Consider the following 142,885-nt stretch of genomic DNA (forward strand, 5'->3'; position numbering starts at 1 on the left):
GCGGCCGCCCCCAAACAATCTAAATGGCGCAGGATATTTCCCAGACCCAACCAGCAACCACTTGGAACTCGTGAGGCCTTGACATTCCCAAGCACATCCTGCAAACTGACATCAGGAACTGGGACTGGTGAGCTTTGGTTCACAGGGAAAAGTGCCAGCACTCGTGGTTAGGGACCTCCCTGTTCGGATGCCTCCAGAAAATCCAAACGACGCAGGATGAGTCCCAGACCCAAGCGGCCAACAATTTGAACTTGTGCTTCCCTCACAGTCCCAAGTGCATCCTGCAAACTGACACCCAGTGTCGCCGTTAAGCAGGACGGGAACGAGAATGACTCCAAGTCAAAGCCAAGAGAATGAACTCCGATTTATTTCAAATGCACCGCTCTATATATAGAGAACATCGTGCAGACTAATTTCATTGGTCTTAGAGTAAAAACATCTCACACCATTGGTGTGCAGTGAATGACGCACAGTGGCAGAACATATCTATAAACAATGTGAACAACAAGATAGATTAAAGAATTATTTACATTCTTTCCCAACTGTCTCCTAGGTTCTTGCCTGGTTAGAAAACCTTCTCTTTTTCTCTCTGACTGAACTGAGAATATCCACATTTCCTCCATTTTGTTTACAAAAAGGAAAAAAGAAAAAAGGCGGTGTTTGTACCCTCCTGCAGGGCCCTTGCAGGAAAGAGAACCAGCACAGCTCGAGAGTTTTATCAACTCCAATCAATCAAAATCTCAATTTGGATATTGACTCAGAACGGTCGAAGAGATTCCAAACTCTTATTATAAATTTCAAGAAATCAGTTACCAACTCTAGGATAGTAACAACTCATTGTCAGTCTGCCAAAGGACTGGCAGTCCAACTTGTCAAAACCCATTTCCCAGTGTGAGCAGATGCCCACATGACAGAAAAGAAGGTATTAACAAACATGTGCACATACCCAAATAAGCCAAATTTGGAATTTGGCAAGATGAGTAACATCTGTTTGCCACAGCTGCAAAGCCTTTAGGCCTCTGGGATTTATCCCAGCCAATAAGGTGCAGCAGGTCAAGCCTTGGTTTGCATTCATCAAATTGCTTTTGCAAGGTGTGTGCACTTGATAGAAGAATCATGCAAGGCTTTCAGCCCATGCAGTCATGTCCTCAATTGTAGGAATGTTGTTGTGTTGTCAGGCCTCACCCCCTGGTTGGGTGGCCCGGAAAGGTGGAAAAGTCTCTCCTCCAGCCCGTGTCTCCAAAGAAAGACTCAGTAGTCTTCTGTCGTCCGGTCTCAAGGTAGTTTATTGTATGTTATCTAAAAGATTTCTCTCTGAGCTGCTGCAGTCTGTTCAGCAGTCAGGCAAGGGCACACTCCAACTCCCAGGGGGCTGGTGCCCTCTTTTATATCATACATTACGTGTTAAATGTTTATGGTTTTTCCCCAATGCCCATCACCTATATTGAACAGTGACTTTCTACTCTAAACCAATCTGTGAATGCCACCATCACCAAGAACATGGAGGTTAGGAAGAAGAAGGAAAGAGGACAGGGCACACCCAAGTCCCTCCATCTTAGAACTTCTGACCCCCATGTACAAAACTCAGACCCCTCTGTACAAGGCCTAAAACCCCCCTGTACAGCACTCAAAAATTCTTCGTTTCACTCTGTGACTACTTCTACTATAATATCTAAACTTTTGTGATTTCTTGTTCTTCCTGCAAGGTTGGTAAATTGTTCCATGGATCAGGTTCAAAGCCACAGGGGTCTGTGGCTGCATTCCAGGGTCTCAAATGCTTTTGACCTGGGCCCGGAACATCCAAGAGTGTCCAAGGGACATTCAGGGTTCCGACACTCAATTAATTGCTTGAGTGACAAATTTGAAATCAGGTCCAAATTGCATCCTCAAAGCTTTCAAAGCAATTGAGTGAAATTGACCCAATTCAGAAACACTTGCAGAATCTCTGAAATGCCATGAAATCTCTGAAATGCTATGGCCGCAGCCCTTAATTCTATCGCTTGGGCCGAGGCTGTCGTGGCTTTCCAGTAGTTTGAGCTGTCAGCAAAACACAGCTCTTTCCGCCTTTTTTTTTTCTTTTTTTTTTTTTTCTTTTTTTTTTTTTTTTTTTTTTTTTTTTTTCCAAAAGAGCCAGCAGCACCTGTGGGCTCTAGGACCCTGTGGGCTCGCAGTGCCCGGCGAGGTGGAGGACCCGGTCCAGGGGGCCGGGCCAAGCGTCCCAAACCTGGCCGGGGGGGCGGAGAGCCCAGGCTCTCTGCCGAGCCAAGATCCACACGGCGCGGTCCGTCCCCCCAGCTTCTCATAGGTATCACTTGGGGTCCCTGAATCTGGGGTCCCTGGGACACTCCATGGCCACCCGCAGATGGGCGACCCATTCCAACCTTATATTTCGGTGCACGCCCCCACCAGGCTGCGAGAATCCCGATAATTCCTCCGGCTTTTCGCCCTCCCCCCGCCCCACTCGGCCATGGATCAGGCCACGGCTTCTCGTGACCCCGCTCCTCCCGCTCTGCGAACAGGAGCAGGACGCGCGGGGCGCGGGCAGAGGAGGTTTTCCCGGGAATATAAAATTCCACCCTGTTAGGGACCTTGGCACCGCCCATGCCTGCCCAGTACAAGGGGCTGGTCTTCGCTCCCAGTGTGTTTGCGCTGCCCCTCGAAACAATGGACTGGATCGCGGCCCCATCCCCAGCCATGGTAGCAGCAGCAGGGACGCTGCTGCGGACCAAGCCGGTGCTCCCTCCCGCTGCCTCTGCCTCAGTGGGACAGAGCTCGGGGCAGTCTGGGGGAAGTAGAGGGAGTGGTGGGCTGGATGCAGGCTCTGAAACAAACAGGCTGGATGTGTTGTCCAGCACAGGGCCGCCTGCCGCTGCCGGCGGCGAATCACAGAGCGAAGTCGCTGCTGATGAGTCGGCTTCAGGCGGCGCGGCGGCGAGAGCCGCGGCGCCCTGCGGGCGCTCCCCGCCCGCAGCGAGCGGCGCGGGGGCTGCAGTTTTCCCCATGCCGTGGCACGCCGCCAGCCCAAGCGGAGCGGGCGGCGCGGCGGCGTCTCTCGGCGCTGGCGGTCGCGGCGGCGGCTGCGACTGCGACAACTCTGTCGGTCCCGGGGTCGGCGGCGGTGGTCGGTTCGGCGCCGGCGGCGATGTCGGTCCCGGGGTGGGGGGCCGCGGCGGCAGCGACGGCGTCTCTCTCAGGAGTGGCGCTGGTGACTCCGGCGGCGGCAGCTTCTCTCGGCCCCAGCGGCGGCGGTGCCAGGCTCGCTCCGAGCGGAACGGAGGGTGGAGCGAAAGGCAAGGCTGCTGCTGCCGCTGAAACGGTGGGCGGAGCGGCAGGCGGGGCGGCGAACCCCGCTGCCGATAGGAGTGGCGCCATGGCAGGCGGGGCGGGGAGAGCAGCCCCCGCCCCCGGCGCGGGAGCCAGTCCCACAGAGGGCAGGACGGGGACATGGTGGTCCCGCCCAGGATGTGCTGCTGCACAACTGACGCTGGTATCCCAAAGGATATCAAATCCGCCGGTCCGCACGGCGCGCAGGGAGGCGGACCGGGAGGCAGTTGCACCTGTCCCGTTGGCAAAGCAGAAGGCCCCGCGTGCGGCGGGGCGCGTGCCAGGGGATGGATCAGTCTCCATTGTCGGTCCCAGCAGTACCAGAGGGCGGGACCCGTACATCTGCACAGGCTCCATCAGCGAAGGAGTCGGGGGGGCTCCAGCCCCCGCTGCGCCATGGACTGCGGGCGGTGCCGGCCCCCCTGTGAATGCAGTCCAGAAAGGGAGGGGCTGCGGAGCCGCGGGCAGTGACGGCGGCCGCCGGTCCGGGGCCGCCCCGTGCAGTCCCTGCAATGTCGGGTGTGCCGAAGCTGATAGTTGCGGCAAAGGCACCCCGGCTGCCTGGAAGGCGGATGATGTCACCGGCACCTCGCTCAAGGCGAGGTGCATCTGCCCGGCCGGCTGCGGCGCAGGCTGCGGCGCGGTCTGTGTCCGGAATCCCGAAATGTGCCGGTCGGAACCGCTGCCTCTCTGGGTCTTGCCACGCAAGGCCGTGTAGATGCACCCCAAGATTACGAACAGCATGGACGCTGTAGCGTCCTTTTTGCGCATCTCCTTCAGGAGGCATCGGCCCAAGTCGCGCCAGAGTTTACGATCAAAGGCGCGATTAGGGTCTGCAGGGAATCCATGGTCCCGAGCCCAACTCAAGAGTATGACGAGCTTATTCACAGAGACCTGGACCCCTATGTGAGGGGCGTAAGTCCGCCACGCGGTCAAGAACAACCATTCAGCCGTAGATGACTGGTTCCCCATTGTTAGGAAAGCCTCCCTTAGCAGACGTCCACTTCAAGAGACAGTCCACGTCTTCAGGGAAAACCGTCCCGCTCAGCCCTCGGCTTCTAAGAGCCGATCGGCAGTCCAGACAGGACCAAGCCTTCTCCAGAAGGCACGCGGTTTCAACGTTACCTCTCTCAGGAGGGTAAAGGTGTCCGGCCAGAGCCTCCAGGCTACTGGCGAGCAGCCGCGGCCGCAGAGCGACCCCCGCAAGGCGCCGGGGCTCGGGTCCTCAGCCGAGGCTGCAATTCCACGAGGGGTCACCTGTTCCTTCAGGGTAGGTGCAGTTCACGACGGGTGTCTCCAGATGTCGCCGCTGATCAGGACGGTAACGAGAATGACCGATTTATTTCAAATGCACCGCTCTATATATAGAGAACATCGTGCGGACTAATTTCATTGGTCCTAGAGTAAAAACATCTCACACCATTGGTGTGCAGTGAATGACGCACGGTGGCAGAACATATCTATAAACAATGTGAACAAACAAGATAGATTAAAGAATTATTTACATTCTTTCCCAACTGTCTCCTAGGTTCTTGCCTGGTTAGAAAACCTTCTCTTTTTCTCTCTGACTGAACTGAGAATATCCACAGTTTACAATCGTGAGCACACTCTCATTGGCAAGCAAACATTGTTTGTCCTTGTCTTAAGGTGGCTAAAGTTTCACTCTTCAAACCTATACTAATTCACACCTAGATAGCTCACTTCAAGGTGGTACAACTTAACATAATTTCTGACTGCGCCACAAATTTATTCTTAACTGCACCATAGGCTTCAAGGCCTCACCGAGGCCCACATCTGAGGCCTAGGCTGGGGTAGTTCAGCCCTCACTCTAAACATATAAATCGTGAACATACAGATCATGACCTCTTTCTCTTAGAAATTCTTCTACAAGCAACAACCAAACTCTCCACCTGTGATCCACAGCATTCCCATCCAGCATCCAAACCAGCAGTGTGCCATTTTCTGGGAAGAAAGGGGTCCCAGTCAAACCCAGAACAGTGGGAACACTCAGACAGTCCTCTGGGAAAATCCTGATTTATTTAACACCAATATTCCTAAGAAGATCTGACCTCCTTCCTTAAAGAAATTCCTGGTAGGCGGAGGCCATCTCAACGGAGCTTCCTTGAGAGAAGGAACTTCCTTGGTTTCACGTGGATCATCTCTGCTGCCAAGCATGGGGTGTTCCCCATTGGAACAGTCACAGTATTGTGGAAGCCATGGGCTGACAACTGGTGGCACCAAGACACTGCTGGGGCATATGCCTCTAGGAATATCTAGAAGAGGGCTGGGATCCCTTTTTTACTTCCAGGCATTTCCTGGCCAGCTGCATCTTCAGGGATAAGCAAGTCCTGCTGATACCCATGGCTCTGAGGGAGCAGGCACACCTTTTCAAAGGGCTTCCTCCCTGTGCAGTCTGACAGCTTTCACTGAGGCACTGGGAGGGTTGGAGGCTCTTGCCAGATATATCCCAAGTCTCGAGATCTTCCACTTTCTGCTCCTGCACTGCTGATGGCAGACAATTCTCTGGAGATGGGAACATCTGCCTTTGCTGCTGGAGGATCTTCTCTTGCACTATGATGAGTATCTTCTTCTCTGGCACTGCCACAGCATCTGGGAACCATGGACTGGGAACTGGCAGCTCCAGGACACCTGATGCTGGGACACTTGCCTCTGGGAAAATCTTCTTGAAGAGAGCTGGACTCCCCTTTTTACTTCTGGGCATTTCCTGGCCATCTACATCCTCAAGGAGGACCAGGTTCACTGACACCTGCAGCTCTGAGGGAGCAGGCACACCTGTCCAAAGGCTTTCCTCCCTCTGTGCTCCAGCAGCTCTCACTGAGGCTCTGGGTAGGTTGAAGTCTCCTGCCAGGAATATCTGAAGTTTGGAATCCAGCCTCATTCGTCTTCTCCACTGCTGATGCCTGAGAGTGCCCTGGAAGTGGAAATATCTGCCTTTGGTCCTGGAGGATCTTTGTGCAGCACCACACCAAGGGTATTCTCCTGCGGCACTGCCACATCATTTTCAGAACCATGGACAGGGAACTGGCTCCTGGAAATTGCTACTGTGCGTCTGGCTGCAGGAAACACTTTCTGCAATGGCCTTGGCCTCCATTTTTCCTTTCTAGGTTTTTCTGCCAGCTGCATCCTCAAGGATGAGCAGGTTTTGCTGATACCCATGGCTCTGAGAGAAAAGGCAGTCCTGTCCAAAGGGCTTCCTCCATCTGCAGTCTGGCAGCTCTCACAAGGGCTCTGGGAAGAGGGATGGAGACTCATGCCACAGGCAAACAAACTGTGGAGATCTTCCTCTTCCTGCTCATGCACTGCTGATGCCAGACAATTTCCTGGAGATGGGAAGATCTGCCTTTGCTGCTGCAGGATCTTGTCCAGCACCACACCAAGGGTCTTCTCCTGGAGCCATGGACTGGGAACTGGTGGCTCCAGGACAATCACTGCTGTGCTTATGGCTTCTGGGAGTGCCCTTCTGTTGCTTTTTTTCTATATCCTGCTTAAATAAGTAAGTTTCCTAACTTGACTCCTCTCTGCCAGCTATGAATAAATCAACTCTTCTATAACTCTTTTACAGTGGACAAAAAATTTGCTCGAGCTCTTTCTGAAAACCTTAATTGTGACTATACTTCATAATTCTTGCAACTCTTATTAGTTCATATCCTAGATTATACACCAATTTAGTCCAGATTAGAATTCTAAAATATACATTACAGTTCTTAATTTCCTCTAGCTACAAGATGCAATCACACATATTGTTAATTTTTTATTTTTGCAAAAACATGGGTAATTTTTGTTTCATATTTTTCCCTTCTAAACTCATCTGTTTCCTATTTTCACTTTCTCAGCTCAGAAGACTTTTCCTATGATTTATTCTTGCAATGATTCTCCAGTCATTCCATACTACTTTATAGAGATGTACCTGTTGTAAGGTATACTTATTAGAGGTTTTTTTTGTTTTGATTGATACTATGGTAAGATGATAAAATATGTATTTGCATTACCTTGGAATGCACTTTTTTTTTACAATTTTAAAGGAAAATATATTGAAAAAGTTTGGATAGCATAATTTTAAAAAATCCAGTTTCCTTGCCTGTGCAGTAGCCATAAAGTAGATCTGCATCCATCATCTAAAAATAAAGCAAGCTTTTGATTTGACACACACATTTAGACTTTTTTGTCATGTATAAAAGAAAGTAGAAAAAATATGTTATGACAGTTTTATCTTCAACTGCACATCACTTTATCCTTGAATGAAGACTGCATTATTGAAGAGAACCAGTTGAGGCAATGCAGCTCTAGGTTAACACATTATTAGAACCTTAGACTGGTAATTAAAAGCAGAAAATAGTTTGGCTGCCTCTGCGAGGCAACAGCACATTCTCCTGCTGTCATTCCTACTGTCAGAGCAAAACTGGAACCAAGCAATCCCATTCCATCACAACCACCCTTATGCTGCAAAGGTGGAGCCCTGATCTCAGAAATGCCATTTGTGACAGAGGTTTTCCATGTGTGAAGGCATCCTCCCTTCCCAGAGGTATTGCAAGTTCCCCTCTCCCCACTCCATTCCATCCATAAATTGAACACTGACAATCCAGAAATGTTATACACTACAACACTGGGATGGTTTTTTTTTTTTAGGTAGATCTAAAGCAAGCTGGAAGTTGTTCAGCCTCTTGTGCCCTCTTCAAGTGAGCATTTGTAACTTTTCTTCCTACAATAATCCAACTAAACTACTTGGTTACTCCTTGTCCTAGATTGCAAGGTAATGTGTGTATTCTAATTGCCAGCTGTTAGAGGTGTGGCAGTTAGCTTCTGTTAATTGGGAAATTTTCTTTATCTCTTCCACAACCAATCCTCCCTCTGGGGAGACATCTGCTGTTAATGGGCCATTGAGTGTCTCTGCATGACTGATAAAATTACATCATCCCATTGGGAGATGCTCTGGCAAGGGGGAGGAGCCAAGCATTCTTAACTGGATCTAATCTGAGATTTTGGGACACCAGGACAGCCTTTTTCCCACTGAATTCCCAGAGGAAGACCAGGCCCATCTACACCACTACTGGGCCTTCACAGGAAAACTCCACCCTTCTATAGGATCCCTGCTCCAACAAAACTACAGCTGTCACTCCAGGAGGACTGCAGACACCATTTAATGGGACTGCTGACACCACCCTGACCTACAGGGTGTCAGGTGGCATTCTGACTCTGTCAGTGGCTTTTTTTTTTGTTGATGTTTGTACTATTACATTTGTATTTTTTTAGTTTTCCAAGTAAAGAACTGTTATTCCTATTCCCATATCTTTGCCTGAGAGCCTTTTAATTTCAAAATGAAAATAATTTGGAGGGAGGGGTTTTACATTTTCCATTTCAGGGGAGTCTTCTGCATTCTTTAGCAGACACCTGTCTTTTCAAACCAAGACACTGCTCCAAGTAGTTACTGGAAGATTTTGCTGTGCTTTCCCATTACGCTTTATTTAACCTAAATTAAATAAGTACTATTTTGCAAATATTGAAACTACTATATTTGAAGTTCCCAACATACTACAGAGATTAGATAGGTGATTTTCAAACTTTAAAGTGATATTGACCACAGAATATCAATAAATAGGAAATATCAGGACAGAAGTTTATCCAATACACACCTCACACCCTCAAAAATCTGCCTTTTTTTTTTTTTTTTTTTTTTTTTTTTTTTTTTTTTTTATTCTGGAAGAAATAAATTTAACAGCACTGCCATGCATCCAACAAATGACCCAGGCATGAAGATGAGCAAGAAGCTGATGATCCTTCAGGTTCCAGTTTTCAAGGGTGACATTAGTGGGACAATGCTCACACAGTGCTTATGTTAGGATGAAGTTTACAGAATAGATTAAAGTGTTGTATAATTTGGCCTTGAAGGGGCAATTTCTTCCACGAAACATCCATGATTTCTCAGGGAACAGAAGGGATCACACTGTGCTGTGCAAGGCTACCATGATTTAAGAGTCCAGATTATCTTGCAATATTTAAATAACCTTGGCATTAACAGCAAAAGGGCAATGCAATTTCCAAGGCTGCATAAGAAAAGGATGTGTATAGATCCAGCTCTGAAACAAAGCCTAGCTACAAGATACATTTGTTTTCTAGGTTTGCAGAGAGCCTTTTTCTCCTGCCCAGACCATCCTCTCCAGGATGACTGCAACAAAACCAAAACATACACTCACCAACAGAACTCAGCCAAACCTGCCAGGAAGATCAATGCATTCAGCTGCTTCTACAAAACATCAATTTACACTTTTCTACTTTAAAAACTAACAGTATATTTATATGCAATAATTTTAAAAAAGTGGCTATATTCAATAATTTAAAAAAAGCTTAAATATAATACCAAGCTTGTCACAAGCTGAATAAGTCATACTATGATCCCTCTTTATTTGGCTCACCTTGGAAAACAGAATTGCAAGGAGCTCTTGAAATTCAGGTTTTTTAGGAGCTCCTTTTGTATCCTTTAGTCACGCTGAAAGATAACCATGTAACAAGAAAAGAAATAGCTGAAGGAAAACTAGCAGTATTTTATTTGTCCTGAATCTAAGAATTTAGAACCTTAAGTTTTTACAAACATGATTTTATACAAACTATAGGGAATGAAGTTTTCCATCCCCACTGAAGAAATAGAGGTGGCCTTATCCATGGCTGCAGTACCTCCAAGGCTGTAACTGCTCTGCCAGGGGTTCATCCATGGCCATGGCTCTGAGGTGCTCCAGCATGACCCCATGCACAGGCACAGATGTTTCAAGGGCTACCTGCTGAGCATGGCCTTATCCACAGCCACAGTGGCTTCAGGTTTATCCTTGGGCCACAATCCCTTCTTGGGCATGGACATAACCGTGGCCACAGATGCTCTGAGAGGTTCCTGCTCTGCCATGGGCTTATTCCCACCCACTGATGCCTGCAGGTATCCTGCTCCTGTCTGGGCTCATCCACAGGTCACAGCTCCCTCGAGTGGAGCTCACAGTGGAGGTCCAGCAGCACAGAAAGAGCAGTGATGCCCTGGCCACCTGCCAGCCCAGGTGTGTCACCATGGCTGCCATCTCTGTCCCCAGGTACAGCACAGGGAGAGGAGAAGCACTACAGCCAGCAGCAAAATCAAAATGAAACCCCTAACAAGACCCATGGCAAGCACAGGAGCCTGACGACTCAACAGCACCCACAGCTATAAATCCAATCCAGCCAAAGCTGCTCTTATCTCAGACCCTTCAAGCTCCATGTCAGGCACCAAAAAGGACTGTCATGGTTTAACCCCAGCTGGCAACTCAGCCCCACACAGCTGGTTTGCTCACTCCCTCACAGTGGGATGGGGGAAGGAATCAGGAAAGGGAGAAAACTCACAGGTTGAGATAAACACGGTTTAATAGGTAAAGGAAAAACTGCACGCCAACAAAGCAAAATAAGGGATCTACTCCCCACCTGCCACCTGCAGGCAGATGTTCAGCCATCTTCAGGAAAGCAGGGCTCCATCACATGTAATGGTGACTTAGAATGACAAATACCATCACTCCTGACATCCCCCACTTCTTTCTTCCTCCGGCTTTATATGCTGAGCATGATGCCATATGGCCTGGGATATTCCTTGGGTCAGTTGGGGTCAGCTGTCTTGCCCGTGTCCCCTCCCAGCTTCTTGTGCTCAGCCAGCCCACTCCGTGGTGGGTGAGGTGAGATGCAAAAAAGGCCTTGATGCTGTGTAAACACAGCTCAGGAATAATGAAAACATCCCTGTGTTATCAACACTGTCTCAGCTCAAATCCAAAATTATGCCCATACCAGCTACTAAGAAAAAAAGTAAGCAAGCAGCTCAGCTCAGTAGTTTCACAAAGTCTGGTTTCAGTAGCAAAAAAAACCTCAGTTGGTCATGTTCTCTATTGTCAGGTCCTGAAAATTGCACTAATTTATACATATTCACTTTTGTTTTAGATTATAACAGTTATTTCAAACCAGCTTCTTCAGTTCAGTATTTCCACCGTTCATCTCTTGACAAGCAATCAACAATCAAACCTCCTTTGCAGCTGTTCTTAATTGTAGGTTCTGATGGCCACAAGCAGCTGCATCAGAAAACCTCTTTCCTAAAGAGATGATAGAACTCTTTTCTTCTCTCCTGAAGCACTGCTAACTGCTTCCAGAACCCTGCTACCACCAAGGGTAAGGCCACCTCCCAGCTTTCGGATTTCTCAGGAGTCTCAATACATGCATCTTTTCTTAAACTCCAAGTTAATTTGGAAATGGGGTGATTCAGAGGGGTATTCCAATTAAAAGAGTCGTCTAAAAAAAGGGGGCAGTTCAGTGCCTCACTTCAGTTACTTTTAACATGGCATTCTTGCATGTTTCTTCTTTCTTCTTTTCCCTGCATCCTGCATTAGCCTTAAAATATACTGGGTAGGAGCCGGTAGGGCACTGCAGCAGTGTAGCGCTTCCAGTCCTTCCCATACTTGCTGCTGCAACGATGCTCATCCCTAATGCAGCGGTGGGTGAGCAGAATGGTCATGTAAACGATGTAGAAGTAAGGCAGCACATGCTCAAAGCCACAAGCCAGGCAATAGGCCAGCGAGCCCATCAGGTCTCCTGTGTAGTTGAAATGACGTGCCCAGCCCCAAAATCCTGAGGTCATCAGCTTGCTGTAGTACTTGGTGCCATCCACGGACGTGTAGGAGCACTCAATGTACTCCGGCTTCTTCCCCCAGATCCTGCAGTTGCCATTGGTGCGACGGAACAGGTCCTTCTGGTGGTTGGTCATTCTAAAGATGTAATAACCCAGCAAGCCCAATGTCAAGACCCCTACAGCATGAGCTGTGCACAGCTGGACAGGATGGTAAACCAAGTACAGACCCTGTGGAGCAGAAAAACAATCAGCCGTTTACTTCCAACAGAGGCTCAGCATGCCAGACCAATTCCTTGACTACAGTGATCCACAACAGACCAGAAGAAGGGAGTAGAACAATCTTCTGCAATAGTAAAACTGCACAAAACCTTCAGAAAACTCTGCATCCTAGAGTTTCTTTTGCTCTTTCTCTCTCCAAATTTGCATTTCTTCATGAAACAAGAAGAGAGAAGTTGCAAGGATGCAAACTGGACAGAAGGAAAAATCCAAGGAACAAAACTCCCTTGGACACTCTTGGATGTTCCAGGCCCAGGTTAAAAGCATTTGAGACCCTGGAATGCAGCCACAGACCCCTGTGGCTTTGAACCTGATCCATGGAACAATTTACCAACCTTGCAGGAAGAACAAGAAATCACGAAAGTTTAGATATTATAGTAGAAGTAGTCACAAAGTGAAAGGAAGAATTTTTGAGTGCTGTACAGGGGGGTTTTAGGCCTTGTACAGAGGGGTCTGAGTTTTGTACATGGGGGTCAGAAGTTCCAAGATGGAGGGACTTGGGTGTGCCCTGTCCTCTTTCCTTCTTCTTCCTAACCTCCATGTTCTTGGTGATGTTGGCATTCACAGATTGGTTTAGAGTAGAAAGTCACTGTTCAATATAGGTGATGGGCATTGGGGAAAAACCATAAACACTTAACACGTAATGTATGATATAAAAGAGGGCACCAGCCCCCTGGGCGGTGGAGTGTGCCCTTGCCTGACTGCTGAACGGACTGCAGCAGCTCAGGGAGAAAATCTTTTAGACAACATACAATAAACTACCTTGAGACCGGACAACAGAAGACTACTGAGTCTTTCTTTGGAGACACGGGTTTGAGGAGAGACTTTACCACCATCCCGGGCTCACCCCAACTGGGGGTGAGTTCCGAGACACCACTAACCAAAAGACCCTCAACAAGCAGGAGTAAAAAGAAAGGAAACTGAAAGGATTTAGAAAAGTATGCAGCCACAATCGTCAATGACAGAAACAGTCACAAAAGAAGGGCAGGAGAGGTAAAGATGTCAAATCCATGCAGGGACAGGCAGCCTTCCTATAGCAGAATTGTTACAAAGAATGTTGCAATAATTTCCCAACAGTGGGACTACATAGAAACATTTCAGGTACAAATTAAACTGCTAGAAAGAATGTTTCTGGAAAGTTTCACTCCTCTTAGCCCAAATATACAGTGTACACATTTTTACCTGCAAAGTGTATAGGTAAGGCAACCAAACACAGTCTCCCCAGCCCAAATACCATCCAAAATGATCATGGCAGATATCAATGGTTTTCAAGTACCAGGCTTCATTCCAAAAGAAGTCCAGAACATAAATACCCTGCAACAGAATAATTTCACATTAATTACGGAGCAGTGTCACCAGTTACCCTGTTTAACAGCATCAGTCTGTGCTACCTTGTGATATGATATCAAAATTCATTGGTGTTTTCATGTTAGCACTTCAAAACCAAACATTTCTGAACACAGTTAAGAAGAACTATGATATAGATACAACCTACCTGGATAAACAATATCTATCTCTCTAGACAGATAACGCAATAGGATGACTAAGGCAAGTGTACAGCTCAAGGACAAACACTTGGGAAGTGAACTCACAACTGACCCTGATCTCTCTTCAGCTTAGAATCAAGGGTTACAAAAAGGAGGGATAGAGCTTCTATTGAGCAGGCTTCCATTTACACAGATCAGGGAACAAATGCCAAGAAGTTCCATCACTGAATGAGCTTGTTTCAGGCCAGGAAAAAATGCTTCTGTTTCATTTCCATGGAAGGAGTTTTTTTCTTACTTTCATACTAGCTTATTTCCAAGCTTGTTTCTTAATTTCCTCCTCAGAATTTACCTGGAGGACATTGACAAGGATCATGGAGTTTGTCACTTCACCGTACAGCTCCTGCTGTTTGGCAGCAAAGGAAAGGTTGATTAGAGTCCAGGCCACAATCCCAGGGCGCCCATTGAAGAACAGCTTGAAATCAAACCACTTCCCTATTCGAGGGTTAAATTCAATCCCCATCATGTAGTCATAAAAGAAGTTGCCAGTGAATTTGCTGTAAAAAAATTAGAAATGCACACATTTATATACAAATACAGGTAATTGCTACTCTGACTACACAATTCAGTTTAATTTGATGTAGTGATAATAAAAATCATAAAACCATGTAACGTTGTGCAAGGTAACACAAACTGACCTGACCAAAGTATTACATTAATAGACATAAACTGTAGAATTTCAGAGGTGCCTGAGTTTACTCTTGGCAACATTTCTGAACAGTCTAACTATTTTTAGGATGAGTGTATCTGTGATATCTGTGACACTGAGGCTGCCAAACCCATGGTGCGCCGCATGAAACACAGGAGATCGTGCTGGTGAAGCAAAGAATCACTGCATACACTAGCCTAGCTTTCTGTGCCAGTGAAATATACTCTGTCATACAATTTATATATCTGATTTTATTTAACAATTTTAATCTCTGATACCTAGTATTCTCTCACTACTAAAATCCACATACCAGTCTTTTGCATTGGTAGGGAAAAAGTAGCCTTTGATCATTGCAAAGGTGGACACTGCATATCCCAAGATATTGGCACACCACAGGAGAGGAATCCAGTTGTCAAAAATTATGCTAGGTGAGAAGAAGTGGAAGTAAGAAGCATTTGCAAACCAAAGCACATGGGTAATGATCCAGGCCTGAAGTCCATTGATTTCATATTTATTCATGACACCTAAAATGTGAAGAAAAAATGGAGTGTTAGTGATCCTGAATTAATACAGCTTTTAATTAATATGGGTATGCACAGAATACACAGAAGCTCAATCAAGTGCTCATGAAATGACCTCTCTCTCCTCATGTCCCAGTTAAATACCTTGAGGCAATTTTCTGAAAGTTCCATTAGACTCTGCTGTACCTATTAGGCTTTCTTAGGCTGAGTTTTTCTCCTCACAACACTGAATTTAGACTTTCCCCACAACTGACTAGAGTAACAAGCCACCAGTAACAGTTCACATCACACATTTTGTCCAAGTCCCTTGGGTTAATGGAGCTTGAGCAGATAAAACTATCTTGTCAAATACCAGCAATAGCCCACTGACGATTTTAAGTGCCGCAACTATCAACCAGTACTTTCCCATTGCTGGTGTGGTGCCTACCAGATCAACAGTTTTATTAATTATAAGAGATAGAAATGCTATAACTTATTCTAAAAGATGACCTAGATTGTTTTCTAGTTTTATTTGAACTGAACATGTGAGGAAGGCGAGAGCATTTATGTCCACGTTCCCTCTGGTTACACATGGGTTATTAAAGACTCTAAGAACAGAAATACTGTAATTTCAGAAGATTACATGGTGGGCATGTATTCCAAGGAAGACCTTACCAGCAGGGGTGACAGCACCTTCTTGTACACCTCCCACATATCCAGGGAGAAATTTATGGCAGAAATCAGGAATGGACATGTACAAAAACACCTAAAAGGAGAGAATGTATTCACAGTAAATACAGACAAGACAAAACCCATCAACACATACCCCTTACATACATATACCAAATATAACATTTCTCTTAAGTTTCCAGTAAGTATTGGGTAGCCCAAAATGGCAATATTTAGCTGTTGTGATTTTAGACTAGTAATACATCTAAGCTATTCTACAGCTCTAAGGATGTATTTCATGTAAGGCTGTCATAATTTTTGGTGGGGAGGCAGGACAGTTGGTAACTACATTCAGATCCTCATCCTTTTATTTTGCTTTACTTTTCATGTATTAATTTAAAACAAATGGGTATTGTTGTTATATAGCTAATTTTTCTTAAAAACCTCATTAAGGAATATGTCACACAAGGAATATTTCTGTATATTCCCATTATACTAATTTTCCAAGTACATAGGCTTCATTTGGATTCCAAAACACCTTGGAAATTTTGACACACCAAAAAGTAAATGCCAGTGCAACATTCCACCATCCTTTGTGCAAAAGGATTCATCCAACAGCTGTGGAAAAAACCAGACACTGCATCCAGATCATAACTCAGTAATGTACCTGGAAAGCGACCCAAAGGGAATAAATGGCACCAGCCCTATAGGTCAGCATGGGAGTCCTGTTCCAGATGTCAGACAGATGCTTATTTCCTGTCAGCAAGTCCAGGAGTGGATCAGTCAGAGAGCACTGGTACTGGGCACAGGACATGATGAAGTAGTACACAATCAGTGGTGCAAACATCAGCAGGAAAAGGATGCTTGCCAGGGAAAACCAGTCCACCTCCCTGTAATCCAAAACGGAGCATTTTGTTTCCCCAGGTTTCAGGCAGATGAGTTATATCAGACAATTTTTTCAGTGCACCTTCTAGACTTAACTGGATGAAAACTGAAAATGTGTTCAGGGCACGGACATGTCTGGGGGTCAAACAGCCATAAAAAGCTCAACACAGAACATACTTTGCCACAAACTCCTCTAAAACTTTGCTAGTTGATCAGAGCAAGAGATAGATAAAATCTCCCCTCCAAAAACCAGATTATTATTACAGACTTCATGTTTTTTGATGGCTCTAACTGGTGGAGTATTCAGTTGGAAGTGATAATGGAATCCCAAGAACATTATGCAAGGCTTGGAAACTTGGAAAAGACAGACCTTGGACAGCCATACGTTGAATTTTCTGTGCCACCGTTGCTGTTCCCAGCTGCAGTACAATGCCCTACTAATACCCGCCCAGCTCTTTGGGAACTGGGACATGAGTCATAAATCTTGCAACAGCAGGACTTTTCAGCTGGGAATGCCACAGATGCCAGGATGTCTGTTTTCCGAACCTCCAAAATATTTCCGAAATATTTATTTCCTTGAAGGAACCAGAAATGTTACCAATTTTTATGATTTGCTTTCCTTTTTTTTGCAAGGAGTATGTTTTAACCCAAACCATCTGGAAAACTCTGCCTTAAAAAACTTGAAGAACTCTTCTTCAGCACCTGTTATTACAGCAAATTACCCATGAGCTTTCCAGAGCAGGGCAACACAAAAATCTGTTATTAACAGAGGAAAGTTTAAAAGGAATACAGCATCTCTAAGAGTAAGAATGAAGTAATTAGAAATACAAGGACTACTTAGGGTCATTGGCTTCTCTCACCATGCTCTTCCCCACTGGCCTTGAGATGCTTTAGTATCATTTTGCATGTTTTGGTGTTTTCTTTCTTCAGCAAGTTTTTTCTTCTGATGTGCTATCATGATGTCCTGTAGGAAAGAAAATATGAATCCTATTACTCCAGCTGGTTCTCAATAATTATCATGCCTCCACAAGAGAATCACAAATAAAAGATACTAAAATCTATTATATAGACTTCAGACCACACAAAATTTAGGGGTGGAGGACAGGAAGCAAAAAATTTTCACCAATTAATTCCCTATGAACTTGCATTTAGCAAAATATAATCAAAACACTGATATCAAAGTAATCCATTAAACTTCTTGCTAACTGGGAATTTTTTTAAGATGCATAGATAATAAATCGCTTATTGCTTACATGTAGACGTAAAAGGAAAAAAAAATGTTTCACCACATTGTCCTAAGCCTTTGTAACTTAACTACCTTTTTTAATTTGAGAAATTGCTACTGCTGTAACATTATCGGTATGGAACCTTGTCAATTGGATACTTTTGCCCAGATTCCTTGCTCCGTATATGTCGTTTACACCATAGAAAACAAGATATAATCCCATCTAAGTAAAAAATCAGTGGGAATGGAGAATGATTTACCCGGCACCACCTAACTTTCTCTGTGGAACATGCACTGTAGCTTTCTTTCGTTCTGATCAAACACTTCTTATGCTAAAGAAAATAATCCTATAATCGGAGCTATGGACTGACGTCCCGGCTCTGTGTGCCTCATCACGGCGAACCCGATCCATTATCTGGACATGGACTGAGCCTGGCCATCCCTATGCATCCACCTCCTCTTGGGCAGCCTGTTCCAACGCCTGACCACACCAACAGCGAGAAAAAAAATTCTCTCGCATCTAATCCGAATCTCTACTACCTCGCCTTTAGGCCATTTCCTTTAGTCCTCCCCCCGTAGGCTTCTTTTCAGAAGCGATGTGAAGGGAAGGCAGCTCGTTGCTCCCCTTTGCCCACACGGCTGGCTCCCTCCCAGGCCCGATCCCCGACACGGTAAGGAAAGAACGCACTCACCTGGGGGGCCGGGGCCGCTCTCTCAGCGGGGATCACTGGCCGGGGATCACTGGCCGGGGATCACTGACCGGGGATCACTTTCACACCGCTCCCCTCGGCCACCCCGGCCGTCGCCGCCGCTCCCCCTCTGCCGCACCTGCGGCCCCTCAGGCGGCATCGGCCTCGCCCCCGCCCCACGGCCTCAGCCAATCCCCGCCGCGCCACGCCCACCCCGCTGCTCCCCATTGGTGGCGCGAGCTCGTCCCATGGGCCGAGGAGCGCGAGGGGCGCGGGCTCCGCCCCCTGCCCCGGGACCCGCGCTCCGCCGGGAACGCGGGGTGGGAGGCGCTGGGGCCACGGGGCAGGAGGGAGCGCTGGATAAACCGCAGCGTACTGGTGGAGCGGGAATGGTGTCCAAGGAACTTGGTTACAGCTGCACCTGGGTCGCAACATGGAGCCCCTAAGCCAGACTGGGCCGCCTTGAGTCGTTATTAAACTCTCCACAGTCCACTGTTCTGTGCAATTTCCAATGGTCCCGCAGAAGAAGACCTGGGGATGCTGGCCGAGAGCTTCTGAACACAAGCCCAGGTGTGCCTAGGTGGCCAAGAAGGACAATGGCATCCTGTCCTGTGTCAGCAGTGGTGTGGCTAGCAGGACCAGGGCAGTGACCGTCCCCCTGTTCTGGGCACTGCTGAGGCCCCGCCTTGAATTGTGGGGTCAGTTTTGGGCACCTTGATCCAAGACATTGAGTTGCTGCAGTGTGTCCAGAAAAGGGAATGGATCTGGGGGGAGGAGGGCAGATGGAGGTCTCAGCCTGGAGACAAGGAGGCTCAAGGAGGAGATCTTACACTCTACAACTCCCTGAAGGGAGGCTGTAGCCTGTACACCCTTCTCCCAAATGACAAGTGACAGGAGAAGAGGAAATGGCCTCAAATTGCGCCAAGGCTCGGACAGTAAAAAGTTTCTTCATGGAAAGTGTTGGCAGGCACTGAAACAGACTGCCCAGGCTGGTGGTGGAGTCACCATTGCTGGAGGTAAAAGCCGTGTGTATGTGGCGCTTGGGGACATGCTTTAGTGGTGTGCTTGGCAGTGCTGGATTTGTGGGTGGCCTCAGTGATCTTACAGGTCTTTTCCAACTTAAACGATTCTGATTCTAGTACAGAAAGAAGTTAGAATCCCGTGTGTAAGGCGGCTCACGGCAGCCAAATATGTGACAAGGGACATAAGAGAGGAGATTGGACTTTGAAGAAGTCAGCCTCTCTGGGGTCAGCACCCTAAGAGCTGTCTGGATAATGCGGAAAGGAGAACAACACACAGAAGGTTGCACCCTGTTCCAATTCATTCAGCACCCGCACTCTGAACTCGGTTTGAGGGACACTTCTTAAAATAAGCTGCAGGGCTAAGACACGGGTTAAGGCTGCATTCCCGTTATTCAGGCCTCTGGCGAGATAAAACTGCGGAAAGTGCGTAAGGGTCTGCAGCAGCGCACGGCGCCGGAGGAGGCACAGCGCGGGCGGACACTGCGTCTGGATGGAGCCGGTGCTTGAAGCACTGACGGTGCAGGTGCTGCTGCCGGGGCCAGAGGAGGGACCGGGAGGAGTGGCCGGAGGAGGGGCTGGGAGGAGCGGTCGGGGGAGGGACCGGGAGGAGCGGTCGGGGGAGGGACCGGGAGGAGGGGCTGGGAGGAGCGGCCGGGAGGAGGGGCCGGAGCAGGTGCCGTGAAGAACGGCCGGAGGGACCGGAGGAGGGACCGGAGGAGGGACTGGGAGAAGGAACCGGGAGGAGCGGCCGGAGCAGGGACCGGGAGAAGGAACCGGGAGGAGCGGCCGGAGCAGGGACCGGGAGCAGGAACCGGGAGGAGCGGCCGGAGCAGGGACCGGGAGCAGGGACCGGGAGGAGCGACCGGAGCAGGGACCGGGAGGAGCGGCCGGAGCAGGGACCGGGAGGAGCGGCCGGAGGAGGGATCGGCAGGCCCGGCCCGGCGCCGCCCCGGAAGCAGCGGGGAAGGCGGCGGGGCCGCCATGGGCTGGGCAGTGACCGTGGCCACCTGCGCCCTTAACCAGTGGGCTCTGGACTTTGAGGGCAATCTGGAGAGGATTCTCAGAAGTGAGTGGCTGCTGCCCCCTAGAAGGCTAGCTGCCCCCGGCCATCAGGAAGCCTCTTCCGCTCCCTCCTTCTCTCCCTCCTTCCCTCCTGCCGCGGGCGGGGCAGCGCAGACCGTGCCTGTTTCACGCACTGCGCTCCCAACACTCTTCCAGGTATCGACATCGCCAAGAGCAAAGGAGCCCGGTACCGCCTTGGGCCAGAGCTCGAAATCTGGTAAGGGCGCTTTGCTGGCGCTGGGTTTGGCGCGATTCCAGTTAACTGTGGAAGAACAGTCAGGAAGAGCATCAGCCCCGTGGTGCTGCAGTGCCCAGGGCCGCACTTACAGCATGCCGCCGTCGGTGCAAAGAAAAGCACTGTAGTTGTGAGCGCAGGATCGGGTCTCTTCTCTTGGAAACCTGACTGGTAGCGATAATTTTTAACGTATTTCACTGAGTTTTCCTTCAGGGGAGCTGTAGTGCTTTGATTTCTGCCTGGGTCCAGGCTGCTGTCATGTAAGGAATATCATGGGGTGATACAGAATGCTGCAGAGTTTTAAATGCTGTACATAGGGATGGTGTTGACAGCACTGCTTCTTCATTTTCTGTATAAATTACCTGTGTGGGTGAAATGCTCCCTGTCTGAAGTAGTTTTGGTTCTTTGGGTCTAGTGCTGATCTGGCTGAATTTTTGATTTCTCCTTGTTTCTATACACAGTGGTTATGGTTGCTCAGATCACTATTATGAGTCAGACACAGTCTTGCATTCGTTTCAAGTTCTGGCAAAGCTCTTGGAGTCTCCAGCTACTCAAGATATTATCTGTGATGTGGGAATGTAAGTTGCTTTTTTTTTTTTGTAAACCTGTGATAAAGGGATAAGTCCTTAGGGAATGCTGCTTATGCCATGCTCTGGATAGCGAGGGCTCTGCACCAAACTGTCAAACATATCTTAGGAACTGCACTGCTTTTCCCCTTTTTAATCACCTTGACTAGGACGTGCAGAACACTTTCTGAAAGATAATCCTTCCAAAGATTGCTGGTGGCTGATCCCTTCAAGAGAGAAATAGGATAATTACAATTATATATTGGAAACCTTAACGTCTGATACTTATTGCCACAGGTCAGACTTTGTGTGAGGTGTAACTCAAAGGGCTTTATAAATTGACTGTCTTGTGGGAATGTGGGGGCTACTTTCACTGACAGACATCTTAAACAACATAAGTGTACGTGAAACTCTCTGAAGCCATTGTAAGCCTCGTGCTGACACGGAAGTGTGATAAATTATATCTGTAAAATTAACGTGTTAGTATTGATATAATTGTGTAAAGCTAGTTTGATTTTGAACTGGGTTGGCTGTCAGGAGGTCACATTTGATTAAATAACCTGGCCCAGCCATGAGGAATCTTCTGATGTGCTCATATTACTAAGGCTCAAGAAGTAGTTGATATAGCTGAGATTGACACCACAGTCAGTAACTCAGATTTTTTCAAAATACTACTTTAACTAAAAAATTAGAAGCTAAAACTTCGTGTATTGTTTTGCTTGATTTCCTCTAGTGAGGTCTTACAAATATTTTTTGCAGTAAAGTAGATTCTGTAGCTTTTTATAATTTCATTTAGTGACTGTAGTCACTGCATATTTTGGTTCTTATTTTCACAGGCCTGTTCTGCACAGAAATGTTCGCTACAATTGTCGAGTGATCTTTTTAAATAAGTAAGTAGTTCTTGATGTCTTTTGTGATGTAACACATTATCTTTTCAGACTCCAGTTCGGCCTTCAAGTAAGATTCTTCAGTGCTACTTAGAGTGATGGATTTATCTTCCTATTTGCTAAATTTTGAAAGAGACAACTAAGGTTTCTCATGATCTATTTTTTCTTTTCTGATTTGTGGAAGCTAAACTCCCCCTGCTTTCTGGAAGAGTTTAAAAAAAATAAACTTTTGAGTCTGCAAGAAACTTTAAAAATGTTACATTATAATAGAAAAAAATGAGTTGTTCTTAATCAGTGTTCATATATAGGCTTGTTTGGCTGTACATCATGTATGAACTCTGGTTTTTTCTGTTTTGTTTTATTTAAGGAAGATTCTTCTGATCAGACCAAAAATATCGCTGGCAAATGCAGGAAACTACAGGGAACTTAGATGGTTCGCACCATGGAGCAAAGCAAGGTATGCTGGCAACTCAAAGAATTGTGTTAAAAAACACAGCTTGCTGTTTTGCAGCCATAGCAGCAGGGTTGAAATATCCAGAGCAAATCCTCATTGGCTGCTACCGGGAGAGCAGCAGGACAGTCAGCCAAGCTATGTGGTTGTAGGAAGCTTATTGGGCAGTCAAACTGAGTTGCTGAGCTGGAAGAAAAAATGGGGCTGCTTGATCCTACAGCCAGTGTAAAGTCTCATTTTCCTGGTGTGTGCTTTCTAAGAACAGCCAGCTCAGGCCTGGAAGGGGCTGTGTTTATCTCCTGATTGCTGCATCCCAGTACTGAACTGGCAAACACTGAAATGGATGAGCTCTGTCAGAACTTCAACAACTGCAGTGAATGAAAGGTGCCTTCCTTATGATGCTGCAGAACATGTCTGGCACTCATCTCTGATGCTGTGCACTCATCTTGTAGTCAGGGAATGTTTCCAGCTTGAGGGTCTCAGCAAAGCACTTCTGGTCCCTCCTCTGAACCCCAGTTGGTTCTGGCCTGCTCGTGTAGTAGCCCTGCAAAAAGAGAAACTTCCACCTGGTATTTGTCTTGCATGGTGTGTTCTTTATTAGATCTGCTTTCTAGCCAGGATGGGGCATTGCTTACCTTGCCTTTCTGAAGCACAGATGTTGTTATCTTAGAATACTAGCATTTCTGATTAATTCCACAGAAAATATGAAGTTTTTTTTTCATTTTTTAAACACACACAGCCCTGTACAACTTCAACATGGTTTCTTTAACCAGTGTTAGAAGGTGAGATGAGAACCAGTTTTTATGCTGTGATTTATGTAATGATGTATTCATAATCTATAAACTTGATTTAGGCACGTGGAGGAATATTTTCTGCCCAGGATTATTCAGGAAGTGACTGGACAGGTAAGCTGTTTGTTTGTTTGTTTTTTTAATTTAGCATCTTCCAGATTCAGCAATGAAAAACTGTAGTCTCCAAAATTTTGCTGCCAGCCATGTTGTAGATTCATATGTTTCAGGGTGGTTCTAAGTTGCATTAAATGAGAGCATAAATTAATATTATTTAAGTTAGTATGTGACAGCAAAGCAAGTAAATTTTAAATCTGCCTCAGTCATTTGTACATACAGAACCTTGATTGCCATATTCTACACAATTTTGGTACTGAGTTTATCTGTGCTTGAGACTAGAATTGAGTATGTGTTTTTAGGTTAAAAAATTAAATTAAAAATCATTTAAACCTTATTAGTTCAGAAGGATCTAAAACTGATGTTAGCTCCCACTAAAGCATGAGTGTGATTCCTAGACAGTCTCTGTTTTGTAGATTGTTTAATTCCTGTCCTTAAGCAAAACACTGGATCTGAATACTACTGAAATTAAAACGTGAAATTTCAATCAGTCCAGAAATTTGCATTTCAGAATTTATTTATTTATTTATTTATTTTTGCTCTGACTTGGTATAAAATGAAAGAAGGTATAATGTGATTGATACTGTGTCACTAATTTCACATAAGTAAGCATTCAATTTTTATATTTTCTTAAGATTTGTAGTTAAGTTTTTGAATTGAACAGCTTATTCTACTGCATGTGTGTAAGAATGTTCTTGTTTTTCCTCAGGAAACTGTTCCTTTTGGGGATGCAGTGCTAGCAACCAAAGATACCTGCCTAGGGGCAGAAATATGTGAAGAACTCTGGGCACCAAACAGGTAAAGGAGAAGAGGAAATAAATGTAATCTAAAACATACACTGGAGCTGCCTGAAATAAATGTTTGAAGAGATCTGCTTATTATTCTTCTGTGTAATTTATCTTTCAGAAAGTGCTAGTAAGATAAAATATAATTAGGAGCAATAAATACATCATGGGAAAGACCTCATTAGGCTAGGTGCAGGATGGCAAAGAAATGTTGGTTGTTAAACTAAATCAATTTGAAACAAGAAGGAAGGGGAGAAATACCAAAAAGAAGCAGAATGAGAAGAGTGACCGAAGGAAATAAATGACAAGTAACTCTCATGCTCACATTCCTGATACTTTTCCAAATCTCCCAGTTACATTAATTTCCTTGTAACTGCAGAAGATGTGGTGTGTTGAATATGTGATTTTTTTTTTTTTTAGTACTTCTTTCTTATGACATTGGAAAAAGAAAAAAAAAAAAAAGCAGTAAAAATCTTCTCCTTGTGGTTCTGTTTTTGGATTTACGAAGAGACAAGGAAAATGGGACAACCGACTTTGCAGTGTATATCCATGTTGCCCTTTCAGACCAAGATTATGTTATTCTCTCTTTCTTTGAGACCTGGCCTTCTATAGAGAAGAAGGCATTTTATTTAGAACAGACTGAGCAAAAGCCCTCCTGACGTCTGCAGCCACTGCTGGTCTTTGACAGAAGAGTTGGGCAATGCAAGAAAACAGATATTTTTGAAAGCCCTATCCTTGTTTGAGCTAAGACATGCGGAAAACTGACAGTGATATAGATGTTTCTGTTTGTTGGTGATTTTTAATGACATTTGCAGTTTTCACAGCACAGTAGTGATTTATTTTTGTGCCTTTTGCCTTGGCAGCCCTCACATTGAGATGGGACTTGATGGTGTGGAAATTTTCACCAACTCTTCCGGGAGTCACCACGTGCTGCGGAAGGCTCACGCCCGGGTGGATCTGGTGAATTCTGCCACAGCAAAGGTGTGGAAAGTTCTGTTTCTTTGAAAAATGAGAAGACATTTATTATTTGGTCTGTAATCCTATCTAACAGTAATGGGAACAAAAATAAAGCAATGAGTGTACATTACACTGTGAAAAAGATGCTTTGTCATTGTAATTTAACATGCTTTGCTTATATTTAACAGTATCTGCTTTCTCCTCTGACATCCAAACACAGCTTCTGTCATCACCTTCCTGCTTTTCCCAACCTCAATTTGAAGTCAGAATTTCAATTTAGAAGTGCAGCTCTCTCTCTTTGGGTTGAGGGAATGACTCTTGCTACTAATAGAGACTTCTGTCAAGAGAGAATCCCAGCCATAAATCATTCTCAATGTAAAGGGAGAGGAAATTTGTAAGGAGGGCAGGAAAAGAGAAACAACATTTTGATTTTTAACATCCTGTCAGGTGCTACATTCTGAACAGGTTGGTTTTTTTTTCTCTTCCCTGCATGTTTGTTTCCCTGGCAGAATGGTGGAATATATATTTTAGCAAATCAGAAAGGCTGTGATGGTGATCGTCTCTATTATGATGGCTGTGCCATGATTTCCATGAATGGAGAAACTGTTGCACAAGGATCCCAGTTCTCACTCGATGATGTGGTATGTATTCACCTCATAGCTGCTAGGACACTTATGCTCAACACTTCCCAGACATTCCAGATCTAGGTCCACATCTCTAGACTAAAAAGGGTGTATTTTAATTATATTCAACTAGGTCTGAGTGTTTTCCTAGTCAGATTACCTACAGTAGCTTTCCTGCTTTTGTGAGGAAGGAAGAACTGTCACAGTGGAAGAACTTCATGAAAACATTTTTGTATGCAATCACCATGAGGAGGAGAGACCCTGTTAATTGAGATTCCCTTATTTAAAGGAAGAAAGGGCAAAGACTGCAATGTTCTAATTATGACCCAATTTTGTGGACACAAAGTTTCAAGTTTTTTTTCACTTTGATTTCAGAAAATAGTAGATTTGTCATCTAGCTTTCCTCACGTTATGTGCAAGCTCCATCTCTTTCCCCAGTAACATTTCTTGCCTTTTCCTTTGCCACAGCTGATGCTGAATCTTTTGCCAAGCATTGTTCATCTGTTTGTGTAGAGTGATCTAATGTTGAAAGCCTTTCCACAGGAGGTGCTGGTTGCCACTCTGGACGTGGAGGATGTTCGAAGTTACAGAGCAGAGATTTCATCCCGTAACTTGGTGGTAAGAACTCTTTGTGTTTGTAAACTGTGCCAAGTTTGAATAGTTATTGGATGTAAGAAGTATTTGCATGTCTTGATTTTCACAGTATCTTAGAGAACTGATTTTTTTTAAACTATGTTAAAATAGGTGTCTTCTGAATTCTTCTGTACTATTACTTAGGCAAGTAAAGTGAATCCTTATCCCAGGATAAAAGTGAACTTTGCTCTGTCGTGTCCTGATGATTTAGCTGTTCCTACTTGTATGCCAATCCAGTGGAGACACCACAGTCCTGAGGAGGAGATCAGGTAATCAAATGCTGAATCTGTTGCTTGAAAATTATTTTGATTAAAACTCAATGAACAAGATAAACATAAGATGTTGTTCAGATTTAAGTAAAGGAAATCTCTCATTGGAAGACCACAGTAAATATGTTGACTTGCTTAGGTGTTATTCCCTAACCTTCTTAGAACAATCATGTTCTGTAATTTCAGCCTTGGACCTGCGTGTTGGCTCTGGGACTATTTAAGGCGCAGCAAGCAGGTAAGAACAACTGGGTTTGTTTTTCCCTTGGCATACACAGCTACTTTTGTGCCACAGGCACAATCCAAATTGTTTTCCTGTGCTGCTGGTAACCCAGACTGATGTTAGTCCAAGGTGCAGAGTTTGAGTTTTTCACTGGTAGCTCAGTCAGACTTAAAAACTGTATTCCTAGTGTGACTTCAGTATGCTCTGTGCACTCTTCCCTTAGGAACTGTGATTTCTTGAGTGCAGCAGAGTGACATGACGTAGTCATTCAGTGTAATAGTAAAGTATATATGAAAAATGTAATCCTTTTTATTAGCATTTCTGTCTTACTAGAGGGCAAAGACAAGTGGAATTTTTTCTAACCAAAGGGATTTACACTGATTACTTGTTTGATTACTCAGTTGATGAGAGTTTCAGAGGATTTGCTCTGAGTAGTTTATGTTTTTCCCCAGTAGAAAAAAACCTTGAACAATATAAAGCCTTAAACAATGCCTGTCATTCTTCTACAGGAATGTGTTTCTGAGTGGTACAATATGTATTTTTTTCTAATTTTGCTATGTGGAACCTCTTCCTTGCTCTGTTTTTAAGGCAGGGTTTCTCCTACCTCTGAGTGGTGGAATTGACAGCTCTGCTACAGCTTGCATAGTGTATTCCATGTGTCACCAGGTTTGCCTGGCAGTCAAGAATGGCAGTAAGTAGGTCTATGTGTCTGGCCAGCTGTGTTTACTAATGGTTATGGATAAGTTAATATTAGCTAGGTGCAGTAGCTGCAAGAGCTTATTAATTAATGGCAGACACTTTTTGTGTCGTTCTAATGGAGTCCTTTGTATCTCTTCAGAAATTCCAGTGAAAATGTGTGTCCAGATTCAGATTCTCTGAATTGGCATAATAGTTTCCATTTTGAGTTTAAGAATTGGATGTGGAACTCAGACTAGTTTTCTGTCTAGACTATTGTTCAGATGTTGGCTGATGTAGTCTTCAGTTTATTCTGAGAATTTTCCCCTTCTATTAAAAGCAGCACTACAAAGCATGGTTAGGAATGGTTTGAGTTCTTTAAGTTCTGGCTTTAAGCAGACTTCATGCTTTTAGCTAAGTCTTTGTACATACTGGATCGTATTTTCTATGAGAATTCTTCAGTAGATCAAAAGGATTTAAAATTTCTGTGCTCAAAATCAGGAGCAAAATTAGTAATTCTTTTATTTGACAGATGAAAAATTTTTTGGGAAGTTAGATATAGCTGTCTTATTTGTCATGGGCACTGTAAAGCTTAATTGGAATAAAGGATGTACAAGACATTTGTATATCCTGCAAAGGGAGGAGCACAACAATTTCCACTCCTGTTCTGTTTCTTCTGCTCTGCCCTCAGATGCAGAGGTGCTGGCTGATGCCCGCAGGATTGTGAATGATGAGACCTACATCCCTGAGGATCCTCGGGAATTCTGCAAGCGTGTCTTCACCACGTGCTACATGGCTAGTGAGAACTCCTCCCAGGATACCTGCAACAGGGCCAAACTGCTGGCTGAGCAAATAGGCAGGTACAAGCTCAGAAGTGGTGGGAAAAAACATCATGTTCTGGAAAAGACTTACATCTAAAACGTTCAAACTCAAAAAGGGGAAAAAAATAAGAGAGGAATAGGAGGTGGGTTAAGTAGGAATGCTGCAGATATTATTACTAAAGTGTTAAAGTGAGGCAAACTTAGAAGCATTTGGCAGAGGACATGGAATTTTGGAAACAGACTCTGAAAAGTGTTATTCTTTCCTAAGTTTCTTCCTACCAGATCTGAGATTTTTAGCAGCTTTAAAACCTCATTTGATGGGTGGATTTTTGGTGGTTTTTTTCTATTTTATATACTCATATTGTGCTGGCTGAATCACTTGTGCTTGAATTCTTCTCAGCTACCACATCAACCTGAACATAGATGCGGCTGTGAAAGCTGTTGTGGGGATCTTCAGTGTGGTGACAGGTCGAACTCCCCGGTTTTCTGTCTATGGAGGGAGCAGCAGAGAGAGCCTGGCACTCCAGAATGTGCAGGTGTGTCCTGTAGGCTGAATCAGGTCACATTCTTTTGGTTCTGTGGGTTTTGGTTTGATTTTTTTGGTTTTCCAACCTAACCAGCAAATCTGCTTTAGTTCTGAGTGTTGGTTATCCTGTTGATAGCTTTTTTTAGTTTGAGGACTTGATCTTTTTCTCTCTCTGTTACTGGAGAAACCCAGCTGTTTGCTCTGGAAGCAAACATATAATTCTTTGTCAGCTTTTTGGTAACAAGAGAGGTTTAAGTCACAGGGGAGTGTGGATATTTGTTTAACATCACCCACAATCGCTGCTGGAGCTGAAGGCTGGATCCCAGGTTGGTTTGGCATTGCTGCCATCCTTAGAAAAAGCTGAGTTTCAGAATGCGGACAAAAGCAAAGTAAACTTTTTACAAATGTTTTCTATTAGACTAGAGGGGTTTATTCACACTATAAAAGGATATGGTTTATCTGCATGCTTCATCCATCATGCATCCTTGTTAGTGCTATCAGAGGTAGCAAATGGCAACTACTTCCCAATTTGCAGCTGGCCAGGAGAAACTTCCTCAGTCTGTGGCAGTAGCAGATACTGAACCTGGATTTCCTGAGTGTGTTCAGCAATTTCTCCAAAAGACTGTCCTTCTTGCAGTCACACTTACCTTGCCTGCATTTTGTTCTTCATGAACTTGTTTAGACAATTGATTAATAGAAGTGCCTGGGGAGAAATCACTCTGCTATGTAAATTTTGCTTTCTTTTTCATTTTGCTTTGCAGGCTAGAATAAGAATGGTCCTTGCCTACCTGTTTGCTCAGCTGACACTGTGGGCTCGTGGGATGCCAGGGGGACTGCTGGTGCTGGGATCAGCCAACGTGGATGAAAGGTTGGTGAAAATTGGGAATCCAATCCCACGTGGAACAGGTCACTGTCATTTCCTGCAACTCTACCAGATATCACTGTAGATTATGACTCGGAAGAGGTGACAACCTAAGAATGCACTGGTAACAGTGAAATCAATGAAAATAGTTAAATCAGCTTGAATGGGAAATGGTGTATTTTTCAGAGGTTTAGCCCAAAGTATTGCTATAGCTTTCCCATAAAATGCTGTTGCCAGTAGATTTTACCTGTGCATTCACTAGGCTAACTTCCTAATTTGTTGAATTTTCAATTACTGCATTAGGAATGAAGATGTGAACTTTGAACTAAAAAAGCAGACCTTAAAATCTGGCATACTGTTACTAGAGCTAGTATTTGAAGATTAAAGCAATCCCTGAAAGACTGTGGGAGTGGTAACCTCTAAAGCTGTGAACTGTGTGCTGGTTGTGTGGGTGTTTTGAGATTTATTGTTTTAATTATTCAGGCACAGTATTTTAATTGTTTTGCACATATTGCCTCAGCATGGACAGTTTTGCAGTGCTTTATGATTGTTTAAAGTATCATCTTCTGGAAATTTCAAGGCTTTAGGATAACCCTGCTGCAGTTAAACATGTTGCCCTTTAGGTATAAACACGTTACTAATCTGTTTCTCCCTTTCTTCATGCTACATATAAATTCTCTATAGTGTCCAGGACTATAATGCTGCAGTTTACATTATTATTAACTGTTGCTGTATAAAATTTCCTGTTTTGCACAGTCTCTGTGGTTACTTGACCAAGTACGACTGCTCCAGTGCTGATATCAACCCCATTGGTGGCATCAGCAAGACTGATTTGAAGAACTTCATTCAGTACTGCATTGAAAATTTCCAGCTCACGGCCCTCAGGAGGTGAGCAGTGATTGAGTAACTGTGTTCATTCCCTGCAGGAACTGTCTGAGCCAGGTGCTTCATTTTTGGGATGAAGTGCTGTTTTAACAAACCAACACTAAAAAGACTGCATGGAATGCATGTTTTTCCTTTTCCCTCTCCCTTACAGTATCATGTCAGCTCCACCCACTGCGGAGTTGGAGCCCTTGGTGGATGGACAAGTGGCTCAAACTGATGAGGTAATAATGGGCAGTGCCTTTAAAATGCTTTAAGCCTTACCCCAAAATCTGGGGTTTGTCCCATAGGTATTGTATGTAACCATGCTTACTGACAGGCATATTATAAACATTCTTAAATCTGCCAACAAGGCATTAGTTCCCCACACTTGTCCCATCTGTGTTGACAATAGTTTCCAAAACAGCAGATTAGCTTTTTTGAATTATTGTAGATTTTTGGACACTTAGAAGGATGGGTGTTGTAGGATGCAGTTTGTTTTATGGTTTTTTTAATATCAAAAGAAAGTCAGGGCCTTGCTGCTATGAAAATGACTGGTGGCAAAGCACACTTCTCCCCACATCCTTCTCTTTGCTATCCTTTGAAATGGAGAGGACTGATAATACTACCTCTGTGGCCTCCAATCTCCCAATTCAAGAGATTCCAGTGGGTTCTTTTATTTCTGCTCATAGTATTACTATGTCTTTTTGACACTGACAATTTCATTCTGGTGTTTCTTTGATTTAACTGGGTTACTTTAATTGCTCCATGAAAGTATTCATTAAAATTTGTACAGTTAAGATTTTCTTTGACGTTCTGTGTGTCTGTTCTCAGGCAGATATGGGGATGACATATGCAGAGCTCTCAATCTATGGGAAATTAAGGAAAATTGCTAAGGCTGGACCATACAGTATGTTCTGTAAGCTGATTAATATATGGAAGGAAATTTGTACTCCAAGACAGGTAATATACCAAATAGAAAAAAATATCAAATAGTTTAATGCTTTTGCCAAAATAAAGTATGTTTGGAAAAAGGTCAGGGTCCTTTTAACTGAAAGTAATAGTTTCATTATTTTGTGTTTAGAGATTATTCTACAGGTGCAGCAGAATATGCTGGCGAAGCTGGTCTGCATCTCTTAATGGAGCTTGCTGTCTTGTACTGCAAATTGTTAAAACAATTGTTAATCGGGTAATTTGAAAATAATTACTTCACAATTATACCTCGGGGAAGATTGTTCTCTAAAATACAGATGACAACTACTCTTGAAGCCTTTTTTTATGTGTTTTGAGACAAAAAATGACTCTTGCTTTGAAAGAATATCTAGACCTTGTCAAGGTAGAAAACAGTCTCCAAAATACTTTGCTTCTCTCAATTTTTAAATTAAAATACTAGGAAACTTCATCTGGTTAAAAGCTTCGTTCTTTGTACACCAGGTGGCATTCAAGGTTAAGCATTTCTTCAGGATGTATTCAGTCAACAGGCACAAAATGACCACCCTCACTCCTTCCTACCATGCTGAAAACTACAGTCCAGATGACAACCGCTTTGACCTGAGGCCTTTCCTCTACAACACCTCATGGTCCTGGCAATTCAGGTGCATAGACAAACAGGTAAATGCCTTCTGCTTCTGGAATGATTTTGTATCTTAATTATTCAAAGTGGGTCAAGCCTGGTTCCAGTGAATCTCCAGTAAAAGACAACTAACATTTAGGGTAGCAGTTATTACAGAAATAACTGCTTAAAGTGATTTTTCTTTTCACATAACTGTGAGGTTAAATCCCCTGATTTCAGTGTAGGCTGTTTAGGTTCTTTTTTGTCATACTGCTATGAAAACAAGAACAAGAAAAAATAAAAGAATTGGTGTACTGAGGACAGAAAGTAATAGGTGTACCCAGACTCGTGAAGTCCTGTGCTAATGGGAGAAACAAGCTTTTGTGTTTTGGTTTCAGTTCAGGACCTGTCTGAAGGGATCTGCTTAATTGCAGAATTAAGACTTACCTACATCAGCGTGGGGAGCCAGTGTAAGAAGCAGCAATTCACTGTGAGTGCTTCTCCCACCTGCTTCTGCAACAATTCCTTTTTTGAATCTCAAGTTAGCTGACTCACAAATTCATGTTTGCTTAAACACAGCAGCAGTAATGGTACCATTCTCAGTCTGAGCACTGAGATGGGGAGGGGCCCAGGTGATTATTGGAACCATGCTTAACTTTTTATAGTTTTTAGCCACCCCTTCTAACTTATTTTTAATGCCTCTTTTATGGCACAAATGCTGGGGTGAAGAATTTTAGCACCTTGAAGTTTTTTCTGCCAGAGATTTTTTTTTTCTGCCAGTTGCTTTTAAGAATATGTTTATACATGTAATAAAATACTAATTCCTTCATCTGTGAAATGCCAGACATGTTGTAATAGTATTTTATTACCTTGAAACCTGGGATAAAAGCTACCATGTGCAGTACTTTATTGTAAAGTATGTATAGTGGGAGATTTTTTACATCATATTGGACTTTTTTCCACTGAAGTCCAAGGCAAAAGTTATTTTGGTCTCAGTGGGAGTCAGGCAAAATGTTTTTGTAGGGTCTGGACCAAAATGCCAAAATGTAATTATTTTATGCTTACAGTAAATGTGATTAAGATCTTTTAATGATGCAGATATTGTTACATTCTCTAACTAGACTTGTATGTAATAGCAGTTGTGCTCTGAAAGGGTAATGGCCATTGCAGCTTATTCCTGGAAACCAAGAGGCAAATTTGGGGAAGTTTTTATTGTGTAGATAAGAGTAACCTGAACTGATAACTCCTGCAGCTCTTTGCAAGACTGAAAATAATAACTTGCAGTGGTTTGAGTCAAATCTGCCCTAGTCAAGAAAAGGAATACAGGAAGAGTTTCCTCTTACTGTAGGTGTTCAGCACAATTGTAATTCTGAAGAGAATCACTCTAGGACAGTGTTGCACTGATGACTCTGCTCCTGGGACTCAATCTGCGCTTAAGATTTTTCTGGCATAGTAACAGGACTGTGAAAATATGGCATAAACTTGACATAAAACCCACCTTTAGTTAGGAAATGCCAGGTTTTCCTGTAGGAGAGTCAAGTTACAGCTCAAGCTCATTTGTGAATGGAAACAATTTGGAGTGCTAATGATAGAGAAATCTGTTGGATTTGTAGAAAGAACTTTTCTGCTTTGGATGTCTGTAGTGTAGTCAAGTCAGTTTAGTTATCCACTCATTTTTAGTGCAAAATTCCCTTTGCATTTGCTGCAGAAGGAACAGGGGTAAAAGGAACTTAAGATCATAGCATTTGCTGGGAATTACCAGATTTGCTCTTGGAGTCTTCATGTCATTCAGTTCTACCTGGCTGAGGGGGTTTGGAACAACCCTAGGAACTCTGACAGCACTGTCTGTAGCTTCTGCCTTGGAGCTGTGTCTGAAGTAAAGGATTTGTGGTCAGAGCACAAATGGTGCACTTCTAGGTGCCAAAATATTCACTGGGATTTTAATAGCTGTCATAATTCGAAGGAACTGTGATGCAGCTCAGAAGAAAGCTGGCACATCTACCTGCAAGGATGAGATATCTGCAGGCCATCTTCTGCTTTTTCCAGTGTTACACCACAAGATCAGCTGCATTTGGTCAAACCAAAAGATTTATCCATTTAATAAAAACCTGATCTTTGTGTGCCTATTTTACAATCAGTAGGATATATTGATGGAAGAAGCAGCTTATTTTTGTTACTGAATTGGTTTATTTTTTACTTGCAGGTATCCAAGCTAGAAAAAAAAGAAGGAATTTCTGTAGCTGAAGATGTGGACTGACTTCCTGTCTTGTTTAACTCTGGTAATTAATTTGCCAAACAGAATGTTCAAAACTGGATTATACTGTGATAATTACCATGGATGACCTGCTTAACAGTTCCTGAGCTGACCGTTATGATATTTTTTTTTAATTGACTCCCTGTTTTACTCCCAATATACTTAAACTGTAGTTTGGCTAAGAGATCATTTATTAAGGATTTTCTTCAACTTCTTGAGTTAATTACATTAATTTAAAATATTTGGATAATATAGTAAATAAACCCAGGATAGTCTTTTGTTTGGTTCTGATAATTTGGATAAGACTTATGAGTAACATCCAGCTGAATGTGTAAAATTTTAACAGTTCTGGCATGTGCCATTGAGGGAGAAAAACTCACCTTACTTTGCAATAAACTTGTAATTTTGTCATGCTAATTGACTCAGTTCTTATTCTGCATGTTTTTTTATTTACCTGGCACTGGCTTTGTTGACTGGTCCAGTGTTTTGAGTGGCCACAAAGTCAAACTTGGAAAGGTATTGGAAGCACGTCTGTCTTGAAGCAGATGGGTAATCTTCATGTTAGTGGGATCGAATTTAGAATTCAGCTTCTTGTTTCGTTGAATATTGCAGAATGAAGTATAAAACCAGTGTCCTCTGAGCTCAATTAGAGCGTTACCCACATCCCACCTACAGTTTGCAAAAACTTAATTTTTAACTTCACGGAGCAATAAAAAAGGATAGGCTTATTCCTGTGTCTAGTTCTATATTGCAAAATTGTATAAAGACATGAAAGCCAATGATATAAAATGTCATTACTAACATCCTTTATTTTAACCACATTAGCAACATAAGCAGAATCTGTAATTAAATTAAAAAGTTGTGGAAAGAGCTGAAAAGCCTGAACCACAGCGGCAAGTTCAACAATTTGAGGAGATCCTTCTATTATCTGGACATCTGATTTCCAAGGTTTAGTTGTTTGGTTCAACCAAGTTATGACTGATTTGTGATTTTTGCCAGATCCATCAGTGAAGAGAGTTATTGCATTTAAAGGTTCTTCTCTTAGTATAGGTTTCTCTCTAAAACTCAGTTTTGTCTGCAATAATTTGTGAGCTGGGTAATGAACAGAACAAATACCTGGGGAGTTTAATAATGCATATTGCAAATCATCAGAATTTTGCATTGCCCAATCAAGATAATCTTTTTTCAATGGTAAATAGATAACTGCAAATTCTTGACCTGCTAAACTTAACAATTTGTGCCATCATCTCTAAAACTGTAGAAATAGTCTTTGGAAATCTGTAGGGAAGAAAAACACATTCTATTATCAACAAAGGATCTCTCTCAGAAGGGTCCCATTGAAAGATGAAACCATAAAGTCACATTTTTTAAAGAAGGAAGTCCATGACCTGAGGAGGTCATGAAGCAACCTCCAGGAGTCCGATGTCTTCTTGTGGATGACGAATACTGGTGAATGCCAGGGACTGTTTGTGGGTGTGATGTGACCTTGCCATAATTGTTTCTTTACCTATCTTTTAAGGATATTTAATTTTTTTTCTCTGTTAAAGGCCATTGATCAGTCCATATAGGATGAGCAGTTTTCCAATTCAGCTTTAAAGTGGCAGGTTTTGACGTGGTTTCCATCACAGGGCCACTTCCAGTTTTGCTCCCCATTGGGACAGGACATCTCTCCCCCAGATGGTGAGAGGCTTGTGAACAACAAAAGGACGCACTGTCACTGTCTTTTCCTTCAGGACCTGTAATGTTAATCATGGATGCACTTTGCAAACACTCAGTAGCACCTCCAATCCCTGTAAGAGAACCTGAAGGAGCTACCAAATCCCAATCACTGGGCCAAAACGTGAGAAATTAGTGACATCTGCATCAGTATCTGGCATACCTGTAATATAAACTGTTTTACCACAATGAGTCAGGCTACAAGTCAATTTTGGTTGGCTGCAGTCCAGACACTGCAGCCAAAAGAACTCAGGACTGAGGTACCAAATGGCACAGACACAATTGAATTCTCTGGAAAGTTGTTTTGCTTGGGTGTATTCATGGGTAAAAGAAATGCAATAGCTAAAGGTGTTTTTGGTGGAATTACCATAGGAACATTAAGTGCAAGAGCTACAATTACTAGCTATTCAGTACAATTTACTGAAACAACAGCTGGAAGGACTGAAAGTCCCAAAATTTTGTTGCTGGCTTTGCCTAGAATAAAAAAATCTTGTATTTGTTGAAAAAACTGGATAATTTTGGTAGAAATGCCTTCATAACAAAAATTATTTAAAAGGTGTATCTGTTTTGAGGAGGCTGATTCAAACCTCGTACCTGAGGGTATTAAGCTGGGACCAGTTGAGGAATGGTTGACTGAGGCATAAATGACTGAGGTACCAATACCATTTGACTGGGCAATTGGCTGTAAGGAGGTACCACTACTTGTGTCAAAGCACGGTGGGAATCTGCACTCTTTTTTGAGTTTAACGACAAAGGTTTGTCATCAATGTCAAATTCGGAGTGACAGTACTTAGCAAAATGCTTCCCTTTCCAACATTGAGGGCAAATAGAAAGTTGTTTGGATTGGATTGTTTTTGTAGGACAATCCTTTTTCATGTGTCCTGGTTTACCACAAGCAAAGCAAAAAGCCTTTTTATCAGAGTCCAACTGTACAGTACCAACAGATTTTTCAAAATTTTTTGTTTGTGTTTCTAGGACTTTTTTGACCTTTTCCATTTGTTGTCCCAAATTTTCTCACAAAGCTTTTGCTAAATTATCTCCCAATGTTTTTTGTTGCGGTGCATTTCGGGGGGGGCCCTGGGGGTGTCCCTGGGGGGGCCCCCCCAGGCTGTGAGTTCGCAGGTAGCAGCAGCCAGGCAAGGAGACTCCACACGGCCTCTGAGGGTGCTCATTAGATGAGGGTTTATTGGGGGTGCTACCCCCAGGAGGCAGCATGGTTTATGGGGAAGGTGGGAAGGGGAGTGAGGCGGCAAAGGGGAGGGGGAGAGAGGGGCTGAGAGAGCACCAGCCAGGAGAGCCGTCGAAGAGAGACCAAAACATCCCCCTGGCACACTGAACAGGGAGATTCAAAGTGGGCGCGGAACAGATCGGGCCAATGGGATTACAGGCACAGGATACTGCAGGGGAGGATCACAGGCTTGGAATAAACCATACATTTTCAAGGGGTGAGACAGAGCATACCATTTAACTAAAATATAACACCACAATTCACCCTTTTTTGTTAGAAAAAAGATGAAGAGAATTATGACCATTAACAATTTAAAAATGAAGCAGTGATTACACAGTTTTACAGCATAAAATAAGTACAATTGCAGTGATGATAAATTGAATACACTATAAACAGTCCATTTGACGCTGTTTGCCTTTGGTGGGAGGTATTGTTCAGTTCTGAAAGGGTATTAACACAGTATAAAGATAAAATGAGTATTTAATTGTAATAAACAGCTTATGTCGGTCCATATTGCAGATTTTTAAGTGAATTTAAAGCATAGGCGAGTGCTTTAAGGGCTTCAGCCTTTGGCACTAAGCTCATATGAGAGTTTTGGGATTGGCCTTTTCAGCGTGACTGGCCCAATGGTGTCTTACCTTTTCCAACTGGCTTTTCAGACCACCACAGCCCCCAGTTTTAGGCTATGGTGTCGACTTCTGTTCCCCCTCTCAGGGACAGGAAAACACCTGGAGCCCCCTGGACTCCGCACAGGTTTGTGGCCTCAGATCCTCACCCTTGGATCTGAGCTTTACAACTGCTTAATCACCTGGAGCCCCCCAGACTCTGGACGGGTTTGTGGCCTCAGATTCTCACCCTTGGATCTGAGCTTTACCACTGCTTACACCTTCCAACCGGTTTAACCCAGAAGACCCCCGGTTTTAGGTCATCCCCCCCTCCCTCCTTTTCCCTCCCGCCTGGATCTCCGGGGCCCATGGGAAAATGGAGGCAGGGCGTGAGGGATGACTCCCGCTCCCCCCTCCCTACTCTTCCCTCCCCCCCGGCTCTCTGGGACCCATGGGAATGTGGAGGTAGGGGTTATTCACCACAAAAATCGCAAAATACTTTCCCAGACACCATTTTAGGTTATCAGTCACCCTCAGAACCTACTGAGGACAGCATAAACCCAAAAGCGATTTTGGTCCAGCAGTCTAATACTATCTGAACCCTCGCTATTCAAGAAACAACTGAAAACTGCTTCTTGTTGGATCTACCCTTGTGACCTGACAGGCCCCTGCTTTCTAAAACTGAAAACAGGACAGACAATCTGCAATATGAACACACACTTAAACTAGAAAAGCATAATTGTAAAAACTACTTCACGGGGATGGGAGGGAAATGGAGAGAAGAGAGGTATGGGATAAGAATGATAAAAAGGTTAGAGGGTTTTAGGATAAAAGTTCTAGCTGACGAGATCTTTTCAGCTAGAACAAGTGGATAGGGATTGGGAAGTGGGGAGGTTACGGGGAGCCAGGGACTCTGCAAAAGAAAAATCTTTTCGGGGTACCCTGCGCCTTCGAGCAGTTTGCTCCCAGTGAACTACCCAAAAATAAGCAAAAAGGGGTATGGATTGCAGAGAAGGATATCATCCTGCTCTTGGAATAACAGGAAAAGGAGATCATGAAGTACAATTTCCAATTCAGCTAAATATACAAGGCTGTTAAAACTGGTATTACAAAATTATTTTAGCTTTGGGTTTTGGTTTCTCAGCTTCTTCCCCAATTCCAGCTCCCACCCTGTGGGATTTGGAAGGCAGAAGGTGGGAATCAGGAGCTGAAGGGGGGTTGGTTCATGAGAGACAGGGAAGGGGCGGAGCATGGGGGAGAAAATGCAGGAAGAAAGGGATTTAGGAAAGGAGAAAGTAGAAGATGGTGCTATGCCATATGGCTGGAGCCATCTTGGCTGACATGTGGTCGTGGATGTGTTGGATACTCTAGGGGTTTTGTTTAGGGGAAGGTGGGGTAGGGATGAAGTTAGGGAGAAGAGGCAGCAAGGGAGGGAGAGAGTAAGACTGAGGAAGGAGGTCACAGAACTGACAAAAGCAGTTTTGGGGGGTGCGGTGCCTGGGTTGTCTGGTGGCTCCCTTGTGGAAACTGGTGGGCTTTCGCCGCGGCTGTGGTCCAGGGCATCAACTGCTTGGGCTCGGCACTCCGCACGGTCCGCCCGCTCTGAAGGGTGCTCCCCACCACTGCCAGGCAGGGGGTGGGGTGCGCTCCGCGCGGCTTCTCTGGGTGCTGGGGCGCGTGCGTGCAGCGGCGGGGTCGCGGCGGGCCAGGGCTGCGCCAGGGCCTGGGCCCATGACGGCTGGTGGTGGTGGGGTTGCAGGGCATCTGCACAGTGGTGACAGGGCCGCACGAGGCCGTGGCTGCGACTCCGCGTGGCCACTCCGCGGTGCTGGAGGCGGTGCTGAAGCGGTGTTCCACGGGGTTCTGCGCTGTACTGGCAGGGCGGTGGTGGTCTCAGGGTCGTTGATCCTCGAGCCCGGACTTGGGCGCCATTTGTAGTACCCAACACCCCCGGGGGCTTCCCCCCACCGAAATGCGCCGCTACAGTTTTACCTAACTTTTCTTGAGATTCTGCAATCTGCTCTCCAAAAGCATTAACTTGCACATTAGCAAGATGCTGTGGAGAGGTGAGCTTACTGCAAGATGTTAGCATATGTGTTACAGTTAGAGACTGATCAGGTAAAGTTAAAGCAATTGTTTTACATTCTTCTTATAAGTCTTTTGATATCATGGTGAGAAGGAGTTTAGTATTGTGGATTTACATCATTACGACAAAGGCAAGGAAGAGTTCATTTGAATCCAAATTTTTTTCTCTAAAAAGAGCAGGGGGATGCTCAAAGGAGGCTGTGAACCTGTGGGAAGCCCATGCTGGAGCAGGGTCCTGGGAGGGACCTGTGGAGAGAGGAGCCCATGCTGGAGGAGGTGTCCCAGTAGGATTTGTGGCACTGCAGGAAACCCACAACGGGCTGTTCCTGAAGATCTGCAGCCCATGGGAAGGACTTGTGTTGGAAAAGTTTGTGGAGGACTGTTCTCTGTGGGAGGGAAACCGCCACGCTGAAGGAGGGGAAGGACTCATTGCCCTGAGGAGGAAGCAGTGGCAGAAGCAACAAGAACTGATCATAACACCATGCCCTGCCTCACTACGCCACTGAGGGAGAGGGGTAGAAAATCAGGAATAAATTTAGCCCAGGAAGGAGGGAGGGGTGTGTTGTCGTTAGGACTTGCTTTATTTCTCATTATCCTGTTTTGTTATGATTGGTAATAAATTCAAATAATTTTGCTATGTAGATTCTGTTTTGCCTATGGTGGTATTCAGTGAGTGACCTCTCCCTGCCCTTATTTCATATTTTCTCTCCATATCCAGCTCAGGAGGGGAGTGATGGAGCAGCCCAGGTCAATCCATTGCACAACCATTATGGTAAAGATAACATCAAAGAGTTTTTGTTTTTATCTTCAGCTGGATCTTACCCTGACTTATTTGGAAGTCAGTGTTGCAGATGAAAGCAAAAGCTACCCCATTGCTATTTATCAAACATATATAAAATTATACATGTTCCTCTCAGAGTTAAATAAAGGTGGCCCTTAGAGACCAATAATTTTTTTGTCATTTGGCTGAATTTGACACATCATGACTAATAGCTTGTTGTTTTCCCTACATACCACCAGCTCCCTGAAAGAGAGCTGGCCTATCACAACACCATTGTCCACAGTGAACATTGCTCCCTGGTCCATGATTTTATTTGCAATTCAACTAGTTATTACAATTAAGAGTCACCTTTATAACAGTCTTGACTAGTAAATGTGTAAAATATTCACTGAAGAGCACCCCGTTTGATAAACAACATGTAGCTTTCAATTAAAGAGCAAAGGATAGGTCTACTTTTACTTCCCAAGCTGGAGTACTAAAATGAGGGATTGATAAACTCTTGTGTTCATCCTTATGCTGCCACAGATCCCAGTATGCGGCAGAAAAGCGTTGGCAAATTGTCCTGACGCCTCTTTTGAAATTGCAGCTGTATGAAACTGACCAGTGGAAGGGCGTGTGAAGGGGACCGTGAGAAAAGTGGGCAAATAGCACAAGTGAAGCATCTTTAACAGTGACAGCAACACGAGTGAAGTTCAGGGCTGCTTATGGAATGCCTACGTGATTAAATACAAATTAAGTACTTTCTGCGACCAGGGATGTAAATGGTTATTTAGGACTGTGATATATGCGAGAAGCAGCCCTGCAGCTGCCCTGAGGCACCCAGCCAGGAGCCTGCAACTAGCCTGAGGCGAAAAAAGATGCAACTCCTTACCGGGGATGTATTTTTTAATCCATGAATGACGCGTGGCATGTGAAAACCCGACACTTTTCTCCCGCACACGCCGCCGGCTCCAGCAGCCAGGAGCGGGCGGGAAATGGCGCCCAGGGGGGCGAAGGCCGGGGCAGCGCCGCGTCCGGCGGGAGGAGCCCGGCGGGGCCGCAGATCCCGCTCTCCCTCGCAGCCGGTCACATGCGGCGGGCGGAGCCGCCCGGGGCCGGCCGAGCCCCGCTCCCGTCCCGCCCCCGGTCCCCTCCCTCCCGCCCCGTCCTGCCCCATCGCAGTCCGGCGGCGGCGCGGCGGCAGCGCGGTCGGTGGTGCCGATGGAGGCCGGCGCTGAGGAGGAGCCGCTGCTGCCCCCGCGGCGCTGGCGGGCGGGCCGGGGGTTGTGGCGGGAGCGCGGCGGTGCCCGCTCGGCCGGCGAGGACGGTGAGTGCCCGGGGCGCTGGAGCGGGTGGAGCTCTCGCCTTTCCCGCAGAGCTGGGGCGCTCCCGGGAGCGGGAGGGGCAGGAAGCTCCCCGGGCTGCTGCGGGGCTCGGCGGGGCTCGGCTGCCCTGCCCGGGCTGCTCCCGGCAGCTCCGGCGGGGACGGCTCTGGGGGAGCCGGTAGCACTGGGTTCAGGTGCGAGCCTTGCACTGCTGCTACAGCCCCAGGCTTCTTTAGTTCCTTATGTAATTTTAGGGTTTTCCTCTCAAGTGCTGACAAGGTTTTCTCGGACCCGGTGACTGTCGTAGGTCTGACATCTCAATTCCCCCAGGATGGAATCCTTTGGAGACCTCAGGTTCTCTCTTTTCGGGACATTGCGTCACCTAAGGGAGCCTTCACTTTTTGTTGGTCTTTCGTGCAGTTCCAGAAGTGCAGCGGGGTCTCGGATGGATTCTGTGTGCCCAAAGCGAGCCGTGCTTTAATCATCGCTTGTGACTAAGTGTCACTTGCTGTGACTAAGAGTTGCAGAATAAGTTGGATATCCATGGTAGAATGCATGGAGAAATTGCTATAGTAAACATTTTTGTCTAATTTCCCTATTTTATTTTTATACTATGAACAGTCACTTAGATTCTGCCCTTCCAAAATCCTTGGCATCAACATTAGTGGCTTGCTGTGTGCTTCAAGTACCTAAAGCTTTTGCTGTCATTGCAATCCTTTTAGGTAATCGTTCCTTTAAGCAACTTTTTTTTTAAAGCAACTTGTGTGAGATGTCATTAAAAAAAGAATGTCGTTACTGCATTAACCTGGCTTGTCTCCTGTTTATGATCAGATCTTTCTTGTGCCATGGTTTGTATCAGGATCAGTAAAAACTGTTGTTGCTGATGCTCAGATAAAGGGTGACATTTAAAAACCGTTTGCAGTATTTGTAGGAAATAGATGCTGCTGAATCACGTGGAACATAAAATTGTCTGTGACTCTGATCAGAGTTGTTTTTGGCATTGCTTGGTGTGTGGAGGAGGGCATTGTGGTGCTGCTGGGATGGACTCTTTCCTGTTGTATCCTGGGTTGTGATTGCTGTCTCCTGGGTGGAGATGGTATGAAGTGCTCCTTGGGACTCTTCCCCTCTATTGGAAGGCTACGCTAGCATATCTTTTTCATATCTGGAGTCTCCCTCAGTTTTTTGTCTCCTTTTTTTTTTCCTTCCTTATTTTGACCTTAACTACCTTTATTTCTCTTTTTGGCTTAATTGCCGGGTTAGTTCCTGAAAGGTCTTACTTCAAGTAAACACAAGTGGCTGCCCTTTATTTTTTATGTGTCTATCTTCACATAGACTTCTTAATTATGGGCTTTGAAAAGTGTCATACTAACTAATTTAGTGGTGTTTTATTTCAAAATGTATTCTTTCACCCCTTGCTGTGTCTTGAGCTTTGATCTGTTTGGTATGGTAATAGTAACTCCAGGAACAAATTTAAAAAGCACTTAATTGAGTTCTCATATGACTGGGGGTTCCTGTTGGTCTTGGAGGAACAAGATCACTCTAGACCGCAGTATCTTTATTAAACAAAAATAAAAATTGCTATAATAGTAGTGCCTGATTTTCCTGGCTTCGCTTGACTGTACACTCTGTCAAAGAACAATTTGAATCTCAATTATTTTGCCTGTTAGGACTTGTCTCTGTGTAGTTTTGTGATACTTAACTACCAGTGTAATCTGGCTACTTAAACCTAAAAGAGAACCTTTTAACAAAACACAGAAAGGTGCATGATGTGTTTGATATTATGACTTATTTAATGTAATGCACAGTGCTGCTGAGAGTAGATGTGGCAGGAACTCTATTTTTTTGTCTGTGTGTACAGTGCCCTTTGCGTGAGAACCATGATTGTGCACCTTCTGTTAACTGATAAGTGGTTTTATCCAAAATACAGCAAGTGATTTTTATTTCTTTTTTACTTCATAGGTGCTGGAGCTGATAATGACCTTTATATAAACCAAGCTATAGTATTTATTGAAGATGCAATACAAGTAAGTAAAAATTTTTTTGTTAGCTGTTATTCTTCCTATGCTGGATGTTTGTGACACACTCTGCCAGTTTTTAAGTTCTTCTGTGTTCAGGCAACATTTGTAATCCACCATCTCAATTCACAAAGCAAAATCAGAATTCCAAATTCCTGTGGTATGCAAGGCTCAGTGAACTTCTGCCTAGGAGAAATATATTTTTCCCCGAAATGAAGTAATCTCTTTGAGGGTTTCAGAAGACATGCTGTTTTGTGGAGTGATTTTCATGGTGTTTTTTTGTTTGTTTATTTGTTTGTGTTGGTTTGATTGTGGGTGTTTTGCTAGTGACTAATCTACTGCTAAGAGAAATGATTTGAGTAAACCCTGTACTTTGCCTCTCAATCTGACTACTTGCACATAATAAGAGCTGGCAAAAGCTCAAGAGTTTAAGGCTGGCTTCAAGTGTGAAGCTGGAGCTCTTCAGCTTCAGCTGAACTTGGTGCCTTTGGAAGTCTTGATTCCCTCTTTGTCTCTCCTTTACTGGCCATCACTGCAGGTTCCTAGATCCTGTTTTCTCCCAGGCAGAGGGAATGCTGAAGGGCAGTTCTTGAGCTCTCTCGTTGCATCTAGATGGCTTTTGGTTAGGAGATTTCTGGGGGACAGATGTATTTAAGGTGTGGCCACCTTTCTGGAAGCATCTACTCAGCAGGGACAGAGTGAGAACAGCCCAGGAGCTGTCACAGAGGAGGGACATATTTTGGGGATTCCTTAAGAATCACATGCACTTCCTGATCTGGAAGCATATTTTATTCAAAGACATAGGTTGCGGTCTCTTCTATACAGAATTAATTTGTTTGCATCTTATGGCCTGTTGGAAAAGAAAGACAAAAGAAGATCCATGAGTGAAATGAATGTTGGAGAGGGGAATTAAGTGGGTGGACCATTTTGGCAAGTACATAGAATAGTCACCGAATTATTACAAATGCTGTTATTTGAAATGATGACAGTGCTTGCTTGAGATGACTGGCACACAGTTTAATTATCTGAGCAGCTCTGTGGTCTTGAGATAGCAGAACTTCTTTACAATCTTGCCCTTTTCACACAGGTAGAGTACCTCTGTGGTCATGGGTGACCTGATACTTTAATAATTAATAACATGTACTAATTGGGTTTGCTTTGGTCACTTGATCTTTGCTTTTGAGACAGACTGAATGTAATTTTTGAATTAGCCTTTTTGCTTCCTGCCTTCAGTACCGATCTATAAATCACCGTGTAGACTCCAAATCCCTGTGGCTTTATCGATGGTACTATTCCAGGACTTGCCAGTGGTAAGAACTTGGTTATTCTCTTTGCTTTTTTGTTTAGGAGTTAGTCTTCCTGAAAAACTACTCTTCCTCTTTCTTACTTGTTAGATAATTAGGTAATTGTGTTTTTACCTTTATAAGAACTTATTCTGGGAAGCAAGTAAGTTCTTATGACCACATGTGAACATGATAGAAGCAGAAAGCAGAAAACTTTATGGAAGTATGATGACGTAGATGGCTCTTTGGAAACAGCCACAGGACTGTTGCATGAGTGGACTAATTAGCATGATTTAAAGCACTGTGCCTTAAGAGTTTTCAAAGTGTCTGTTTCTAAACATGTTGGATACCAGCAAGATTGTTTGCTGCTCTTAGTTTCAAAAGGACACCACCTCAGGTTACTTGGTGGCCAGCAGTTACATCTCCAGTGCAGGCAACAACATGCTAGTCAAGTGCTGCCTTGTGGTCTAACCCATTTGAGTGAAATATGGTATCATAAAGCTTGGTTTACTTCAAAGAAAATTGCTTTACTGTAAGTATTTTGTTATTATTTTGACTCATTTAGTGGCTGTTTTATGGGGTTTGTTTTGGGGTGGTGGTTTTTTGTATGTTTTTTTAATGGTTTTCTTGGTTTTATTTTTGATTTAATCTCTGTCCAAACAGGATTTTAAGCTTAACCATTACTGTAATCTTGGCTTTGGCTTTCATTGAAGAGCCTTCCTCACTCACTGTCACGTCGGATGTGCGGTACCGCCTTCCCACCTGGAATCCTCCCTGTGGCCTCACGGAGAGCATGGAGCTGCTCTGCTTCCTGGTGTTTGTGATTGATGTGTCTGTCAAGGTGAGCATCTCCTTCATCTGGTACTGAATTAAGCAGTAGGTGTGTGGTAGAATTGTTTTTCAGATCTTGAGTTTGCAAGATGAAATTTCCTTGCTTTATTAGAGCCTCATTTCAGGAGATATTAGCAAGTGTATATTTAAGACATTTATTCCCTTTTTTTAACCTAATTTTCCTAATTGAGTGAAATAAATTTTGCTGAGAGTGCAAGTGTTTTGGCTTAGCTGCTTGTATTAGGCTATAAAATCAGGGTATATAATAAATATGTGTCAGTTCATTTACACAAAATAAAAGTTGTCAGAAACTGACCTTTCTTTGGATACTTATTTCTGAAAAATCCCTTTTTTATGTTTATTAAGTGGAGAATTTTCTTGCATTCAAAGGATTTCTCTCGTGTGGCCTTTGTGCACCTTTTACTTTTGCTGACCTTTATTTAGTTCTTGTAGAAAAAAAATCTCTCAACAACATATTTTTGTTTGGATTTTGGAGAGCTTTTTAAGAACACTAATGTAAAATTGCAGATACTTGGGGAAAAAAATGGTGCTGACTTATTAGGGTATTGGATTTTGTTATTAAAGTAAGTTATGATTGTTCTTTTTTTTTTCACTTGTCCAGAGTTACTTAATTGGATGGAAAGAATTTTGGAAAAATAAATGGCTAATGGCATATATACTGACATTAATTGTTTCCCTTGCTGATTGGATTGTGTCACTGAGTTTTTTCTGCAAAGAGGTAAGAACAGCTTTACTTTGGTCTTTTATAGCTGGATAATTCACTTAAGCACAGAAAAAGTTTAGTGTAATGTAGCTTAGCAAAGAATGTTGTTTGATTCTTAATGTAAATTTTGTGTTTGTTGGTAAAATTAAATAGCCCTCATTGCTTTTGTTTGCCAGCAGTTGAAGAGTGCAGGGAAAACTCATTGCCTGGCACCAATTTTGTTGTGCAGTTGGAGAATTATATGCTTAACTTGACTGAATGGCAAAGCCTCTGTAGTGAAGTATAAGAAAAAGGTAATCAGGTAGTTTAACATCTGCTTTCCAACCTGAAGGTGTGCTGGGTTCAAAACAGTTGTGCCCTGAGAGGAGCATCAGGTTTGGAAATGGTTCTGGAAGTGCTCTCCTTGATGTAGTACTGCACTCTCCCAGTTGGTTTTGTCTGCCACAGATTTACATTAAATTAGTTGTTGTGCATTTGCAATCCTTGTTATAAAAACACTAACGTGGTAAAAATGCTGGGAAGTGAATGAGACACATGATCTTAAAATGTGAAATTTTGAGGTGTGATAGTGGAGAGGGAGTTTGAACAGGACTCTCCCAACACAGCAGTGGCAGAAGGAGCAGTTGAACTGCTGGGATGGATGAACAAGAGCATTGAAATAAAGAAAGTGATTTTTATGGGTTTTTTTTGCTGCTAAGTGTGGCCCACAGAAGACTGATCCTAAAATGCAAGACGCTGAAACACTTGAAGTAGCAAATAAGTGACAGGAATAACTTGAAGGCTTGCAAATGTCTTGACTGCAAGAATCAAAAAGATTATTTACTGCAGTGTTGTGGGAAAAAAAAGCACTTGCAGCTTGAGTCTTGTCAGAGACAGAAATTGCTAAGTAATTAGCAGGCCCTTTAGTTATAAAGCAGTCTGAAAATTGAAGTTAAGCACTTATTTTTAGAATATACATTTGTTTTTATGGAAAGTAGCTCTCTATTAATCCCTTTCTTGAAACGGAGCTTGGCAGAAAATACAAAAATGCCATCTCTTGCCAGATTGTTACACCTACTGAGCAGTAAAGTTAGATTGTTTCCAATTAGTGGCCTGATGAGACTATTGAAATGTCAATGTGTGTTTTTAAAGCAATCTCTCCTCATTTTTAATGAGGTGTGGAATCTTTTTTGGTATTTTGTGAGCTCAGAAGAGCAGAGCTCAGTTCTTTTTCTGTTCCACTGTTGGCTTAGTTGATGTGTGTGTCCAGTGCTTTCTGACAAACTTGCATTCAAAGTATTTGAGCTGCCAATCTTGCAGGAACTCAGTGCCTGATCTGTTGTTTTTTGCAGAGTGTGAGAATAAGAAGAATCCTTCGCCCATTCTTTCTCCTTCAGAATTCTTCTATGATGAAGAAAACGTTAAAAAGTATCAACAGCACATTGCCTGAAATGATGAGGTGGGTTATAGCACAGAAAACATCTTTTCACAGGATGGCTGGTAGCAGGCAGGTTGTTATCCTTTGAGTTCTGGTGTGGGGCATCTGAGCAGCTTCCTTCTGGATCGGGTAGCTAAGTGCTCAGTGAGATCAGGTCACAGGGAGTGAAGATGCTGGTAACTTTTTGATTTCCCTTTAGTCTGTACAGGATGTCTAGACTTTGACATGACTGTGTGTGTGACATAGGTTTTTAAATGCTAGTTGAGTGGGAGGTTTTGATTCTGCTTTTCTAAGCCCTTTTGTAAGGGAAAAACTGAGGCACATAAATGTGATTTTTAGTTTGTATCAAAACTCACATCTCCTCCTGTAATCTCCATATAACTTCTTAAAAACACCCCTTGTTTTCTTTATATGGCATAATTTCGCATTTTCAGTAGAGGATTTTAAGCCTAAGATAAAGTTACTGTTAATACTTTGATATATTTACTTTCCAACAGTGTTCTTCTACTACTGGCTGTTCATCTGTCTCTCTTCACCATGTTTGCCATGCTGCTCTTTGCTCGAACAAAGGTAATCAATTCTCTGGCTGCTTTGGTAGCTCTGGGTGCCTTTTTTCTGTACTTGCACAGCTGCTTCTTGTCTAGTTTTATAGTCAGACTAGTGAAACTTATTTTCCCTGAAAAAGGTCACGTTGTCAGACATGCTGAGATAAGTTTGAAGTCCATTTGGAGAGCTCTTACATGTGTATAGTATCATGTATGCAGGAGACTTCCTTATGTATTTACCCAGTTTAATCCCTTGAGTTAGCTTCTCTGCTTTTGCTGAAACCTTCTGTGCTGTTCTGTCTTCAAAGCTCTTATCACTCTTTCATTTATATTATCATTCATTTATTTTTTTTCTATTCTCTATCTAGCTTTTTGCTAACTTTAGTTTCTTCTGTGTTTTCTCGCCTTTCAGTACTGGTATTCCTACCAGGCCATGGCCTGGTAGGTTTTTGCCTGTAGTAGTTTTGGTTTTTGATCCCTTTGGGTTTTCCTCTCGTTTTTCTCTTCCTGCTTCTGAAAAGTAAAATTGAAATTTTGTGGTTAAAATAATTTTTGTGTTTCGGTAATCTTGATATGTTCCTTCTCTTCTAGACTTCCTGAAACTTAATTTATCACACTCAGATTATTTGTGGGTTTTTTAATTCTTACTTTTTAAGGCCTTCTGTAAATATATTGCTGTAAACACAAAAATTTCTTGCATACTTCTCCCAGTAATTTTGGTCCCGTCCTTAATCTCAGTTTTGCACCTTCATTTCTGCTGCACTTTGCACTTGTGCCAGCTTCTAGTCTTCCTCATGATCTGCAAATTCCCTGAATTCCCATGATTTAGAACCTTTGGAATTAGAAGCAGATGCCTGTTTTCCCACTGCTAGTTGCCTTCTGGACCTTTGTATTATCTCTGTTTGTCACATCTAATTTCAGCTATGAGCTTTCCCAGCAGATGTGTATTTATAACTTGTATACCTAAACCAATCACATGTGTGTACATTGAGGCAAAAAATAACAGATTAGAGAGTGGACTTTCCTATTTTGGTGTGCTGCTCTGACATCCATACAAAGTAATTTTATCTAACATGGCATTTTATCTAACATTTTATTTTATTAATGAAATTCATGACTCTTTGCATTGTCTTGTATATGTCCTCTAGGGTTACATATTCTAGTCTTTGCAGCAGATTCAAGAGCTGCTTGTCCTGTGCTGCCTGACTCATGTTTGTGTTGTTTGCACTCTGCATCATTTTTTTATCTGTCTCTTCTTGACCTCCAGAAGAAAAAAATATGTGGAGGATTCAAGCATCCAAGATCAGCCTCCCAGTGTGTTTTTGATGAAAGTTCTGAGTCCCATACTGTCAGTTTGTGGCATGATTGTTCTTCCTGGGTCTGAGGTGCTAACAAGACATAACTTCATGTGGACCTTCCTGTTCTTGTGTTTTTTAATTGCTGTTAATAAGTGATGTGATTGCTCTGTATTCATACACATTCTCTTAATTTTTATGTTTGGCTTTTGCTTTTTCCACAGGGTAGATTTGATTAAGATTTGATTTCTTGTGTGTAAGAAATTGATTGTTGACTGATGTTAATTGTTAAAAAATTAAAACTTTTTTCCCCCTTCCTTGGTAAGACAGTGATTCCTTGGTATTTTTCATAACAATGAACACATCTTTGCCTAGGACAACCAGCAGGATAAGGAGTGGGTGGTGTATTTCCGGAATTTACCGGAGTCCCTGACATCACTGCTGGTCCTGCTGACTACTGCAAATAATCCTGATGGTGAGCAGTCTTTCAGAAATAACTGTTGTCTCTCTTTCTGAAGAACAACAGAGTAAGATTGCTCTGTTCAGACTACTGTAACCATTCTTTCAGCTGCTGGTTCTTAGTATGGCTAGAGAAAGGTTGTGTAAAGTTTTTTCATGCCTTTAGTAACTTGATTCTTGCCTTTCTGTGGTGTAATTATATATGCCACTCTAAAATCTGGCTGTATGAGAGCTTTTACCAATTACCAAAAGTTTGTAGAGGTCTCTACTGTGCATCTCAAGCATTAAAATATTATTTCCTATTTTTGTTAAATTTGATACAGTGATGATACCTGCATATTCTAAAAATCGAGCATATTCAATCTTCTTCATTCTCTTCACTGTATTAGGTAAGTTACCTCTTGTCTTCAATGCGCTTCAACTTTGATACTTGTGAATACCATCTACAGTGTTTTATTTTTCTGGGAAAGTTTAATCATGAATTTCTCACTTTTGTGATTCTTCCAGTTATTGCAAAGTGTCTGTGAGATCATTTTCATGGAAGGTACTTATGGTTTGGAATTTCTTGGTAACATGTCACAGGGGAACGGATACATTACAGTATATTCAAACATTAAAAACGTTTTGGAAATCAAACACAAGAAAATGAACCCTCTTTAAGTTTTACATTTGATTTACTGCATACATTGAAACTTCTTTGAGGAACAGATATTTTTCAGTAAATTTTACTGCCTCTTCTTCTCCAATAGGCAACTTGTTTTTGATGAATTTGCTCACAGCAATAATATACAACCAGTTTCGAGGGTATCTTCTGGTGAGTAAAGCAATCCTAATTTCTGTGTTCTGCCATAACCTTGAACCTTTGAAGAATTAAGTTTCATCTGTGTATTAAAGGAGCCCTCCCACTCTGGCTGCAGATACAGTTTTAAGGTACTAAATGTTCTTTGATGCAGATACTTTTCCCTTTATGTTCTGTTACAGCTAGATCCCCTCTGGTCACAAAATTACCTGCTTGCATATTTCCAAGTATGCTGTGGATTTGCAATTTTGACTATTGTAGGGAGAAAAAAAGGCACTATTGTATGACTGAACAAGGACAAGTGGCTGTGAAGGACAAGTGAAGGAAATCTGCTGTTTATATAGCTGCTGTAGCAGATCATAGAATATTAAGGGATTGGAAGGGACCTTAGAGATCATTCATGGGCAGGGATACCTCCCACTAGACCAGGTCTTACCCAGACTGGCCCAGTAGCTTTTCTAGTAGAGTTCCAGAGAGAAGGTGAAGTTTGTTGGATAATAAGCCCAAGGCAATATTACTCAGAATGAATGGCCCCCACCCTCTTGTGGCAGAGGAGTGTGTAAAAAGAATGGGTGTAGAAAGGATTTTTGGTAATCCTTTCCTCCTCCTCTGTTTCATCCCTTCTTTCTCAATTTTCTTCTTTCTTACATGACAGCATGACATAATCTGACTACTAATAAAGTAACTGAGATTGAAAGTGGTTACTGTAACTAAAAAACCCATGAAAAAGCATAGCTCTGGATTTGTGCATTTAGAGTAGGACAAGCTCTCTAACTCTTCTCTTTGCATGCTAGTATGAATTTCTGTGAATGCTTGAGCTTTGCTGTTGCCAGTGTCTCTGGAAGAGGCATATGCCTGTGTGCTCCAGAATTGAAAGTAAACCATAACCTGCATGTTTACTTGAATTCCAAGGACTTGTTTTCTTACTTGCTTCTTTCCTCCTTGTACACAGAGTTCTTGGAAGGAGTGAGGCCTAGGGCAGTCTCCTGTTCTGATCTCTAATCACAAATCTGGGATGTGTGCCCAAGGATCAGTATATTATTTAGCCATAGGACACAGTAGTGCCTGAAGTGTGAGTAAATTGTTTCCTCTGTGGTGTTTTTACTGCTCAGAAATCAGTTCAGTCCTCCCTCCTCAGGAGGCGGCTGGGAATCCGGGCTGCGTTTGAGGTGCTGTCTTCCCTGAAAGAGACTCCTGCTAGTGCACAACAGTAAGTGAAGGATCTTGGAAAAGTAGAGTTTTGGTCATCTTGTTTTGTTTTAATGTATTTACTGAGGTTCCATTCTTGAAAATGGCAGATTGTTGTTCATCTTATTTATTTATTTTTTCTGTAACTGGATGTTCTTAACACACTGTTTGTGACTCTTACAGGGTCTGTTTCCTTTTTTCCTACTTCTAGTTTCATTTGCTTTTCAAAACAAGAAAGAGGCAGGAACACATTTGGAACAGCTCATTTTGCCATCTATGAAGTTATCTGTAGCAGGGCCTGTTCTATTTTCATTTAAATAGGTCCTGTGTCAGTGTTGGGGCCTTACTACAGGTGCTGCAGAAAGCTGAGATGGATTCTCGCTGCAAGCAAGCCATCATGAGAGTAAGAACTGTATTTTCTTAGCCTTTATGTTGGTGACTATCAATTCTGACCAGCAAATCCAGAGATCTGCTCTCTGTTGCAGCATTCCTTAGATCATAACAGAATAGTGGCAGTGCTACATGGGACTAAAATTTAAGTTAGTCAAAAGAGCATGTGATCCCAGAGAGGGAAAATAGAAAAGGCCAGACATGTCCTCCAGTCACTTGGCAGTGTTGTGTTAAAGCAGAGCAATATTGAACCTTACTCAAACAGCTTGAATTACGTCTTTATTCCAAGATTTCCAAGGTAGTCTGAGGGGTTTTGGCAAACTTTGCAGATGTTCCTATTGCAGATGTTGATCTGAATGTTTCTCTTTCATGTGAAGTCACTCAAAATTTGCTCCTGTGACCAGCTGTCAGCTGCCCAGTTCCAGAAGCTCTTTGAAGAACTAGACAAAGATGCCATTAAGCAAGTATGTATGTGATCATCATTTATAAAGCATTAGAAGTTTTCTGGCCTTGTGCAAAAATAAGTGAGAGTACTCTAGTATAAAGTGTGTAAACAAACTTTGCAACATGTGAACACAAAGTGTGATCACATGGCACTGATTTTTAAGCTTTTTGTGAGCAGCTTTTATAGCCACAGACAAAATTGCTCTGGGGACTTTTACAGCATTAGTTTGGGATTGCTAGGTGGTGTTAAATGTACAAAATACATCTTTGCTTATTCTATCAGCATTTGAAAGTGAGTTGTTCAGGAAAAATAGCTCAAAGTCTTTCCTCCAATCCCTGAATGATGACCAAAATGTGGATTCTCTCAGTGTTCAGATGAAAATGGGCAGAAAGCAGTTTTCTCCATTTGGAGAGAGAGAAAGAGAAAACAAAACACTAAATTATTTGAGGGTTAGGAAATGTTCTCTTCTATATTTGCATGTATCTAAGACTTCTGAATTAAATATTGGAAAATGGGGAAGGGATGTATACAAATAGTAGCTTGGTGTTTAGTTTATCTGCTTGGGGCATTGGAGAGAGGTTGGATTATCTTCCTTTTTTGTCATTACCTTGTGTTGTGCCATAATCAGAAATGGTCTCTTGCTGTTAATAGCCACAGCTGGAAAACATTTTCCTGATGAAATGTCAAAATTAGCCTGTGGCCCTGAAGATTTGCTTTGAAACTGTCTGGGTTTTTTTAAATTTGAAATGGGGTGAGTTTTAAAAATTATTGTATATTTTAAAAAATGCTTATGCTTTGTGACTCAGCAAATCTTTTGTGTTCCTTTCAGCACCCTCCCAGTCCAGAGTACCAATCCCATTTTATGCAGAAAATGCAGTTTGCCTTTGGCCATCCCTACTTTGGCTACTTGGGGAATGTGATAGCCCTGGCAAACATTATTTCTATTTGTGTAAGTAAAGGTTTTTTTGTTGTGGGACAGTGGTTTTCTTTCTTTTTCTTTTTGTCATTGTTTTTTGGTTTTTCTCTGTGACAAATTTAATTTCTGCTTTTGTTCTTTAATTTTCTTTAAATAACTGCTTTTTCTAGTAGTTGGGTTTTTGGCATGCTTTTTAGTCATGTGAAGTGTTAAGAGGGAATACTTGCAGTTAAAAATGTATTTTGAGCTGCTTGAAAAGGTCTATGCAAAACATGAAAGACTGTTCTTGTGCTTAAAAATCTGTTTAATGTAGCAGTAAAGCAGTAGATTGATAAAACATTTTTTGTTTAAGGTGGTTTTGGTGATGGATGCAGATAAGCAGCCGTCTGAAAGAGATGACTTCTTCCTGGGGGTAAGATGCAACAATATTCCATGCAGTTACTGCTGTTCCCTGAGATGTCAGGAATTCTAATGGTTGTTTTTCTTTGGGGGGTGTAGGCTATCAACTGCTTCTTCATCCTGTACTATCTGCTGGAAATGTTGCTGAAAGTCTTAGCAATGGGCTTGAAAAGATACTTGTCTTACCCAAGCAATAGATTTGATGGACTTCTGACTGTCATTTTGCTGGTAAGTGCTTTGTTCGCTTACACATTCTTGGATTTGTTGGCTAGGGAGGTTAGGGAACTACAAGAGCTGATGGGATTGCTTTTTTTCAACACTGATCTGCTGAGCTGAACAACATGAGCCAGTGTTGTGGGTTTCTGTAGCTGGAAAGTTTATATAGTGGCACATAGTTCTCTTAGGGTCTGTGTTCTGAAGATAGGCTTATTTAAATCCATGGAAAAAGTGCTTTTCTGATAAGAAACCTTTTAAATTTTATTTGGAAAAAATTAATCTCCTGGAATAATTGCATGAGGCATTCTGTTTCATAGTTTAAAACCACTTTTCTCTTTAAATTAAAAAAAAAATTTTCCAACTATTATAATAATTATCTGGTCAAAGCCTGACAGATGAGGTCAAATTCATGGTTAATGGTATTCACTGTGTATCCTTTTATGAGTCACTATTGGATGCTGTGTACATTTGGTCAGTTTGGAGAATAACTAGGCAAATATGACAATTCAGAGCTTTAAAGTGAGTTGAATTAGTGGCTTAAAGCTCTTGAAAATGTTTCTTGTCAAGAAGCTTACATAATTTCTGGAACACAGATTTATAAAGTAAAGTGTTGACTTTTTTGTTTTGGTTTTTCTTTCCTAACTGAAGATTCTGGAGATTGCAACTTTTGCTGTGTATGGATTTCCTCACCCTGGCTGGTGAGTAACCTCTGTGACCTGCTGCCCTTTGCTCAGTGGTTGGGGTGGGTCAGGGGAACACACACATTGTCATATATACATGTCATGATGCTGTGATTATCAGCACAGTTTTTAATTTACCAAATTTGATAGAATTTCACACCCTTGTAGTCACTAGAGGCCATGCAATATGGATAAATGAAATAATTTTTCTTTTTTCCTAGTGTTTTAGAGTTCTGTGTAGCTCTTCTGAGATGAATGCATTTGTTTAAACTGTAATCTGATTTTATAGAATATCTTGGCAGGTCTGTGCTTACCAGGGGTGTAGGAGTGGGAATTTGGTACTGCATAGATAGCCTAATATGTTTCGGTATCAGATTGTCCAAAAATCCAGTTATATGAACTCCCAAACAGCTGATGAAACCTCTTCAACCCTGTATGTAGACTGAAGGCTGAGGTTTTTCTCATGCTATAAAATGTAGTAAGAAATTTCCCATGGACTTAACACTTTTTGTCGGTATTGTAATAGCAAGCAGTTGGGTTTTTTTTTTATTTTCTTAAGTTCAGACAGCTTTTGGATAACTATCCTGTTTTCTTTTTTGTTGTAAAAGACATAAAAATCATTGCTTAAGATTTGCAAACCGTTTCCACAAGAAGAGAGGAAAGCAAAGGAATTCTGGAAGATTTCCTGAGTCTTCACAAGTGATTCGTAACACATTCTGTTACTTTGTGTCTTCATGCAAGCTCACACTTAAAACACTGGCACTCCCTGATTTTTCAGGATATTTTTTATGTTGCCGTGAAGAACCTCTTAATTTACACTAGAATCTCTGAAGAGATGTAAACAAGTCAGACCTTATGGTTTTAGAAGGGTTTATATTTGAATATTACTTGTATTCCTATCACCTAGAAGTGATAGTTACCAGAAGAGTAATTGCTACAGTCTAATTATGTTAATTATTGATGTTATCATTATGTTTGTGTTTGCTTCTGCCCTTTGATTCTTAAATGTAGGCAATTACTTGCTCTGTCATCTTCGAGCACCAGAAATTCTTGTTAGGTCTTTGTGTCAGTCACTGCAAGCAGGTTACAACCCAGATGAGTCACTCTGAGTCCTGATGTGTGCTGCTGTCACCTCCACAGACCAAGCAACCGCCACCTTCACAGCAGGACAATGATGTTGCTGTTATCTAGACTGTGCCTTCTGTGCAGTGTTATCTTAAATAATTTCTTTCATTGTTGGGGATGAATATATTGGAGGTAGAAATCACAATTTTGCATCAGTGTTACCAAGTCATTGGCAGCTTTAGCTCCCCACCACCTGCCCTCCTTTCCAGCCAAGAAGCTCATGTAAAAGCCAGAATTCAGGGCTGGGTTTTGAAGTGTATGCCCATGTCCCATGGAATGTTAACACATAAGGAAGAAGGTTGACAAGGCAGTCCTTTAACCTAGTGCTGTTTTCATAGCCCTTCTTCAGCCAGGCATGCCCTGAAGGATTAATGCTCATCTTTGTGCAAGTTCCTGAAGTATCTCCCTCTAGCAGTCCTTCTGATTCACTTTTGTTTGCTGAAAGGACCCTCTTTGGTGCCTCCTCCCCAGCAGAAGGCACAAACGTGCACTTCAAAGAGCTCTCTGTACATATTTAAGAGCCCAGGCTAAAGGGATTCCTTCCTTCATCAGTTATTAGTTTACTGTAGCTGAGATTCCTGCTAAGTAAATCAATGTATTTACCTGTAGCCCAGTAGATTTAACTGTATTGTTCTGTGGTGGGCTGTTCCTCTGATTTGTGACTTTTTCTGCCCGTCCTAGGAGGCCTGAGTTCATGGGCTTGTTGTCCCTGTGGGATATGGTGCGGCTGGTGAACATGTTAATTGTCTTCAGGTTCCTGCGGATTATCCCCAACATGAAGGTGATTGCTCTTCCCTCCACAACTTTTGTTTCTTTGTTGGTCAAGCTATAAATTTTGTTAGAGCCTTTCAGTGTAGGTTGCAATTCTCGTGCACATGAGTGGAATAGCTCGGCTCTAACTGTCCTGACTTTTGCACAGCCCCTCACAAAATCACTTACTCTCGCCTGCTCCCTCACCAGAGAAAACCAGCTCAAGTTCTCTTGATGTGATTCTTTGTCCTTTTAGTAAAAAGTTGATATGGATTGGAAGTGTGATGAATGTCATAGGTACAAAATTCTGCTCTGTTTTAGTTCATGGCTTTGGTTGTTACTACACTGCTGGATCTGGTGAAAAACTTAAGAGCCTTTGCAGGAATCCTTGTGGTAAGTAAGATGCAAGATTGTAATTTCCTTTGTTATAGTTTAATAAGGGTATGTCACCAACAAAGTTAACAGAGTTAAGGTTCTTGTACAGTCACCACGAGCAGTAACATTTCACCTTAACCAGCCAGTTCTTCTCCAGGGCATGTCTTGGAAAGCTGAAATAAACTGCAGGTTTGTGATGGCCAGCACACAGTGGCAGTGCCTCCTTTAGGCAGAGTATCTTTAAAAGATTAATTAAAACTTCTTTTGAGTGTCTGCCTCAGCGTGGATTCAAATTAAAAATTAATCCATGCTAAAAGTAGACCAGTTTTCCTTACCCTGGTTTCCATATGTTAAATTAAATAGCAAAACAACTTTAAAATTGTTTTTGGCTGAGAAGGTCTTGAGATGGCATGTTTGGACATGATTTTTTAAGAACCTCTGCCATCCTGTTTTAGGTGTGCCTGTGTAGAACATAGACTCAACAAATGTGATTAAAGGGTGGATCACAATGTGTGATGTCCATTACATAAATTCTCCCAACTCTTGAGTTTCTGGCTTTGCAACCAAGTCTTCCTGGTAGGGCAAAGAAGTGCCTGGGTAGGTTTGGTTTTGCTGTTCTTGGGTTTTTGTAGGGTACCTTAATTTGAATGGTTAAAGATCAATGATTTGTTGTTCTAGTCTATATTCCTAGTGTGAAATTTACCCAGAATATCTATTTTTGTCATTAATCTCTGCTTTTATCTGTAGAGGATAGGCCTTAAATTGGCTTATGTTGCACTTTGAAATAATAATATTGGTTGGGGCAGATCTAAGATGGTAAAAACCTTGTTGTGCTGTACAACTCACACTTCTGAGACAAGTCTGCCAGAGTGTTTGCCTCTTCCATTAATTCAATTTTCTTTTACCTGAGATTACATAGAGGCTCTCACTGAGCTTCTGCTGTAGTGAAATCTGACTCCATTGCCAACTGATGCAAAATATCTTTCCTATGTTAGCCTGGAACACACATGCAGATAAAATAATGTAACTGATTAGTTAATTTCTCAGGCAGTGAGTGTTTTAAATATACCTTTTTTTAAATAATAAAATTAATTTTATTGCCAAGCCAGATACCCCATCTTCTGGCAGGCTGTGAAATGTCAGCTTCAGCTTACTCCAGTGGTGGTCAAAATTTGTAGGCCAGGGAGTTCTCTTCTATTCCTTCCAGATTTCACATTCTCAGGTTTGTTTTGTAACAAAATACAAAAAAAAAAAAAAAACCCAACAAAACCTCTAAAAAAACAAAACAAAAAAACCCACAAAAACCCCAAAAAACCAAAAGAAAAAACCCCAAAACCAACCAAACAAAATAACCCCAACCAGACTTTTTGTTGGAAGACTCAGCTTGCTTCAAGCTTTCCTGGGGTAAATGGCTCCTTCTCAGAGAAGCAAAGCAAAACTGTGGGTTATTTCTAGAACAATCTTTTTAGGATAAAAATTGCAATATCACCTAGGCAACTGCTAAAGACTGAGAAGTGTCTCTTTAAAAAGAAGCTTGCATTTCTAACAATTAGAAGACAGAAGTTCCCAAATCCTTTGTGTTATTCAACACTTTATTTTTAGACTAATTAGCATTTTTTAGGAAGCTGCTGATGAAATATAATATAATGACATAGTTTTGTCTTTAGTAAGGTAAGCTTACTAAAAGTTTATTTTCATTGACTCTAGCAGAAAACTCCTCAGATATTTGGGTTGTTTTTTGTAAATACTGGTACTGAGCTTTGGTTTTAAGTTGCTATTCTGCTGTGTTTATAGTTAAATATCAGCATTCTGTGACAGAGAAGTAAAATAGATGATAAAATTATTTAATGCATTTTAATAACTGAAAATTAGGTAGAATATTAAAAAGTAAGAGCAAGCAGTTGAGAAGTATTTTCACTTTAAAAGCTCCAGGCACTGTTCTTGATGCAATTATCTCAGCTGTGGTACTAATATAAATTCTGTGTTAATTGCATTTTGCTTTCTTATTTTGTGACAGAAATATTCAAAGCTTATAGTTGGTTGTGTTCCTTCCAGGTGGTTTTCTATGCATTTGCTATAACTGGCATAATGCTATTTAAAGGTGCTGTTGTTCCCTTGGGAAATACCAGGTAAGATTCTAAACATCACTGCTCAGAAGGAATCTGTTTTTTAAAAACATTTGCACCTTTATACCTCTGAGCTGTTTGTGGTTGGTTTTGTTGGTTTTTTTTTCCTTTCATTCTTAGAGCCACCCTACTTTTAATGTTAAATCACACAGCTTCATTATCTGTTACTCCTTCTGTTTCTTCTTGCTGCATTGAAATTGCATGAATGCTTATCTGTAGCTTGGAGTTTTACCCTGCTTTATCTGAAATATGTTTTTGAACTGTTTCGCTTGTTTTCTGCCCATATGAGATAATCTAACTTTCTACAAGGGGCTCAGAAGAATTCTAAAGCAGAGTTCACAGGGAGCTGTGTTCACATCAGCCTGTAATCTCTTGCAGTGCTGCCAACACCACACATGACAATGGCACTCTGCAGTGTGGGACCTATGAACAGCTGGAATATTGGCCCAACAACTTTGATGACTTTGCTGTGAGTCTGATCATGGATTAAATCACTCCTTCTTCCCCTCTCTGCTTGTCTTTCCTCCTCATTTTCTGAGGTTTAGATCTGTGGTACAGCCACTTAAACACTGTTCTACTCCCGTTATTTAGGCAGCAGTGGTGACCCTCTGGGATGTGATGGTGGTGAACAACTGGCAAGTCTTTTTGGATGCATTTTCAAGATATTCAAGTCCGTAAGTACTTGAATATCTGTAGTAATACTGAAGAAGTCCCATCTAAATCCAGCTTCTAATGTACTCGAGCAAGAAGTATACACATAGCACAGTTCCTACCATCTGCTCCAAAGGGTGCTGCTTACCTTTCTTTTGTACCAATTCTGATATATAGGAAATAAATCTAATGCTTCTGTGTTTTCTATGTGGATGAACAATTTTTTCTTGACTTAAAACCTTGGACATATCTTTCATTTGTATTTACTGACTTCATGGGGAATGTTTGAATGAACTGGATAGTGCCTGGGTTGAGCTGCTCCAGTGACCGTTGGCTGGTTAACCCAGGAGAGTGAGTCTGTTCAGCTAACTTAATGAAAAGCAAACATTTTTTATTTTTAATTTTTTGATTCAGGCCCCCTTTTCCGTAAAGAAAGTAGTAGTATTATATTTCAAGGAAAAAAATGTGATTTCATGGTGCTCTGCTCAGGCTGAGGTTATTTACTGCCTCCTTTATGTATTGTCTGTTCATCTGATCTGCAGGTGGGCAAAGATCTATTTTGTAGCCTGGTGGTTGATCTCCTCTGTCATCTGGGTTAATCTCTTCATAGCTTTACTTCTGGAGGTAAGGAAGTGTGTTTATTTGGTGTGAGATCCTGAAAATGGGTTCTAATTTCTAAGTTCTGCCCTATGCCCGAAGAGCTGAGGAATTGTTTTCTTTTTCCTAGAGGATTGTATGTTTTATTTGCAATTTTGTCACAAAACTGGTTGTGTCTCATTGGGTATGTACAATTTCATTGTAACAGTCTCCTTATTATAAAGATGAGATATTACTTAAAGTATTATAAAATTGCGTGTCTCTTATACATTACCATTTAAATTCAGCATTAGTTATTCAAGCTGCAGGCTTTTTGCATTTTAATTTGTCAGCAAATGAAGTAAGCAATTTAAATTTAAGATTTTTATTTTATTTGGTTCTCCTGTGTTTCTTCCCACCCCAATTTGAATTACCACCATTGTTCAGTGCTACTCTAGAGAAGTGGAATTGATTACTTATTTTCAAGAGATCATATTCTAGAGTTTTTCAGAGAAACTGTGGGAGTGCAGTTGCCTGAGCAATGCCATGAAGAATGTGTGGTTCTGTATTCCTGGCATACTCATACTCATTCCTGCAAATCCAAATTTCTGATGGAGAAGGGAATGCTAATCATAGCCATCTCCTCCAGGTTCACCATTGTAGATTTCTTCTATAGATAGTGGAGGGAACTGCGAGCCTGTAGAGGGCACCCCATCTCAAACCCTATGAAAGTTTCTTTTGGAGATGTTCTTGACATTGCTGAGTGTACTTAGAATTAAAATTTACTACAGTAGGAAGAAGAGCAAACTTTTGGTCTAGGACATCTTCTACCTGCTTGTTTCTGCAGGGCAGTGACCAAATGTTGCTGTCAGAGCCAAGATGCAGCATTCCATAGCAGGAGAGCAGGATGTCACTATTTTTCTCCCTTTTTTTTTTTTTTTTTCTTTTTTTTTTTTTTTTTTTTTTTTCCTGAGCTGTGTGTATACTCCCTAGATATTCATCTGTCAGAGTTATACAAAATGAGTAAGGGAACATGGCAAAACCTGGACTAGCAGTATGTTTATATGTTGTTGGGTTTTGTATACTCCCTAGATATTCATCTGTCAGAGTTATACAAAATGAGTAAGGGAACATGGCAAAACCTGGACTAGCAGTATGTTTATATGTTGTTGGGTTTTTAAAGATGAAGAAACTCAAATCGGGTGAAATCTTGTGGGTAGTTCACACGGCTGTCTTGGGGACCCAGTCCTTGCTAGGAGCTGAAGGCAGCAGGGCTGTCTTCTGCTCTGCTCTTCTTTCAGTTTGTAATGAGAAAGTTACTTCATTGCTGAACAAAGGCCTGCATAAAGTAGTGACCTGCAGCAAGTAAATAAGCTGATGCCTGAATAAATCAGTGTTCTCTGTGTAAAATCAAACCTCACCTGCCTCCCAAACCTTATCTGCAAACATAGTGCCCTGATATAAACTCTTTTCTGGTGCCATCAGAAGAAGCCTTTATATCTTTTGCTGTTCCTTTTACATTTCAGAACTTTATTCACAAGTGGGACCATCGCTGCCAGCGAGAGTCTCTTTCAGATATTGAATACCAGAGGACAGTTGAACTCATGTTCAGGTGAGTTGGGCTGGACTTGATAATCAATGTAGTTTTTTTTTCTTTATCTGTTTTAAAGAATGTGTGTTGGCTGCAAGGTGTCTTCTGTTTCCTCCCTCTGAAGCAAACTGTTTCATCTGTTAGTTTGGAGAAATGCAGCAAGTGCTTTAGTTAGGCCTGCTTTAAGCTGACTTGGTAGTCTGACCTTTATATGTTTTGTGCTCATGGTAGGATGGGAGAGGAGGTGCTGGGGGTGAGGGGAACAACTGCAGAGGGAGGAAAAAACAAGGGAAAGAAGAAAAGGGGAAGATGAGGGAAGTGATGCATGTTCTTGGCTTATTATGACATTGTGGGTGGTGAGTTAATACTTGATGATCGTGCATTAGTGGAACTTGTGGTGCATGTTGGATACTCAATAGTAGCATTGGGAGCATGTTCTCATTTGGGAGTTTTTTCAGGAAAACAAATCTACTGACCTTCAGTTGTATTGTACTGTGTGCAGGAAATTGCTTCCCTGCTTCTTATGGGAAAACAGCTGCTGGTTTCCATGACACATCTGTAGAGGATGGATCGCTTGCAACTAGATGCATCTTTAGGGAGCATCAGCTTATTGTAATTTTAATTCCTTGTTTCATTCCTGAAACAAGCACATGTTACATCTCTGTATGAGCATTGCAAAAACAAATGCTGGGAAGCTCCCTTTGGCTGCCCCTAACAACTCATGCTTTTTCTTTGTAGAGATGTTTTGGAAGAACCTACAGAGGAGGAGTTGATGGAAAAACTGCACCAGCACCCACACCTGCACTTATGTAGGTGACTGGTGGGAAGGACTGATTTATTTAGACCTCTGTTTTCTTGAGGTTGTCAGCTGGAAGAAACTGAATGGATTTTCTGTGAGATGCTGTTAGGAGAGGGACTTGTAGGACACTACGTGAGGTTTTGCTTGGGAATTCTCTGCAGAAAGGTTTTTTTATTTTGGGTTCATATCTTTTTTTGAAAAAGATTTGAATCTTGCTAACATGATTTTAAGTTGCAATTTTAGGAGTATTGCAGCTATTATTTTTATAGGGTGTTGATATCGGTTTTTATTTACTTTTTTTAATAGGGAAAGTTTCTTTAAAATGACAGTGCACTTTAAAACATGAACTTTATAACCACTAAGCCTACTACTTTTTTCAGCACAAGAAGATGGAGCTGCCTTTTTTTGGCAGGCGAGTGTGGCAAGGGCTGTGCCCTGCAATTCATGAATGGATTAGTCAGGACCAGAACAAAATCCTTAATCTTCTTGTAGTGAGAGCTGTATCGCTGTTTTTATTGTAATGTGACACCAGCATATCTTAGCAAATTTTTGGGAGTTAATCATGTTGGAGCACAATCAATTCCAGCTTAGTAACAGGGACTGCCTGCTTTGCACATCCTCTGTTTTTCTTTGCTTTCCATGGGGGGATTCATGTTAGTTGTGCCATTCAGGTCACTGAGAGCAGTTAGAGCCTGGACTGGAGCAATTGCACTCATGGTTTTCAATGGGGTAAAATTAAGCTCTCTTTCAGAGACAATATTCTCATGTTGCTCTTTACTGAACCTCTTCCTTTTCCTTTCTTCCAAGTCCTGTTCTACACTGTGTTGTATTCTATGAAAAAGCTAAGGGGAATCAGCTTTGGCTGGAATGTTGTACCATGATCACTGGAGTTGCCCACTCAAAGAGGGAAGGGGAAAAAAAAAAGGTTGAATGGGATAAATGCGATAATCGAAGTGCTTAACAGTTGAAATTTTAATTTGAGCCTGTGGGAATTGAAGGTGCTCAACCAGTATTGCAAGATCACATTATTTAATAGTTAATAACCACATGCTGTGTACCACTAACTTTCACCAGGGTAAAACTTTTTGGGTAAATAAGTTTCTCAACAAATCCAAAGTGGAGGATTCACAGTAAGCTGTGTCCACATGCTTTTTGTTATCCCTTAGTGTTCCTCTAAAAAGGGATTTTGGCTTGAAACTCTTGCCACATAACTATTAAACTGCTATGAAGAATAGAATCTACCACAAATACTGTTTTTATATGTAAAAATGAAACTGCCCTTTGGGGCACTGCCTTCTCATTGAGACACTTGTCACCAAAATAGACATTATTGTGGTCATCTCTTTATTGACAAAGGCTTGAGGGAGGTAATTGGCTACTATTTATAAGTCCCTTGATTATTTTCTAGTTAAAAAATGTTTTTCAAAAGTGCCAAGCAGTCATCCTCGGTACCTTTCCTTATCTTTTTTCATCATTTGCCATTTCTCTCTGTCCTGCATGAAAGAGAGCAAAATATCCAGGATGATGGTGCTGATTTTTTTTTGAGGTCAAAATCATATTTTTGCCTTCTTGTCTCACTGCTCAGAAATTACTTAGTGATCCTTGTCTGTTTCTTTACCTTTCTGCTTGAATTTCCTTTGTGCTGTGGAGCAAAATATGTTGTAGCTTTCATATGTGTAGGACAAATGTGAGCTGAGTTCTGAGCTACTCCTGCAGTTTTTCTTTGCTGCTGTAATCCTGCCTCTTAAGCCATGCCCTTGTCTGTGTGCAGTCTCTTGTCTCTGTTCCAGATGAAGGCACCCAGTAACTCACTTGCACTGTTTCAATGGCATCATCGTGCTTTTATTTTCAGTCATGCACTTAAAACACTCAACATGGCAAGCTGATAAAGGCATCAGCACATGGTTTTCCTAGTCTTGAGTTTGTTCTGTTCAATATGGCTTCATGTCAGGATGGTTCCATTCCTTCTAGCGTGATGTATAGGCACTGCCACCAATGTATTGGGACTTATTACACAGTAGTTAAACACTCTTATTTTACCTTTTTACTGAAAAAAACATTATTTTTGTTTTCTACTTTTCTGAATCCTTGAAGTAGTTTTGCCTTGCCAAAAAGAAAGTGTCCAGTTCTTATCAGCCTACAAGTTTGATTATTTTTCCTGGCCTCTTAAGGTTCTATGGGGTTTTGGGGTTGATTTTTTTTTTGGGTTTTTTTGCCATTACCTTACAACATCACACTACAATCTGCCAAAGCAACACAAATCAGTGTGGGATTACCATAAACATCACAACTGTCTCCATTATGCCACCTTTACATCTGGACAAATGTGGAGAAGGCGTTCTGAAGGGAATAGTCTGTCTTGCTCTTGTTTCACACTTGTGTAATTGACTGAAAGTGTACCTAGAATTTAATACAAAATTGTGCTACCTAATGTCACTTGAACTGGAAGATGTAAATGACCACAAATCTTATGCAATAATTGTATAAATCATGGAAATGAATGTACATCATTAGGTAAAATTTAAGGTTTGCATTATTAAAAAAAGTTTTTTCTTCTTAAACCATGAAAATAATTGGGGTGTTGAAATGATTCTTGTGGTTTGTTTTTGCCTTTCCCTTGCTACTGATTTCTGCAGTGCTGGACATTTATGTTCCCATTGTTTTTGCCACTTAAAGGTTGCGCCCATGGAGGAGGTTACCTGCAAGTGGGATATAAGTGCTTGGTTTCAAAATGCAGACCTAAAGGACACTGCTCTGTTATTTTCCAATTCTGGAAGCACATAGCATCCTCTGTAGGTACTCGGTGAAACCTCATTGGAACTGAGCATTGATGGTTTTGAGCAGGTTGATTTTCATTTGCATTTCCATTTCTGCACACCAGGTATTACTTCATCTCTCTTTTCCTCAAGAGACTGGTGGAAAAGCATTCTCATAGCATTTCAGCTGGGGCAGATTGTGCATGTAATTTAGTAGAGTCCGTGGTATTCTTTGGTAGCATGTTCTGATGGGGTTTTATTAAGGACAGAACAAAATCTGTTCTAGAACAGGGTGATGTCTTTGGCAATGGTTGTTGCAGATGCTTAGGTGGAGCATGTGAAAACCAAAGGAAAGAGAAGATCACCTTGTGTTATTAAATCAGAATCAGATTTTTCTAGCTTCTGAAGGAAGACCTTAATTGCCTAATTAGGTCTAATTTGAGATTCCTCATGGTTTTTTTTTTTTTTTCCTTCTTGATTTGCTATGAATTTTTATTGCTTAAAGATTGAGGAGTGGAGGGAGAGGAAGGATTCAACTGAAATGTTCTTGAGTCTTTTAGTAATAATACAGAAATACAGTGGTGAACCTCACAGGCACACTCAGCTATGAACTTGACACATTTTGGGGAATATTGCTTTGCATCCCTCCAAGACTTCTTAAAGTGCAGAAAAAAAAATACAAGGACATAGAAAGCTAGAAGATAAAAGAGGGCCTATAGGAAAATGGTGCAGGGTATAGATTAATTACCTCCACCTCATGTTTCAGAGCTATGTTTTACCATGCTAGATGGTTTATCTTTTCACCTGCCTGTATAACAGGAGTAATACAGGGTGTTACCCCAGCTTTTGTAGTTTAACATTGTGCTTTCATCAGATCCAGTCATTCCAGTGTTCTGTCTCGGGGTTTATTGAAAACAAAATAAAAATAGCTGTTTGCTTATATTGTCCATGTAGGTATTAATGATTTTTTTCTTCCACAATATTTTTGCCTAATTAAAAGTGTATATAACTCTTGGGAGCTTTCAAGAAATCAGCTGGTTTTGACTTAATCTGAAGTTGTTATAAACATGCAGAATCATTTGTTTTCTGAATTCCAGGTAGGAATAAATTGGGGTTCAAGGGTGGAGGGGTAAAATTGGCATTGTAGTCCATCTCTAAGCAATACACTGTATTTGACACTGTTTCAAAATCACCTTGATAAACTGGGGCAAAGCACCGAAATTAGTGAAGTAAAATTAGAGATAAATATGCACTGTTACAATTTACCAATACATGGCAGGGAAAAAGTAGTATTAGGAGACAAATAGTATGGAGCTGATAGTGTACTGCAAATTGAATGAGCTAACAGCATCCGAAAGAGATCAAAAGAGAATTGCTTTGCAGTAATTTGTAATAGTACTTCCCTTTGTATCTCTGTCCACTTTGGGCCTTGCATTTTAAAATAAGTAGTTGGGGGAAGGTGTTCATTACAGGACAATAACAGAGGTCTAATGACATATGAAAGCTGTGAGTTTAGAAGAACTTTAGAGTAAAGAATTTGTTCAGATCAACAAGAGACAGGCAAATACTTTTAAAAACAGTACTCAAATGTTCATTACAGGACAATAACAGAGGTCTTATGACATATGAAAGCTGTGAGTTTAGAAGAACTTTAGAGTAAAGAGTTTGTTCAGATCAACAAGAGACAGGCAAATACTTTTAAAAACAGTACTCAAATATCTAAATGGCTGAGAGGAGTGAAGTGTTGATGCTATGTAATCGCTGTGTGCTGGTTCTAGGAGAAGCTGTAGTTTGGATTTGAGGCTGCTCCCTAGTTGTGAGCACTGTATCTGGGAGGGAGGAGACTCCTCTTTGCTTGAGAGCTGTTTCAGGAGGGATTTGACAGTCACCTGCTACAGCTTTGTCTGGATGTTTGCGAAGCTGCCATGTGGTGGTGGCTCAGCTGCTCCCTGAGATCCTGTCCTGCCCACCTCTCTGTGCTTTCCCTGGGAAGAATTCCCGTGGCTGTAACAAACCTAGCTTTTGTTGTTACAGCATGTTCTGCTGGGTCCAGTTAATGGCTTACAAATGTTTACAGTGTGCAAGTGTTGTACAAGTAGGGATAGCAAAAGCAATATTTTGCTCCTTCAGCTTCCCATTATACACAGGAAGGTGAGCTTGAGTTGTGTGTGCTGTGTTGCTGATACTTGACCTTCCACTAGCTCCCCGTAGTACTCCATGCAATTCACTCTGCTGGGTTCCCTTTAATCTCATTTCTAAATCCTTCAGCTTCTTGGGCAAGAAGAAGGCATGTGTTGCCCTTCTCACAGTTTGTTTTGGCTCAATGACAAGCCAAGTAGGTTGGATAACTTCATTTTTCCCTTGATGAGGACACTTAGTTTGGGCACTCTGCTCTGCCTGCTACCGCATGTCACAAAATGCATGACATTCATACCTCTCACACTTCAGCTTTTCTTTCAAACTTGGCTTGGTGAATGAATTCAAAAGTCAATACCAGGGGACTGATGCAGCATAAATCCTAGGAACAACTAGAAAACCTTACAAAAAGCAAAGATGTAGTAATTAACCTTAATATTACAGAACTTTACCTTACCAAAGGTAATGATGATTAAAAATTAATTTTGTTAATTGAAATAGGTCTGATGTTTCCCTGGATCCAAGGCAGAGTAGAATCTGAAGCCTTTCTTGATTTCTTTTCTGCATCTTCCAGACCGACAATCTCTATTTTAAAAGATAAAATAGATCATGAAGTATCTAAGTGATGTGATTAAAGTCACAGGAAATCTGTTGCTAATTCAGGAATTAGCACCAGATCATCAGACTTCCTTAATCTTAAAGTTCATATTTAATTATGAACTCAAAACCTCTTCTATATTTGTAAAGCTACAATTTTCCCAGCATAAAGTGAAAGAAGATGGTCAGAAAAAAAAAAAACAAAACAAAAAACTCAAGACTGAGCTGGCATTTTTCAAATACTAAATACATGGGGATATGTGCAGCAAGCCACTGGAAGAGCCACCTATCATTATGTCCCACAGAGACTATGAGAAGAACTTCAACACTGTAAAAATGGAGTCACAAGGCACAATAAATGCTTTTCAAAAATGTCTTAGTTAATTAAAATTGTTGCGATTCTTGAGGAAAAACTGCGGAGTGCATTAGCCTCTGTCATCTGTGAACTTGTTTGCCAAAGGAAGCAAAAGGAAATTTTTGTCATGAACGATGTATTTTACCCACTATAAGAAAAAACCTAAATATTGCTTTTGATGTGGAATTCCAGCCACTGATGTAGTTTATTTGCATTATTTTCTTCTCTAGTCCTATACTTAAATTTTTCCACAGTAATTGTATGAAAGAATGGTTCACTGATGCTGAATTTCTTAACTGTATGCCAGAGGTAATTGTAGCTTGTCCTTTAATGCTAGAAATTCCTTGTAACAGTGTCAGTCATCTTTTTCCCATTAACCAGTGGAGCAGGTGTTGTCTTTGTTCTGTGCAGAGACTTTCATGGACCCCATTACTGCAGTGAGTGCCTCCCAAGCACTCTTCTGAAAACATCCTGCTGGGATAGGAAAATATTGCTATCCTTATTTTGTAGATGATCAGCTGAGATATTTGGTGATCTGCCCACAGCCGAGCTTGAAATCCATGGGAGAGTTAAGAATAAAACCTGCAGTCCCTGCTCACTGCCTTTGCTAACACACAATGCTGCCTTTTTTTTTTTTTTTTTTTGCACCAGCTGTGAACTTCAGTTGCATGTTTAGAAGATGATGTTGACTTTTCCACATTAATTGGTTTATAATTTTGTTGCTGCCTATTCTTGTATATAACTTTTTTATTTTGTTTAAAAGTTAAAAAAATTCCTGGAACCTCTAAACTTCTAAATCTACTTATTTCCTATCTTATCCAAAGAGGAGGGAGGACTATTGCTGGTTTGCCATCTTATTTATAAGTATTTAGTAGGGATGAGCTTAGGCTGGCACATGTGCAGGAAGTTTGGTAAGTGTAAGTGAACTGATAGATTCTAGTTAAGTCACTACTTCAGCTGTACAAACTAGAGGAAAAATACAGGATGACCATCCTAAGCAACAGCTTCAGCCTTCTGTCGGACCTGAAACACACTTCAAAAATGCTTTTAGCCTCATCTTCCTTTGTACTTCTTGTATTTTGTTCCTGGAGGTGAGTAAACAGTCTTTTTCAGCTCTAGTGCGTGCTTGCAGCATCATACTGAACGTGGAAAACTGCCCAGGAGGCCAATTGCCCTGCACAGTCTCACTGGCAAAGGATCATGAGCATTTAAGAGGGTGGAGATTCACGTCAAAGTAGAAAATTGAGTGCATTTTTAAGACCAAGTTCTGCTGTGTAGCAGGTGTGTGAAATACGACCTCTAATACAACCACAGGTTGCTGGGCTGGATGCAGAAATTACAATTGAATTGTAAGGACTGTGTTACACAGCCTGTCACATTAGGTAAGACCAGAAGGGATTTTGATTTTTATGCTTAAAATTAGGCTTATTGTGTAGGTTTCTGGCTAAAAGCAGACTGGATTTGTTAGCTCCCAGGAAAGAACTGCTGTTTTGTGTCTGCTGCAAAACTGTAACACTATAGCATTGAGCTGGGTGTTGGTGGTGGTATAACAATTTCCTTGTACAAGGAGCATCCTTCTAAGGTGAGCTGGGAAGCCAGTCTGGCCCTTACTGTGTTATTATATTAGGTCTCCTTGCCTTTAGGAGTGAATTGGTTCCTCACATGATGTGCTGAGCTGCTGACAGTGCTCTTTTTTTTTTAATAAGTACTGCTCTTAGAAAGTAAAACTTGAGTCTTTAATGTGTCTTCCCATACCTGTTTAATACCAGTGAGAGTAATCTTGTATTTCACCAAAACTACGAGTGTTCAGTTCCCGGCATCCTGGATAATTGGTGGTTTCTCTGAAAAGACTTGGACAATTGCAATAGGAAAATGCCTCCAAAGAAGTTTCCTGTGAAATCAAAGGTGAAGTGTTAAGCCCAGACAGTAAAACTTAGATCAAATTAGCCAGCAGAAGGGGCCACAGAGGAACAGGTTGTCCTTTAAGCTTCACTGTGTTGTGTGAGGTGTCACCCCTTTCTTTCTGTAATCAGACTTCATGAAGGATGCAAAGCTATTCTTTCCTAATACAATTCAAATCAAAGCCCTCAGCTAGATGATCAGCAGGAAAAGCACCTATCTTCCCTGCTTTAGATTTGATGACAGACCCTAGCTTTTGATAGTAGTTGGTTAATCCATAATCCAAGCATGTGCCCACAGCAACACCTGCCACGCAGGTGAGCTTTTAATCTTGTTAATATACAAATATAATACAGATTTTTGTATTAACCTCACACACATACACACCCAATAGTAAATCTCACGAGTAGGAAAATTTAATGAGATTATAAATGTCTAATGGACTTTTTGTTGGACAATAAAGTTGCCCACGTGTTGTAATTGAGGTCTGAAGTTAACTTGCTTGCTGAGGCCTCTCTAGGGTAGATTACACAGACTAAGAAAGTATGTGAAAAAATCTTTTTCATGCTCTGCTTTTCTTCCTGTTTTGTCCACTAGCCTTTCCTCCTTCACTCTGTCTTGGGTTGGTGCCCACTGTAATATCTACTGCCATCAAACTCAGCTCTTTAAAATTAGGCACATGTTTGAAACATCTGCTTATTTGAGACCCTCCACAGTGACTATTAACTTTTGCCTCTGACATTTTCTAAAGCCTTTGGTTCCCTTCTCATCTCCTGAGTGACCCTGATGCAGTCCTCTGGAGATCTGTAAAGCAGGATCCTCTACTTCCTAATTGTGTAGACATTGGAAAGTGAGGTATGAGGAAAGTTTGGGTTCAGGCTTAAATATTCTGAGGCTCACATGCATTGTATAGGTGGACCTTTTGAAATGTTGGTCTGAGGCACCTCACATGCAGTTCTACACTGAATGTTCATGTGTGATGTTTCTGATCTGCACAGAGAGATGCTACCTGGCTTTTCACCAGATACTCATGACCAGGTGTTTGGGGGAGGACCATATCTAGTTCATTATATGAGGAAAAGCTGAATTATATCCCAATCCTACACAGATAAGATGAAGTTTTGGATTGAAGGGTGACCCATCAATGCATGTCTGAATCCCACTTGTGGTGGTGTTCAGACTTAAGTAGAATATGTGTTAAATATTGCCATTTGAGCTGGGCTTACCAGTGCGGTTAATGGGACAGAGCCCTCTGACCAACAAAGGCTGCTTTGCCATTTATGCTTCAGGTCATTTTACAGGGTTGCTGTCACAGTCCTTCTGACTGTACAATATCTTCTTGGCTGCTTAATTGTGGTGTAGGAATGAATACTTCCATGCAAGGTAGTGGTAGGTCAGGCACAATGCTCTCAAAATCATTTTGGAAGACTTTAAATAAAATTATCTGACCAGTCACAGAAGGCACAGAATCTGCTCTGTAGGCTCCTTGGGGCCTCTCTCTCTCAATTTCCTCTCTCTGGAAATTGAGATAGATAAAGAGAAGGAACACTTTCCAGGGAAGAAACTGAGCCAAAATTACTTGGAGCACAAAAAATTCTCCTAGGACTGGGGACTGAACCCCATTTGCCACTCCGTTACCTTTAGAAGACCTTTGTCCTCGGTGAATTTGACCTAAAGTTGTAATTTTGGTCCTTCTCAAAATACATCTTAATTTGCTACTCTGATGGTGTATTTTTTTCCAGCAGTTCTCCATCTTTTTTGTACAGACTGGTTGGTGTTTCATCACAGTTACTGTTTTCTTTGTGATCTGTTGGCAGTGCTTAAGAAGGAAATTGTGCAGGACTCATCTGCAGAGCTTCCCAGTCACAGACCAGTGTTTCATGGGAGCAAAAAACAGGGGAGGTCAGGAGTTTTCCTTTCAGGTACTGCAAAATCGCTTTCAAATGCCACCAACTAAAAAGATGAAAATCTCTAATGAAGAGATAAAGATTATATTTGTTTTATTTTTAAAAAGTTTTTTATGTACTTTCCTTTTTTTGGACATGAGAGGTTTTTTTAACTCTTTAGCTGTGTTTTTAGCCAGCAGAGGGAGTTCAAGCCCTCATTTTACACTGACCACAGGCTGGGCTGTGTGATCAGCACTTCTGGATGCACTTCATGGAACATTCTCAGCATGTTAACTAAGAGCTTAACTAAGTGCTGGGGCCTGAATCAAGGGGGTTGGGATACAATCAGATTTTGTTTTTTAAAGGCAAAACATAAAAAGGTATGTTTTGAGGCAGTGAATTGTCAGTAATACACATCTGTTTGTACCATGATGTTTGTATCTGTAACACTTCTGCAATGTGCTTGGAGTATGAAAATGTAAGGGTAAGAAAGTGGCACTTCTTATAAAATGCCAAATCCAGGGTTTTTTTTTTTTTTTTGTCTCATAGATAAATACCATTAACTGTTAATGAGCCTCAAAACAATCTCCGATCTTTGAGAATCCCAGAGAGCAGCAGTGGACAGAATGTTTTGGAAATAGCTTCTATCTTAATGCAGTGATCAAATATTCTTGTAGATGCTTATTGGGAAAGAAGTTAGTTCTTCCTTCCTTTAGGTTTTTAGTGTATCTGTAGATGTTCTGGTGAGAGGAACATCCTGCTACATTTTGTGTGCCAAAACAAAAATAGTAATGAAATAGATGAAAATAAACCAAGCACTGTTGGGCTTCCTTTAAACCTGTAATTGTGGTTCCTCTGTGACAATAAATTCTCAACTGAGCATTCACCTCTGAGCAGTCAGGGTCTTTAATATCAGCTCAAGCCAATAACTGAAAATGTAAACTACATTTTAAAGTAATTCATTGTATACTCTGAGCTGACAAATGTTAAATTACACTAATTTGAGCAGATGCACATGTTGTTGCCCTAGAATTCTGGACAGGTTCTTCAGAACTGAGCAGCTTGTTCTTGTGTGCAAATAGATATTGACAAAAATTACTTGCCTAGTTTCTTGGATTTCCTTAAACTGGCACTATACAAATGTCTATTTTTACTGCACAGAAAGCTGAAGTGTTCATACTTTTGAGGACTTAATTATAGGTGGGGTGAACCTCAAGACCCACATTACAGCATTTCCCCTTTTTCACTTAAACCTGACGGGTTATCACTTGTGTTTATACAGCACTGCAAACTAAATTTGGACATAGTGGACTAAAACAAATTGTGCTTTGTCAGGAGGGCGAAGAAAGGAACTGAGCAGTGAAAACAGTGCAGGGAGTCGGCGTGTCTGGCATTGACACAGTGCTGCAAAATCAACGCTTTGATGGCCTATAAAGCATAATAACAGCTGTGTGAAAGGTTTGCTGTGCTTAGCTGGAATTATCTCTTGTGCACAGGAAAGTACATTGTAAACCAGTAAAAATTAACTGCCACAGCACAATGATGGTTTTGTGACTGGGAATTCAGATAAAGTTTTTCTACTGTTGGCGGAATGATGAAAAGGACTGGGGCCATTTGTATACAGGTGAGGAGAGGTGGTGATGTCCTGTGTTCCCCAGAGGCCAAGGCACTACAGGTATGCAAAGTGCTCCAGCTCTAAGTGCTGCCTTTAATTTAACCTGATTTTTTTTTTAACCTGATTGTAGAGTAGGAGAAAAGGGACTTGGGAAAGGAACAATCCCAGGCAATGTCATTGGATGGCAGCAGAGCATTTACCACTTGCCATGGCATCCCAGCAAAATAAAGCCAGAAAGAACTGCAGTTCTGCATGTTTGTGACAGAGGTAACTGCAGATGAGATCTCAGAATAGTATTTATAGTGAGACAGTCTTTTGTGTTTGAGACACAAGATTTCTCTCCAAAAGTGTGTTTGCCTGTGTCTATATGTCTGTGTATATATGTAAAAAATATATATTTGTATATAAACATGCATATGCATGTAAACATAAAAGCTATGTCTCTGCAGGTGAGGTTTGCTCTGTGATAGTGAGTGAGGAGCTTTAATGTGATGACTGCAACTACCAGCTCCCAAATTAGATCCTATATCCCTGGCAGACTGAGCTTGTTCCCAAGAGATACATCTTGGAGCTGGTGTGAATAAAAGCATGTAAAAGTTCTTAATTTTTCTACTGGAAAGAATCAAGTGGGTCTGTGAATGTTGCCAGAAAAAGTGATAGTTTTTATTAGTAATTTTTGGTTTTCTGTAGCAAAAATATGACAAACAGAACAGTATTTGTTATCCTTTTTGGGGAAACTAACCTCTCCATATTTATTCTTCAGCGTGAGTATTTGGCCTTTTTGGATAGTGTAATAGTGCTTGAAAGGCTTTGAAAATCTATTCTATATTTGGATCTCGGAGCTAAGAGTGTTTTGGATATGTTCATTTTGGTGAAGAGATAGAGCATTTGGTTTTCTTTGTTTTGTGTTTTCCTTTAACACCTCACCATGTAGCTCACACAAAGGATTGTGTCATGGCCTTAAGGAGAACACAAACTGCAGCAGCTATACATACAAATGTGCCCGTTTCCTTTATGGACTTACATCTTTGTTTGCTAGCTTTTTAAAAATTGTTTGTGAGTTGCTGCTATTGTAAGTAAATCTCTTACCTTCCAACTGCCCATTCTGCTGTCACCACCATGGAAATGCCATCAATCTCCTACTTTATGGGCAATGTTGCTGCAAATGTGGAAACTCAGTGACTGGAAGGAATTTAACATCTTTCTTTTGCTACTTTTCCTGGGAATAAGAAATTTAAAACTGTCCCCATGGACTTCCTTCAGGCATCAGGGACAGCCTGGCTTTGGGAATTGTTTGTCCCTGAAACAGGGAGGGACCTATGTGGTTCAATGCTCCTACTGAGCACCGAATGTCAGGTACCAATCCTTAGAGTCTGGCCTGAAGATCTTGCCTTAGTAATGCTGAGGTTTTTCTGAACTACGCTGATTTCTGTTGGGTTCAATCCGAAGGCCCACAATCCACAGAAACAAGAACAAGCTCTGAACAAGACCTGCCCTATTTTGAAGCTCTCACTGAGCTCAGGATTCAGTGCTTGCTTCTGTGTCTCCAAAAGTTATGATCTTGCATGAATAAGAGGCAGCATTTTCTGGATCCCAGCTCCCTGGGAGCCCTAAACCCTTGTTTACTGGTGGCAAATGGCCTCTTCAAAGAATAAAGGTTTTTGGCTCCTGCAGAGCTTAATAAAGCCTATTTTGATACCACAGGTGAGTACTGTTGGGAACTCTCTGAAGAAAGGTATCTCTAAAATTATATTGCTATTTTGATTGTACAGATTACTGCAAGAGATTCTCAACTGATGTGTCAACTTCTAGTGACTAAGACATAAGATGTCCCTTGTCTTGAAAACCTTGGAGAATTAGGCAAGAATCAATGTGAGAAAAGAAACCTGTTCTGACATAGGAAGGTCCTTGTATTTGGACTGAATGTCATGAGATTATTACATTAGGTCATCTTGGTTCTATCTTCAGTGTTTTAACTACTGTGAATTGACTTCATTCCTGAATTTTTCTCTTATTAGTTGAAGTAATTCCCTTGTTAATTGTTGCACCCACACAGCTCTGGGGTTGTCTTTATTTGCCTATAGATGGGTAAAATGTCCTCTTATGCAGTGTTCCATTATTTGCTTCCATGCTTTGTGTACCTTTTGCAGAACTTTAAGGTGGTAGACAGGAAATGACAGGAATTGTGGTACTGAAAGTCAAATGTACAATCTCTTAGGATACCCCACTTTGGCACTAATATCTAACCTAGGAATGCGGTCATCAGTGATAATGTGTTGGTAGAAATAACATCTGAGCTTTTTATCTGTAGGGAATTGATTAGAAGCCACTTTGGGATTATGGAGGAAAATGTTGGTGACTAATGGGAATGTTCTCATTTTTTTCATTTACAGTACATGTAGCAGAATTCTCTTACTTTCTTTTGGACAAAGACATTGCTTGAGAAAAGAGGCTGATACTGGAAAAACCTAATTTATTAGAGGAATCCATTATACCTGTTCTAATACTGAAGTTCCATGTTCTGTTCAAGGCTCTGTGCTGCTTCTGTCTCTTTGAGGAGTCAGCTCTCTAAATCTCAGCTTTATGACCCTTAGTTAATTAATAATTCTTTGGAGCACACCGCCTCTGGCTTTCATTTTCTTCACATTCAAGGATTTGCCAATTTGACTGCAGAAAAGTCCTGTTGTCCTGTGCCTATTTTGCATGCTGACAATGGGAAAACTTGCTTTTTTCCCACAAGTTTGCAATGACATCCTCATCTTCTTTAGCTATTACTTCAAGAGGATAGTCACCATTTCCTCCCATTTCAACTTCCCCGTGTCAAAGATACTCGATAGTTTCCAGTGGGTGGAGAAGGGCAGTTCGCAGGCTGATAATTCTGCATGTACCTGTTTCAAAGGATGTATCTTAGGGCAAATCTCCAAGAGGCATAAAACCATTATGTTAACAAAATAACACGAGGATCTGTAAGGTCAGCACTGACTGTAGAGCCCTTACAGCCTCAGTGACTGCAACCAAAAGCCATTCCTGTTAGTAACGCTGGCAGGAATTTCAGGAGGTTTCTTTGGATCTGCTGTGGATTTGGCAAAAGTGCATCCAAACCTCACATGTTTAAAAGGTTGAATTTTAGGCTCAATGACTTGCCCATTTTAATGAAAGTTTATTTTAGCTAGAAAGCTTCAGAATGTGCAGTTAGGGAAGACCCTACACAAATTCTTGAGCAAACAAAGAGGAGAGAAGGTACCGCCATTGTGAAGGAGGGCACCTGAAATCATCAAAACCTTCAATGCATTTTTGGGACACTTTGTTACAAATTAGGGATTTACCTTTTTTCCAGTGTACCACAGACCTCTGGAATTTCATGTGGCCCTATATAAAAGGAAGTCATTATGTATTGTTCGTAAAATAGTGTTTCAATAATTTTGTCTGTTTCCCTCAATTCACCAGCAGAGGGCTGAAGGATTGATCACCTACTTAATTTAGCTTGAATTCACAGCTAAAGTACTCAAACGATGCTGTTCCTGCCATAAACCAGAGTTTGTCACTCTGTGCTATCTGAATGCATGTTATGGGCTGCAGACTTTGCTGAGCCTGGAGGTCCATCCTCTCCAGAGATGAGTAATTCACAGCAAAATTGAGTTCACAGCAAAATTGTCAGATGTCCCTTTTCAAGGAAGTGTGGCATTTTGAAGCATTACTGTTTTACTGCAGAGCTGCCAAGTGGATGCCTTTCTGGAATGTGCAGTTTTGAGCTTTTTAGATCTGCCTGATGGTTTCTGGTCTGTGTGAGGGATGATGATTAGATAAGGTGGCTGTAATGGCCCATCTTGATCTGAAACTCATATCTCCACGGAAGCCTTGGCTGACTGCTCAGTACACATTCAGGAAAGTTCTCCCACTCTCCTTGTTGCATGCCTTGCTGAGTTGGGTTTGTATTCTGAGAACATAGCCAAAGGTGGAAACCTGAGCTTCACGGGAAAGAAAATAGATCCTTTTGGCATGTCAGAATGGGTTAGTTCTTGCAATAACCCCATGCTTTCCCCTAATGGGAAGACTGAGATTCTGAGTTCCCACTTCCTTAGGAGTGGTAGAAATTCAGCTCCTACTCTGCAGAATTTGTGGTTAAGTTGCCTTTACGTTATTCTGCAGAAGAGTGAATTATTTCTTCATTCTAACTCCACTTAAAGGTCTGAAAGATTTCTTCTGGTTTCAGTGGCTTTTGGTCAGGCCTGGGATGTGTTCTGTAAACAACAGGGACTGTCACTGTGGCTTTTATTGACCCTAAAGCAAATTTTCAGGTGACACCAAGCTCAGGGTGGTGACATACCTGAAGGATGGGGTGCTATCCAGAGGGACCTGGATAAGCTCAAGAAGTGGGCCCATGGGAGTCTCATGAGGTTTAACAAGAACAAGTGCAGGTGCTGCACCTACCTGGGTCAGGTTAGCTCTTGGTATCAATCCAGGTTGGGGACGAACAGATCCAGAACAGCTCTGTGAGAAGGATTTGGGGGCGCTGGTGGGTGAGAGGCTGGACATGAGTCCAGAATGTGTAACAGCAGCCCAGAAAGCCACCCTTTTCCTGGGCTGCATCCAAAGCACCGTGGGCAGTGGGACAAGGAGGGGATTCTGCCCCTCTGCTCTGGTGAGACCCCACCTGCAGTACTGCATCCAGTTTTTGGGTCCCAGCACAGGAAGGACATGGAGCTGTTGGAGTGAGTCCAGAGGAGGCCACCAAGGTAATGCAGCACCTCTCCTGTGAGGAAAAGCTGAGAGAATTGGGATTGGCCAGTCTGGAAAAGAGAAGGCTTTGGGGGTGACCTAACTGTGGCCTCCAGTACCTGAACAGAGCCTGCAAGAAAGATGGAGAGAGACTTTTCACAAGAGCATGGAGTGACAGATCAGGGGGAATGGATTCTGACTGAGAGTAGATTTAGATTAGATATTTTAAAAAAACTTTATTGTAGGGTGGCGAGGCCCTGGCACAAGCTGTCCAGAGAAGCTCTGGCTGCCCCAAACCTGGAATTATTCAAGGCCAGGTTGGATGGAGCTCTGAGCAGCCTGGGACAGTGAAAGGTGTCCCTGCTCAGAGCAGGGAGTTTGGAATGAGATGATTTTTAAGTTGCTTTCCAACCCAAACTATTCTAGGATTCTATGATAAATGCAGATTGGCAACATACCTATAGCCTAACCTCTTGGATTTTCCAAGAGCTTTGCCACTAAGAAATGAAGTACATGGTTGCTGTAAAATTATCAGTAAAAAAAATATTTAGATGCTAAACATGTTCAGAATCAATTTTTTCAATGCTTTTGTGGGTGTCTTCCTGAGTCTTTTGAAATATTTCTATATCCAACTATGGTCTTTCATAGGAATTTTTTTGCAATTTGAATGTTCTTCTAATTGTATTCAGGTAGCTCAATGAAGAGAGATGGGTAATTGTGAACAGGTAAAATTTACTCCTAAATACCCTGAAAAGATACATGAGCAACACTCAAAAATAAAATTTCCACCTTGGTTTAATATTTCAGACATGCATAGAATAAATGTAATTCTATTTCATGCTATAGAAATTGTTTAAAATACATATTTTTCAAAAGAACTGGTGATTTAGGTTCTGTAATGTTTGGCATATTTGTTATGTGCTTTCTGGTGTTCCTTTTGCAAAGATGGAAAAATATGATTCATGTCACTCTGCAAAGCATTTACCTAGGGCAAAGGCAGTCTCTTTTTATTCTCGGTTTCTTACAATAGTGCCTTGAGGCTGATTAAGATCCAGGTTGCGGTGTGTGAGTACACAGAACAATAACTAATCCCTGTCATAAAGAAACTTTAACCTAAAAAGGCAGCATGAGGAGAGGGGCATAGAGAGAAGTAAAGATATAACAAAATAACATTAATTCCAGTGTTTTGTTTTCCTGTTGAGATAAGGTGTGTTCTGGGGGAAACTAAGAGGATTGGTGGAGGAAAGGAGCTGGCTGAACCTTCACAGGAGGTAAAGGATGTTGGAAGGATGTTGGGGTAAAAGACTGAGAAAGGTGGCTCTTAATTGGATGCACAGGGATGAGTCAGAGCCTCTGGATGAGCCCTGACTCAGGAATGATTTCTTTCCTGTTGAGAAGCATAGGATGTTTTACACATATATTTATGTGTACTCAAGAGCAGACATCTGTATGAGCTTCACTTGTGGTTTCTCAGGAAGAATATCTGTTTGATATTTAGCAACATTCTTATCACTAGGTTTTGATGCAAAGGTTATAAAGCCTCTTCAGGTTTTCTGTTCCATGGAGCATAGCAACAACTCTGGATTCTGAGATCCCCAAATCCTTTTTAAAGGTGTATGCATTTTATGTCTCTTTTCAGACACGAGCTATTTCCTGCACAAGGTTCACCATTCAGAAATTAATTTGAGGTGGGTGAGGATTGTTGTTTTCAGTATAGCAAGTGTTATGATCTAACCCCAAAATTTCTATTAATCTCCTCCTCATTCATTGATGGGGAAAAAGAACAGGAAAGTTGGGAGCTGCCTTGATTTTTAAAACCCAAAGCACACAAAGGCCTGTTCTCTTTGCGGTAGCATCTCTGCTGAAGTGCTCAGAAAAAAAATGAGGGGTGAAACACTAGATTTCCTTTCTTCTGTCTTGCAGCTTGGAGATGGGTTTGGAGAAGGTTTTGTTGTTTTTTGTTTTTTTTTTTTTTTCATTTATCCAGGACAGTTGAGTATTGTTAATAATGTTTCATTGTAATCTTATTTTAAGGAAATGTTCGGGCATTAAGCATTTTTCCCACAGCAATGAAACAATGTACCTTTCCCTGCCAAAGATCACATTCACTTATATCCTCTTCATTCCTGTAGCTGGAAGGTGAAGCTTGGAATTTTTCCAGTAGCCCAGCTGCCAATTTGCCATCATTGATCATTATCACAAGCCGTTTGGCTGAGATGTCGCAGGTATAGCCAAGCATGTTCTTGCTGTGTGTGATGTATTTATTACCTGGGTCAGGTCTTGGGGTCCTGCTTGTACTGATGTTTGGAAGGCTTTTTCACTCCATACCTTTCATAGGTGGCTCCTATGAAATAATTAAGTCCTAGTGCAGTGATTGGTTAGGGGGATGTGTGTGATGAAGCACAAAGAGTTTGCTGGTACCCACACCATAAGCAGACCTAATTCAATCCCTTGGCACTCTGTGGAAGTTCAGCTGTTGAATTCAATGAGAGGAGGTGCCTGCCCAGTGCTCTTCTGACTTAATGTTCAGTTCTGCACTCCCAAAATATTGCAATGTCTGTCAAGACATTAAGATGGGATTGTGTCATTCACATAGATTTGGTATAATCCTTAGTTAAGTAGAAACAAAAAAAAAAAAAAGGGAGGGAGGTGAGGGTGGAAGAAAGAAAAACTTATCAGCAGCTCTAACTTCAGCTGCAAAGAAATCAGATTTTTGTCATGTGAAGGTACCTGACAGTATTTACTGCTTTAGGGTTTACCAGTAAGTGACACTGCAAGAGCTCATCACATCTTGATGATACACAAAATGCTGTAAGTGCTTTGCATGCTGATTTTTCTAAACCCAAAATTTCATCCCGAGTGGGATTTAATTTTTTTTTTTCTGTGACAGCTAAGCACTTAGACTCGGCATCATGCTTTTCATCAGTGCCTTGTTTTAGCTGTGTAGCTATTAAGCTGAGATACAGGAACAGAAAGTTTTAAAAATTCAATTGATCTTAGTACTTTGTGATCCATCTAGATGATTGTACATGATGATTGTTGCATGCATTTTGAGTTTTTCAATTCTGTGTTATTAGCATTACATATAACATGAAAAATTGTGTAAAGATCATTTTTATTGAAAGTAAAATAAAACCTGGAAATTTTTCTGTTAGTCTAAGTTTTTATAACAACTTGTTTATTCAAAGTATGAATTCAGAGACAGATTTGTCTTGTACTTTAATAATAGCCTCAGAATACTGCTAATAAATGCTGGAGAACTTGTCAATGGTCAAACACGCTTGAAGATATTTGAATTATTTGCCAGACTTGACCTTTACACTGATGGAGTTTGGGCTAGAATGTATGTTGTAGATAGCTGATCAGTAAGTATTAGGTGCCAAGCAGCTATTCTTAGTTTTTGTAGTTGCCTATGCTTCTTTAACATTTTCATAAGCTATTAATCATTATTAACCCTTTATAAACCATTCATAAATGTACCCTGAATAAAAAAGTGTGACCATTCAGGATTTTTTTTCTCAAGTTTAATATTAAAGGCAAGTCCAAGGTCAAGATGGGCACAGGGAGGCTTTAGGGAGCTGATGCAGTTTATATTTTGGCCAGTCAGCTGAGGAACCATGTGGAACTAAAATTAGTAAAGTGTGAGCAGTGAAGAAAGTTCACACGGTGTAATATGCTGTGGGCAGTATTAATGTTGATTTACCCAATCTGTTAATGGCATGGTCTGTCTAGACCTTTGGAACATTCCTCAGCTCCTTATTTAATGTAGGAGGAATCATTTCTGAAATTAGCATATAAATTGTCCAGAGTCAGCAGCCCTTTAAAGCAGTGTTCTACCCTTGTGTCATGGCACAGTAACTGTTCTGAAAAAAAAGAAGTTTCCCAGTCAGGCACGTTCTCATGATGAAGTTCTTGACTTTGCATTGCATGCTGAAAAAAATGCATAAATCTGAGAAAGTTCATTAAGTTTAAAATGGGGAAATGGTCAGGATTTGATTTGGGTAAGTTGTATTTATTTAGTCACGTTAACAGGGGGAAGTGGATTATGATAATGAAACACCTGGCAAGGTCTGTCCATGTAGGTTTACGTGTATGTAGTTGAAACTGAAGGCTTTTCTGACTTTGACATCTCTTTTTTTTCCTTTCCTTGGGCTTCCACATGACTTGTATCAAGCCATGCTGTAGGGTGCACTCATCCCAGGGCTCACTCTGACTGGCACTAGTGTGAGAACAAGTCTGCTCCTGGTACCTGGCACTAGGCTGCTGCCAAAATAAGGTGCCAGGAAGCTGATGGAGGCAAAGCCTCTTCCCTGGCTTTTGTTCTTTTGTTGCATCTTCTGAAATCCTGTACTTACTCCTTTCCACTTTAGTTGCCAAGAGTAACCTGCAGCGCTGCCTTCTAGGTTATAATTTTCAAGGGAAGATAATAAAACATGCATTCAGCCTGGGAAATCCTGCAGGAGCTGGGAACTTTCTTTTTAGAAAAAGTAGGTGTAGTCAGAGATGAAAAATAAAATGTCAGTATGATGTGGAAGGTTTATTTGGCATGAATCTGAGATGACCACACTGAGCAGTGAAGCCAATAAAATCTTTGTAGTAGGAAATCATGTGTTCTGAACATGCCATGCACTTTACAGAAGAACTATTCCAGGAATGTTGCTTGAGAGTTTTATATGTTTATTTGGTACTTATTTTTCCTTGCTCCAAAAGCCAGGTGCTTTAATCACAATGAAATTCACTGCCCAGGTCATGGAAGAAAAAAAAAAAAAAAAAGGAAAATAATGCAATTATAGCAAGTCCTAAAAATGATCTAAAATAACATTTTTATATGCAACTTAATAATAATTTTAAGTTGGAGTATTTCCTTACCTCCACAGGGTTAAATAGTGAATTTCTTACCAAAAATGCCTTATTAAAAAGCTTTTTTCCATTCCAGAAAAGTATGGCTTGTGGCCAGGAAAGCCTCCAAGATGCTGGATCTTAAATTTGTCATGGTCCCAGTGTCCATCCTGTATGTTGCCCTAGTATTCTGAAGAAAATGTGTATCAGAGGAGAGGGGGAGATAAGGTTTTTTTCCTTATTGAATAGTGAAGAACTGTTCAAGAAGGTAAAATGCCCAACAAAACAACAAAAATCAGCTCCCTCAAAGCAATTTAAAAAAATTTATTTTAAAAAAGCAAAACCCATGTGGGTAAACACAGGAGTACTGATAGATACATACTACCTGCAGCCAGCAGGGTTTGTGTTCTGTGCTAGGACAGGGAGACCTTGGCTGGTGTCTGTGGGCCCTGAGCTGGACACAAACCAAAAATCACAGTACAAGGTGACAGGCAGAGGGCATGGCTTGAGGGGGACCATGGGGGTCGTGGCCTGTGTGTGGATGTTCCAGGTGGGGTGGGATGGGCATGTGGAGCCTTCCCTCCAGAGCGAGCGATAGCAGCTATTTTGTGGTGTGAGCTTAGCAACCCAAAGCTTGCGTGTATTTCACAAGCTTCAGGGTGTCTGACCCAAAAATAACCATGCTCAAAGGTGTCAGAATGTACCAGAAGAACCAGTGCAGGCTCGTGGGGGTAGTGCTTTGGGACAGGCAGGGATTTGGGGAGGTGCTGTGTGACATCTCAATGCACTTCTCTGCTGTAGCTCCCGGGAGCTGCCTCTGCCAAGCTTGGCGTGGTAGCTGTGCTTTTGAAAGGTACCTCTGAGGAGCCAGACTTGGGAGTATTTCAATAAACTTGTGCCCAAGTCAGCCCCAATTCTGTGACACAAAAATGTGGTGTTTGTTGGGCACAGTGTCACATTCTTATGGTCTGCATTTGTTTGAATGGTCCCCAGAGGAAAAAGGGTTTTAAGTTTTCTTATCTGTGCTCCTCTGATATTTTGAAGGTTGTGGTAAAGGGCGTATACTTGTTTTTATGTTTTCCCCTAAAAATATTTCTGCTTCAGTGTCACTTTAAATGTTTGAAGGGTTTCCCCCTCCCTTATTACTCAATTTAATTGGAATTATGGTGCCTATCAAAAAGTATTACTGCAAGGTGACCTGGAAATAATAATTTCCTTTCATCTGTACCAAACATTTGTAAGTCATTAAAATGTCACAAATAAAAAGTCTTAGTCACAAAGAAATGGTTTTATATGAGCACAGTAAAATACGAGATTTCATTATATACAGAAGGGCTATGTTTTGTATTCCTTGTTCACAGAGGAATCCTCCAACACATGTGGAATGCATGGCAGGATGTAGGACCCTCTAAGGGCTGTACACAGATATGTGAAGGGAAAGAGGAGGGGGAGAGAGGGGAGAAAAAAAAAAAAAACAACAAAAAAAAAAGAAGGCACGATGGTTCTGAGGAAACAACCCCTTTCAGTAACAAATGGAGCACGTGGTCTGGGTGTGCAGGAGGATTTATGCAGGGATCTCACTCTGCATGTGCGCGCATTCCTCCGAATCAGACAGGTGTTAAAGTGAAATGGTGCCCAGGGGACGCAGCACCCTCCCATGCTATCAGCAACCCGAGCACATGACGGATCCAAAGGCAGCCAAGCACAACTGCTGAGGGCTTTGCCAAGGAGTTTAGATGCCAAATGCTGAGAGAGAGTATCCTTGCCAGCTTGGCACCTTTAGGCCATGTGGCTGCTGCTGGCATGGAGTTGTCGTTGTAATGTGCTGGGAAGAATGGAACCAGAAACTATCTTAATAGTTCTGTGTGAATGAAGCTCTCTTATTATTGTGAATATAAAATATTAATTACCTTACAAATGTGTTTGAGTAGCTGTACATGACTTTGGCACCTGGCCAGACTGGCAATGGTGAAATCAGAGGATTGCCTCCTGGCAGCCAAATTCATTTATCCCCCTGCCCCTCCCCAGCATCACACTGGAAATAAGAGGGAAGCTATTTGAAAACAGTTGACATGTGGGGGAAGATGTTCATTGGCTCCTGGGATTTGGATCAATCCCTGAGCTGATGCCTGAAGAGTGGATTTAACCCATGCTATAATCTTCTGGCACCTGTTACAGTTTCTGGCAGTGGCACAGGACAGCTTTGATTGCATTTGAGACTGGAGTAGTGAACATATGCCTAATGCCCATCCCAGAAAGAGTGACTTAGTGCCCTTAATGCCTTTCCTATTGTTTTCTTTTCCACTTTCTCTTCTCTTATTCATCAAGCTGCTGTTAATAGTTATCATTACATGCAGGCAAGCACCCACCAGCATCTTCAAACAAATCAAGAGGCAAACAGGAGCAGGGAGAGTTCTGTCTTATCAGAATTCAGCTACCTTCTGCATTTGATTTTCAGTTGTTTGTTTGGCCCTGAATCTTTAAGAAGTATGGTATTAAGGACTCCAGAAAAAATGATACATATGACAGTGTCTGAGATATAATCAGAAGAAGAATATTTGGTTTTCTAAACACGTTAATTGAAATAACCACGTATGTGTCTTCAGGAAGAGAATTCAGAGGACCCATGAAAGGAAATCTCTGCCTCCGTGTCTCTGTATGGATTGTACATCTGTAAATGGCTGTCATCCAGCAAAGCTCTTAAGTGCATGCTTAGCTCCAGCACAGCTTGGCTGCAGCAATGTTGCTAGCTTTGGCATGTTTGGGGCATTCACATGACTGGTGAGAGGCACGTGCTCATGTGCCCTTCTGGGTAACTAACTCTTCCTTGTGTCTGACAGGCGTGTGGCCATGAGCGTGGGTTCGGTGTCCAGTTCCCGTAGAAGGTATTGAAGATGGCAATAGGGTTGCACTTCATCTGCAGCTCCATGGATTTTATCCTTCTCTTGGACATCACTGGAATACAGAGGTACAGAGTGCTGAAAAATGGTCTGAAGCCTACCAGCAACGTGTGTAACTTTACCTTGCCTGGTGCCTGTGCAGAATTTAGTAGTATTTGTTTAAAGTGACTCCATAAAAATTTGTGGCAAAGACTGAGAGCACAGAGGAAAAACGTCGTGCTCGGATATCAAACAGTTAATTAAAATCCACGCTGCTGCATCACAGTTGTAGGTGTTTATTCAGAGGGATAGCTCAAGGGGTGCACGTGTTAAAATTTATCACTGTGTTTGGTGCCTTGCGAAAAGTCAATCTTGAGAGCTGGGGTGATTGATTAGGTTTGAAGAGAAAGTCCTTGTATACTTATGGTGGTTCTTGGAATTACAACATGGCTTGTTTATCTAGGGAGCCAAGAGAAGACCTTGGGTTTCTTATCTACCCACAGATAAACACTGGTAAAGGCTCTTCCATTATAATAAAAGCAGATTATTCAATTAAATATAATCCAGCCACTCACTGAGTACCTCTGAGTACATCTCATTAAGTACCTCTGTCAAGATACCTGATTTAGGGGAAAAAATATAAAGGGATAGGAAAAATTCCATCAGTAACAATTGTACCTATAAAGTGCAACTCATACAGTATGTAAGTCCAAGCAAGCAAAGTCAGTGAAATATTCTTGTGCCTGCAGTTCATAGTCCACTCAGATATTTTCCAGACTATCATCTGCATCAGAAATTTGCTGGACAAATAACTCTGATTCTCTCCAGTAGCTTCTTGGTATGCCTGAGGTGGAATTTCAAAAGAGGAATAGCTGGCAAGTTGTGTTTTGTTTTTACCTTCACCAAAGCCTGTTTGAATTACAGGGATCATAGTGCATCTCTCTGGTTATTGGAACTTGCACTCATTTATTTTAAGTTCATTTCTTGAGGATCAAAAAAAACCCAAAAAAAACAGATGGGGAGAAGCTATCCTGTTGTGGGAATGTTCTTATCTGGCTCATTGCAATAATTGAAAATTACTTTTTAAATAGTCTAAAGAAGTTTACTTATGACTAAGACCCAAATTTCTTGGGGGAAAGAAAAAAAAAAAAAGCAAATATGAGAAATATTTTACAATACCTTTGTCCAGCTTGTTGCCCCCGGAGGAGGAAGTGAGATATTGAGAAAGCAGCACATGTGACAGATGCTGCTCAAGATGCTCAGCACATTACTTAAAGATACTCTGTGACCATCATGTTGTGAGTACTAAAAGAATGTGACTGGGATGGAACAATCCACATTTTCTGTAACCACATCTGTAGCCTCGCCACTCTCACGTGATGGCCAACAAATTCCTGCCAGTTCCTGGAGTATTCCTAAACACATCTGGGCAGTGCAAAGCAGCACTGGGTTGGGGAACCCTCTGGTTACCTCCAAGTGAGCTGGCATGTCTGTAGCAGTTTGCCACACAGGGACAGCAGCGTCGGTGCCAGAAACAGTAAAGCTCTGTTACTGCCATACATAGTTAATTAGCTCGGCTGTCACAGCAAGCAAACACAGCTATATTGCTCCTGGTTCTGCAGCAAAGTTAATTGAGACTGGCTTGGGGATCTTTGCCCCAATGTGTGGTGCAGACATACCCAGGAATGCACTCCTATTGTTGAATGAATACTGTATTTTCACATAAATGTGGCAGGAATATAATTGCAGGGTGGAAAGAGAAGGCCAATATACATTCACTTCACTTTAGAAACCAAATTAAACCTTTGACTTAACTCACTTCTATACCAGCTCCCTGCAGGCATTTCTACAGGCTTCATTAGAGCCAACCTAGAGGCCATGGAAAAGGTCTTACAAAAGACCAGCCAGGAAGCCAGTCACCGACCAAGATCCTGCTGCTACAGAACACAATCTGCCTCTTGGCACCTCAGGCTTGCAGCTGCCAGGCACTCTCCTTATGTGGTCACTGGTGTTGGCTCGGAGGCTGGGGCAGATAGATGAGGAGGGCTGAAGGGGAAACACATTCATCACTGCCAGCAGCGAGTGGAGGCAGTGCCAAGTCACTATGTAACCAGGCACATGTGCCAATTTGCTCAGTAATTGGATTGCTATTTGAAAAATTAAAGTGGTGTCTAGAAAATTCTAACCTCTGCATTTATGAAGTATGAAGTTCGCGACTGAGAGGCTGAACAGGAAGAGTGGAGGGGATCAAGGAGAGGTGTTTAAAGAGAGCAAATGTAGGAAGTAATTTGATTCCTTTCCAAAGTGTTACAGCAGCTTCAGAAGCAGCCTGTCAGTACCAGAGAGACAAAGAGCAAGACACAGTGCAGTGGAAAGCTGTGACATTATGGACAAGCCGTAGCCCATTGCTGACTATGGAAAATCAGTGAAGACTTGTCAGCTGAAAGCCATTTTTATAAAGAAAACATCATTGGAAGGCAAGGCTTGATATACTTCTGTAACTAATTTTTCCCTAAAAAGAAAAAAGGGGATTATTTTATATTTTCAGGGTTTTCTCAGAGCCTGTGAATTGTGGCTTCTGTCTACTGTATACATTGCTCTCAAATACATTTGGTGAACAAATTCCATTAATCACAAATTATACTGAATTATCCAGGTACAATGAGAATTTGTGATTCAGAAATACACTTCTGCCATGAATTATTTCTGCTCTCATTGCACTCAAATTCAGACTTTGCTTTGACTCCAGCAGAAGCACAATTACATCCAAAAATATAGTTACACAAGTACTCCTGCAGGCATTTTAGTATTCTTTTTGGTTGAGCTCACTGGCCACCCTTATTCATCTGAAAACTTTGAGCATGTGGGGATGATGGATTATAAATTGTTCCTAAGATAATATTTGTAGTTTAAAGTATAGTCCAGTTGCTAGTAGGTGTATAAAAGTGGTGCCTGTATTCTTCATCACTGTTAAGAGGAAACTCAGGCTGGAAGCTCTGTATTTAAAATAATAAAAAAGTAAAAATCTATGGACTCATACTGAGAAAGAGCTATTTGGAACCTCTGTGAAATGTCTGATTATTTCTTATGGATTCAGACCTGGTAGAATGAGGTTAAAAAATGTCAGAGCAACGGCTAAGGAAATTTTGAGTCACACTTCTGCCCCTAGATGGAGTATTCTGCACACTGGGTTGGTTTTTTATATATATTTTGGGAGAATGGAGCTGTGTTAGAAGACTTGAAATGCCTCTTGTTCTGAATTCCCTTTACAGTGTATCAAGTGCTGCCCGTTGGGGCTAGACTAACTGGGTCCCAGAGACCATTTAGAAGAGAAAAATCAAAATAAGATTTGTTTGTATAATTGATTGCACACTATAAAGGCCACTGCACTTTCTTAGCGTCTCCTATTTGTTGGTGATAGATATGTGTGTTAAAATGCAAGAAGTCTATGCTTTACAAAGTGTCACTAATTACTATGAAACATCTGATATTTGCAGCTTGCAGTGCTGGATGTTTCTGTGATTTTCATGGTACTGCCTTCTGTGAGTATGCTGTGAATGCCATGGTAACCTTAGCTGCTTGTAAAACATTTTAATAGTGACCACTGTAATATAGTGGTTGTGTGCAAACAGCATGCACCACTGCTTCGGAGGTGTTTGGAACACTTTGTTTTGGTCACAATTGGAGTAAAATGTTGCCAGACTTCAAGAACTGAATCCTAAACTTGCCAAACAGAGAGCTGAAAGTAAGGTCTCCTGTTCTCCAGCTCCTGTCTTTGATCATCTCTGGAGTTTCATTGATACATTCCTGCCCAGCACTCACATGCTTAGTGAACCATGGCTCCAGAAAACTCAAGTTGCTTGGGAAAAGCACTTGGCTGCAGGCATTGGATTTGAAGGGGGTGGGTGTCAGATTAGAAGCCAGCTTTTGAAAAACCTCGCTTGTTTTGCGTGTGTGAGTGAGAATTCAGCTGCAGGCTCCTAGCTCAGGTATGTTCTCATGTGGGCTTCTGGTTTAGCCCACTCTTAACAGGAGGGACCAGCTGTAAAGTTTGTCCCTGGGAGCTGAATTCCTGCAGAATCCGGGATTTCGTTTGGACCTTTTTAGATATGATGTAAATGCCAGCAGCTTCCTAACAACTGTTCTTGAAGCTCAGAGCAGAATTTAGAGCAGACCCTTGTGAGTTAGGGAATTGCACAAGATATCCCTTCTCAGAAGGGAAAGAAAAGGCCCAACAAAACCTTAGCCATCTGACTGGAGTCCTGAGAAATGCTATCCAGCTTTCAAAGAAAGAAAGGGTCTTAATTCAGATTTGCCAGAATCGTCTAATTAGTCCCTTAATGCCATGCACCTTATAGTCTGTGCCACCGGATTCGTCCCATAAATGAGACGATGGGCTAATTCATCTTGGCAGCAGTAAACAGACCTTGTGATTGTCCTCCTTACAAACACCGGCCTGATTTTAGGAAAACGCTTTGACCAAGCCTGTGTCCCTGCTCCCTCCCCGCGACGCCCCCTCTTTTTCTGAGCGCTGCCTGTGCTTCTTGCCCTCCTTCCCCAGCACCCCAGCCCAGCCCTTCTCACACACAGTGACATACCTCACACATTTGCCACTGCTAACAACAACCTGTCAACTCTTTCTTTGCACCGTGCTAGGCGCCTTTTGTTTCTGCAGCCCAGCAAGCCTTGCAGCTGTTGTCCGAGGCCTGCTCCGACAGCCTGTGATCAGTCAGCTGCAAAATCCTCCCTGAACAACTCGGTATTCACAGCTCTAATCGGGCCAGCGGACTGTTTCCTCCTCTCTCGCAGTAAATCTTTATCACTTGCGCTCTGCTCGTCAGTTCGTGGCGCCAGCTCTTTGGGCTGGCTGCTCGATCCCTTTCCCATACTCTGCTGGGCTGTGTGCTCTGAATGCTAACTCCAGCCTTGTTTAGACTCGGGGCTGCCTCAGTGCTGCAGTCCACATGTTGGGAAGGTCCGAATTCCAGCTCCCCCCACCTCTCGGTTTTTAAGCTGAGTATGCATTAGGTTTGTATCGCTCCAAAGGTGAAGCTATCGAAGGCTCCGTCCCTCCTTCCCCTCCCTCGGCCCGTTTCATACTTTGTCCATATAAGTTAGTTATGTGATTGTCTCTCTGTTTCCTCCCAGCAGACTTGTCGTGCTTCTATTTAAGAGCTGTCTTTGGGGAGGAGATGAGGGTGAGCTGCTCAGCCTGGGGAAGCTGCTGATGGCAAGGGAAAGCCTGGGGGAACTGGCACAAACCTTAGTTTGATCGCATGCCCAGGGCTATTAACCCTCCTCCTAATGGTCCCCTCACAGAGGAGTCGGAAACACGTTTCCCCCCATCCTGTTCCTGACTTGATGCCATCACAGTCTTTTAAAAGATTTACATCAAAGATATTGAATTGTGAAGCAGATTTCTAGGAAAAAAAAAAAAAAAAAAAAAAATGAGGATCAGAGTTTGCTTCCTTAGTATCCTCAGCTGAGCTGAGGAGAGTCCTTGGGGAGTTTAGGGTGGATGTTTCTGTCAGCGTGGAGTTCCTGAAGATTTATTCTGCTGGAGCTGAAAGCACAATTTTATCTGTGCCTGTTGCCTCTTAGGATACAGTGTGTAAACTCCTTCTGCCTCCTTTGGGAAAACATTGTGGGTTTTAATTCCCTGTATTTGGGCCTGGGATTGTAGATGACAGTCTAGTTAAACCTCAATTAAACAGCACATTTTGCAAGGAGACTCAGCTGGCTCTCAGGTAAAGCTTGCTGGAGACCATTTTTTTAAAAATAGAAATTATTCAGGAGAGTTATTTAAGTTTATAAGGAACCTGGGAAACTTTTGTCTGAGCACTTGCATGAAGCACAAAAACTGGTGAGTTTTAATCTTCTCTCTGAAACGGAGTCCATTTTTGGCACTGGAAAACCCATTTCTCTTTCTTCATCAGTTTTCCCCACCTTTAAGTCTTTGTTTTAGCTGTTCCAGGTGTGTGCATGTGCACATGTAAGCAGGGGTGAAAATTAACCAAATACAGAAAGTCCTTCAAGAATACAACATGAACTGGCTTTAAAAATGTTGTTTCTCTTAGCTTTATGAGGCAGCTGTAAAATAGATGCCCCTTGGAAAATCGGTGTTCATTTCTATTCAGACTTTCCACGCCTCAGTTTCTCATCAGTACAGTATTTGCTTGGTCAAAGATAAGCACGTGGTTATGGGATTCTTACAATTTTGGCATTGGTGGTTAGTTAGAGTCTGTAGAGAGATGCCATCCTGGTAGGACTCTGTTGGCTCCCACTGATGCTTCAGGTGGAACATGTTTTATCTCTGTGTAAACAAACAGACCTGTAAACACCCTTTAGGCTTCATTTGGGGAAATGGCACGGATTTTGCTGGTATTTGCCATCAAAGTGCCCTTCTTGGTATGTTCTCTAGTGAATGTGTGTGAACAGGATCTGAATACTGGCTCTTTTTCTGTAGGCTGTCCCCAAGGTCAGCAGTAGAAATACCATCTTCAATAGTATGGAGCATCCTACAAATAAGCTGATTGTACCCGTTCATAGAATGGAATCATAAAGTAGATTGCAAGGGAGTTTTAAAGCCACTTTTTTTCTATCGAACAGGAAGCTACTGGACATAGTTATTTTGTGATATGATTGACTTCTATTTTGTGGAACACTGGTGCTTCATCATGCTTGGGGAGAGTGGGATGGGCAATCCACCTGCTGTCCCCTGTACAAAAAACAGTTGATTTTAAATTGTTCCGAAAGAACTTGATATCCTTTAAACATCCTTGTATATCCTAATTTTTAATTTATTTGTTTACTTTTCAGAAAACTTATTGGTAGCTAGAATTTCCATGTTGCCTGATAAGGTGGAAGGAAATATTTTGGCTTTAAACTACAATGGAAGATTCTGGGAGTCTGAATTGAAAGGGAATGGAACAAGGAGGGAAGACTGTCTCAAAATTATTATTATTATTTTTTTTAAATCAACGCAACTCAAACCACAAAATACAAACAATATTTTGAGTCTCTTCATGCAGAAGTAAGCAAGGATGTACACAGCTCGTCTCAACTTCCCATAGTAGGTTGCCACTGTCCACATGTCCTGGTTCTCCTCACCTACTGATGTTTGTGCCCTGAAATGAGGGGTTTTTTTGAAGAATGCAGCTGGTGCTCACCTTGGTATGGTTGTAATTCTGTGGTGGTTGGTGATGTGTGCTTAGAATGGTTAATTGGGAAAATGTCTGGAAGTTGTGACATGAAGTTTTTATCTGTTCTTTTCCTCAGAGCTTTGTACCATAGGGGAAGACTCACAGGAGGCAAATATTCCTAATGGGGGAATGTATTGCTGTTTTGAGAGGTAAGTTCAATCCTCATTTTTACCCAGACCACAATGACAGCTCTGTACCTTTTTCTGTTGGGTGGCTGCTAGAAGAGGGCTCATTCATGGCTCTGGGATGAACAGGAATTTGAGAACAGCTTGTCTATTCCCCGTTCCAGATTGAAACTGGACTTGACTCATTTTTCCTGATGCATCTGGATGCATATATTGGAGTATTGGAGCAGGATATTTTATTGCTCTGCTTCTTTATTTTTAAGGAGCAATGTCAACTGTTTTTTTCCTAGCTTCTCCCATATCTGTCTTCTAAGAAAATCTCAGATGCCAACAGCTTTCTGTTTGATTTGTTTTACAGAGTTGTTGGTAGTATCCTTGCACAGTAATTCCATTTGAAAACAGTCTTTTAGACTAGGAATTTTCTTGTCTGATTTGCTTCAGACTTTCCAGAAAAATTCTACGTTGACATAAAATTTGCACCTGTGGAAGTTCAAGGAAATCTGTTTAGCTTTTGCTTTGTGAGGGAGGGATTCTGCCAAAATGGAGTTTCTGATGAAAGACTAGTGTAAGCATGGATAGACTCCTTCCTTCATTACTAGGTAATATTAATGTATAATCAGTCTCATCAAGAAAAAATATGACTGAATGGATGTTATATTCCTTATAAAAATGATTTTTTTGTTTCTTCTTTGGCTACTCAGGGTAAAATATTTACAACTAACCTATCATGTTTAATTTTGTGAGTCACTTTTAGTGTGCATATTTCCTGTACATCTTGAACAAAACCATGCAAAAGATGAGCAGGGAAGAGGAAAAATTATAAATGGATCCATGTGACTGCCTCTTCTACAGACATTTTTTTATCCCCTTACTTGAGAAGTTAAAAGGGATTGTAGTGCCATGCAGTGTTTGTTAAAGCTGATGGAATATCTTTCTCCCTCTGGGTATCTCTTTAATCAATGTTTCTTTATACCATTAGGCCATCTCCTCTTTATTCATGGCTTTTTTTTAATTCTGAAGAAGCCTTGTTTTGTACATTTCCATACATCTTGATGTTTATTCTAAGAATTATGGCCTGATCACTTCCTCTCTTTTCCTCAAAATTTCTATCATTTATCTATTTTAAGTGCCAGAGCACAAAGATAACCCCATCATAGTTCTCTCATTTCCCCCAGCAGTTCCACCCTCCCTCTCCCTCCCTGCAATGAAAAAATGAAAGATCTCATGGTCTTACAGATTTTCTTTATGCTTATTTTGGCCTACTTGCAACCCAAATACATCATCACGCTATAAGACGGCTCTCTAAGGCTCTTGGATCAATTAAAGGTAGCCCTAATCATTGCCAGTACAAACCTTTGCCTATTAACTCTTTCAAAGGGCATTTGTCATCACAAAAAGCTGTGGATGCCGTCTGGGTAAAAAAAGGTATTGTTTTAAGGCTGCTGAATATCTTAATTAGTTGTAATCGGAGGGGAGCTTGTGTCTGTAAAGTGATACAGTTACCTTTCACCTACTTGCTTTATTTTCTGAGTTTTTGTTTGGTTTTTTTTTTTTTTTTAAATCTCAGATGTACCTCAAGCATGCTGTTTTCAGGGTACAAGAGGACTGCACTTGCTGATCAAGCTGTAACTTACGACATTATTTTGTAAAGCCAAGTATTTGTTGTGGTAACCCAGAATGCATCTCCTTGGCCTGCGTTCAGCCAAGAGCGAGTCAGTGGAGAAGCATTGCTCCTTGCCAGCAGCCATCCTCCTTCTCTTCCCTCAGAAATCCTGGGTCTGTATCCTGGAAATGCAGAAATCCACCCCAAATCTTCAAGCACTTGCACATGTGCTCAGATCAAGCCCACAAATCGTCCATTAATGCAGAGTGTACACAGCCCTGTTTGGCAGGTCAAGGTAGAACAAGGTAACATTTTTTAGACGAGTAGTTCATTTGCCACAATTGTTGTCTCAAATGACTTGAAACAGTTTATTAACATGCTCTAAACCTCTGGGAAAATGTCCTTTTCTGCTGTTCCCTGAATCAAAACTTTTCTTGCAGTAGTTAATAATAAAAATTTGGTTTTTATTCAAGGAGACCCTTTTAAAAATGAAAATCACTTTTCCTTGGTATTCATGCAAAGTTTTGTTTGTGCTTATTGCTTTCTTGGTTTATTTTTCTGAGCAAACAGCATAGTTTATACTTAATTTAAAATATTTTATGCAAATCAAACATTTTTTTTAATGTGCATTTAATGGAGGCGTTAAGATACAGACAGAACCCATCCAGTCACATGGATTGATGGCACAGCAATGGCTTTCATCTTCTGACCCTCACTGTCTGGAGGTGCAATTCCCGAGAAGAGGATTTGGGAATATATGCTTTTCTTTCCATATTTTGCAAATATCTTCTTACAGGGAGGAGGAAACACTTGACAAAAAAATAACCGTAAGTCACACTTGATAAAACACATGCTTTTGTGCTTTAATAAAGAACTAGATACAGTGGTGATAATAAATAGTATTTAATTTTTTTCATCATGGGAAGGGGAGGGGATGTAACTATTGTCTTACTAGGGACTCCCCCTTTTCTGGGACAAAAATTCTTCAGAAAATACCTGGTATACCAACCATGGATATGAAATGGCTCATACAGTTTGGTCATTTGGAAAGCAGGGCAGTGCTATGGCTGGGAACCACCAGGCAAATGAATCCCCAACACTCACACTTAGCTGGTGGTTGGCTTGATGGATTTTGTTACAGGAAATGCCTGTATGCACAGATTCTCAGGAAAATATGGCAGAGTCACGTAAATGCAAGTGGTATTGTCCTCAGTCTCTTATTTTCCAATGAATGAGTGTAGTGGACAATGTGTGGCTTGAAGTGAGAATATGTTTATGATTTACCTAATTTTTTCAGAAGCCAAGATGGCACATGCACTTCTATCACCGGAAGATTTTTCTCTATCTCTCTAGATCCTGCATGGAGAACTTCTTGTAAGTATTTTATCTCCTTTTTAAAATTTTATTGTTCAAAAATTTATTTCTGTCTCCAAATTACTGTACTGTAGTAAGATCCTAATATAATCTCCATTTCACAGATGAGGAAAACGAGCCTGAAAAAAGATTAAAATTCCAATTCAAGGAGAGGCAGAAACTTAAGCACATCTTTTAATGTTCCTGCGATTTTGGCATAAGCTATTATGAAGAGTTTCTCTGGGATGCTGTCAGAGGTGAAAACAGCAAATGCTGAATTGCAGACAGTACCTCAGCCACAGTACTGCAGATTTTCCTTGTTATACTTGATAAAAAACATGATACAATGGGATTGTTGTAGAGGAGAGAGATTTATTTTTGTAGTTAGTTATTCAATATTTACATTATGGTATTGAACCTTATTTTAGCATGGAGGTCAATGAAGTTCTAACCTTTTCCTTCAGCTTTGTAGATTTTCACAGAAGTGTGTAGTATCTTTTCTTTGGTCAGGTGCCTCAGAAATAAAGTCGGAGAAATAAATCTGCACATTTCTCCCATGGCTGTGATAAGCATATGTATTTCCATAGAATGGCATTGTGTGTCATGCTCTATGTAACATTTTTAGGTGTCTGTACAAGTAGGACATTTATGAAGTGTGACTCATTTTTCCTTCTCCACACTGTTTCAGTGGAAGAGCTCAGACTGCGATGAGAAAAAGTAGTACACATTATTAAGAATTCTGATAAAGTAGGCTGAATTAATTTGTTTTCTTTGTGAGCCTTAATCCTGTGTTGTATTGGCTTCTTGGACATGGCTAATTTATTTGGAATTCCATTCTGTTCCCGACAGCATTCCTGATTAGCAGTTTGATCACCCAGAGCAAAGTTACATACCAGCTTTCAACTCTTGTAATCTAGCAGTGTAATTTTTTCAAATGGACTCTTTTCTTTCCTTCTTTGCCCCAGCTCCCCTTCTTTTTGTGTGCAAAGAGACTTTGAAATTAAGCAGGATAACCTGTTAGTAGAATGAAAAATTTCTTCAAAACACAATGTAGTTTGCTGAAAGCCCGAATTGCATTTTTGAATAGAAAAAATGATCTTTGGAGCGGTGTCAGTGCAGCATGTGAAATGTTTGCCTTCCATCACTTATAAAGGGTAACAGTTCTTTTCAATAACTGCATTTTATGAGTGGGGTGATATAATCTTCAAGTAGTTTCCAAGGTCTGCAGTTTGCCAAAGCATATTTTGCTTATGGTTAGTTTTAGAAAGTTTGAATTTTTCTTTACTTGTTAAGTTTGTCACATGGTGGACCTTGTAGGAAAATGGCAGCTGTATCATTGCTTCTATCTGTATTGGCTCGTGCAGTCAAAACAAAGGATGTCCAGGACACCCAAATTTAATTGTAAACCAGAGGCAGGTTTGGGTCTGAGCTCTTTTTGGTACAGCATGGGCAGAGCGTAATCCAAGTGATCTGGTCTGCCAAAGACATGGAGTTGCAGATGAGAGGGAAGTGAGTTTTCCATCCTGTGACATTTCTGAAAGTCCCAGTCTGGTTTGTGCACATTGAAAGGAAACAAGGATCTTAAGTGAAGGGAGGCTTGGGAATAGCCCAGAGACAGGTGACCACAGCACTCGTCAAAAGGCTCAAACTGTGGTTTTATGCATCAGTGCCTTCACTGCATAATGTTTGAAGACTGTGATCTGTCTGGTTTGTACTGATCTTGAATTGTAGGGCTCTGAAAAGCAGCTCTTGGCAAATACTTTGTAGAAACTGAAGCATGTTAGGCCAGTTTTCTGTGTTTGGAAAACTGACATTTTGTTGAAACATTGTTTTTTCAAAAATAGTATTCATTAAATTCTCTGTTGTATTGATGTGAATTATATTAATTCATTGGGGAAAAAAAATTACTGATGGAAGGAGAGCACCAGAAAAGGTTGGTTTAGGGCTAGATCATTGTGCCTGGTCAAATTTGGTGATAATTCCTTAATTTCCTCAGCAAAAAGCCCTGAGGTTCTTTCTGCCTCAAAAATTAGGCATCTAGCTGAGTGTGAAAACGTAGCAAATTGTGTATGGTCTCTCTGATCACTTAGGAGATAATAATTACTTGACAACTAGCTGCTCTGAACTTTATAATGTAAATCTTAAAATATTTATCTCTGTTTTTTTCCTGTTGAGTAACAAATTATTTTTGTATTTTTATATTTGTTCACAATTAGGTGGACATTTTGAACATTGCTAATCTTTTAATTGATTGGTGCCATTAAGTATCATGGCTTGTATGTGATCTATTCTGCTACTGCTGGGTCGTGTTCTGATCACATTCCTAGTACAAAATCCCCATAAATGAAAGGGAACCAAGATGTCTCCTGCTGACCATTGCCCCATCCAGCAGCACATGGAGGTAGGTGGTCATGGAATGACAGCAGAGGTCTCATCAAGTCTTTTTGGAAATACAGATGTCTTTGTGTAATCACTTTTAAGACTGATTTATAAGGTTTTGTTTAATTTCCTTCTAGTCCTTTCCCTTCACTTTTATTGCTGTTTCCTGCAATTTGTGCTCTTTTGTTGCATTTAAATCCCACTTTTGACACTTTTGAGGATGAGCTGAGGTTTTACTAATACTTCTGGTTTTATGGAGGCTGAAGGTAGTCTTAAGGGATGAAACACGTAATAAATGAAGTATCTTCTGTCTGTTCTTGTTGGTTTTGGTCATGGAAATGGGCATACCGAGCTGATTGCAGTGGGAGGAGTGTGTTTGCTGGGGATTTTCCAGGAGAAAACCCGTGGGGCAGGTGTTGACTTTGCTTTTGACTAAATGCAGGATTTAATGATCTTGATATGTGCACGTTATCACAACTTAGGTGGAGCAATAATTGACTCTGAATGTCAGATTTTGTCCTCTAAAGCGGTGACTTCTTGATCTGACTCTTTTTAAGTGGTATTTTGTTTTCAGTGCGATGTAGAATGCTTGCTCAGGAGGTGCCACGTATGTAACCTGGAGCAAGGTGCCTTTTTGACTCTGATAACTGTAGAAGGAACGTGATTCTGACAGATAAGTGCTGGTCTTGAATTTTTCCATTTTTTTTTTTAACAAAGAACTCAGACCTTCTTATTAGCCTTGCCAACACCTGCAAATCTTTGCTGCTTCCTTTGGTAGATATCCTGACTTTTGAATGTGTGGAAAATGCAGTAAGTCAAATATCCTACTTTTTAATTCTATTTTACATATATTTTGGGGTGGATTTCAAAATGATGTTAACAGTGGGTGTTTTAGGATTATTGTTGTATTGTCTGCTTTGCTGCTTGTAAGTTTATTTGATATTTTAAAATTTTGGAAATGTAGTGATATTTTAGGAGATTGCTTTCTAAGAGAATTGGAAAATGAGATGAAATCTGTGAAATCTGTTGCCTTACATTTTAAAAGTCAACAAGACTGCTTAATATGTACTTTTTTTCCCCCTCAACTACCCTTCAATGGGCATTTGCCAGAACAATTAATTATGTGACAATTTTAAAGCAAAATATAAACTTTGTCTTGGAAATAGTTTCACATTAGAGGATTTTAATAAATATTTCTAGCAGAATAGGGTAGTAATATTGGTTGTGTGATGAAAACATATGTTAGTAATAAAATATCACCCATCAGAAATGCTGTTCTATCATGTCATTATTCCCTAGAGAGATGACTAGTTGAAAAATGATTTTAACAAAATAAACTCTGAACAGAGAGGATGCTTTTATGGGTGATACAGCGCACATTCTTCAAAAAAGGCACATCATTAAAAATGGTGCCAGACATTAAGAACATCTCTTATGTAAAAAAGTAAGTTTGGGAAAATCCTAATAATAATGCTCAATGTATAGGCTTTACATAATGTTTTTCCTCACTTGCTCTCAAAATAATTTGCAAAGAGGGGAAGAACAACTACCCATGTTAAAACTGCATTTTCTAAAACTCAGCCACACCAATTTTAATCTGGCATTTAAATTCACCTTGCTCATGCTGTGCCATTAATTTTCTGTGGGAGGAAATCTGTCCCAAGGAGTGAAATCCAAGCAGGAAAGCACTGTCCTTCCATTTTGGGCAGCATTCTTGCGTGTGAATACAAGCGGGGTGCCAGGCTGCCAGCCATGGCATGTAGAGCCAGGGAGCTGCCATTGCCTGGGCAGCCAGCATAGAAGCTGCCCCGGCTTTGTGTCAGTCTGTCCCGCGCACATCCCGGTGCCAGGCGCCAGGGACGTGCTGCCTCTGTTCCAGTTTTGACATCTGGCCAGGGATGTGCTGCCTCTGTTCCAGCTTTGACACCTGGTTAGGGATGTTCTGCCTCTGTTCCAACTTTGACACCTCGCAGGGACCGCTGGAGCCGCTGGAGCTGAGAACAGCTTGTGAGTCCAGGCAGGAGGAGGCACCTGTTCCCTTGGCACTGGAATGAACCCCCAGTTCATCCCTGGAGTATTACCTTAAGTAGCTACCTTAGTGGCTACTACCTTAAGTAGCCACCGGTGTCCTCAGCACTAGGAGAGTGAGCTTGAGCTCGTTGCCAAGGCATGGGATGTGCTGGATTACAGCTAATGCTGAAATTGTGGTTTCCAGCAATGCTGCTGGAGCACAGATAGCTGCGTTGCACCACGCTGGAGGAAGAGGGTTGTCACAAAAGATGCACTTTCCTTGCAGCCATCCAGATACTGCCTCTCTAAAAAAAATTCAGATATCGTCGCCTCAACCAGTAATTAATTGTTCAGCTACAAAATGAGCCAGTTGCCCAAGTGAGTGCATACTGTGGAGTCCCTGTCTTGCAGGGGTTGTGTTGTAGCAGATAGAGCCACTGAACAGTTTGTCAGACTATTTTTCTTGCTGAAATCCCTTTCAGATGAGATGATTTCCTTTCTTCTCATCTGTCTGGGTGTAGGTATCTTAAAAGAAAAGAACAGGTTAGAGAAACAGCTGTCAGGAATGATGTAATTGATTTTGCTTTAGGGCAAGCTGGTAGACCTTTTGTGCTCCTTTTAGCCTTTTTCCTGTAGCTGTAGGTGACCCTAGTAACATATACATGTGTTTATCTGTTCTCTCCAGCCTGCTGCATTTTTTTCAGCAAAGTCTTTGCTAGCTGAAAGGAACAGTCCCTTTAAACTCAGCAGCTTTTGGAATCTGTAGGTATAAAAAGACATTGTTTGGTGTGCCTCCTCAAAGATTCCTCCTTAATCCTGATTTTGTGTACTCATCCCATGGTTGAGCCTTCCTGTCCAGAGGAATTTGAGTTGATTCCCATTCCTTCACAGTTGCACACATGGCAATATGTCAGACTTTCTTGCCTTTTAAGCAATTTGATCAGTTCTGATACTTTCCACCTCCATTAAGGAATGCATGTGGTAGTTGAGAACACCCATTAGAGTGAACAGACTCCTGAAACCCCTGAAAGTATTTGCTTTGCTCTGCCATTTAACTGTTTACAAAGCCCAGGGCTTTGCTTCTGATACACATTCAATAAAAGGGACAGAGTCTTTATTTTTTTTTAATTTCAGTATAAATGTGGCTCTGTTAGCTGTGTAGTAGGCAACATGTTGACTTTCATGAGGTTACCCCAATCAAGGACAAATTTGACCAGAAAGTGATACTTTGAGAGGATACTGACAGCCAGTATTTTGGTATGACATTTGGTTTAATGCAGACTTTTTAAAAGTCAAGGAAGCAGCTCTGACACAGGGCCATTGCTTGAACCATATCCAAGTAATTCCATTTACTGCTGAACCTTCCCAATTTTGCCTTCAAAACTCCACGTGTCCAGGCCCAGGCAAGAATTGCTTAAACATCAATAAAAGTTCCTTGTTTTCTTCTGAACTGGGTCCTGGAGTTTGTGTTCCAGGACCAAGTTCTAATGAGGACTCGGCATCTCCAAGGACCTTAAGGTATTACTGTACCCTGAATTTAAGGGAAGAAGAATGTAGAATTCCCAAAGCTTTATGTCTCTGAATCAGGCTTTAATTTCTTTTTAGACAGAAAGTGCAGGAAAGGGACTTGCTAGTTAGTAAGTCTGAAAAGATCTTAACAGTTCCAGTAATTACTCATTTCATCAATCTATCTATATTTAAAGTGAGCTAAACTGAGTTCTTTCCTATAGTGTCTACTTCAAATAATGCTGCTTTACATTTGGAGAGCCAAATAAGGAAACATAGCATAATCTTACAGGAGTTTTGTTCCCTTTCAGTTTGCACAGCTCAGACTTGCTATAACAAGAGCACTTCTTTCTATGAAACCTTTTTAACATATTGGACTAAACAAACTATCTCCTAAAGAAAGTAGGAGCATTTTTTTCGTGTTTGTGTGTGTGTGTGCTTTGCTCTAGCCTTGGCTCTTGAGGACATTTCTGCATTTGTCTATGTACTAAATGAGCGATGCATTTTGGACAGCTTCAGTGTTCTGATTTGGTTTTTTGTGCTTTTTTGTCTCCCCCTCTTCCCCCTCCCCTTCTTCCCCTTTTCATTTGTCTAGGGAAAAAAAAAAGCTCCTCCAGTGTTGTTTCCTGCAAAGACCATTCTTAAGAGCTCGTTGGACAGCGCAGGACTCTTAAAGTGATAGCTAATTGAAAGAAAGGCCCTGATTGTCTTGAGGGAGCTGGAAAGTGCTGCGTGTGCTGCTGAAAGGGACTAGGGAGAAGGTGCCTAGTTTCGCTGAGCAGCTGCTGCTGGAGATATTTGGAGATTACATCAGCATTGGAAAAGAGGGGCCAAAAAAAAAAAAAGTCCAACTTCACAGAGACGGAGTTTATGGAGGTTTTTTTCCCCCTTCCAAAGGTCTTCTGACAATACTGTCATTGTCAATATAAGAGTTGTTAATTCTTTATGAATAGCACATGGGGCCTCTTGACTAAATAGTACGTTACATGTCCCAAATCTGTCAGCTGGACTCTTCTCTCACATGCTAGTGAGATCACTTTGATTGGAATGTTAGAGGAATTGCTGGGCTGGCTGTGCAGAACTGAATACTGCATTATATAATTAGATTTCCCAGATTATATTTTTTCACATTATCTCATTATTCTAGCTTAAATATGGAATCAGTCCTTTTGATGGTTTTACTTGTTGTAATTATATTAATACGATTCATTTTGTGGTCCTGTCTTAGTTCTTATATAGATCATAAACTGTCCCAAAGGTTTCCTGACACAAAAAAAGAGGACTAAAAGATTTCAAAAGGCTTGTTCAGATTTGAATTGACAATGGGGAGAGCTGGGTAAGGTAAATGGAGCTAGAGCAGCTTTTACCTTGGGATCTGATGAGAGAGAAATGACCTGTTGAGACTACAGCCGAGTGAAGATCTTTCAGAAAGCCTCACGCTGACAGAGGGGAAGGAATGACAACTGATTGAGTCAAATGACTTTCTATCCAACTTGGGCATGAATTTGCTGTTGGGAACAGACTTGTGGACTTCTGCCAATTAAATGATGTGGACAAGCTGGAAGGAATCCTTTTGCTGGCCAGTCCAAGAGCGCTCAGTGTCCACATGCCACGCTGTGGGCTGGCAGGAGTGGATTTTTACCTGGCTGGTTGATTTGTTACCAAATTGCTCATGGCTCTTCCCAGCCAGTCAGATCTGAAACTGACTGAATGATTTCAGCTGACCATAACCTGCCAAATACTCACATTTCTTAGCAAGTGATATATATGAGTACCAGCACAAGGTTGATACCACGGAAATAATCTGTTCCATGCAAGACAGATTTGTGTCTCAGAGATTGTCTGATGGACTCTGGCTGTGCTTCAGCACCAACAATGGGTGGGGTGACAACACAAGTGAGTTTTGATACCAAAGCCCTGCAAGTGACCTTCATGTCTAGCCTGAAACAAGCACCCTGCCAGGACACTGGAGGATTTGACTACTTGCCCAAGGACAAAGGGACTTGGGATTTCTTGGTTAACTTACCTGGCAAAAGGAAGTAATTTTTTTTCAAATGAACTGTCTTCTTTAAAATAGGTGTTGTATTAAGTCAAACAACCTAAATCTTACTGCAACTCAGTTTAATACTGTCTTTTAAGAACTGAATTTTTCTAGAGTAAAGGTAGGAAAATTGTATTACCTTGCCCTAGAAATGCACTATCCTTGGCCTAGTCACTCTTCAAAAAAAATTGTTTTTTTAAATCCTTTTTTTTTGTTTGATCATTTTCTATCTCATGTGAAAGTGAAGGTTACCACTTCATATACTTATTTCTGTATCTCTTGGTGGCTCACATGATGGTATCAGAGTTCAGGTAGGTAAAAGCCCACAGTATTCCCATACAGAATTTCTGGCCCATTCATGACTCACACACTCCTACAGGCTTGTCATTAGTAACTGCTTATCAGCCCTTGTAATTTTGTCTTTTAGAGCCTCCTAAAAATCAGACATGAGAGCTGGTATGTGCTTAGGCAGTGTAGCAGGGTAAATGTCAGGTCAATTGATTTCAGCATCAGGTTTTATTTATGGTGGATGACCAATCTACAAAACAGCCTGTAATGCTTGAAGGTGCATGTCATGGGCTTGAAATCCTGCCAGACAACAATAAATTATATGTAGGTATGACTAACCCCTTGTTTGTTTCTCTGATTCTTAATTTTAATGATAGTTCTGTCCTTTTTTATGTTTCCCCAACACCAGCAAACCACAAAGGGAAGGTGAAATGTTGTCTACTTGATATGCAGACATACCTTTTATAATGAGTAACTGGAAAAATAGCGACAGTGATACATTTTTCTTCTTTCAGTTAATCATCGCTATTCTGAGCTGTTGTATGCAAAACAAAACTTGTGGAGAAATTGATAGTGCCTTTAAGAAACAAATATTCTAATTCTTTATTTCAGTCCTATTGAAATTGCATTTGACAGTGTACTGTTTGTATTAATTGTGTAAAAGTGTGAATGTAATGACAAGCCATACAGGTGAAGTTGTGGTTTGCTGCCTTTAACATTTGGGGATATTGGAACTGACACCAGTGTGGAATTCACTACTTTCATTTTTTTATCCCTGCAGGACAACATTTTAAGTTTTCCCTGTAAACCAGAGCTTGTGGTCTTGTTATGGACCATACCCAATGGACTCGATCTGTTGGTATTTTTGTATCTAAAGATTTTATTTGGACCTCATTTGAGTCACGTGAGTTGCACTCTGATTATAAGTGGTCTGGCCAAATATTATTTGGCATAATATTGCTCTGTGTCCTACAATGGTAAAACTGGCTGCAACCCCAAGCAGGCCATTAGAACATCCATGTTTTGAGGCACATTTTATTATTTTAATAATCATAAAAATTTTGACTGAGGAGTTAATTTAGGTCTTGTTGCCTACTAAACTCCTTATGCATTCAAAGCAGTTTTAATAGCAATTTGGTTAATTTCTTATTGCATTCATATAGTTGTTTCCCATCCTGCAGGATGTGGGAAGCCATCCTGTTTATCCTGCATTACAAAGTTAGGACTATCATACTTTCAGGAGTGCAAAATGTAAAGGAGATTGAGATCTTCCCCTTTATCCCCATAGGTCTTTTCCCTCTCTCTTTTCATGGAGATAAGAAAAATCGAAGCCCTTTAAATGTGGTATGATGTGAAAATATCCACTGGTATTTCCTGGTATTTCCTATGGAGCACTGTGCTGACATTTAGATATTTAAAAGATATTTATACTCGTTGATATTTTTTTTTTTTGCATTTAAGGATGTATTTAAAAAAAAACAAGTGCTTAATGTCAGTTTTGAGCTGTGGATAGAATGAATGATGATTACAGAGTGGAGCCTCCTTTCAAGACATGAAACAAAGGTTTGTGTAAAGAAAGAGAAAAATAAAAGTGAAATACTGTGATATTAAAATCCTTGCTAATGTAAAATTATTTGTATTTTTATATATTGATTAAAATGTACTGTATATAGATATATTTGGTATGTTTATATTAATTTATATAGTTAATTAATATTAAAGATATAAATTATTACATCATTACCAAATTACCATGTAACCTACTGAGAAGAAACCCCACTCTTTGCTTGAAGACATTATTGTGAAGAATCTCTAAGATGGGGGGAGATATATATATATATGTATATGAATATATAGATTAAATAGAGCCTATTACACATCTAAATCAAAAATAAAACTGTATGACGTATGGATGCAGAACTGGTCTGTGTTAGGCCTGTGCTAATTTATTTATTTAATTTACCTTTTTTGTGGTACCAATGGTACCAATAAAACCAAATTTACTCCCAAAACAAATAGCCATTTTCAAGTTCTACAACTGATACTTCTTTTTTTTTCCTTTTTTTTAAAGCAGGGATAAAACATCTTTCTGAGCTGTAAAATCTCAATTGATTTTAAATATCCCAGTCATCTGCAAATGCAATTCCCATCCCACATCATGTAACGTGCAAGAAGTTGGCATTTTACGGACTGGATTATGGTATGGAGAACTAATTACAGCAAGCTCATGGTCATCTGAGCATGTAATTATATTTATTGATTAAAATAATGCCACGATTTCACTTTGCAGTGCCATTACACTGGTACCCACTTAAACAATTCCTGTCAAACTATGTAAACCGGAGTGCTGAAGAACTCCCTTAAACGGATCTGGCGATGCAATAGGTGGCCTAATTACTTTAGTTAGGTCCATCACAGCCAAATTTGGGGAGGAGCAGCTGAAGACACCACGACTGACTCTTGCAGAGGGAATCTGGACAGCTGGGGGCCTGGTCACCAGCTGTTTGCAATGAACTGCCACCTCATAAACTGGGGCTCGGGGGAAATCCTGCAACGTGCATTCGTGTTCCGTGTCACGGCCCTGGAGAGTGGGGAAGTGTTGTGAGGGTCTCCCTGTCAGGATTCATGTAGGCCCCAGATTGTTGGACAATTAAATGGCAGAAGTCCTGTCCTGGTTGGTTAGCAGGGACACGGAGTTGCTCCAGAAATGCAGTTGGGTTCTACTTGATTGTCACCAAAGCGGGTGACCTGATAGGGTGGCCCTTTCACTGCGGGCAGGGCTTGTAACAGCATCTACTGCTAACGCTGCCAGGCACTTCCAGGCCTTAAGGCCTATTTTCAGCTGTTCACAACTTTGTCAAAGTAGCTTTTCAAACTAAATTTTTCCATGTTTCATTTGGTGTCTGCCTCTGTCTGAATTCTCTTCAGAAGGTTTCAGCCAGAACAGTTTAATGTCTTCCAAGAACAAGACTAGAAAAAAATACATTGTTTTTCCCATGCTACAAAAGTATTGGAATTTTTTTTTTTCTGGAAAAATGTAGTTGTCCCACTCTGGGAGATAATTTTTTCTCAGCCTTGTCAGGGATATGTAATTCTTGTTCACATCAAGAAAATTCTGTAGCTACCTACCACAGATTCAAGGGGTACAAGATCAGATATGATGTGGGGAAATGAGGATAAGGAAACTGATGTGAAAAAAAGAAATTACGGTGAGGTTTTAGCTAAAGAGGATAAGTGGGATAAGTTAATGAAAGGCAAGATGGACTACACCATGTAGGAGAGAGAATTTGCTCCAGGAGTGGGTGAGAGTGGAGACACTGATGAAATTAGGATGGTTTGGACTATCAGCAGACAGGACAAAAGTGGAGTTGGAAATATATGACCTACAACATTCTATGACTAGGGAGACTAAGACTTATTTTGCAAACTGCTTTGAACTTGGAATAAAGAGTCCAGGGAACTGTCAAAAGGATAAGAACTGGATAAAATGTTTGCTGGGTGTCTATCCCTTTAGAATATTGGTATAAATCCTGGAACCTAAGTATCATCCATTTTTTAGCTGTTAGCAAATTTCTGGTTTTGCTGGTGGAGCATTGTATGCTGAGCATATACTGGGCTGTATTAACAGGATGTGACAAAGTTGAGCACTGACATTAAGAAAGTAATAGAGTTAAGGATTTATATGCAATTTTTGCTCTGTTCCCTGAGTATCATGACAGCTTCTTTTGCTCATTTGTTGCACAGGAAGAAGTACTCTGGGACTGAAGCTTGCAGGAGCAATTCTTTGAATATCCCCAAAACAGTGATAGTCTATGAAATGCAGATCTCTAGGAAGACTCAAGTTTTGAGTGCAGTGATGAGGAAATTAATTCTTTGTCAGTCATTGAGTTCTAAGTGAAAACACTTAGAGATTCTTATTCTTTGCTTTGTGGCTGTTTACCTGAAGATGCTGGGCCTAATTTGCTTATTTGCTAACTTGCTATTTGCCTTTGCCAATCACCATAAACACCAGATTGTCAGTTTAACAAATAAATTAGTACCAGTTTCACAAACTAACAAGTACACTGAAAAATCAAATTCTGATAATCTGAAGTAAGATGTGTAAAATAAGTAGATTCAAAAAGAGGAATTCTTCTGTAGTTTGTTTTTTTAATGCAAAATGAGATAGTGTGGATATATGCAAAAGTGTTAATCAACATCTGGACAAAGTGCTGATAATGAAGAAAACATGAGAATTTATAAAGAAACCACTGTCCATCCTGTCCAGCAAATGTGACAGGAACGTCTTGGAAAAATAATCTCTGTGGCAAATGAGTATAACAAAATGGAGGAAAAGTACCTTTACCTCCCCATATGAATGAGAAGAAACCAATAGTTCCTTCTCTCTGAGGTGCTAATGAGTGCCCAGATATGTGTAATTAGTGTCCAGACCCTTTTCACAGTTGACTATCCCACAGATGTGGAGCTTCCAGCTCTGAGATTTGAGTGCTCTGGTTGCATGAAGAAATTTTAAAAAATTATTTAGAATGGAAACATCCACAGCATTTAGGTATGCGTGGGAGTCTTTTAATTTTGCGTGTTGACCATTGATCCCCAGACAGCATATCAGTGGTACATGTCTAAATATTTTTTTTTGAAAGGCCCAGGTGAATTTGAAAACTGGGTCCTGTATTTAAAGGAATACTTGAACCTAGGTCTATGGCGCGTGAGTTTAAACCCATTTCCTGACTGCCTCCCCTTTGAGAATTGGCAGCCTTAAAACTCTTCATCCAAGTTTCTAACTGATACTTATGAGGTAGAGAATCCTTATTTTGGTCTTTCAAGAATACCTTTTTCTTTGCCATAGATTTTTAAAAAGCTGCTTATAGTTGGTGCTCTTTTCTGGAAATTATTACCAAATCATAAAATCTAGAATTAGTTGTTTCTCTTCCATAGTCATTGTATGAAGACAAACTCATGGAAGAAGGCTTCATCAAGGGCTATTAAGTTCAGGAAATCATTGTGCTACAGAATGCTGAGAGCTGAAAAGGGTATTAAAGAAGCATCACCAAATGTTTGTCCTATTCTTAGTCTCTTTGAAGATATCCCCTGTCATTATGATAGGAAAGGGTGCAGAGTTAGCTGATTCTGCAGGGTTCTTCTCTACTGGTCCAGGACACAGTATTTCTCTTTGCATTTGAAAAATAAGAATCTGTCCATGATGGTACTGGGATCACTGGGACAAATATTTTGAGAGGGTTGGAAGAACTGGTTTCAACTGTCTGTGTCCTGGACAAAGCAGTGCTCTACTGAAAGGATGGAGAGGAGGATGGCAGGGAGTGCTGGGAGCTGCCTGCAGACATGTGACTTTCAAACTGTCTTTGCTGATCCCAGAGCAGGTACTTCCAAGAGCATCCCTGGTGGTGAGATATCTAGTTGTGTGTCTTGCTCCCTTGTCTCTTTCCTTAGATGTGCTTTCCTTGGCGGGTTCCTCAGCCTGAGCACAGTGACTTCCAGATTTTCATTCCCTGCAAAATGTCTCCCACCACGCCTATGTTTAAAAGGGCACAGGATCCAGCCAGCTAATTTGTTCCTAGGCAGGTAAACTACTTCACTTGAGCTCCAGACCCTGGAGTAGGTTTAACAAACTACTTAAAGAATATGTGAGCAGTGCTGTGTACAGGGACAGATCTGTGTCTGCCTTAGAGCAATAATCTAATTGGAGGTAGTCCTTTGTGTAACCCTGTTAACATTTTAGACTATTCTGAGAAACCCCATGGCCCAAGTACTATGGAATGTAGTTAGGAAAAACAGCGTTTTCTCAAATATTTCAGATGTGGAATATTTATTTTGTAGCCAGAGAAACTTGTTACCAAGCAACTGACCTTGAGTAAGATCCACTGCCAACTTGAAAAAAAAGGGAAAAAAAAACCTGCTTACCTCTCCTCAGGCTGCATGTGAGAATTACAGTGCAAGGAGGAGAAATTTATTACAAAATAAACATCTGACAGGATTCATCGTTAGTGGTCTCAGATGAGTCAGGTCTTTTCATCTGCCCCTGAGTAATATAATTGACAGAAGAAGCCACTAGTGAAGGTATTGGTGCAGGAAAACCATTCATTTCAAATCCATCCCATTTTGAAGAGTGTGTTTTCAAAGCCCTGGATAATGGGGTTTGATTGTGCATTCTTTGCTGGTCCAAAACCAGGCAAGGACACAACTTGGAATTCTGCTGAGATTATTTTATTGACTGAATACATTTGCTTGAGCAGGCTTCCAGAGGCTCAGGTATTATTTGTTTTTAGAGTTCAGGTACCCAAGCTGTTTTTTTAGAAGGAGCTAAAGATGCTCAACTTGCACACAGTAGATGAAGGCCAAAATGGGACATAAATTGCTTTGAAGGAAACTTGGACCAATGTGGAGTAAGCAAAGCATTCCCTACTGCACAGATCTGTTGAATGGGGAGTGTCTGATTGGGGAGCTCTTGGTAAACAAAGCTGCCCATTTCACTGGATGCATCTGGAGCAAAAAGTCTTTCTGGATGAATTCTGATGTCATGGAGATTCATTCCCTGCAGTGGGAAGGGCTGTGATCAGTGCTTCCCTCTCTGCTTCTGGGCTTTACCAGCCATACTAACGGGGGAGAATGTTCATTAACTGCTTTTTTCAAAGGTAAGTGGCCTGTTTTGCCACAAGTGGGCACAATAGAAAATGCCACCAGCCTGGATAAAGAGGAAGAGGAGAACATTAATGTTGCTTGATACAAGAATCAGGAGCTTATAGCGAAGTCTTATGGACAGTGAGTCGCAAAACTCTAAAAAGAGCTGTGAATTTGGAGGGTTTTAGAGCTGTCTCAGTGATGTTTCAGAACTTTTCACAGGATATCTGAGCACTGTTTCTCAAAGCATGGATCTTCAGGGGTTTCCCAGAGACACCCAGGAAGCCCCTGTTTATCTGTTTATCCAGTGTGTCTTGGTTTATCTGCTCTTTGTTGTGTGGACAGTGCACTTCCATGCTTCACTGCCCACTCGGGAGATGCTGCTTGGGTTTTTCTCCTAGGAGAGGTCAGATGTCAAATTCTTTCTGTTTCCAAGCACAATGGGAGCTTTCCTGTGAGGCTGCTGCTCAGCCTCCCAAAGCTTCCTCTCCAACCTTGGCTCTTTCCATTTTGTCCCCCTCCTTCAGAATAATGCCTGTCAGTTGACCTCATTTAACAGTCAAGGCCCCACATGGTGGCATCACCTGTTCTGCAGCTTGGTCTTCAACTGCTGGTGGAGCTTGTGTGCACACATGGTGGCTTGGTCAGCTTCAGTGACCACAGATGATTTTAAAATTGCAGTGTGGCATCATGCATTTTCGTAGCTCCCGGGAATTAATTGGAAAGTTCAAGTGGTGGATTACTTAAAAAAAAAAAAAAAAAAAAAAAAAAAAAAGCTCTTTCAAATGTATTTCCATCATGCAAGACTAAGACAGGAAAAGATTTACTGGACGTGAAGATAAAGATGCTTACTAATTTTCTGGTGTGTTTGGGGGAATTAGATTCCCCCTAATTCTACTCATGGTATTTTTCTCTAGCTAAGAGTATGTGTAATTTCTATGCTGATTAGTTTGAGATTTTTATTAACATAGTTGTATTTTGGAAAAAAATTTAAGGTTTCAGGCTGGATTCCAAAAATGTAGAGTTAATCAAAGTGTTGTTCTCTACCTTAAAACCAGACAAATTTACTTTTGGTGCAAAATAGTGCATGATTATGAGTGATAAATTGAGTTTCTGTCATCTACATGTTAGAGTAATATTATTAACAATAAAATAAGCTCTACAGATAATGTACACTGAAATGTATAACCTTTTTGATATAATTATATGTAGAAATGGATATGTTCTGAGCAATCTGTGTCTCTATCGGTGTCTCCAGATCGAGATTATAAAGACATCTTTGGGAAGTAAAATAATTTTTTTCTCATAAATATTAATATTTTTTCAGCAGAACTGGGGTCATGGTTCTTTCCAAGTTCTCCCTCAGCCCACTATCTGGAAATTTTTTCTCCCAGAAATTCCTCACTGTCTGGGATCAATGCTGCTTGTGTTGTGTGTGAAAGGGAGAAACCTTTCCTGGATGTATGTTTCCTTGTCTTCAGATCACCCTGATTTAATTTATAGGAGAGCTGTAAATCCTGGCAGTTCTTACTCAACTCATAGCTCACTGCATTCCATAGGTGAGCAAAATTACTAAAATATGTGGTCTCCTCAGTTGTCATTTACTTCTCAATATTTACTTCTACCAGTGGAAAGCATAATTTTTTGTTTGTTTGTTGGTTTTGTTTTGTAGTACAGGGGATATAATTTCTCAGATTTAGTCAAGTATTGACATGTCTATGGTTTGTACTAAGCATCAGAATTTCAGCTTAGCCATTTAGCACCTTGACCTCAAAAGAGTGGATGCCACTTTGCACTTGGTATCTATTAATGAATGAACCTGCTTTCTCCTTTTGCATAGAATTAAAAATTAAATGAATGCTAAAGAACACAAAATCAATTTTTTTGATGATACACGATTTCAGTTTATTTCCTGAAAACATTTTTTTTTTTTTTTAAATCACTAAGAACTGCAGAAATCTTCAAAATAATCTTCAGATTTTTGCCTGCCTAAAGATCCAATGTGGAAATACTATTCTGTCATCTTGTTGGCATCACAGAGTAGTGTGAGGAGGGAGCAGAGGCAATAGGATCTGGTTTTGCTGTCCGGTCATAAACAAGGATAACAGCTGATGAAAGTATGACCCAGTCCAGTGCTTTGCCCAAATCCATGATCAGAAACGCGGTTGCACGTTTGTTTTATTTTAACAGATAATTTTGAATATCAGATAGGACAAATTTTTGTAAGATTGGGTGCTGCACATTCCCTCTTTTGATCTCAACAGCTACTGCAAACAGTACCAGCTGAAGCTTTCCCAGGTCTAACACGGGCACAGTGGCCGTGGTCCTTTGTGCATTATTTTGTTTGCAAACCCCATGTATTTTGTGCTCTCACTATGTGCAGTGGCTGTACAGAAGGTCCTCATTACTCATCCTGGCCGGGGCTCCTGGCTGTGCTGTGGGAGATTTTGCTCTGAATTTGCACCACGAAAGTCACTCTGTGAGAGAGGCAATCTGTTGTAAATGCAGATGAACCCGGTGGGAAGAAATGATGTTGTCTGACTCCAGTTCAGAAGACTGAATGATTTCTTTATTATAGCTATACTATAATACATTAATATACTATTTAAAGGAGATACTAAAACTACATACCTGCTTTTTCTAACTACCGTATCTGACTCACAACTCGTGACCCTCTTGTGAGAGGCCATCAGGCTCAAACAATCCTCACCAGAACCCAATCAAGCAATCACCCCAGGTAAACAATTCTCTAAACACATTCCACATGGGAAAAACAAGGAGCAGAAATAGAAATTGTTTTCTCTTTCTTCTCTCTATGCTCCTCTATGAAAAAATCCTGAGAGAGAGAAGAATGTGCCTGCCACAGCAATCCTCTGCTGCCCCTCTCTTCCTGTGCTCCACAAGCTACAAAGCCATAAGTGTGCTCAAAACATCCCAGCAATGCCTGAAACCTGCGCCAGCTCTGAGCCCCTGACAGCTGATGGGACGTGGAGCAGCTCTGAAGATGCTCTACTTTCCCCTAGGGTGTGACCTGGAGGAGCCTGGCAATGTGTACCTGCCCTGGCTCCACTCTGGGATATTTTTGTGTGGTTTGAATGCTGCTCAGAGCCTGGCTCAGTGGGTGTGTGCTGCCTTGTGGCAAGGCTCATGTTTTCTGAGTGCTGGATGCACTTTGCCTGTGACTGGGGCTGCAGTGGATATATGTATAAGCCACAGCTGGTAAACAGAAAAAATAGAAGCGAGTCAATTAGCAGAAATGTCTTTTCATGCTTCTCATGATTTGCAGTTAAATTTTGTTTATTTGTAATAAAATGTATTGATGCACCTAATGCAAAATCAATATAAAATCATGTGTCTGCTGAAATGCTGCTTCTGCTTTTTCCAGGATCGGGAAGTACTGAAATATTTTTTATTTTTCACAAAGATAGTGTTTGAGGGTGGTGTTAGGTCATTGCCAGATACTTTTAGTTACTTTTTTTGTCCCATTTTGACTTTTTCTGTCTGTCTTGAAAAAATAGGCTGTGCAGCCTTTGGTCACCTGTGGAATATTCAGAGCAAAGTGTAATATTCTGAGGCTCCACTTTCCCAAGGTTTCCTGAAGGAGTCTCTGTTTATCATTCAGCCTGCAGTGCCTGTATTGGGTTACGCCAGGAATGTGGAAAGCTATATGGGAAAATCTGTCAGGCTGTGAAAAGGTCTCAGGCTTTGAAATTTTATGGAGCATGCTGGCTAATGCACATTCCATATTTCAGGGTGTCTGGCTCCCCTTGCTCTGGGTAAGGATGTGACATAGAATATATGGGCATGTTTTGTTACAAGCACTGCTGAGCTGATAAACAAGACTACGGAGCTGGGGAAGTACCAGAGAGGAAATCTCATGAAGGAATAAATTACAGTGACACCTACTAGTGTTGGTACAGCTAAAGGTCAGTCCCCATTTACAAAACATGATCTCTAACATGGCAAGGAACACTGGTGTTACTCCTTTTCCACCACAGCCTTCCAGTAAAATCCCAGTTTAGGAGTGGAACCCACATTTTTCCTATAAACAAATATTTGAGAGACTCATCTACAGCTCAGAACTTTAGCTGCTGTAAATCAAAATCATGCTCATAAGAGGGTTTCCTTTCAGATATATCAGCAGGACCTAAATTTGCAAATTACCAAGTGCAGTAAATGGGACTTGGATCAAATCCCCTTAGTTCTGCACATGGCAAGTACAGTGTATATTTCGTGTGCTTTGTAAAATAAAATAAAAATAAAATTCTTTACCCTTTGCACACACAGTTTCAACAGTCTAAAACTGTGGATTGTACTGAAGAGACTTTTTCCCCTGATCTTTAACTTAGCCTTGTAAGGTTTCCTGTGAACCCTGGTATGATAACTTAAAAATAAGGCAAACAAACCAAAATCTTGGGAAATGGAAGGAGCTTCCAAATTAAAAAGCTGCAATGAAAAACATTTAAACACTTTATTATTTTCCCCTCTCTACTGAATGTACTCGCCAAGCAAATCAACCCTCTTGACTACCTCTTAAAAAAGGTGGGCTGTTAAGAAAAAATCTGTTGGTGTGTGGTTGACAGATTGAATTTTCTCTGTGCATGGGCTTAGAGAAAATGAGGCAAAAATCCCATAACTGCAGGAGTTTGGCTAATAAGCCACATCCAATACTGGTTCTATAAAAAAAGAGTCCAGGTTTAGAGGTGTGACATGCAGTCAAAGCCAGTCCCCCAAGTGGTGTATCCAAAGCAATTTGAGTATTTTATACATCAAATCAAAGATGGCAAATCTGGCTTAAAAGGCAGCAGACACCCCAATCACATCCAATCAGTCCTGTAGGTTCAGGGAGAGACTCTATGTAAAAAATACTCCTCCCTACATGCGCCAAAAAAAGAAAAAATATTAATTTGTCTGCTGGATGGAATTCTGTGGCCTGGTTTATGCAAATCAGACCACAGTGTTGTAATTTGACTGTAAATGACTTAATACTTTTTTGTTAGTAACTCTGTCTTCTTTGTCCAGCAACTCCCTATTTCAAATAGCAGTAGCTGTTTAGAAGCTACTGTGGTTTTATTCAAAAAAAAAAAAAAAAAAAAAAAAAAAAAAAAAAAAAAAAAAAAGAGAGAGAGAGAAGTGCTGGTGGTCTAGGCAGCCACTGCTTGTTTGGGAAGACCATCCTTTTGGAGACATGGCATGGGTTAAACTTGATGAGGGTTATGAATCTTGGCCAGGCTGAATCCCTACCCACACCTAAGCTTGTGCATATGGATTAATGGATGCACTAAGGATGATGGGTTATGGACATATTCCCCTATCATTTGTGTTGTTTTGTCAGGCTTATGTCCAGACCTTAGCAATATTCAGACCTCATGCTTTTTTGTTTAATATATGAAGCAAATGCATTGTGAAACGGATCTATTTCCAAATAATTTTGTCACCAGGTAATTAAAATATCATGTGCTATAAACATCTCTAAGACGTTATGGATGGGAAAGTTGCCAGTTTCACAAGTCACATTGCTTTCAAAAGTACAATGAATGTACAGTTCTCTGAACAGTCTGGAAAGAAAAGTCATTTTCCAGCTCTTAAAATCTTTTTTTAGCTTTTTGCAGTGCTCTTAAGTCAAATTATGATGATTTTAAAGACAGAACTGTTAAGTGCCAATGATTTGTCAGTACTGGCACTCTTAAATTCATAATATGGTTGGGACCATGCTTAATATCTTAATTATGCATATGAAATTCCTTTAAAGAGAAGCTGGCCAGAAAATGCATGCTTCTTATATTAAAAAAAATTATTTCACTTTTTTATATTAGAAAAAACCCCTTCAAATAGCTTACACCTTTTTATTTCAGTGTTGCTGTTTCTGGCTAAGAAATATGACTGTTTAGACTAGGAATTTAAAGAGGAGTCTGTAAGGATTGACTCTTCTGCCATGATTAGGCACCAGACTATTTTCCTGGACTTTGAAAATTGCATTGCTCATGGCTTGACCAAATTGACTTCAATTTATAAAAAGTGAAAAGGCATCTCTTGAAATTATTTGTTAGATTTAATATAAAATGCTGTGTACCTGATGGCTTGGAAATATAGTTGGATTCTGAATGTGATGTTAACCAAGTTCACTAAGCAAAAGATCATGAGCTAATTAATTGTAATCTTCATGTGGTCAGGAAGATCTTCAGTGCAATGTACTGGGAAAAAAAAGGTAATAACACTTCATAGCCTGTAATTGCTATCTCAAAAGAAGGAAAAACAATGTTACAACCTTCATGACAAGTCCCAAAGTAATACAATTTGCTTTAGTCTATTGTTGGTCTTTAGGAACAAGAATTCCAATGTGAACACCTCAGAGGAGTGCTAGGAATTGGAGAAATTTACCTAAACAATTAAGAAGACTGTCCTGAGTAATGGAGTTGCTTAGGAAGTCCAGCGGACTGTGGATGCTGTAAGTTGGTGCTCTGAAGACACACACTGGACAATGTGCTTGTGTTCAGCGGTGTCCAAGGAGTCTGTCTCAGTCCAGGACAGGGGAATAGTTTCTTTCTTCTTCTCTACTGATGTACGAACAGCAGAGCAGACATTCAGGCTGAGTTTGCAATCCTGACTCAACTTCAGCCAGAAACTCACCTGATGGGGCTGATTTGGGGCAGTAGATGAAGCAGGAAGTTTCCTCGGGAGAGCCAGGGGCAGTGAAAAGATCCAGCAATCGGCAGCCCTCCTCCCAGCCCTTGGTCCATACAGGCATGCAGCATAACTGACTTTCAAGGTGAATTTTAAATGTTTTCTCAGTAAAATGTATGTATATAAAATTAGAGTATTTTCAGACACAGGAAAGACAGCTCCAAAGTTTTTGAAGACAAGATGCCTTCTGAAGAGATGCCTTTTTGAAAACAAAGCCTTTGTCTCCTTTATCTTAGCTAACCTCTCATTTTACTCTGCTTTGGCAGTGAGAAAGGACCCTCACAGTGAGGATGTGCTATTTAATTTAATTTAATTTAATGCTGCTGCTCCTGGTACTATGTTGCACTTCAGGAATGATGTCAGGAGAAATAGATAAAACTGAGAATCATGTAGGTATGGATGCATGCTGGAGGATATTATTGCGTCCTGGTCTGCAGTATTTTTGGAAAATTCTCTCTCAAATCTTTGTTGGAAATTGTATGTGGAAAAAAACCAAAGCAGTTCTTCTATTCTGATGCTTAGTAATGTGGTATATAAATATGACCAAAGCAATGAGCATGTGATTTCACTACAAGTGCTGAAGGAGTAATAGATGGGAATTAGCAAAAGAATAGGAGGAATGAATGGAGATATGCACTGAGAGTTTATTCTCTTTGAAAGATGATCTCTTTCTGAGTTACTGAATAGCTAATGGCTCATACAAATGGTTGCAGATAGGATAGATTGCCTCAAGATTGATGGCTGACTGTTGTTGGTCTAGGTTTTTAATCCAAGCTTCTGCTGGAATGCATAGTTCCTAGCTCAAGGTCAATTATACAAGGACATCAAGAAGAAAAAGACAGTCACGGTATTTGTCTGCTTCTCAAACTACCCAAGATGTGAAACTGGTTTTGCTTGCAGTGACATGCCTGGTAATGCAATGTAATACTTTCTTATTACAGCCCTTTGCTTGCAGTTAAAGGTTAAAAAAAAAAAGTTTCTGAAACACAGCACCTTCCTTGCACTTTTTGATGCTTTTGGTGATGGTGTTGTCTACAAAGATAAATCCTGGGGACCTACAAAGCTGAAAGCACCTGAGTCGCTTGGGGTGGGCAGCACGTCAGTAGCTGTGCTCTTCATCTGAATTCATTTCATCACACTGCAGAAATGCCAGGCTACAGCAGGGGACAAAGGAATTATACAGCAAGCAGAGATGGGCCTGAGTAGCTGTGAAGAAGGCATTTCCACAGAGTTTGTCTGAAAGATATGCCTGGTCTTCACTGGCATTAATAAAACAGGCTGGGACAGGGAATGGAGCTGGGTAAGAAATCCAAACCTTCCAATGTGGCTCCAAACCACAAACCAGATAATGACCATGAAGCTGTTCTCTCAAGTGTAAGTGGTTCCTTACAACACCTGTTAAATTTCCTTTGATTTTCCATTAACTAAATACCAACATGGGGGTACACGTGTAAGGAAAGCTGAGAAAAAGATAAGACTATAACATTTTATGGGGAATTTTAAAAAATGGCAACTCCAAAAGAATGCTATTATTTTATCGGCTTTTAGGTTCTGATAAATTCCTCTAATATACAGAGCATGAAAATTAGATAAATGCTTTGTGCACAATTGTATGCTTCAAATTTTGAAAATGTTTGCTCATTTTTCTTCTGTGAAGAAGAAAACATTTCTACTTGGATCAAGTGAGACACAGAAGAGAGTTGATGCTGATAATGTTGTTTAAGATGATTAAATCAGCAATAGATACAAATCAGATTAAATTTCCACACAAAATAAGGACATTAATTTAATAACTTCCTGCCAATGGTGAAAGTAAAGAAATAATTGAATCAGAGAAGGGAACTAGGTTAATTGAGCACATAAATTCTTAACTACTGGGCCAGTTTTAATACATGACAATGGTGGTTATTAATTTTAAATGAAAGCTTACATCCAAATATCAAGGGCTGTGACTTCCTGTACTTTCTTGGACAACCAGCTGTGTTCAGAATTCTGTACAAATGGGGAACTGAGTTTTTAAAGATGAAAGTGAAAGGATTTTAAATATTTATGTTACTTATTTGTGACTACTGAAGAATCCTCTAATACAGCTCATAGTGTTGATGCTTTTTCTGTTTTTCTACTCCATTATGCCCAAATAAGCCACCATAATAATCTTCTATGCAACATGTGGCCATTAGACTTAGAGGTAATATGCAAAACTTTGGAGGCTATCCCTGCCCTCTTCCTGGAAATAAAAGGCACCACTAAAACAAAGCCCACTTCCTCTGCTCTGTCTGCCCCACAGAGGTTCCTTGACTCGTGAGTTTGGCCTATGAGACAGGACGTCCTGTGTGGTTTCAGCAAGTCCATATGGTTCTCCAGAGCTTTTCCCAAGGTGAGCATTAGAGAACATCAAATGCTGCTCAACAGAGAGAGGAAATCTTGTGTAATGCTTTTGTTCTGCTAACATCTATGTAAAAAGCTGCCTGGGAGTTTTGGAATGGAATCTGTCATTGCTGTAATCCTGTTCTGGAAAATTGTGATGGAGACAGCACAGGCAGTGATGTCATTGGCTGTCTGAAACAGTCACTGCCCACAGCAAACTCGTCTCCTCCCCAAACTTTCCTTTGTCTCCCACTTCTGAATGACCAATTGGCAAAGCTTACTGGTGGGGCTTTTTTTTTTTTTTTTTTTTTTTTTTTTTTTTTTTTTTTTTTTCCTTTCACAGCTGTGTTAAAATTCAAAACACAGATATGTGAGAAAATGGCTAATACAGAGGAGGATCTGTTCAACGTTTTCTGCAGACTGCAGAGGAATTTTTGTGCACTCTGCCTTCAGTGTCATATGGTGGAAATTCTTCTTTGGTCCATACAGTGCAATAAACAAGCCTCCTGTGTATTAGCTTTTGATTTTAATACTTCTAATCACAGTCTGTGGTAAGTGGTTGAGCTGTAAGAAAGAAGCAGTTCACTTTGTAAGGGTTTTGGCCTGCCCCTCGTTGTCACAGACACCTATTTATTAAGGAGCTGTTGCCATGTAGGGCAGTGGTAGTTGTGTGACATCATGCAAAAATGCTATTTATACAGTGTGCTAGCAATTGTGTTGGACAATCACATTTGGTTATTATCATTCCATGCCTTTGTAGAGGAAGTAAGAAGAGAGCCTGTGTTGTAGCCTTGTTTTAGTGGTGGATTTCCCTTTTTCCCAGGTAAGTTACCTGTTTGTAAGGTAGTGTTGCAGGTTGTGCTTTATGAATTGTACATTTATATTTGAGCATCTTTAGATATGCAGTGAGTTATTGTTTTGCAGATTATACCTTTACATATAACAGGGTGCCTTGTGTTTAGAGAAGATAATCCCAGAATGGCTTGATTTTGGTTATGGCTGTGAGTGCTCAGTGTCATTGAGACTTAGCCCAGGGAGATTTGGATTAAATGTATAAAGAATACACCTTCTCCCCATAATAATTCCATATATTATTATTATCCCATAATATTATACAATTAAAGAATGTACAAAATGTTGGGAGTTGCCAAAGCTGTACATAATATCAGGCAGTTACAGGTTTTCTCAGTTCTCAGAGCAGTGCATGTTCCCTGGCTCCATTACAGCTCCATGCCAGAATGAGACCTGTACCTCTCCACCCACATTGTTCCCTCTTGTCACCCTGCTTTCCATGAGCATGAGAGCTGGATGGGAATGGAGGGGGGATGTGCTGAAGCTGTGTCCCTGACCTGGGCAACAGGAGGCCTCCCATGCATCCCTCCAAGATACTTATTTGGCTGATGAGCTGGATTTTTTGCCTTTTGGACTTTATTTTATGAGTATCACCAAGAGGCATCACTTTATTTTGTTTTCCAACCTGATTCTTCTGTTGCTGGCATCATGTGTCTTTGATTAGACCATTGAGGGACAGTAGAGGTGTGAGGGAGAGAAGCAGGAGTGAAGTGTGACCCATTTGTTCAAAAGGCCTGCCTTTTTTCCACTGAAACAAATACTAATAAATGGTCAAACTCTGTTCGGTGGCTGTGCACTATGGGTAGTTTAACTGTGTTCACAACCCATATATAGTGGGTCTACTGTTTTGTTTTGTTTTGTTTTGTTTTGTTTTGTTTTTTTTTGTTTTGTTTTGTTTTAGAGAAAAACTGGATGGATTGTTTGGATCCATCAGAGCTCCAACACAGAAGGAGAGGGACAAATATTATCCTCATTACTGCCAGTACCACCACCTGCAGGGGTTATTGCCAGAATCTGAGATACAGGCATGAGGACTTGGTATCACCGTTACTGCCCAGTGAGTCTGATCAAATAAAAGAAGTTTATCTGTTACTGAGAGATGTGTAGATCAGTCCCAGAGCCTTTTTGCTGGAGACTAGGAAATCTTGGCTTTAACCCAGGTTCAGGCAGCATCCCACATTGTGAATGTGAAAGTCATCTTGGCTTTGGAATGAAGGTGCAGGAAACTTTGTGGACCTGTGGATGAAAAATGCTGCATCGGTGTTTCCTGTGAGACAAATCTTGGTTATGTACTCAAACCAGAAAATACCACATCACGTGCTGGCACTCTGTAAGTGATGGAGTTTTTCCTGTGCACAGTTTTTCTGTTCATGATAACCTGGAAGCAATTTCCACAGAAGCAGCTGGAGGCTGAAAACTAAGGTGAATCTCATAGCCAGGATTTACTGTGGTTTTAAATGGAATGTGCAGAGAGCAACAGACAGCCATGTAGTCTGTTGGAAACACTCTACAATATTTCAAGTCTTTAACATTTTAACCTTTGCATAATTCCTAAAATCTTTTACGGTTGCACTAATTCTTTGCTAAAAGTGCCTGTGGGTAACAGTTTTCTTAAACAGCTTTCACTCGGCTTCCACATGGGCAGTGTGTTTTCCTGCTTGGGTTTTGATGCTCTCGGGTAATACTTCATGGTGGGGGGGAAGGGGAGCGGAACTCTAACTGGGAATCTTCAACACAAAAACTGTTAAGGGGTGATAAATCATTAGAGGCCCAGCATGTGATTCAAAGCTGTGGCCACCAGCAGTGACCCATGGGGCTGGAGATATCAGTGACAGGGAGCAGGGGGAGGTGTTTGGCATTTCTGATCAGAAGTCTAACCAGGGCACCGGGGTTTGTTTATGTTTCTGTTCTACTGACTCCTGTGAAATGCCCTCTGTCTGTACAGGGAACACACATCGAGTCAGGGAAAGTATCCTTGGTATTTCTTGGAATGTCAAGGCATGGATACTTGAAGGTAAAGTGTGAGGAGAATTATCTGGGATTGCAGAGTGAAAACCAAACACTAGGTTCAGGGCTCTGTGATTCAAGTCAGCCTCACCTAGTTATTGTAATTTTTGGTAAACTTTGCACAGATGTAGAGAATATTGTAATTATAACTCCTTTCCTCTAAGTTAAGTCCATCCTAGAAAAATATTTTTTGTTGGACCAGACATGGGGACATCCAGTCTCAGGTTCTACTTTGTTCTTTGTTTTGCAGAAGACTTTATTAAATAAGAGTTTAAAAAATGTGGGAAAACCTAATTATGATTTGACCTGATTTGATACACTTTTGGAGCAATAATGATATGTTTTGTTGCTGTGCACCAGACAGTGGAGGTATGGGAATATGGTTCTAGGGACATTGTTTAGTAGTGAACATGGATGGTGCTGGATTAAGGGTTGTAATCTCTGATTTTAACATTCTTTTCAAACCTTAATGATTCTGCGATTCTGTGAAATAATTTCTATGTGATATTTTATATATCAGCTATTTCCCAATAAAAAGATTTTCATTAGCAAGTGCAGAGAACTGTTCCAGTTGCAAAGTGCTGGCAAGACAGAGCAGCAATGAATGAAAGGATGGGTTTGAAGGCAATGAAGGATGAATGGGAGCTCCAAGGCCTTATGTGGTGAGGGTCTCGGAATTATGTCAGTAGAGAAGCGTAGGGAACACTCTTGGTTTGATAAGTGGAAAAGGTCACAAGAAAGGACATGAACAGAGGGAAAGACACAACAATGTAGCAGATGAGGTGCCTTTGGAGACAAAAGAGACTTACACTGGTAAAAGGGCAGCCAAAACATCTTCTTTTTGAGTGCCATGCTGTTTTGATAGACTCTGTAACTGTTCAGAAACATCCTTTTTCCCCTGTGAATTTATCCTACAATGTGGGAAAGATGCTTCAAAGTATTTTGGGGATTCCTTTATGGACATGTTGTTGGATATGTTTGACAGCAGCAACCCCAGACTGCTCCAGAGAAAAAGGCAAGAAGCCTCATGTCAAGTAGATGTGAAAATACAAGGGTCTCCTTCCCATCCCCTGTACACAGAACTCGGCTTAAGGCCTGACTCAGAATATTTTATATTCCTTCCTGTGCTCCTTTTATTAGCTTGGACTGGATGTTTGCAGCTGCCATGTAATACTGAACAACCAAAGGACACCTCACTGTAAACTTCTCGACTTTTCACCAGCACCAGGAATGTCTTAAAAGTTTCACTGTGCTACAAATAAACAGGTGATTATTGTATAATTGATGCTGCTCCGTGGGATAAATGTGGGTGATGCAGGCCCACCTTGTAAAGAGAGAACATGACACAAGGAAGTTGGTAATAATTTGATGTAAAAGGACCCTTTGCAAGTTTGGAAACATTATGGTTGCCAGATGTGCTCTTCCAGATGTCAGGATTTCCTATTAAATGCTTCTTCCGGTCAGAAGGAGCAGTGCCTGTGAAAGTGTGTTAGAGCCTTTGAGACATGAGGGTTACCTGACCCCGAAGATTAATTCTGTAACTTTTGCAGCAAATTATGCCTGTTATTAGAAAATATTGTGATTAACCCCCAGCAGAACCCTTGGCTGTGCACAGAGCTGGAATTGTCCTGCAGGATGCTGCTCAGTCAGTGACTTCCAACATCCCTGCTGCATTTGAGTAACCTTAGAACATGATATAACCCCAGATGATTTCATAAACTGCTGCTGCTTCAATTCCTTCTCCTTGGACTTCCTTACAACTGCAGCCAAATGTTTGTGAGCCAGTTATCACCTGCTGCAGAAGGGAGATTGCTGATGTGATGGAACTAAACCGAGTTTTTCTCATGACCTTGTAGCTCTTCCAGATCCTAAGCACAGAATTGCTTTCTAAACTTGCATTTCTCTTTGAGTTACTTCAAGCCACATAGCTTTGTAAGTCAGTGCTTCTCTCCATTTGTCTGCCTTGCCCTGTCTGAATCCCTGGAGTAATGTTTGCCTTAGTTATTCACACTCATTCTTTTGTGAAGGCCTCAGGTCACCAAATCCTTCATGATAGGGAAGATCTGACAGGCCCTGTCCCTGCTCTAGATTTGGGGGTTTGCCTTAGTTTGACCTGTCTCAGGCTTCCATCAAGCTGAGTTGAATCCCTGTTCCAGGGCCAGCTCTGTTACCTGGGATTCAATGACAACACACAGGGAGCAACCAGATCTAAGAGTGACTGTAGAAAGGCTTTGGCAGAAGTAGAAATCACATACAACTCTTGTGTGTCTCAGCTCAGTGCTTTATCTGCATAACACATTAAATACTTGTTAGAAATCTACTTGGTTATTAAATGCTTTACTTAGTAACTAATGTATATTAATTTTTAGTTTATATTCCAGTACCTTGCATTTTTCTCCAGTTATTTTCTATTTAAAATGATAGAGAAATAAGGCTGGAAGAGTCAAGAGATAGTCACACAAATAACCCAGTACTTCCAGGATCATCAGCCATCCTAATCCAATCCTAAAAGGTGCTTTTTCTCCTGAGACTAATTGCTGTGTGGACCATGTCCCTCGACAGAGCCACATGTTGATACATGGAGCTCTCTGTGAGCACAGTCTTTCATTAATTAATTCCAAAATAAGCCCTCCTGACAACTTGTGGGTGTTCTACTAAGGCTTGAGCAATGTGGAGAAGTGTTTATGGGTTGGATGCAGTATTATTATGAAAGGTATTGATTATATGCTCTCAGCAGCAATCCAATTGGATATTTCACATTTTGGCCTGGGCTACTGCTGGAAGCCCACAGTGCTATCTCTTTTTAGATAGTTATCTGTGGCCACTTCACAATTATTTGGCTTGATTATTTATGGGGAGACTTCTTAAAACTCATCTGTTTAAAAGCCAGTCTGTGCTTATGGTAAATGGTGTTCTGGCTTTCTGTGCTCCCTCCAGCAAAGTGACTTAGCCTGATAATGGATAAAAAGGCAATGGTGTCATGAAAATCAGCTTTTTTCAGACCCAGAGAGTCAGAGCAGAAGCCTGGAAACACATTGGGGTCATCATGCAGAGAGGAGAGACCTTTAACAATTACATTTAATTTGACTTGCAATCAAACAGAAGTGGATGGCAAAGCAGGAAATGGTATCTTTAGACATGACATGAAATAGTATTACTGTCAACTTGAATCAGAAAAATCTAACTTTTTTTAAAGCAACTACATATTTAAATAGCCTGTAGGGTCAAACAGCCTTTCCTACAGCCTTCTGATAGCTGATCTGATAACTGCATAAACATTATAAATATCCTAAATCAATAATCCTGTATCACTGCTGAAAGCAGGCATGTTCACATATCACAGCAGATGGGAAGACAGCAAATAATATTTGTCTTGCCTTTCAAATTGATTTCCCGTTTTTAGTAAGTCAGAGTATGTCCATATGTTAATCAGATTGCTAAGAGAGATAGCTCAGGGCACCAGACTTTTACTTGACCTGCTGGCAGAAGGGGGGCAAAGAAGGGAGGAGGAAGTCCTCCATGACCCTAGAAATATCTGCGGCAGGAGTTTCTGCAAATGTGATGCAAAGCCTGTGCTTCCCTGACTTCCCTGGAAATGCCCTCCTGTCCTTCCTCAGGCAGAACAGCTTCACAGGGCTCAGAGAGCAGCAGATCAGACCTGTTCCATAAGGGTTTCCCAATCCTCCTTTGCTTTCCTTTTGGAGAATGTTTGCCATGATGAAAATTCCAGCATCCCAATGTCAGGCAGAAAGATCCAAAGTCCCTGGGAAGTGCAGAGGCTGCAGCCCCTGTCCTCTGCCTTCCCTTGCCCCTCTGCAGTGCCATGTGTTTCCCTGCTCCTCCACACTTGCACGGACACAGGGCTATTTCAGCTGCAATATGCCCTTCCACAGAGCACAAAGGCTGTCCATAATGGCTTCCAAATGCACTCCCAGGTCCTGTTATTTTTCCCTTCAGACAGGAGATTTTAATTAAATTTAACGACAGATAGTTCAGAGATCATTTGTGTGCACATAAACTCCAATGATGTTTATGGGCAATGTGTAACTGCCTGAGAGGAAATGATGGCACCCTTGGTGTTCTCAGCATATTTTCTGTGGAAGGCATTGAGGTTCCTCCTACAAGTTTCAGTTTTATCCTGTTTATGCAATGTATAAAATGCTTGCTATGAGAGTGTGAAGAACATAATTTCAGTGGGCACTTGGTCAATACCCCTGGTCTGCCAGAAGCTCTCATGGCAGCTGCAATCCTGCAGAAGTTGTTTTTGTGTGTTTATGCCAATGTGGCACACTGTTGTTGTCCCAGATATGAAAATCATCCAAACCTAGGTAACATATTGCACTTCAAATGCACAATAAATGCCACAACTAATTGGCAATGGTGCAGTTTTCTATCATTTAGTGTTTTATGCATGGCTGATATCAGTTAATGCAAGGTGGTGCTGGCATCCACATTGAGTTCCAGTTACCTCCTTCAGGCTTTTGGGATGCAGGTGGATACAACAGGTGAACCACTAAGCTTTGAATTAGGAAACTATTTTAAAAACCTACCTTCTGTCTGATTTTTAGCAACTTCCTGGTCTAAACCTTTGTTCCTCTTCTTTTGATGAAGACCTGTGCTTCCTGACTTGTAGATTTGAAAAATACACCAAAGACTGGGATATGGTCAGATTCCGTGGAGACACCTGAAAGAAAAGCGACTGTGCCAAGGATTAGTTTGTTTAATACTGATTGAGGTTGTTTGCTGTTGGGAGCATGAAGGGGAAGGAATGAGATGAGAATGAAGCTGTTCACTTCTTTCCTGTGTTCAATGTGCGTTGGCCATCCTCGGGAAGCATCTAGGAAGTCCAAATGCAGGGAAGGACCAGAGCTGATCATATTTCTGAACTTGAAAGACAAATACAGAAGACCACCCCTTCCTGCAGTTGCTTTTATTGTTAGAAAAGACAAGTCATTTTTTTGGAGAGGAAGGATGATTTTATGGAGCTGGAAGCCAGATGATTTCACTTCTAATCCTGGTGTTGACACAGATTTTCCTGTGTGACCTTGGAAAAATCTCTTGCTACATTCCAGTTTCCAATCAGTAAAATGCAACAATCATTCTTTGTTATCTCTAAGGAGCATTCTGCAGTTAATGCATAGTTGCCAGACAGATTTTGACACATCTATAGGTGCTCAAAATGATACTTTCATATCCAGTGGGTTTTTTTATGGTGTTCTTATAAAAGCATTTTTAAAAGTTAGGTCTTAACTCCTGTGGCACTTTGGGATCTCTCTTTCTGTCTTCCATCCACATGTAGCTTAATCCCTTTCAAAATTCTGTGGTGGACTCATGTGCTGGCATAATAGAAGATCTCTAGAAATAAATTCAGCTCTTGAAGTGTATTTTAGCAATTCCATTAAAGAGAAATCAGCAGATGTAATGTAGTCAAACTGTTAAAATATTTTAAAGTCACTTTACTAAGATACACAATCAACTGATCCTCTTGGTTGAGAACCAAGCTGCATCTCCGTGCTTGTACTGTCCATTCCCCATGCTGCTTCTGCTACTCAGGAAAAGGACACACATTTTCTTCCCTCATCATTTCTGCCACCATCTGTCATTTTTTATATGCCATCATGTCATCAGGGCTGTGTTTTCTAACACATCCTCTGCCATCTTTTCATAACCAAAAATGCCCTCAGCACAGTTTCTGTGTGTTGCTCTTTCTTCTGACTAGGGTTCACAGGAACCAGGGAATCTGTGCTGCTCCCAGTATTTGTGCTCCCTACATCCTGCAGCTCCTGATGAGTCCCATGATTCATGGGAATCATGGATCATAAATAAGGCAGATATTTTGCCTCACTGCCACTTTAAATAGGGTAATGATGGTGTTCTCTGAGTACCTGGGGTGTGCCATTTCCAAAGAGAATTTTTCAATACCTGCCTTTTTATTTTGCAAGGTGTGGGAAATATTTGCAGTGGATATGAAGGGGCTCTCAGCACTGAACCCTATATTGGTGACTCTTTGATGTTGGTTTAATGGCAGAGCCTCAACAAAGATCAGAAGAATCTTCATTTTGTAGAAGCCACACACAACAGTCTAAGGGAGAAGCTAGAGACAAAGTGACCTGTCTAAGGTTGTGAAGCAGTTCAGCACCCAAATCAGGAGTAGGTTGCAGTCTCCTGAGAATAACTGAGATCTTTATTCTTTAGCCACCAATTTATATCAGCTTCCAAATATCCCAAATCTTTTTTCAGATCCTTACTGTGTGTATAGCTGAGCCATAGAGGACTTTTCCTTTTATTTTCTTTTCCAAGTAAACACCATTTAAAATTCATCACCAGCATTTTTTTGTTGTTTTTCCTTTCATTTACTTGGAATCTTCTTACCTGCACTTCTGATTCTTGATAGAAACAGGTACTGTAATTTCTATGCTTTTATCTAATCCATTTATTAGTGTATGTGGCTGGTTTTGAAAGCAAATAAAAAGTAATCCAGTTAGACTTTATTTAAATCCATCCACTAAGAGCAATTATCTCAAGTGCTACAACTTCTGACTTTTATCAATCTAAAAAGAATACAAAGATGTGTATAAAAATATGACCATTGAACTCAAGTGGTGCTTCAAGGGCATAAGAATAGACTCATTCTATTGCATTAAATAATATTATGTGGTTTAAATGTGACTAGCAGATCTTGATTATGGCCATTAATATTTGTATTTAATAAAGAGGGTCTAATAAAGGCACCCTACAAAGGTTACCAAATATTGCAAAGAGCTGCTTTGCTGTTTGCATCAGCAACTATTTTAGGTGGAGGGAGAAAATCGTGAAGTGTTGGCTGTTAATCTTGGGTAAATGTAATAGATTCAATTATGTAATGTGACAGTGATTTTGTTCTGCTTTGCATTGGGTTAGTTAGAATTTAAGCTTTTCCCCTTTAGGTTTATTCAGATTGTTAAGTGGCTGCTGAGAAGCTGGAACCTTGTCAAACAAACTTGGCTTTAAATTTTAAATTATTTTTAATCAATATGTGAAGAGGCCAAGCTCTGCCATATGTTACTCACCATCCATTAGTTGGTAGCTGGTCATTAAACTCTCACTAAGGTTTCCTAACTGTGACTATTGTGGAGATTTTTTTCTCTCTTTCTCTCTCTCTCTGCAGAGTATGGGCAAAGGGGAGCAATTGTGGCAGATTGCCTTGAGGACAATAAAAACTCTCATGTAGTATGGTTGTTTGTTCAGACACAAACAATAGAGACATTTTGCTATTACCATTTGCCAGCTATCAAGGGGCTTCGAGCCCCCTCCCCCTTGGTGCCTACAACTCAAAACAGATGCAAAATCTTTCTTTTCAGTCCCCTTGAAATGACCTGTGGTGGTGCAGTGTCATTTAGAGGAGAAATTATTGGAGTGAGAGTGGCTGGTAACAATAGGGGCCTTGTGCCAGGCACATGACAGAACAGTGAGGGGGCTGTTGGTGACTTTACTGGGGAGGGGAGCAGTGATCTGGCAGGTGCTGCCATTGTTGAAGGTCCCTGCTCCTAGACAGTGGTGCAGATGAGTTCATGGCACTTTGTTCCAGCTCTTTGCGCGGGTTCAGTGAAGTGACACTGGTCAAGTAGCTGATCCAGCTTTTTTGATCTCCTGGGCACGGTCCCTTCTGTAACACAACCCTTTATTGCTGAGATATGTCAACATGCTTCTGGGCCATATGGCTTCAAGCTAGAGTAACTTTTATGGTCTCTGAACGGGACATAATAACTTAATGTTTGCTCTGCTGGTGCAGCCCTGGTCCTCAGCTCCGACCCTGGCGTTGTTCTGTGGCAATGCCATCCACAAAGCCAACTCCAGTGTGTTGATACAAAATAGATCCATGGGTTTGATATTGAATTCGACAACAGCAGAGGTTGTTGGTCACCAGCTGAAAGCGCTGGCTATATTTAGGTATGTGGTCTCTGAGTGTTTTCCTTTTGATCCACAGAACCAAGATTCTGGTGGTGGGATTGCAGCAAACCGTGGTGAAGAAGTTTAAATTTCCCTACACTCACAAGAATAACGTGAATGATGTTAAGTAGGAGAGGTTAAACACACTGAAGTAAATGGTGTTAAACAGGAGAGATTAAACACATTGAAGTAAATGTATTAATGCATTAATTTTACCCATGCTGTCCCTTTTCTCAAAGCACCAGGCCACACCATAATGGCTACATCTGCTTCTGTTATGCATATTCTTTAGTTCTAGTTTTTTTTGGCTCAGAGAATAGAAACTGGTCTTTCTGTGGGGAAACAAAGAATTTGTTTTTGTAAATTGCCATTTTTTTTCCTGAATAAATAATGAAAAACCTGGCAGATTGAACAGATCAGCCATATGGAAACTGGCAAATTTTAGTCTGCTAAGGATAATTAAACATGGATGTTATGTGGTCTAATGAGATACATGTTTGTGGTACAGGGGAGGACTAGACACACACAAAATGAGGAGATAGTGCTCAGAAAGAGAAATTACATCTTTAGGTTTTGAACTGCTGTTCAGATCAGATGAATGATCTGAAGTGTTTTTGGAAGTGGTTAATAGGCTTGGGGTAGGCAGGTCTCATCAAAACAGTGGCTGTACATCCAAAACTGGACAACAATTTATAAAATTCCAAATAAGGGATAGTTGGTTTCTTAATGAACACCCCAGAGCAGTGCTGATACATTAAGAGATTGAGCAAAGACTTAATATGTGGAGGAGCTCTGACCGTGTGAAACCATTTGTATTGTGGATAAATGTTAATGTTCTTATTAGGCAAGTTTGCCTACTGCTTGGTTGTCAGTGTATAACATAAAATGGAAGATAAATCAGTTTGCAAGTAAAGGTCTTGAAAATTTGACACTGAAATGGACCTGTAGATGTCTTTTTTAAAAAATAGCGCATATAAATTACTGTAATTGCAAAGTGATCTATTGTGATCAGATAGAGAACCAAACTCTAAAAATAACCACTAAAGAAAATTTTGCAGGAAAAGAAAACTATGTAACTCTTGTTAGGAACAATTCTAAATCAAATGTTGCAACTCTTTCAAGATATGCCTCCTCATAAAACACCATGGTGAAAAGCCTTCCAAATTCCATTTATTTTGTGGGAACCCTATAAATGTATCACATTTTATCATATATTTTAAATGCCTACCTACAGGGTCTTCTTAAAAGCTGCTAAGTCTTCAGTTAGGATGAGCAGGTAGCACAGAAAGGAGGTAGTTACTAGAGTAAAACCTGGAGTATGGGCCAGGAATGTGTTAGGAAAAGGCCATAGGGTTTATAGGAGTGTTCCGTATCAATGTAATGGGAAAGGGCTCAAGGCTGCAACCAACCTTGCCAAACACTCCATAAACAAACTTGTGCTTCCCACCTCAGCCTCCAGAAAGAACAAGCAGAAAAACAAACCTAAGGGGGGCAGAGGAGGGTGTGGCAAAATGTGAATTGCTGAAGAATATCCCTAAATGTCCCAAACTGCACTACTTGGAGTTCTTGGGTGAGGGAAAAGTCCCTTCTCTGTGTGTGCTACTTGCTCACATTCTGACCTTTTGATGGAGTAAAATTCTGCTTTCTCATGTGTGTTAGAAGTAGTGGAAGGAGAGGGATCACTGCCCAGGTGTGGGGAGGTTTTCATCCAGTTTAAGAGTGCACTCTGGTCCTATGGATGGCAGAGCCAAAAATACAGAGGGAAATGAGGGCACACTGAGCCCAAAACTCCTCACATTCAATTAAGGTTGTGTGGCCAGACTTAAGTCTGTCTTTTAAGGCTTTCTGAATTTTGATGACTTGAGCTTGCCATCCTTTTCACATCTTTGTGTTTAGCCATTTCCATAAGCCGGTTTCTATCTCTGGACCCTCTAAATATTCTCAGGGCTGTCTGTAAGTTTTCTAATAAATAACATGCAAAATAATAAATGATAGACTGAGCTTCATAATGCTGTTACCAGCTCCATTTTGGAAACAGGTCATCTTATGGGATTTCTTTCCCACAAGAGGGTTGTGTATCTCAGAGGTAACAATGGCAGATTAAGGTCCATCTCACCAGGCTGAGTGCACAGGAATCATCCCCAGGGCTTGTGAAGCTGAGAGTATTTTGACAGTACTCAATAACCACCCCTCATTTTAAGCTGGGAAGTAGTAATGAGGCTGAAGGATGACGCAGTTAATTTATTAAGGGCTTCCAATTTAAGGTTTTTTTGTCAATTACATTCCCAGAATTTTCCCTGAAACAGGGATTTATATTAATGAGATGGGCTCAGCTGTGATTTCCTCTTTGTCATTAAGTAAACTTGGTTACTGTGGGGAAATAGCACAGGAATGTATAAGGAATACATCACTTGTGCACCTATGCAATTATTTCTCTACATTTTTGTAATATAAAGTCTTGCAATGGTTATGGTTTTTGTTTTTTTTTTTTTTTGGTTAGTTTGGTTTATTTTTTTTTTTTTTTGACTTTAGAATTTATTGAAAAGATAACATCACTTAAATGACACTTGGTGTAGTACTTAGGTGTGATGCTGTATTGGAACCATTGTGTTTGGTAAAGCAGAAGCTACAATTAACTCACCTTATTAACTGTAAACAGTAACTGCCAGCTATAAAATCTAATTGTAATATATATATTATAATTTTTTAATATCTTTGCAGAGTTCTTACTTTTCTTTCTTGGAAGAAACAAAGACATTCTTCCAACACCTGTGTGCATAATTAACTCAAGAGGGGACACTCATGTAAAATTAAGTTACTTAAATTATTTATTCTTAGGTATATTAGCCTAATTCTTTTGCCTCACCTACCTCTCTGTGACTGAAGCCAGAAGTTATACACATGGCACTATGTATTTTTTTCAAATTTGTGTTTTGTAAATATTTGTTTTGGAAGACCACAGTTCACTCAGGACACTAAAGTTTATCTCCATGGAAGAAACAAAATGAGAGATTACTTGAAAACCTTAAATCTGTCTCTTAAAAATTCCTAACCTCGAAATGGCTATCCTAGAAGTTATCTTTTAGGAACATGGCATAAGAAGTCTGAAAATTATCCCAGAATAACTTTATCTCCAGGATAAGAAAACATGACCAAACCCAAGCATGTTAGCAGGCTGCATACACAGAATGGTGCAAGGCACTGGGGACATACTCAAAGAGTGCTTTGAACAGCAAGAACCACCAGGCTTTTCATCTGATGGGCAGGAATCTGTATTGAAGAGGATAAAATTATAGGGTTTTTTTTGCAATCCAGCTTTCTTTCTTAAGCATACACCCTCCAAAATGGAAAATACAAAATGGTAAGCACCAGCAGACTTTCCTGTGTTTAAAAAGCAGAACTGTGCTCGATCATGTCTGACAAAAGTGCTGATGTGTGACTGGGTGGGCAGGGTAGGTACTTGTTGGGAGTCATGGGTGGGAACAGCCCCCAGAGATCTGCTCTCACATAAGGGTGATCGCTGGTATCTTGCTGGAGAGAGAATCAGGTATCTCCCTTGCAACAAGGAGAGCTAGAGATACAGAGTAGTCCTGGAAGCAATATACAGAACACGGGAAATAAACACTTAGGAAGGTCATCAAAGCTTCTTGCTAATAGAGCTGAATGTGTTCTACAAATTTGTTTGGGTTTTTTTACTAATTCAGCGCAGGTTCTCTGTCTTCTGTTGACAATGGCAAGGGTTTAAGGGGTTCCCCTGCCTGTGAAATCAAATGCTTATGAGGGATTTTCCCCTGCAGTTGCATCTTGTTTTGCTGAGGAATAAAACTGTACAAATGAAACTGAGGGCACAAAAAGGAATCAGGCCACAGCCAAAGCTCCCGAAAAAGCATTTATGAGTCAATTAAAAACACTGTTGGGATGTAAGGCAGATATTTAAAATTGTTTGATTTATTAAAAAAAATCCTAAGGAATTACTATTAATACAACCAATCAACTATTTTTAAAGACTGTTTTTGTCGCTGAAGGGGAAGAACAGTAGCTCTTTTATTATGGCAGGCTAGCAGTCCTGGGAATACCCTCTCCCTCTTCTTCTGGATACAGAGTATGTCTGAAGAGATGATAACAGCAATGAGCCTATCATAGCTTTATGATCACTCATCAGCTTTGGAGAGCCTGTGAAATGAAAGGCCCCCAGACCAGCCAGGGTTGAAAGGTTGAGGCTGTAACCAGACTTTTTGTTCCTGAGACGGCCAGAGCCCTTAGTGAACCACAGACAACTGTGAATAGATGATGGGCATCTTTGCTTTGTTGCTGCTCCCTGGTTTAAGGATACTCTTGTCCTCCTTCTGCCCCTTCTATATTTGACAAGTTTGCTTTCAGCAGATATGACAGGCACTGGTGGGGGTCACTGGCCCAATTCCACATTTCCACACTTGGCTTGCTCCAAGTTCACTGGCCTGAACTAATGTCTCCAATGGAGGTCGTACTACTGAACATTATGAGTTTTTATATATTAAACATGCATTAGTGGTTTTACCCTGCTTATCTGACAGCTGTAGAAAAATAAAGAAAATTCAGTTTGAACTTGAAAAAGCAGGGCTTAATTTATGTCTGCTACTTTTGTTCCTCCCCTTTTTACAATTGCCAATTGCAAAGCTCAAGGGAGATAATAAAATGGAGGAGCTGCTACTTTATGCTTCCACGTGCTTCCTAGTGCCTGTGCCTTACTGGGTGAGCTAAATCTAAAACTAGGAAAAGAGTTTTCAGATGGAAATTTGATTAAACAATGCAATCATCTGTCTCACAATCTGTTTTTTTATAAGGAAAGTATTTTTTTTTCCAGGGGGAATTTTCTTTCAGAGGGTTTTGTATGAAAAGGCAGACATCATGAATACTGATGGGAAGGGCTCAGTGTTTTGTTATTTCTGTTTAACAAAGACAAAATGCTTTAATAAAATCAGAAAACACAGATGTTACTTTGAGTATATTTTGCATCTTCTAATTTTCTTTTTTTTTTAAAGTTGGGAATAATCCCTCCCTCAGACTGACAATAGCAGCTCATGACAAATAAAATTAGCAGCTGGAAACTTAGCCAAAAGTTTAGGCTTTTTATTATGTTGTTATTGTTTGGGATTTTCTTAGATGGTGAAAGGCACATTTAAAGGAAGAGGCATGGATGAATTGAAAGCCCTTGTTTCTCACTCTCAGTACAGTTTGACTGGGTTTTAGTCTTTATAAACAGTTTAAAATGGGAAAATGCACAACTCTTTGTTTAGAAATTAGCCCATTGTGTTTTTCTCTTTTTTGTGTGTGAGGACTTCAGAGGGGAGTTCATGTGGTTTGATAATATATACTTTTCATACTAATTTCAAAGCACTGCATTTTTATTAAATAAAAAAATCAGTTTCTCTATGTCATTGAAAAAATAACACCTATCCATTTCTCCTAAGTAATCTCTTTTTCTTGGGAGGAACAAAGAGATACTGGAGGCATCTTTTCACCCAGACTCATGATTAAATGAGTAAAGCAAATTAATTTCCTGTTTGCCCAGGAATTCTGAGGTATCATGGTTGCATAAAATTCTGTGCATTTTAAAGTGCCAAAGGTGATTATTAGAACCTTTACAGAGCCCAGAAAAAAGTCTTCCATCATGACAGTGCCACTTCTATTTTCTGTGCTTCTCTTCACTCTCTGCTCATAAAGCTGGACACTTGATTTCCCTTGGAGTGCCTGGAGATGGGAAGGGACCATGGCTGGGGATTTCCTCCAAGGCCACCTGACTGTAGGAGCTCCACTTTCCCCTGGGCCAGGAGACCATATCCCCTGAGTTTACACTTTGTGTAATGTTCAAATGCTTCTGAACACAGTGGAGGAGCAAACCCTCAGAAGGTCCCTTTCCATGAGATCTACCCTAGATGTGTTCAGTACTTCCTTGGGGGGAAATATGGGATTTTTGGTTTTTTTTTGTTTTTATGTGCCTTTGCTGCATCCTGGATCTCTGTCTTGATGGGACTGTACTTTGCAACAGTGGCTGCTTCAGAGCTGCTATGTTTTACCTTAAGAAATGAGATCTTCTATTAAAGAATAATGGATTCAGAGGCAGGATTTTACTGTTTTCCTGGTTTTCCACAGGTATGTCTCTCCTTTGTGCAAGGTGCATGGGGATTTCCTAATGAAACTCGACTTCCCAGCATTGCTGGGTGGTCAGTCAGTGCCTGTGCAGTGTATTTGTAAGTGGATCTTTTCCCTATGCTCACTGTTGTTCTTTCAGTGTTCATCTCTTCAAAGAACGTACTTCTGATTCATTGTGCCTCTAAGAAATTGGGGAGAGTACCAGGAAAATCCACCCATCTGCCAACACTGCAATGTAATATGATCAAATTAAAGTATTAGGATTTGGGAGGTTTGGCTTCTCTTTTTTGATGTCACGTGGGTTCAAATGTTCTCCAAGTATGTGGCAGTGGAAGGGAACACCTTGTAAGGATTTAGCTTTATTGCAGGATAGGTGTAACACCTACTGGATGGAGCTAAACAAAACATGTGAATAAGAAATGATGTTGTCATGGGAAGGGATCACAGACAAAAAGAGGAAACGCTGCTGTCCTCATTCCATTGAAAAAGTAAACCAATGTCAGATTCCTATGTCAAACAGCCTAGCTTGTAAACATTCATTCTTAGAGAAGATTTGTTACCTGAGATATAAATCAACAAAACAACTGGATCTGATTTCTAAGAATGTTCCCTGAAATACTCTGTGATTCCTGGTGTGCAGCTGCTGGAATAACAGGGAACTGATTGCAGTGGTAGAAAATATTATATCCTTTGTCTCTACCTGCTAGATTTAGTAAAGGATCACTTTAACAAGGCAAAATTATTTCTAACTCTGAAAATTGTGGCATTTACTTACTCAGTGTAATTTTCTTTTTTGGACTTTGTGGAAACTTGCTCTTAAAACATCCCCAAGTGCTGCTTCATATGTACACATAATTACTCCCTACCTGTATTAGTGCTTCTGATGCAGGAGAATCTTTCTATTTCAAGGTATTCATCCAACTCTTACTATGCAATAGAGGGGTGTTAGAGACCCAGACTCAGAGGTGAAAATAAGGCGAGCTGTGTGGCCTTTATCCACGGCTGAAAACTGAATTTTCAAGGAATGGACCTTTTTCCCTGGGCCTCTGAGAGGGTTTGGAATATGCTTGTCCACAGACTGGAAGAATTCAGGAATGGTGAAGAGAGAGAAGGGGGCTTTGATGGAAACGCAAGACAAAGAAAATATTTTGCATGGAAAAGCATTTCATATGCAGGAAGGATAGTACTTGGTGCTGTAAAACTCTCAGCAGTGGGGTTTCTGGCTGTCCACCCAGCTTGTTTGTTGAAGGCCATTCCCTACCACTTCCATGTGGGAGCGTTGCTCTGCGCTTGCGCAAGGGCAAGCGGAGCAGAAGAGCCTAATTCAAATTCCAGGGACTAACAGAGCAAATGTTAGTTTAATGATACAATTACAGGTCACAAAGAAATTGGAGCAGACGCCCCAAGTTTTATACGTTTTTGGCAAAGTGAGTGGGAAACTATGTGCTGAAGTGAGGTCAACAGATGGAGGAAGAGAGGTGCTGGAGGGGAAGAAAGCTACACGCCCATGGACAAAATCAAAAAAGCCCCCCAAACCCCAGTCAAACAAACAAAAAGAACTAAAGAGACAAACCTTGGAAGAAACAGATTTTTAAACAAAGTTTGCCAAATAAGCAAACTTTTCTCTTTTTTTTTTCCCCTTAGAGCAGATGCAAAGTGCCTTTTCAGTTAATTTTGGATAGAAATAAGTGAACACATGCTGTGCTTTAATAAATCTTGGCGCAACCACAATAGGGAAACTCAGATCTTGGTGAACAGTTCTGTGTTGGAGTTTGGTGACACTCACCAAGCCTCTCTGTGTTCTTTCCCCTCCTTTTCTTTGTGTTCTTTCTCCTTTGCAGGAGCCTATTTCCACCCCCCTACACAAGGACACAGCCAGGGCAAGTAGATGATGTCTATGTCATATGGGGAGAACCTGGTGTTTCAAAACCTCCTATTCTGAATGTGGGGCTGGGAGTCAGAACTCAGCAGCTCAGAATCCTCACCCTATCATAGAAAATGATCCTGCTGACTGAACTGGGCAAAAAGTTTGTATTTTCAAAATTCTTACCTAGCCTTCCTTAAATTCCTGCTCAGAAATTCAGCTTCTAAGTTTCCTTCTTAAATTCCTTCTTCAGCTGCAAAGTAATCTGGTTTTCATAAAACCAAGAATTGGTGCAAACCTCTGTGAATCTTTGTGTTCCCTTTTATGAAACAGGGTAATACAGTCCCTGACACTTTATTACACTCCTTCTATTTTGGGTTATTATTTTGTTTGCTTTGAAAAAGCATCGTGATGTTTCATAATAAGTTTGCATAACCATGGAGTTCTGTCTCTGGATTTGCTATCCTCTCTTCTCAACCTCCTAGCATTGTGCTGTCTATTATTTATTCTGATTATTACTATTTTTTGTTGTTGTTTTTATGACAGGGATCAGGAGTGAAACCTTAGCTCTGTAAAGACCAATGGAAAAAATCCCAGGAGAATCAGGAGAATCAGGATTTTATCCTAAATCCTTTTATTTGTCTTACACCCTTGGATGATGATGATTATGATAACGATTAATAATGATTAATAATAATAATAATAATAATAATAATAATAATAATAATAATAATAATAATATCATGCTCTGATCCCTGCCAAGAATTCTGGATAAAGGCTTAATAGATTTGGTAAATCTGGCATGTGTTATTATCAGGCTCATAACAAGGACAGAATGCACAGGGGAAAATTATCCTGACTGTAGATGTGTTGACATTGGTGAGCCTTGCAACACATCACACACTTGTACAAAGCTCTAAAGTTTAGTAAAATATACAGTTGGCAAATTCCTCTCAGTCCTTTCTTTTTTTTTTTCTGATCTGCCAGAACCTTTTTGGAGAGCAGCTTTAACACAGAGAAGAGATTTAATGTATAAGTTTCATTATGCTTGCAGCAGCTGGATTTTGTACAAGTCCTGTGGTACATGAATCAAAGCTATCCAGATATCCAGACAGTGCAAACAGAGAACGTCTGATCCATGAATCTTCCAGGTGCACTACTGTGCTTTCCAGAAAAGGCTTGAAAAATTCTGTTGTGTGAGTACTCTGCAGCTGATCCTGTAGGTGACACTGAAAGAGGAATTGCCTTGCTTGAAAGGAGGATTTTTTTCTGAGCTAAATGTTCTACTTTGCTGTGTGGTTGTGGCTTAGGTTTTCCTTAATGCTATTTTTGTATGAGATCATTGTTTACTCTGTTCAAACACCTATGGAAAATGTTCAGACACCTCTTCTTTTGGAGTAACTTGGAACACCCCCGTAGATGTCAATGGTTGTGCTTGTTGGGGATGAATGCTTTGATCTGGATGTAGATGAATAAAAAGTATGGGCTGCCACAGGCACTGTGGCACAGACAGAGCATTCTCTCAAATGGAACATATTTTTCCATCCCCAGAATCCTTGGAAAGCTCCATGAAATTCATGTCTCTGGAAACTATTTGGTTAATATGCACTGTAAATTTACAAATGTGAGCTTGTGTCATGGAAAGACCAGTCCTCTAAGTCAGTGCAGGTAACCAAACCTGCTTAATTTTGTTACTGTAGATTAAATTGGCCTTGAACATTTTTCTCCACATGGTACACGCAGCACCTGACCATAGATGTGGTGCCAGGCTCAAAACAAAGCATTTCCTTTAATCAGGATCATACCAGGACCTTGATGGGAACTGAGAGGAAAAATTGCCTCTTGGTTTCTCCCTGTTTTGAAGCTGTCAGAGTGCACATCTGATTTGTGAGTCTTTGTCTGTGAATGGTTATTAAATTGTGACAGAGAATGGGGTGAGATATGGTAATCTGAAGGCTATTTAGGTTTAGAAACAAAGTCAGATGTAGGTTTAGAAACAAAGTCAGATGTAGTTTTAGAAGCCTGAGTTCTTTCTTTTGTTTTTTAGTTTGAAAAAGGGTAATAATTGTAAAATGCTCTTTGCAAGCAGAAAAATACCTCCAGTCCAATCTCCTGTACTCGCATCAGACCATGGGTTTCTGAAACGGCCTTTGGCACTCATAAATTTCCTACTGAGATTAGTCACAAACAAGATAATTACTCATTTCTAGGCCAAAAATACATGAATTGCCTGGAACATCAAACAGTTATGTTTTCCTTAATTAATAGATTGAGTCAACAGAAACAAAATGCTTCCTTCTCTGACTGTGGTTTTTTTGCAATGGCTAAAGCTCCAGCTATACTT

The 142,885-nt window shown here is 41.1% G+C and overlaps 4 protein-coding genes and 1 long non-coding RNA gene across 11 annotated transcripts; 3 read left to right on the forward strand and 2 right to left on the reverse strand.

The window, feature by feature from the left end:
* Positions 1 to 10,704: 10,704 nt before the first annotated feature.
* Positions 10,705 to 18,484, reverse strand: DHCR7 (7-dehydrocholesterol reductase). The gene is made up of 8 exons (XM_068194194.1): positions 18,406 to 18,484; positions 17,349 to 17,452; positions 16,271 to 16,493; positions 15,610 to 15,700; positions 14,745 to 14,958; positions 14,078 to 14,282; positions 13,424 to 13,555; positions 10,705 to 12,193 (listed from the first exon to the last, which is right to left on the reverse strand). The coding sequence occupies exons 2-8, from the start codon at positions 17,444 to 17,446 to the stop codon at positions 11,729 to 11,731; spliced, it is 1,428 nt and encodes a 475-aa protein (XP_068050295.1). The 5' UTR covers positions 17,447 to 17,452; positions 18,406 to 18,484; the 3' UTR covers positions 10,705 to 11,728.
* LOC137476130 (uncharacterized) lies at positions 12,229 to 13,417 on the reverse strand. The gene is made up of 2 exons (XR_011000262.1): positions 13,114 to 13,417; positions 12,229 to 12,475 (listed from the first exon to the last, which is right to left on the reverse strand). It is a non-coding gene; the product is annotated as an uncharacterized lncRNA (long non-coding RNA).
* A 1,736-nt stretch (positions 18,485 to 20,220) lies between the features above and the next one.
* On the forward strand, positions 20,221 to 35,937 carry NADSYN1 (NAD synthetase 1). 2 transcript variants are annotated; one of them, XM_068194198.1, is made up of 21 exons: positions 20,232 to 20,490; positions 20,643 to 20,703; positions 21,183 to 21,299; positions 22,124 to 22,177; positions 22,542 to 22,631; positions 23,479 to 23,530; positions 24,240 to 24,328; positions 25,179 to 25,296; positions 25,782 to 25,913; positions 26,439 to 26,513; positions 26,673 to 26,797; positions 26,984 to 27,032; positions 27,606 to 27,708; positions 28,384 to 28,552; positions 28,914 to 29,049; positions 29,801 to 29,907; positions 30,658 to 30,789; positions 30,938 to 31,007; positions 31,597 to 31,725; positions 32,197 to 32,373; positions 34,518 to 35,937. In XM_068194198.1, exons 1-21 carry the CDS (start codon positions 20,406 to 20,408, stop codon positions 34,569 to 34,571), a joined length of 2,124 nt encoding a protein of 707 aa, XP_068050299.1. In that variant the 5' UTR covers positions 20,232 to 20,405; the 3' UTR covers positions 34,572 to 35,937. The 2 variants fall into 2 exon arrangements, with proteins under 2 accessions (XP_068050300.1, XP_068050299.1); XM_068194199.1 differs by lacking the exons at positions 32,197 to 32,373; positions 34,518 to 35,937 and having other exon boundaries at positions 20,221 to 20,490; positions 31,601 to 31,725.
* A 5,735-nt stretch (positions 35,938 to 41,672) lies between these two features.
* TPCN2 (two pore segment channel 2) lies at positions 41,673 to 94,942 on the forward strand. Of its 6 annotated transcripts, XR_011000268.1 has the most exons (27): positions 42,139 to 42,289; positions 44,247 to 44,311; positions 45,536 to 45,612; positions 46,249 to 46,426; positions 47,039 to 47,155; positions 48,472 to 48,578; positions 49,055 to 49,127; positions 50,773 to 50,872; positions 51,180 to 51,245; positions 51,606 to 51,670; positions 51,751 to 51,786; positions 52,768 to 52,865; positions 53,165 to 53,246; positions 53,611 to 53,697; positions 54,508 to 54,627; positions 54,947 to 55,006; positions 55,093 to 55,221; positions 55,858 to 55,907; positions 57,696 to 57,795; positions 58,086 to 58,157; positions 60,195 to 60,268; positions 60,644 to 60,734; positions 60,857 to 60,939; positions 61,459 to 61,540; positions 63,019 to 63,104; positions 87,525 to 87,652; positions 94,383 to 94,942. XR_011000268.1 is itself a non-coding variant. In XM_068194206.1 (26 exons), exons 1-26 carry the CDS (start codon positions 41,688 to 41,690, stop codon positions 63,898 to 63,900), a joined length of 2,190 nt encoding a protein of 729 aa, XP_068050307.1. In that variant the 5' UTR covers positions 41,673 to 41,687; the 3' UTR covers positions 63,901 to 66,472. The 6 variants fall into 6 exon arrangements, 5 of the variants coding, with proteins under 5 accessions (XP_068050307.1, XP_068050304.1, XP_068050302.1 ...); XM_068194206.1 differs by lacking the exons at positions 42,139 to 42,289; positions 87,525 to 87,652; positions 94,383 to 94,942 and adding exons at positions 41,673 to 41,700; positions 63,822 to 66,472; XM_068194203.1 differs by lacking the exon at positions 94,383 to 94,942 and having other exon boundaries at positions 87,525 to 88,476.
* An 8,811-nt stretch (positions 94,943 to 103,753) lies between these two features.
* SMIM38 (small integral membrane protein 38) lies at positions 103,754 to 106,693 on the forward strand. Its single transcript, XM_068194200.1, has one exon. The coding sequence runs from the start codon at positions 104,896 to 104,898 to the stop codon at positions 105,025 to 105,027; it is 132 nt and encodes a 43-aa protein (XP_068050301.1). The 5' UTR covers positions 103,754 to 104,895; the 3' UTR covers positions 105,028 to 106,693.
* Positions 106,694 to 142,885: the final 36,192 nt, after the last annotated feature.

The sequence above is a fragment of the Anomalospiza imberbis genome, chromosome 6, assembly GCF_031753505.1.
Source record: "Anomalospiza imberbis isolate Cuckoo-Finch-1a 21T00152 chromosome 6, ASM3175350v1, whole genome shotgun sequence".
In the NCBI taxonomy this organism is placed as follows: domain Eukaryota; kingdom Metazoa; phylum Chordata; class Aves; order Passeriformes; family Viduidae; genus Anomalospiza; species Anomalospiza imberbis.

Coding starts and splice junctions, on each gene's coding strand:
- DHCR7 (XM_068194194.1), bottom strand. CDS start 17,446: ATGATAGCACATCAGAAGAAAAAACTTGCTGAAGAAAGAAAACACCAA. Junction 15,701..16,270: donor CCCTTTGGGTCGCTTTCCAG/GTACATTACTGA, acceptor CTCTCCTTTTAG/GTGTTTTTGTACATGTCCAT. Junction 12,194..13,423: donor CTTACCTATACACTTTGCAG/GTAAAAATGTGT, acceptor TCTGCTCCACAG/GGTCTGTACTTGGTTTACCA.
- NADSYN1 (XM_068194198.1), top strand. CDS start 20,406: ATGGGCTGGGCAGTGACCGTGGCCACCTGCGCCCTTAACCAGTGGGCT. Junction 25,914..26,438: donor AGTTCTCACTCGATGATGTG/GTATGTATTCAC, acceptor GCCTTTCCACAG/GAGGTGCTGGTTGCCACTCT. Junction 31,008..31,596: donor AAGTGGCTCAAACTGATGAG/GTAATAATGGGC, acceptor GTCTGTTCTCAG/GCAGATATGGGGATGACATA.
- TPCN2 (XM_068194201.1), top strand. CDS start 42,184: ATGGAGGCCGGCGCTGAGGAGGAGCCGCTGCTGCCCCCGCGGCGCTGG. Junction 50,873..51,179: donor TACTGCAAATAATCCTGATG/GTGAGCAGTCTT, acceptor AATTTGATACAG/TGATGATACCTGCATATTCT. Junction 57,796..58,085: donor GGATTATCCCCAACATGAAG/GTGATTGCTCTT, acceptor GCTCTGTTTTAG/TTCATGGCTTTGGTTGTTAC.
- SMIM38 (XM_068194200.1), top strand. CDS start 104,896: ATGGAATCAGTCCTTTTGATGGTTTTACTTGTTGTAATTATATTAATA.